General features: G+C 53.6%; 4 protein-coding genes across 5 annotated transcripts; all 4 read left to right on the forward strand.

Moving 5' to 3' along the window:
• Positions 1–30607: 30607 nt before the first annotated feature.
• Positions 30608–34876, forward strand: ANKRD33 (ankyrin repeat domain 33). The gene is made up of 4 exons (XM_074935320.1): positions 30608–30904; positions 31401–31530; positions 32695–32835; positions 34098–34876. The coding sequence occupies exons 1-4, from the start codon at positions 30608–30610 to the stop codon at positions 34874–34876; spliced, it is 1347 nt and encodes a 448-aa protein (XP_074791421.1).
• Positions 34877–43241: 8365 nt separating this feature from the next.
• On the forward strand, positions 43242–71332 carry ACVRL1 (activin A receptor like type 1). The gene is made up of 10 exons (XM_074935136.1): positions 43242–43754; positions 53132–53203; positions 54758–54982; positions 55653–55867; positions 58926–59025; positions 59802–59948; positions 60039–60314; positions 60935–61132; positions 64513–64643; positions 67979–71332. Exons 2-10 carry the CDS (start codon positions 53137–53139, stop codon positions 68111–68113), a joined length of 1494 nt encoding a protein of 497 aa, XP_074791237.1. The 5' UTR covers positions 43242–43754; positions 53132–53136; the 3' UTR covers positions 68114–71332.
• A 4508-nt stretch (positions 71333–75840) lies between these two features.
• On the forward strand, positions 75841–103878 carry ACVR1B (activin A receptor type 1B). 2 transcript variants are annotated; one of them, XM_074934793.1, is made up of 9 exons: positions 75841–75908; positions 91658–91897; positions 93602–93850; positions 95799–96029; positions 96821–96988; positions 97671–97827; positions 98836–98960; positions 99641–99771; positions 100682–103878. In XM_074934793.1, the coding sequence occupies exons 2-9, from the start codon at positions 91723–91725 to the stop codon at positions 100805–100807; spliced, it is 1362 nt and encodes a 453-aa protein (XP_074790894.1). In that variant the 5' UTR covers positions 75841–75908; positions 91658–91722; the 3' UTR covers positions 100808–103878. The 2 variants fall into 2 exon arrangements, with proteins under 2 accessions (XP_074790894.1, XP_074790893.1); XM_074934792.1 differs by lacking the exon at positions 75841–75908 and having other exon boundaries at positions 91554–91897.
• Positions 103879–113354: 9476 nt separating this feature from the next.
• On the forward strand, positions 113355–134982 carry TAMALIN (trafficking regulator and scaffold protein tamalin). The gene is made up of 8 exons (XM_074934798.1): positions 113355–113531; positions 124391–124440; positions 129950–130004; positions 130845–130947; positions 131673–131766; positions 132460–132526; positions 132613–132679; positions 132932–134982. Exons 1-8 carry the CDS (start codon positions 113355–113357, stop codon positions 133387–133389), a joined length of 1071 nt encoding a protein of 356 aa, XP_074790899.1. The 3' UTR covers positions 133390–134982.
• Positions 134983–139540: the final 4558 nt, after the last annotated feature.

The following is a 139540-nucleotide window of genomic DNA, read 5'->3' on the forward strand; positions in this document are numbered from 1 at the left end:
GTAGGTGTCTTTCCTGAGGAGCCTTTGCTCTGGCGTTGCCCAGGGGGTGCCGGTGGAGGTGTTGTTTTTAGGATGATGTGCGTCGCGGAGGGCTTGACACTCCTGTTTCCTGGCGATCCAGTGGCACTAAAGGTAGCGATGTTAGCCCATGTCCTACCCAGTTTCCGGCTTGGGTGGTCAAAGTCTGCCTCGCTCCATTCCAGTTCTGCACTTGGAAAAGTTACTCTTTGCTTCTTTTGATAACAGACTTCTGTGTAAGGCCCATGAATGGGTGCTACGTCCCATCCCAGAGCTGGCTGCATGTCAGTTATGGAGGAGTGATCCCCGCCTATGCAGTTAGTGTGGCAACCAGCCCCTTCAGGCAGAGAGGAGGGAGAGTGGCGTCCAGCAGAGATAAATCAGACGTGTTAATTTGCCACATAAATATGCTTGCATATCAATGCCAGTTATTATTTGTCTGGCTATTTCTGGAGCACCCATCACCCTAGCGTCTAGCTACTGACCGTACGTTGAAAAGATGCCTCATGTCCGTCTGATGATGGGCCACCTTCTCAGCTTCCCTTTCGGCAGGGAGGGGATTCTGTGAGGCAAGAGGGATGGTTGGGGGAGGACACCATGCCCCCTTATATTCTGCTATATTCAGGGAAGCCCTGGCATTGAGCTCTAAGAGGCAACACAGGGTCAGACCCTCAGCGGGTGTAAACTGGAGCAACCCCCTGAAGTTCCTGCAGCTACAGCGATTTACACCACGGTTCACCATGAGGTGCAGGGACCATAGTGCACAGCCAGCCATCAGAATATAGCGTGGCCCCCTGTGCCCCACCTCAAATGGCTCTAGCCAGCCACCAATCGTGATCCTATCTTCACCTGCAAGGCCTCCTCTGAGCCAGCTTGCCGCCTCCGGCTTGACCCGCACAACGGTAGGTGGTGGGAGATTTCACAGGCGAAGGTGGAGAGACTTGATACCTATTAATAACTCAATAGGAGCGCGGACATGTTGCTCGAGACAGGTTTGCGCAGACCGGGGACCCAGAGAAGCCATCACTTAGCTTCTCTTGGCCTTTAATCAGCAGGTGTCACATCTTCACACCAGATAACAGGGCAGCTAGACATTGCGACCGATAAGGGAGACAGCTTTTGCAAATTGACCTGAGATGGAGGTTTGAGCGGGGAGGGGTTGGATTAGAAACAACGCAGAGGAACTTGTGTCTTGTTTTGGTGTCGGCGGCTGTCACGGGCAGTGAGCCCGGCTGCTGGCCCCGCTCCTCAAATGCTGCGCACTGTCCAGATCCCTCCTCCTCCAGCAGCAGCTGCTCCTCCCGCCCCCAGGCAGCGGAGGCTGATTGTGGTTACAGGGGTGACTGGACTTTTGGTGTCCGGTCAGCAGTACTGACTGAACACTGCACATGTCCCCTGTCAAATGGACTTTCCGGTCGAAAACCAGACACCTGGCAAAACCAGACACCTGGCAACCCTAAGTTAAGAGCAGCCGTTCATGTCAGGGAGAAGGGCTGCTGTCGGCCGTGACCCAAACCCCTGACTGTGTGTGGAGGGGGGTCAGAACCCGACCCCCAATTCCACACCAGGCCCTTGTCCCTGAAATGGGCCTAGAGCAGAACCCCAGATTCAGTCGACTGACTTCAGGCTCCATCACAGCGTAAAACCGAGACCAGCCGACCCCAGTGACTCACAAGCCAGGCCTGAGTTTCTCAGGACCCTGAGCCACTTTCGGGTTGGTGCTGACACTACAGACAGGGCAAGGGGTGGCGCTGGGATCCAGACAGGATTGAGGCTGAATCCAGTTCAAGATTTGACAGTGCTAAAATCTCGCCAGCTGGTCTTGTTAGATTTCATCCCTGCATGGCAGAGATCTGGAGAGAGCAGACAACTGTGAGATTTCCACCATCTTGGATGGCGTCTGCTCTCACACCAGGGAGCATTCCTGAGAGACCGACACCATCTTGGGGGGAAGTCACAGAGCAGTGGCTATTCTCAGAATATTCTGGCCCCATCTGATCAAAACCCAAACCGTGCACAGACTGAAACCAGAGGAAACATGTGCCCCATGCTGGAGCTGGGAGGGGAGCCACAATTATACCGAGAACCGAAGCTGGCCCTGTAGGATCCCTCAGGACAGAGCTTCCTTGAGGCTGCTGGACACAGAAAGACCCTGTAGCTCTCTCTGGCTCCCAGTCCGTGCTGGCCGGTGTCACCCTAAAGTCTGGCTGGTACCATCCCGGATGGAGACGCCAGCTGCCCTGCAGGTCTCAGCTGGGGCACTTCTCCCTCTCAGAAGTGAGACCTTCTCCCTTGCAAACCCCTTTGTGACTTTTCTCAGGAATCAGGCCACCAGAGGGGAGCCTCGTGTCCCCCTGACGGCAGCTCAGCTCTGACGAGGAAGGGAAATGCAGGCAGCTGGGGGAAGCCAAAGCTGATGCTTGATGGAAAGCAGAACACACTTTCAGTTGTCAAGAACTTTTCTCACTCCGGTTTCACAGCGCTGCACCCTAGATGACCTCAGTGTATTTCAGGGTAAATTAAGATACACAGTGCACAGGATTTAAACTGGGTGGTGTGAGGCAAGGCCAGCTGTGTTGGGCTGGGAGCTCAGGAGAAAAATGGTGGCACTCAGTAAATTACTAGCAAGTGAAGGCAGGACATTTGAAGCCTACGTCTTCCCCCATGCTAGGGGCTGAGAGAGAGTTGGTGTGGGGTGAACTGCTGTGCTAACACGTCGGTCAGCCACATCCACCTCTGCTGAGTTTAAACTTTCACTTACATTTTTTAAAATGAAGTTTCTAAACTGATAGTTGCATAAAATAAATAATTAAATGGCCCTCCTTCCAAATGTGCCTCAAATGCCCAGCTGCCGTCTTGAGTCTGCTGCCAGGCAGCCTGAAATGGTGTATGATGGCTTCCAGGCATGTTTTAAAAATAGATGGGATGTTAACTCTCGTCCATCCTGTTAACACTTCACATATCAGCACCGTCAGTTATCCAATCTGAGCAGCAGATGCTGCCAATTTCTCCAGGATTGTGGATGGGGCATGGGGTTGTGGGCATAGCGTGAGCAGAGCGCCAGCATGTTCTCTCCACACTCCCCAATCCCACCCCTATGCCTGGGGTTGGGGGGGATCCAGAGGAGTTTGAGATGGTCTCCAAGAGTGCGGGGTGCTGTCCCTCTCATGCACTCGGGGAAGGCAATGGTAATGCCACAAACCCTGCAGTGTGACAAAGGGTTAGCTACCGACCCTGAACTCAACCCCGAATGGATAGAAAGGGTCTGTGCCGCAGATGATTAGCCCTATGTCACCAGTCACATGGGCTGTGCGTCCAGAACCCACATGCCTAGCGCCCCGTGCAGATACAAGATGTATACCCGGGGATGCGGACATCCCCAGATATAAATCTTGAATCTGCACAGGGCATTACACCCGCACCCAGGTGGCTGAGGATACCCAAAATTTATAGGACGGTTTGTTCAGGGGGAACTATTAGAAAACCCCATGGAAAAAAACTCCAACTTTACTCAGGTTGTAAGTTCTTCCAGTGCTGTTTGTCACAACCGACCCAGCTCTCGGATTTAAAATACAAAGTCCAGGACCGCCTCATTCTCAGGGAGGCATCCTAGTTATTGCCACAATACAGTCAGCAAAGAGACTCCAAGGGAGGGCTTTTCTTGCTTTCTCTCTTCCCCACGTGCTTTTGGGTCGCAGCGTCTGACGGCCTCTTGCCCCACAGTGCTGGGAAGCGCGCTGGGATCTGTCCTGCCAGATGGGTTGGCCACATGTCCATGGTAAAACACTCTGGCCCGTGTTGGATGTGGAGGCAGGAGGGGTGTGGCCGTATGGAGCTGGGTATTTGTGAGCTGGGTGATGCTGTCCAAGGCAGGCCTTGCCCTAAATTGCTCCCAGACTAAGAAAACTCAGAGCTGGATTTGTAATCCAAGCCCTTTGGATCTGGAAATAGCCTAAAGCACAAATAGCAAGGCCCCCGCTGCGTCCCACTTAGCAGAGGTGGGTCCCTACAAAGTTGGGGACTGGATTAGAAGGGACTGGAGAGGCAGGTCAAATCACAAAGCTACAAAGGCAGGTCTGGAACTGCATTCGGAGTCAGGAAGCCCAGTTCTGAGCCAGGGTTTCGGTTTGGATGTCTCTCTATTACACCCGTTTTCAGAGTTCACACTAAATTTTAAAAAGACCCTTGACTTAAGAGGGTGAATTTAAACAGAGATCCCCTGATTTCTGTCTTTAATGCGACACGGGACCGTCCTGGCCATCTATTCTGACCTTCTCCCAGCACTGGGCACAGAACTTCACCCTGCAATGCCTGCAGCGAGCCGAATAAACTTATGGCTGAGCTAGAGCCCACCTCGTAGGAGGAGACCTCCTTCCCCCCTTGTGATGGAGAATGCACCACGTCCCTCTGTGTCGCTGTCCCACGGGTTAGTTACCCTCTGGTAAAGAGCTGTCTGCTGGCTCCACCTCATACAGAACTTAACACTGAAAGCTCCTGTTCTCTGCTCATTTCTCCTTCAGCCTCGTGTGGTGGGAAGTCACAGTATTGCCTTGCTGCACCTCCCGCCTCCGTCCATCCACCCCCTTTGCTAACAGCCCAGGCAGCTGCCGCAGGAGGTCCCCCACGCTTTTCACCGAGCATGCAGCAGTGTCCCGGGAGAGCGTGGGGGAAAGGGGCTGAATCTGGCAGTAATTACCCAGGGAAAGTCAAAACCCTGCTGGGTAGCTTCAAACATCAATGTGTCAAAACACAGAGCGAAGATATTTCAAATACCAAATTCAAATGTCATCAGCAATAACGGTACAGACTGTCAAGGGGCCCACGAGTCAGTGACAACACTTTCCTCCCCACCCCCATCCTGGATCTCGTTTGGTTTCCATTAGGCCTCAAAAAAAAAATGTAGGCAAATAAAAATCCATTCTAGTCTCCTACAGCTACAAGGCTGGCGTCCGGGCCTGCGAGCCCTTTACTCACATGAGCAGTCACCCTGGCTCATGCAAGTAAAGCACTCAAGATTGGATCCAGTAAGGGACAGAAACAGACCCTGGGGCTGGGCCCCAGTTCAGTGCACGGTCGGTCCCTGCCCCAGAGAGTTTAAACGGAACAAGAGGAGGTGTGTGTTTTGCCCAGGGTCACAGAGCAGGGCCAGGACAGAACCCACAGCTTCTGCCTCCCAGTTCAGGGCTCTAGGCTTCTCCCTCCACTGCTAAGCAGTGGACCGTGCACGTGCAATGAGATGCACTCCCATACGCACACGTGCAGGCATGCACACACGAGGACAAACTTATTAGTAAGTTTAGTTGTCGAGTCTGAAACCCACCGCCAAGAAAACTGGTTTACAATTTCCATTAGAAAAGCCGACTGCTGTGGGTTGTGCATGGTCAGACAAGCCCCACGTTTGGTGCTGCCTCCAGCCCGCTGCCCTGTGGGATGCAGGGACGGCACCTCGCTGCTGGCCCCGCACAAGCCCGGGGCCTCGACACATGAATATTAAATGAATACAGAGTACAAATGTATTAAACCATGAATGCAAAGCTCATGGAAAGCGGTGGGCGAGCAGCACTGCGGAATATCAATGCACAAGACATCGGCTGCTTGAAATACCTTTGGGATATTAACTGTAACTTATCCAGGGCGATTGCCCTGACGCACTTACATCGCAAACAACCTGAGTGCCAGGGTGCCCATTTTACAGACGGGGGCACCGCGGGAGCCTGGGAAAGAGGCAGGCCCTGAACCCGCGTCTGCTCGGGCAAAGCCAGACTCCTTCTGCATGCAAGGGCAGCGCTGAAGTTTTGTCTGGCACCCAAAGGCCTCGCATGGGCTTGCGTCAGACAGTCTGGGCCCCGCACGGACTGAGGGGAAGGCCTCGTTTATTGCTGCCCCAGGGATCACAACGTTGTCAGCCCCACAGGACGCCCCTTTGCGGCACATCAGGGGACACCGAGCAGCGCGGCTGAGCCATCCCAGAGGCTGTGGCCCTGCAACAGCCGTGCCGGGCAGATCGCACCGTCCTGCGCAGAAGGCCGGTGCCGAGCCCGTGGGGGAGGGGCAGAGGCAGCGGTCACCCTCCTTGCCCTTTGGGGGTACCTGTGGCACCTTTTCAAGGACCCTCCCCCCCTTACACAGCCTGGCTCTGGTTCGGCATGAGGTGTGACCTGCCAATCAGCAGGCAGGCCCTTCCCCCTGCTCTTTGGAGGCTGCCATGGAAAGAAATTTGAGCAGGCTTTATACCCCCTCCAGTGTCCCCAGGGGTGGAGGTAGAGGCAGCCCGGGTGTGGCGGATGCTGGTGGGCTCCCCAAAAGGGCGGCACTGTTTGCAGCTAGCAACCCCCCCCCTTCCCCCCTCCCGCCTCCCCAGCACGGTGTGGTTCTTAGGGCAGGAGGGTTAAATGCTTAACAATGTGAAAGGGAAATGTTTTCTCTGGACAGCGGGATCAAAACCAAAACCGACCTGGGGCACAACTCTGCATCGACTGTCAGGTCAAGCAAGGCAAAGCCTGGATCAGAACCCGACCACCAGGTGGGCTCAGTCCTGCACGGCTCTCTCGATCACGGGGCAACCCGGCCTACTCGATCCAAGCCGAATGGACGGGCCCAGCGCATGCACCCACATCACCCCCCGTGGCCGATCAGCCTGCTGCGCAGGTGCTCATTTCGGAGCTGCTGGTTTTGTTCACCTGGTGGCCCTGGGGCTGCAGGTCACGGGTCCTGTCCCTGCTGAGCACTAGGGCGTCCACCTGCCTACAGCCATGGCTTCTTACCACAATCCCACCCCCAAGTTCTGGAGGAGGGGGGTGCAGAGCTGTGCCCACCTACAGTAAAAACAGAGTGCCGTGTGAAGCTGAAATACAGCTGGGCTGTGCAAGCCCCAGTTCTGAGCAGAGTCAGCCTCCCCGCCTCGACTCTGGTCACTGCACCTTGCCCTTTAAAAGCAAGCGACAAGCTGGTTTCTCCTTCCAGCTGTCGGGGCGCTGGAGGGAGAGGTGCAGAGCCTGTGCCCTGTGGGGAGCAGGGACCCGGCTGCGCTGGGTGAGGGGACTGTGTGGTGGCTCTGCATTGTTTTTTCCGTTCGTAAATCACCTCTCTTCATGGTCCATTCCCGTGGCATGGCACAAGTCGGGTTCGGGTCTAAACAGGGTCCTGGGCCCTTTCAGGTTGATAAAGCACTCCCCGGGGCCAGAGGGGGAGGTGGCATGGCTACATAACACTGTCATTGCCCCGTCAGCATAAAGAACACTGATGCTGTCCAGCCCTTTGTGCTGCCCAGTTGTAGCCCAGGCCCAGAATACACAGAGCCCACGTCCCCGCCTTACATGTCCCCAGGGGTGAAGGGGAACGTGGGGTGACAGCCATTCTGCTCGGGGGTAAGGAACAGGAGAGCAGATCAGCGGGTCTGTTGAATCCAATATCTGATCTCCTGCAACCGATGTTTCAGAGGAAGCTGAGAAACACCCCCATAAGGTTGGAGGCCAAGTGGGCAGGGCTGGGGGAGGCCCCCTTCCCATCACCCCGTCTTAGCCTGGGTGACTAGAGACCCGCTGCTGTGGCCTTGCCTGCTCTGGCCGGCACAGATCTGCTGACAGGAGCGTCAGCAGAGACGTGGGGCCAGCGTTCTAACCACTAGGGATTAACTCGAGTCAGACCTTGAATAATGCCTCGAACTGGAGCCCTAACGCAGGTGCCCGGGCTCCATAGACGAAATGGGCGTCACGAGAAAATGATTGAGGAGCTATCCCAGGGCCGGGGGAAGGGGGGGCAGTTCATTCCCTGTCCTGGGGTGACACTGGCAATCAGAGAAGATTTATACACGGGAAAGGGCAGGGGAGACACAATGGGGACAGGAAGGAGGCGTTTCAGAGGCAGGTGAGCTGGGCGTATTTCATCTTCATGCTAGCGGGAAGCAAAAACAAAGCAGCAGCTTTGGACTTACATGCGGCCTTCCAGCTAAAACTTCAGAAACAGAGTCCTCCTGGGTGCCTGCCGCTGGGCAGCTTTGGCACGTCCCTTTGCTCCCCTCAAGGTGTCAGTTACAAGAGGAGGGGATGGAACATGACATGATCCGGGGCACCCAGCTGGAGCCGCCTTGAAATGGGGGCTGGCTTTGAGGAGGAGGGCATAATCAGGCATCCCAGATTGGGCACTCAAAACTCACCGAGCCGTCTGGAAAATCCTGGCCCTTGGACCCTGCAGCTGGACATCCTGCTGGGGCAGGATTGGTCCCTGCGTTGCATACAATGGGTGACGTCCTCCCTACCTGTCGCACCGAACAAGGCTCTAGTGAACAGCGGCTGTGCTGTTCCCCAGCTGTAAGGCCTCCTAGAAATGCCAAGCAGCGTTACCCTGCCGGCAGTTCCCCAGGAAAGCGCTAGGGCACTGCACATAATACAGGTCACCCCCTCGTGCACAAGAACACCTTGGCTAACAATCAGGTGCTACACAAAGATGACTGCACTCTAGCTGACGACGGCCTCACTGACTGCCTGTGAGCTGGGAGAGAGTGCGGGGGTCCCTGCCGAGGCTTGGCAGCTGGTTCGTGAAGGGGAAATAGCTTCTGGTGAGCGGGCAGCAGAGCACTGGCTTGTGCTCAAATGACAATGTACTTGGCGAGCAGCGCTGCTGCGGCTCCTCGTGAGACAGCCCCTGATGAAAGGCCCATGTCAGGGAGCTGGGACCAGCAGCTCGGCGGCACTGCCACCATGCAGAGGAGGCCCGAGACCGGGAATCAGGAGGCCTGGGTTCTGTTGCTAGCCCTGCCAGGTTGTGCCTCTGTTTCCCCTCCCAGCCGGTGTCTATTTAGGCGACAAGCTCCTTGGGGCAGGGACCGTCTCTGACCATGTGTTTGTAACACGCAGCCCTGATCTTGGCAAGGGCCTCTGCACAGGGCAGCAACACAGCCCCCAGTAGCAAAGGGGACACTCCAGCAGGACGCAGCTTGGCTGCGGAGGGCTCTTCGCCGCGTCCAACGAGGCGGTGACACGACCCGTTTCATGGATGCACCGAAGGCTTCCTGCAGTTCCAGCGTGCCTGGTTCCAGAGTGCGTTGGTTCAGCCGGTTAACGGACGCTTTCAGCAGCCCCGTGCCAAACGCCTAGTCCCGCAACGCGAACAGCACACAGCCTGCATTGCCCAGCACCCTGCCTGCTCCAGATTCAGCTCCCCCACTCCTCATTCTGTAGCTACAATGAACTCCTTGGAGAGGATGTGAGGGTTATCAGGAGCGAACCCCCAGTGGAGCCAGTGGGACCAATCGGACACAGATCTGCCTTTAACAGCTCTAGTGATAAAAATGCTGGTTTATTGGAAACACATGGAGTATTTATAGGTGACATCAAAGCAGGAAGGAGGTTTACATAACAACAGGCCAGATTAAGCAGAAGGCATCTGCTTTTTCTGCAGCCATGGCGCTCTCATTAGTCACAATGCATGTGGGGCACACTGGGGCTTTTCATTCCCTCCTTTGGGGAAAGCAAACAGCGGCAAAAGCAAATGTAACCACATGCGTTGGCCGTGTAAAATATGACAGGAATGAGAGTCCCGTTGCAGGCTGCGTGCCTGAGTGCAGCCTGTAAAGAGGGTTTCAAAAGAAAAAAGTGTAAACAGAAGTGGGCAATTTAGCACCAAGGATGCAAACAGAACCGTGGGCCCAGTTCATCTCCATCTCCTGCACCAGAGGGGCTTTGCATACCAGCACACAGCGTGAGCAAAAAGCCATCCTGTCAGCACGACCGTGTTTCACAGCCACTTTGCACTCGGGTCTGGCGCTGCACAAAGGAGGAGGACAATGGTGAATGAGGCCCCTTGAGTCTGAACTTGGAGTCTGCTCTCAGGCTCCGATCCCACACCTACAGGTCTGGTTCCCCCACTTCCCCCAAAAGGGGGGAAATTCAAATCTTCCACCAAGCCGGTTTACCCTGAAAAAGGAGACATGCCAAAGATCCAGAAAATCCACTGGGGACGGCGCTATTGATTTGACGCGGAAAGTGCCCAGTTACCCGGTGATGGGGGGGGGGATATAAAACCCTAAAATATATACTGTTATGAGCTGGGTGGAACCTTGGTATGGGGCGAGGTGTATGTGTGACTGTGCCCTTCATTTACGACAGTTGTAAGAGATGGTTCAGGGGCCACACCTAAAACAAGGCTTATTAGAAACGAGCACCCTGTGGGTGAGGGTTCCACTGGGTATGTGACCAGGTTTGTGCGGACGTGTGAGCGAACACACGGACTGAGGACAGAGGAGAACACAGAGCAAAACTGAGCAAAAAGCAAGAAAGTTTGGCCCAGCCTGTGCGCACAGAGTGACCCTGGAAAAAGTGAGAGAGAGCTCTCTGGGGGCTGGCGTTGGCTAACAAGGCTTGGTGCTGTGTGCTAAAAAACTGCTCCTTTTGGTTTGGGTTTCTACTGTGTTGGGAGAACTAGGACTTCTTACAGGCCTTGGAAATAAATGAGGCTGCATTAAATAAAAAAACCTCAATTTCTACTTCCAGCTGAACATCCCCTGGTCCCCAAACTTTGTCTAGCCACTTGGACTGCAAAGGGGCAATACTACGGATAGACCCGAAGGGGAATATTTCCTGGTTCAGACGTGGCGGAAGCACAATCCTGCTGAACTCACTGGAGCTGTGTAGGTGTAACTGAGAAACGAACTAGGGCTGGAAGAGCCAAAGGGGAGTTGGGGACATTGGAGCTGGCCACACAATGGTACCCCCACTCCATTCCCCCACAAGATGGGGACAACACCATGTGCCACATTCTGCTCTGCTTGAATATGCTGTAAATCTGGAGCGACGGCATTGATACCTGCAGAATAGAGACCGAGACCATCAGCACTCGCCAGCGATTGCTCCCCTCGTCACACAACGACCCCCAAGCTGCCGCCTTCCAAATCTTTGCTGGAGCCTCTATTGCCTGAGGTTTTGCATGGCTCAGAGTTTCTTGGGGAAAGAAAATCCTCCCATTAGAAACTCTGACTGAGCCCAGCTCCAAACTCCACTTAATTTATTCTTCTCAACTGTGTGACTAACGGACATGACTAATTAAACTGGTCTCCACTCGATCCTGCCAGCCCCACCGCCCTGACCACTCACCTCCCACACAACACTCCAATCCCCCCGGACTCTGGCCAATTATTCCTTCCATGACCCGGCTTCTCAGCAGACCTGGTCCTCTCTCATTTATGAGCCACTGTGTAAACAACAGAGTATTTCCTGATAGCACATTGGAAGTATTTCCCTTAAAGGGGACCTCCCAAACCACATGAAGACCAAAGCTGAAGAGAGAGGATATGCTTCTAAAACCCCACTGACCTGCCATGTACTTCGACAGCCTTCTCTCTGGGCTAGGTTCACCATTGCCCTGCACCTGGTGGAGCCATTCAGACCTGGTATCGTTTTACACCTTTGTTGCACTAGCTTTGCTGCTCCCTGGGTCCCTTTGCTCTCCCAGTTTGTCAGGCACTTGCTCTTTTGTTTCAAATCCCCTCTCAACTGCACCAGGGAGCAAACGTTTCTATCGCAAGCAGAGGGCTCTCTAGTGCCAAACCTGCTTTTGGGACCTGGAAATTAGAACCAATTGATTAACTTCAGCTCATTAAGATTCCAACGATGACATGGGAAGTTTTATGCAACACGTTTTGCTTCTGCGGCGTGCACCAGATTCTGTTTTGACACTGGTGTAAACCAGGAGTCACTCCACTTCAGCCAGTGGAGACACACAGTGTAACGGAATGCTAAACTGTATTATACTTTTCAGACACTAGGTGGCGCCGTATATAAAAGACCTTCCTTGACTGAACCTGGCCAGGCACTGAATGCGTACAAGCCGTGTAAACAGTCCAGATCTGGTACAGGAACATGGCACACCGTGTAAACCTAGTGTAAGTCAGAGCAGGGGCTTTCCCACTTGGATCAACAATCAGGGCTGGGCACAGTTTTGTACACAAAACTTTTTTTGTGCATCCAAATTCCTTTTTATTTAAACAGGGTTTTTTTTTCTCATTTTTACTTTTTGACATTTTTCATCACATGCTCATTTATCGTTAACGAGCCTTTGTTTGTGGAGTGTGAAATTATCAAAAACAAATTTGAAAAAATTTGAAAAAAGTTAGAATGAGAAAATCCCTTTGATTAGAAATAAGGCTTTTAAAAAGTCCCGCCATGGGACCAAGCTAACCAAAAAATCCTTTTGGAAAAAAAAGTGAGTTTGAAATTATCTTAACTTTGAGCTTTCCCCTTCTGTTCTTCCAGCCTCTCTCCTGTGCACCATCAAACCAGGACTTCCTGGAGAACGGCTGCGGCCTGATAAAACGCTACCTGCCTCCCTATGTGGTGCTTTGCACTGGTGCTGAGCAGGTGTGAACACCACCATTCTGCTGTGCTAGTAAATGAGACACAAGGCAGCAGCGTAGCAGATCTGGGGGTTCCAAAGGAGAGGTCTGGTTCGGATCCCTTTCATTTTTCCTATGAGCACAGCCAGGGCAGTCAATTACATTAGAGGGCAAACAGTCAGGTAGCCCATAGAATCATAGAATATCAGGGTTGGAAGGGACCCCAGGAGGTCATCTAGTCCAACCCCTGCTCAAAGCAGGACCAATCCCCAATTAAATCATCCCAGCCAGGGCTTTGTCAAGCCTGACCTTAAAAACTTCTAAGGAAGGAGATTCCATCACCTCCCTAGGTAATGCATTCCAGTGTTTGACCACCCTCCTAGTGAAAAAGTTTTTCCTAATATCCAACCTAAACCTCCCCCACTGCAACTTGAGACCATTACTCCTTGTTCTGTCATCCGCTACCACTGAGAACAGTCTAGATCCATCCTCTTTGGAACCCCCTTTCAGGTAGTTGAAAGCAGCTATCAAATCCCCCCTCATTCTTCTCTTCCGCAGACTAAACAATCCCAGTTCCCTCAGCCTCTCCTCATAAGTCATGTGTTCCAGTCCCCTAATCATTTTTGTTGCCCTCCGCTGGCCGTTTTCCAATTTTTCCATGTCCTTCTTGTAGTGTGGGGCCCAAACCTGGACACAGTACTCCAGATGAAGCCTCACCAATGTCTAATAGAGGGAAACGATCACGTCCCTCGATCTGCTGGCAATGCCCCTACTTATACATCCCAAAATGCCATTAGCCTTCTTGGCAACAGGGGCACACTGCTGACTCATATCCAGCTTCTCGTCCACTGTCACCCCTAGGTCCTTTCAAGCAGAACTGCTGCCGAGCCATTCAGTCCCTAGTCTGTAGCGGTGCATGGGATTCTTCCATCCTAAGTGCAGGACTCTGCACTTGTCCTTGTTGAACCTCATCAGATTTCTTTTGGCCCAATCCTCTAATTTGTCTAGGTCCCTCTGTATCCTATCTACCTCTCCTCCCAGTTTAGAGTCATCTGCAGACTTGCTGAGGGTGCAGTCCATGCCATCCTCCAGATCATTAATGAACAAAACCGGCCCGAGGACTGACTCTTGGGGCACTCCACTTGATACCGGCGGCCAACTAGACATGGAGCCATTAATCACTACCCATTGAGCCCAGTGATCTAGCCAGCTTTCTATCCACCTTACAGTCCATTCATCCAGCCCATACTTCTTTAACTTGCTGGCAAGAATACTGTGGGAGACCGTGTCAAAAGCTTTGCTGAAGTCAAGGAACAACAACATGTCCACTGCTTTCCCTCATCCACAGAGCCAGTTATCTCGTCATAGAAGGCAATTAGATTAGTCAGGCATGACTTGCCCTTGGTGAATCCATGCTGACTGTTCCTGATCACTTTCCTCTCCTCTAAGTGCTTCAGAATTGATTCCTTGAGGACCTGCTCCATGATTTTTCCAGGGACTGAGGTGAGGCTGACTGGCCTGTAGTTCCCAGTATTCTCCTTCTTCCCTTTTTTAAAGATGGGCACTACATTAGCCTTTTTCCAGTCGTCCCGGAGCTCCCCCGATCACCATGAGTTTTCAAAGATAATGGCCAATGGCTCTGCAATCACATCCACCAACTCCTTTAGTGCTCTCGGATGCAGCGCGTCTGGCCCCATGGACTTGTGCTCGTCCAGCTTGTCTGTGTCTCGTCCATGTCTGTGGGGTGCAGCGATCAAACCGTAGCGACTCTGGCTTATTCTGCATCTGGTTCCAATGGGCTGCACAGAGCTTCCCAGCCCCACCCAGCCCCCCAGAATCACTGCAGCTCAAACCTTAAAGACACAGCCCCAACACGTAGCCGAGAGCAGAATGCCCACTTGCGAGCGTGGCTGGCATCCTTTAACGGCTGAGACGATGTTTTCTTTCTTCTGGATTATTCTGGCCACCGCAAATTCATGGCTTGCGAAGGGGGAGATGTCCCTGAAAACAGAGCTGGTGTGAATTTCCAGCAGCTCTTGTAAATCGCGGGATATTTCCCTTACAGCTCTGCCTGAACAAACACAGCCGGGATTAAGGGTGTAACCGAACCCGCCCTGTGAAGCCCAGAGTTCAGCTCAGCAGGAAGATGGAACGATGGGGCTTGATCCAAAGCAGGGAGGCCTCTTGCCGATTTCAGCGAGCTCTGAACGAGAAGCCCCACGAGAAGCCCCCATATCAACCCCCCCATGAGAGCCGGTACCGGCTGGCCCCTTGTTCGCAGCCTCAAACAAGGGCCCATCCTGTACCAGCTCTCCTGGGGGGTCAGCAGAGTGACCAGGGGTGAGTGCCTGCAGACACTGATCTCCCCAGGGAGCGTCCCAGCTGGGTGGGTGGCCTAATGCTGGGACTCCTGCTGTATTTCTCCTGGGGAGAACAGGCAGGGTGGTTTAGTGGGCAGGAGACCAGCATTCTGGGCTCTGCCACAGACCCGGGCCAGGCACTTTGGGGCCTCTGCTCCCTGGGGGTAACAGCTGTGCCCTGCAGCACACAGGTACCCCGGGAACACGGCATCGAGGGGCTGTAAAGAGAAGGCCCCAGATTCCGTGGCTGCCAGGCCATTGCTTTTCACCGGCATGAAATTGATGCTGCAGGATAAAAGTCCACCCTGAAATAAGGCTCATTCCAAGTCTGGGGAGCCGGTTCGGAGCCCCTTCACCTGCCCCTGGGTGCGCAGGTGGGGAACAGTCCCCCACTCCAGCCGGTGGCTGGGAGGCGGTATGGGCCAGTGGTCAGAGTGAGGGCCCCGAGGGTTCTCACTCCAGGCTGGGCAGGGATGTGTCCTGTTGGCCTTAGACAAAGCACCCAGCCATTCTGCTCCCCTCTTCCTGTAAGACGGGACCCACACCCGCCTCTCAGAGGGAGTGCACAATGCTCAGCCAGATGATGTGGCTGAATCTTTCTGAGATCCTTGAATGAAAGTTGCCACATGCACTGGTCTGGGAGTCAGGTCACCCGGGAATTCTATCCCTATCTCTGGTACAGCCCCCAGGGTGACTTCCCCTCTCCGCGCCTCAGTTTCCCCATCTGTACAATGGTTAATGGTGCTGACTTCCTTCGCTTGGCGCTTTGACACCTATGGGTGACAAGAGCAGAGCTTGACAACTGGAATAATGCGGGTGGTTTCCTGTTGGTCAGACACCAACCTGACATAACAGCTCTTCAGCCAGAGGAGTAATGCACTCTTTGAGGCCTTGCACCTACCCTTCTGCTCTGGGAGCAGACACCCAAGCTAGGGGGGAGACTAAAATTTAATTACCACTCGCCCTTGAAGAGGGCAGCCTTTGCAGGTTGGGAGGTCATCCATGTATCATGCTGGTGAAGATCTGATTTCAGCCCAGTAGCCGGAACTGCAGCTGGCCCGTGGCTAATGTAGCTGTGATTTCAGGGTCCCAGGCTGTAACGCCGTGTGTCAGTTTCACCTTCCAAACACAGGTAATGTTCTGCAAAATCTAATAATGAAGTATTTACGCAAGGGGCTGCATCCGGAATGTCTTCCATTCAGGGTAGCTGGGTCAGAAGCAGTTCTGTGGTTAGACTCTTTGTCCTTTTTTCTGGATGCATTTCACAGCTCTGCCAGCTGGCTCCACCACCGGGAAACGTTACATTTTCATTGCGTGTGTTTATATTCTCATGCGTTGTCGTCTTCCACCTCCAAGCAGCCCGGAAGGCCAGCCCACTTCTTACATTTCCACACAAGCACCTTTGCAAGTCTCCCGTGCAAGGGACATGCTCCCTGTAAACAGCCGCAAAGCCAAGTCTTACACCACTTTAAAAACCCTTCTTGAAAAGCTGAGCCCACTGTCCATCAGGCTGACCAATATTATCTCACTGCTTCGCCATGCTCCCGTCTGTCTGTCCCCACCTGTGGTCTCCTGTTTTATACTCAGATTGGAAACTCTTTGGGGCAGGGCCCAGCTTTGTGTTCGGTGTCTGCGCAGCGCCCAGCACAACAGAGGCTCCTGGGTGCTACCATAATGCACCTAATATAGAATAACGACTAATAACATTTCTGAAAACTTTTCATTTGCAACCAGGTCTAGAGCCTGTCTCCAAATCTAGCATCTAGATCATTTGTGACAGAGTCCAAGGGGTCAGCAGCCGGAGGATTGGGCTCTGTTTGGGCCTACATTTATACTTTGTAATCCAGAGTCATAGAGGGTGCAAATCAGCAGATCTCTGACTACACCACCAGTTTACACCATGTCGTTCCCACCCCCAAATTCCCTCCCTCCCATCGGCCCATGCTTTGATCTGCACTGGGAAGTGAACGGAAACAGATTGGTTGGCGTTCCCCAGCAATAAAAGGCTGTATCCAGCCGGGGTTTCACCTCGCCAGAGACAGAAGCAGACCGGCTACGTTTCAGGGCTAGGCGGGTTTGCAGGTTGCATGTTCGGACCCAGCTTCCACTTCACCTCCAACCCGCATTGTAAAATGGTTTGTCATCTCTCATACTACCCGGAATGCAACTTACACAGACTCAGCGCTAGGTCTAGCCATCACTGCAGTGAGGCCCAGGCCTCGCAGGACCTAAGTGGCCGCTTTTTGCTGGGTCCTGTGCACAGGGGTGAATTTCAGACGCGGAAAGTAGAGTGAGCACATGCCGTACACACACGAGGACAGCAGAGGGAGCTTTGGGGAGCGTGAATCAGGAGAAGAAATCTTAGCCGAGCTGGTGCATTCCTCTAGGTTTGCTTGCATCCTGCTTAACCTGAACTCGCTTTCCGCCCTTCAATCAAAAGGCAGCAGTTTGCCTGGGAGAGGAAGAAATCTGTTGCCAGGCACAGTAGCAAGGGTCTCCTGGAAAATGGCCCTGCAAGGTGATCTCTATCAAAGGTCTTAAACCCCCATCACTGCAGCACATACACCTCCCATGTATTTAAAAATAACCGCAGTAGCAACAGGCAGGATCTGCAGCTGGGTCAGCAACTTAAAATGGATCCTTATTTCACAGAAGGGCGGGGGGGGGGGAATGCACCCCATTGCTGCAGCCGTGCTACCAGCCACAGAGACCTCCCTGCCTGGAAGCCAAGAGCCCCCTGAAGGGTTAACGAGCCAGCCTCGTTTTGGTGGCTGGATGTTTATGAAGCCCTGTCCCAGAGGCAGAGGGGGCCTGGTGAAAGATGATAAATAGCCCCAAGCTTTCTCTCTCCTTTACTGACACTAACCCAGCCCAGCTGGGGAGCAGCATTAGCAGCTTCCTAGTCATCGCTTTCAGCCCCTATTGTTCTGTTCTGTAAATCATCCACCCCCAGCTCCCTCTTTCTCTCTCAGCCAGTGTCCCTCACCTTGGCGTCGGATCCCACCCAGGCACGGCCTGGGCCTAGCGTAACACTGAGGGCCAGTACGGTTCCCAAATGTGCATTGTTCTGTTTCTATTGATCAGCTGCACAGTCAGCCAAGGGGACGTTGCTTTCCGTAGGGAGAGACCCGGTTCTTCTTGTAGGATATTGCACGCAAGGTTATTGGGTTTCTTCTGGCCTCTGCCTCGTATTGTGCAGCCTGTTCCCGCAGGGAGGAGGAGGCTTCTGTTCTGTGACTTTTGAACATGCGAGGAAGGTGTGAGAGAAGGGACGTTTAGACCTTTTGTTTTTGCGGTTCAGATTCTAGCTGCTGACAGTCTCCCCGCAGGTTCAGAGGCAGGGCTATCATTCCACTCCCCGGGTACTGTCTGCAGCGTCACTGTGTGCAGGGCAAAGGCTGCTACCCTGCCCCGGCGAGGGGCTGCATTTCGGTGCTGGCCGGGCTTTCCTGATTAAATGGCTGTGCGTATTACAAAGCCTAAACGCCCGCCCCCCTTTCTGGGGTACTGTGTTGATGGTACGTACGTGGGTGTATATGATGATTACACGCCCCATGTGATCAATCCCAAGCATTCAAAAATCGAGAGATTGGCTTAAAAATCATGCGGCCTTGGTTCTGCAAGAGGTTTCATGGTCTCCAAGGGAGCAGTTTTGGGTCATTTTTTCAGGAGGAAATTTCACAGGATGGCTTTTCCCTGCTCTGTTTGGTTCACGAAGGAGGCAGTTTTCTGGGCACTTGCCTTCCGAATAGCACCCTTCAAGTTCTCGCAAACCGAGCACCCCACAACTGGGACACTAAAACTCACTACGCACCTTCAGAAATGCAGGCCTGCAGAATTACCCTGGTGACATGAGTGGCTTTCGGGCAGGGCACTGTGTCTTTCTCTCCGGTGAGCCGGGAGCTCTGTTGGCGCCGGATCCACACGGGGCTGCTCAAGAATTCCAGAGGACTCTTGACAAGCAGTTTTAAAGAAACTCCAGCAGCTGCATTAAGGAAAGCTGGAGTGCCCCAGGTCTCCGGGGGAGGGATAGCTTGGTGGTGTGGGCATTGGCCTGCTAAACCCAGGGTTGTGAGTTCAATCCTTGAGGGGGCCATTTAGGGGATCTGGGGCAAAAATTGGAGATTGGTCCTGCTTTGAGCAGGGGTTGGACTAGATGAGGTCCCTTCCAACCCTGATATTGTATGAACTGTTCCCCTCCCAGCTGTAAATATGCAGATTAACTTGCCAGGGAAAGCCACCGAGGCAGAGTGCATCAGTGAGTTTGAGACATTTTTATGGCGACGCAAGGAGGGCGAAGGATACGCTGACAAGCAGGAAGGGGGTTTGGAAACAAACGCAAGAGGGGACAGGCGTGTTGGCCTGTCGGCGTTTACCTGCCCACTGCCCAGCAATTCCTTACTGCCCCAGCTCCTGCTGTCTTGTAAAGGGCTTGATGGATAACGCCCATAATGAAAGCCACGAAGCACTCCCATCACCCTGCTCCAATTGCCTCCCTGCACACACCGCGATCCATCTTCTTTATAGCCAGTATCCAGAGCGGTTACCAGCAATACAATTATCGCAGGGGGAACTTCCTTCCCATCCACGTTTCACAGAGGCCTTGCACAGCTTCCCGAAATTACTCGCCACACACATGGGACCTGCGCCGGCACCAACACTCCTCACCTAGAACTCTGGTTCTGGGATTAGCAAGTCTAATTTCCCCTTCCCCTGCCCCCACCCCCCAAAAAGAGAAATTGAAATTGATCTCTGTTGCTGGCCATCTGTAATTTAATCAGAAAAATCTCTCTTTGGGTCTCTTTTTTTTAAAACCCTAAAACAGTAAATTAAAAAGGACAGTGTCAAGATGGAAACACCCTCTGCCCTGACCTTCGAGTTATTAACATTGGCAAAGAATTCACAGAAACCTCTCCGGCTCTGCTCGTTTTGGATTTGCTAGTTAATGTCAGATAGCCATTGAGGAGCCAGATTTTCCACTCCGCTCCCAGCAGCTCCTATTGTGACAACATGCTGAGCATATTTAACTATCAGATCCCAGTCCTGCAAACCACTTGCTGTGGGCAAACCCCTGGCTTGGTGAATTTCCTTTGTCCTGCTGCATTTGCCAACTATTATTTCTATTGGTCTAAAAATAAAATGTAACTAAAGCCAAAAAACCCCACAAACCCGAAAGGCTTTTTGAAAACCTTGGGATGCGATTCTGCTCTTACGCTCATGTAAAGCGGGAGTGACTCATCATCTGTAGGAAACAAGCTACACTCGTTTACACGTGTTTGTCAGGATTTTAACACGCGTTTGTTTAGACAAGGCGGCTTGTAGTTGTAACACGTGTTAGCTGGTTGATGTAACCGTCAGCTTTAATTTGTGCCGTGAACTGGTGTTCAAGAAAGCACCCTGTGTATACACTAGACTTATCAACAGTGGTAATTAGCACATTCTAACGTCCTGCCGTTTACCCTAGTCTAGACAAGGCCTTTCAGACCAGATCCTGCCTGAAAGCCCAACAGGCCGAGTTTTCCAATGTCCTGCATCTTGCACAGTCTTTTCCACCAGAGCAAAGTGAGTTCTCAGACGGCAGCTTTGATCACTTACTTCTTGGAAACCCTTCTGTTCTATGAAAAGAGGAATATTTTAAAGCAATCCTTGTGGGTACTTTGAGGTGTCAATACGCAACATTAATCATGTGCCCAGCAGTTGTGGAGGGAAAATTGTGTCTACAGTGCAGCTTTCAGTGCGTCTCAGAAACATGACTGGAGCCAAATGGTGCTGAAACCGGGTAACAGAGGCCCGCCAGGATTCTGAAACGCCTGCCCAGCTCCAAGCGGGTGAGCAGGGTGCTCTCTGCCCAAGGGAATGGACATGGGCTGGGCAAATGTAATTCAGTGAAAACATTTTTGGACAAAAGAAAAAGGGCTTCTGGGAGTAAACGAGAATATCGGCAATTTGTCACTGAGCCGGGCTGTGCCTCCATTTCCTCTCCCACCTTTTGTTCAGCTGATCCATTAGCATCGTGAGCTCTCACGGTGTATCCGTGCGGAGCCTGCCCCCACGGGTCTCTGACGGGGGCTCTATGGACGACGGTCCCACGACGCACAGCTGAACAGTTCCGGTGCCAGCCAGGAGAGGGCAGCAGCCTTCGTACGCCAGCCGCTCCACGATGCTAGAAAAGAAAATTTAATATGCAAAACCCTAACCCTAACCCTCTGTCTGCGGGCCCATTGCCCGGCGCGGCAGGATAGGACCCGGCAGAAGATGGCCGTGAATGAGGGGGTTGCTAGTGGGCCACGGGCGGGTAGACGGTGCTCAGGAAGGCATAGCCTTGGTCACTGGTTTTCTAGGAGCTGCACCTGGCAAACAGGCCTCCAGGCTTCTGCCCGCCGTTCAGAGGGCAGGACACCCAGTCCACACCTAGCTAATTAACCCACAAGCCCCCGGCAGATGGGTTACAGGGTGGGGGGCAAAGGCAGCTCTCCCAAGGCGAGCGGCAGGGCCAGGGATGGAACCCACCTTCTGGCCCAGCGCCTAAGCCCCAGGTCACTGGGACAAGAGGGATTGTGATTGTCGGGGACGCGGGGGCAGAGCCAGCCCTGGGAGGCTGCTGCATGCAGGGGGTTACAGGGCAGGCAGGTTGGATCCAGCCAGCCACTTGCACCCCAAGCTATTAATCACCCCAGTCCACAGATGGGCTCGCCCCGCCCCGCCCCGGGGGCTCTTGGCCTTTATCCTTGCGACATGCCACGTGACCGGGGAACGCCCCTCGGACAGCCCGCCTCCCACAAATCACACTGGACAACACCTGTAGGGGAGGCCGAGCGACCCCAGCACCGTGCCCTAGGGACCACCAGCTGCCCTGCCAGGAGAGGGCCAGGTCACTAGGGGCCGTATCCGCCCCTGCCCTGGTCTCCCAGAGAGGTGAGCAGAGGCAGCCGGGGGGCAGGACAATGGGAGCTCGGCCAGCGGGTGCTGGGCTGAATCCCCCACCCCCCTGCGATAGGTATGGCTTTGTGCTCCACAAAGAGCGACTATCGGGTGACATCGGTGCTCAGCTGCTCCGGGGCTCATCGATTGTGTCAGGCACGGAGACCACCGTGCTCCGGTTCCCACCCCCATAAATCTGTTAGTCACGCTGGGCGCTCCTCCGCCTTCGAGCCTCGGCCCCAGCCCACCCGAGCCTGCGCCCCTTCCCGGAGAGGAGAGCGGCTGGCTGGCTGATTCCCAGCTGGGGGCCGGGCTGCTGGGGATGTGTCCAGGGGCCCCGTCCTTCCCTGGGGCAGACTGCAGTCTGTCGTGGCCACTCATCATTGGCAAGGGGGTTGGACCAGGTGCCTCTGCCGATCCCCGGGCTGCACCTTGGTAGCCCCAGTACCTCTGTAGGCCTTCACCGAGGCCTGCAGCCTGGGGGGTCGCCAGGCTGGAGCTCCCCAGCTCCTCTTGCCCTTCACCAGCACTGCCTGCTTCAGGTACCTTGCTCCCAGGCAGCTAGCCCTTCCCGCTCCAGGGCGAGAGTCAGACTCCTCTGGCTCCTGGCCCCACAGCCCGTTTATGCAGGCCAGCTGTGGCCTGATTAAGCCAGCCACACCTGGGGCCAACTACCTCCCCAGCCTCCCTCAGCTGCTCTTAATCCCTTTTACCTTGGAGTGGGGCAGCCTCCCACCGCTGGGTGGCTGAAATGCTTGGAGATGCAGGCCCAGGGCCCCTGCAGCAGAGCCAGGGCCCAAACGCAGCTCTTCCGAGCGCCAGCCACATCGCCCAGGGAAGGGAGCGAAAGCAAAGGCAGCTCCCTCCAGGATCCCTGGGAAACAGGCTGACTCCCACTCCTGCAATGAACAGGCCAGTGCTCAGCCCACCCTGGAGTCAGGAAACGTCTCCACCAGGCTCTGCGAGTGCCAGGGAGGGGTCAGAGCCCCTCACTCATCTGCTGCAGGCGCTCGCCACAGACGCGGGCAGGACCCCGGTTCGAAGCTGAGCTCAGATGCACGGGGGGTGGATGGCACAGAGGACCTTGTGCAGTTCACAGGCAGGAGGCTCCTGTAGGAAGCAGCCTGAAGAGAGGAGGGAAACATACGTGCCTCCCTGGTGATCTGCCCCATCCACCAGCACCACAGACCCAACCCAGGCTGCTCATTGTGGAGTTGGGATGGCTAGCACCGGACCTGCTGCCCACCCACCTCTCTGGGACCCCAGCCCTCCTCAGATTTACCCCAGCAGGGGCGCAAGGCACCCATGGAATGATGGAGACCTGCAGGCCCCAGACAGCCTGGGACTGACCCGCTGGTGCCACACGTCGCCGATGACTTGCCAGGGCCGCCTGGCGCTGGCAGGGGGCTGACTGCCCACGCGGCTCTGCAGCCGGGAGGCCACGTTCTGTAGCCGCAGATAGGGGCAAGGCAGACCCTGGCCGCACTCAGCCGCTGACCCAGCCCTGACCTGGCATGAGCAGGGCCAGGGTTAGAGGAGAGTATCCTGGACTCTAAATCAATACTCCCAACTTCCCCCCAGGACTGAGTTATTACGCCCTGGTTTTGTGATGGAGATGACGGGGCAGCCAGGGCTGACTGACCTGGGCGAGACCACCAGGCTCGGGGCTTCCAGTCGGATGCTGGGTGGGAGGTGAAAGATCAGGGCTTTATTCCAAACGTGTCTCAGCCCCCGCCCTGCTTCTCGGCAGCTCCTGAGCATCAAGCGTGATTTAGTGCCCGCAGGGTCCGTCTGGGCGCGAACGATGCTCAGCACACAGACAGGCTCCCTGTGGCCAGCACAGTCCAGTGGTCAGAGCAGACGGGTGAGGAGCCAGAACACCCAGGTCCTATTCCTAGCTCAGCTGTGTATTCAGTATATGATCCCGCTCAAGTCACTTACCCTGCTCTGTGCCTCAGTTTCCCTCTCTATAAACCAGAGACACCCCCGGGGCTGGTCACACCCGGGTTCCTCTGTACCCCACCAACAGCAGCTGCTTCAGAAGAAGGGGCAACTCACGCAGCAGTAGGGCAGTTCCAGACCAACCTCTCCGCAGGGGTAGCTGCCCGTCAGTGCGTGGCCCGTGCCCTGAAGCAGGAGGGTTTATGGTGATGGAGTGACCCTGGGCAGGATTGCTTAAACCCTGCCCACCTCTGTAGCCTGCCCTGAGACCTGTGGGCAAAGGGGGCACTTCCCTGCTTAGCGGGAATCGCAGCAGCGATGGCAGCTGCTCGGCCCCTGGGCTCCTAGCGGCGGGGCCCCTCCCTTGGGGCCACCCAGGATTCCCCTCGGATCAGTCAGTCCTCGGCTGGGACCCCAGCACGGGCATGAGACTGGGTACGTCTGCCCAGCAGCTGGCAGGGAGAGGGACACGCGCTGGCTTTGCTCCAGTTAGTGCCTGGAAATAGCAGTGTGGCCGCAGCGGGCCGGGGGGGTGGCCCAGGCTAGTCACCCCCATACACAGCCAGGGGCTGTGCTGTACTGAGTTCTGGGCCTTTCGCTCAGTTTGGGACAATGAAACCAAGCTGGTCGGCTTCACATTTTGTTCGGGCCCAGTGTCACTTCCTCGCACGGGCGCCAGCAGCGGTGTGCAGGGGCTCGGTCACAGCTGGGGAGGGAGATGGTGGAGTTTTTTTAAGCCCTGGAAAGCAAAGAGAAAACGTCCCACCACACACTCTGGCTGGACTCGGCCCAGGACCCATTGCGCTAGGCGCTGGACAGACAGAACAGGGAGGAGCCCGAAGCCTATCTCTACAATCCTCATGTTCTAAACTCCAGCTTAAAACGGCTGACGCTGCCCCCTGACGCAGAAAGAGAATGAGGCCAGGGAACCTCCTAGCCCGCTGCCCTCCCCGCCATGTCCCCAGCAGGTTGACCCCCCCAGCTGCTCCTCACACACCCAGAGGAACTGCAAAGGGTGGCACCTTACCAAACACACGCTGCAGTGTGGTGTGTGCAATGTGTGTGTTGTGGCTGGGGGCGGGGGGGGGGGCTGAGATAGCCAAGCTGCCAATCAAGGTCCCGGTTGCCAGGCAGCTGCCACATTGTCAGTCACGCTCAGTTAGGAGATTAGGAGGCACGTTGCGCCAGGCTGCCCCGCTTTACACCCGGCGTGTCCTGGCCCCATCCCTAGCCCAGCCTGGAGGAGCTGCTGCTGGCTGCCTTCTTGTGTCCAGGATCCCACGTCCCAGGGTAATTGACCTGCCTGCGGTTGGCGGGGGAAGGAGCCACAGCGCTGGGCACACGCCCACAGCCCTGCAGGAATAGCTGCTCTTTTTAAGGGGGAATCTGGGAATGCAGCAAGCTGCTCCCCGGGGTCCTGCTCATGCGGCAAGAGAGAGAGAGAGGAGGGTGTGAGGCCAGGGCTGCTGGCTGCATGGCCCAGCTCCCTCCCCACTTACCCCAAGGCAGAGGCAGCTGCATCCATGCTGCTGCCTAGGAACAGCCAGTTCTGCAACAGCGTGTGATGGCAGCGGTCCGAGCACAGGGCTGGGAGCCGGGAGTCTCACCACCTCATTCTGCTTCAGCCTCTCGGTCTGCAGGAGGGGGGCAATGCCCTCCCGCTCCTCAGGCATTGTGAGGGTCAGTGCTGGGCTTCATTCCAAATGCCAAGGGTCAGACAAAACTTCCCCTAAGAACCAGTCCTTCTCCCCTGCTGCAGCCTGCCCCAATCCCATCTGCTCCAGACAACAACCAGAGGAATACTCCTGGCTAAGGACGTTTCCGTGGGTGGGTCGCTCTGATGCACACCCCTAAAGCAGAGCCCTGGCTTGCACTAGTGCAGCTCACTGGGACATTACTGGGGAAAATCCTGCCGGTGCAACGTGGCCTGCACTGGGGGTTGCACTGATGTCATGAGCTACCCTCAGAGAGCAACACTGGTGCAACCCCCTGATGTTCGGTGAAGTTTGACTGTCTGGAACTTGGATACAAGGCTCCTTTTTCGGCCTCCTTGTCAGCTCCTTGGGGCACGAACCATCTGCCTGTTCCTTGTTTGTACAGCTCCCGGCACATGGGGCCCCTGAGCGCAAGGGTAATAGAACCGATGGCGCCACCTAGTGGCTTCTGTGAGTTCTATCACTGCCACCACTGGCTCTTATTTTATTTGAAATACTCAAGTTGCCAGTGCAGGCCTGGGTGCACCGCCTCCGCCCAGCTAATGAAGGCCCAGCAATTATCCTCATCACACGCCCCTCAGGCCCCCCCCCCGGCTCCAACGTGACAGGCGGAGCCCTGCTAGGGGCTCAACATCACACGCCAGCAGGGGCCGAAGGGGGGTTATTCATGGCTCTCTCTCCAGTACCCCCGCTGTCCGGCCGTCAGGCCCCGCTGGGGAGGGAAGGGGAGGGGAGCTCAGCCTCCATGACCTGTTCTGCCCCTTTTTTCTCTCCAAACTGCCACACGGAGACTTGTGCGCTAGGCCCTGGACCGAGGCCCACAGAGTTAGCGCATCACGGGCCACCAAATGACAATGAGCCATTTGCCCGCTCCCCCCGTGACTTGACTTCCCGCTTCATCGAGCAGATGGGAAGCTCTGTGGGGCAGGGGCCGTCCCTTTGTTCTGTTCTTACAGCACCCAGGACGATGGGGCCCTGGGCCATGACTGGCCGTTCCCTCCATACAAATCCCAAACAACCACCACCATCTTTGTGTGGGGCCCAAAAGGCCACGGGGGGATGCATGACTTCTCCACATGGCCCAGCACAGACAGGAGGCGTGCGCCCCGGAGCCCTGCCCTTCCAGGGGAGAGAGCCCCTGCCCCTCCAGCAGGCACGGCCGGCAGCATTTGAAATCAAAGAGCCATTTTATTGTAACAAGGCAGCAAATCTTCCAGGCCCGGCATGTTTGTATCTGCGGTAAAGGAGGGAGGTGATGGAGTAGGGAAGGGCCCAGCCCGCCTGCCAAGGGTCTCTCGTTGCCAGCTGGCTTGACGCTCATGACAAGCGGGAAGGACGGACAAGTCACGCGCCGGCTGCGGATTATTCAGCCACCGGCTCCATATTAATAATCCGTCAGCTGGCAAACCGGCTCTGTGGCCTTGTCCTGTGGCAGCCCCTGGTGGCCACCGTCGGCTGCACACCGTGCAGTTGCAAGGGGAAAAGGCTTGCTGCGCTGCGGGACATTGTGGTGTTTTATCACCCTCCTTGGTTCCCATTCGCAGTGCAGAGGCACGGGCCCAACCCACGGGGTTTGCAATCCCAGTGGAAGAGCCAGAGGCAGGAAGCGTTATCATGCCCCGGGAGCTGAGACCTGAAGGCCGGGCAGCGAGTCCGTGGCAGCGCCGAGACTTGAATCCACATCTCTGGAGTCCCTGCCCGGGGCTCCGCCAGCCTGCCTCGCCCTGCAGCAGTGTCCGACTCCAGCTGTGTGGTGTCAGGTGCTGCACAGACCGGCACCCCCTCTAGGTGCCCCTGGCCTCCCTCCCCGCGGGCGCGGGGCCCCGCAGAGCACCCAGCAATGGCCAATAGCCTGCAGCGGGAGAAGGTGGGCAGAGGGCAAGTGCTGGAGCTATAATAGGCAAATGCACCTGTGGGCTGTGGCGGGGCCAGGCCAGGCATCCCAAGATCTCTGCTGTGACATAACCTGCTCAGAGGCTCCTGTCTGCAGCCAGGACGGATTATAACGCACAGCTCCCTGCGATAACCCCCGTAAGCCCTAAAGCCGCTCCAGGCCTTGTCTTGTGATAAGAGGCTGGGGAAGGTTAGATAAAGCCCTGACGGCAGCACGTGGCAGGCAGGACAGGGCCCTACATCTCGCGGGGACCAGGCTCGGGGCTGCAGCAGCCAGGCGCTATTCTTGCCGTGTTACGTAATGGCTGCAGAAGGCTCCTGCTGCTCCTGGAGGGCCAGCGCAGGGACGTTTGTGAGAGCCGCAGCGTCGGCCCCTTGTCTCCTCAGCCTGCCCCGTCCAGTAGCGAGTGGACGTGCCCCCAGTCACCATTTGGGGGCCCCCAAATCCCAGGGGCTTGGAGCGGGGCTGGTGGCCACTCTTGCCAGTAGGTCCCTCTCCTCTCCCAGCCAGGACAGGGGCCCGGTGGCAAGGGGTAGACATGCACATGGGGCAGGGAAGCAGGACCCTGCTGTGCACGCTGTGGGTGGATAGGAGGCCCCAGGGCTCGCACTCCAGCTCCCTTTGCTAGCCCAAGACTCACCTCCGTGCCCTCCCCACGGAGACACACCCAGCAGAGCGGGTCAAGGGAGGAAGCGACCCACAGGCTGTCAGTGGGGCCCTGGAGCCTTCAGCCCGCAGAACCGACAGCAGCAGGACTAGCTCCCCACACCCTGCCGTGCCCCAGCTCAGCCTGCCCTCCTGAGTCTCGTCTCCCAGGCCTGCTCCCCCTTTAACTTCACCCCCAAGGCCCCCAGCAAAGGGACCCACTAGCTCCCAATGGGACAGTGGCCTTAACTGTGGAGACACCTGTCTGCTAGGGTCTGGACTGAGACCCACCCAACTCATGTCACACACGAGGCCCACTTAGCTATGAGAGGGTCACAGCTTCCAGTCTGACCCACACTGGATTTGAACTAACAGCTGCTGGGGGACCCACCATTTGCTGGGACCCCCACAAAGCGCCCTGGCCCCTTAATTTGGAAAACAAAACTTTTTAAAAAGCAAGAGGAAGGAGGAGCCGCCAGCTTCCTTCCGGAGGCGAGGCCTGGCCAGCGGAGCTGCTCTTGAGAGTCCCTCCAGGCGCTACAGACCTTGGTCAGTCTGGCCCAAAGCTGGTGAGCCGGGTGCAACGGCCCAGGCAGGAAAAGCGAGTGCACCCGGGTGTTTCATTTGCAGGTGCAATTGTGCAGATCAGATACTTCCCCGTGCAAGCGACCCATTGTGCATCTGCTCAGCTGTTTGCACGGGATGTGCAAAGAAGGCTCCAAGTTGCACGCCCCAGGCACTGTCTCCTTTGGCCCCCGGAGCTCTGAGCTGGGTCACAGTGTCCGGCCCTCAGAGCGAGGCAAGTGTAGAAACACACCAGGAGAGTGCGATGGCTCCCGGCACCCCCTCCTCCAGCTAAGGACACGAAATCCCGCACACGCCTGCCTGATCCTGCTCAGGGCGGCCAGAGCCATTTTAAGTAACAGTCTAAATTAAGATGCCTTGGCTGGCTAAGCCCCCAGCAAGGTGCCAGCTGTCACCACTCGGGAGCCCCGGGGCAGAACCCGCTTTCCCTTGGGGTGGGGGGGAAGGGAAAACTTTCCACAGGCCTCAGTGTCTCAGGGAGTGTCTCTGCCCGGCTGGAGCAGCGCTGAAATCCAGTGGGCCAGGGACAGAGGTGGAAGAGCTGAGTGTCCCCGGAGAAGCCCTGGGAGGGAGAAGCAATTTCTCCCTGCCTGGGCCGAGAGGCAAATGCTGGTGCAGTATTTCCAGGGATTTCCGAAGCTTCGCTGGACCAGAGCAGAGCAGCAGCATCCCCCAGCCCGCAGGGACCGGTGACAGGTGCATCAGGGAAGGGGCAGGAGACACTAATGGTCAGGTAGGCAGGAAGCTTGTACCCTCACCCCCCATCAGGGTTTTATTTCCCAGATAATACTGGAGCGGTGGGTGTCAGCCCGCTAGCTGCCAGACCTCCCCTTGCACCCTGCTTGGGACCTTGTGGCAGGGAGTGCCGTAGGCTAGTGGTGCACTGGGTAAAGAAGTGAGTCCTTCCAGCGTGCTCCAGGGTGGGTGTAGATAGGGGTGATTAGAGCAGGGGCTGCCGTGAGCCGGTCACGTACAGGGCTGGGATGCAAGGGAGGGCAGCAGAGAACCAGCGCTGCCCCCAGCCAGAGGACACTGGACTGCACGGGCCAAGGGGCGGCTCAGAGTCGGCTTCCCCTCTGCCCTCCAGGCTGGACCATGTCAGGGCTGTGCTAGTGACAGATCCAGGGCTCCCTTTGTCCCCCATTTCCCCCCACCTCACTAGAGCTCCGGGTGCCCAGAACAGTCCAGGAAACGCCGGGGCAGCTATCCCGTTACAGACAGACGGAGAAATCCCAGTAAGCTGCGTGCGGGGCTGTCGCATGTTCTGTCAACGAGTAGGGGCCCCTTCCCTGGCGAGGCCTGGGGCTTCAGACCTGGTGGTCTGGGGTCTGCGCCCCTTCCCCAGCAGGGAGGAGGCCTGGACCTGGTGATTTAATTTACCCCTTCAGTGCTGGACTCGGCCCCAGCTCTGCTGGGGAAATGGGCTTTGCAGCTGCCATGTTCTCCTGTGTGGGGATAGGATGGGGGGCAGGGAGAACCCCCCCTTCTCCTTTCTCATCAAACGGGCAAGCAGGTGCTTTCAGAGCTGGACATGTGGGGCAGCAAAGGGTCTCTGTGTCCCTAGCAGCATACGGGATGGACGCAGGACTCTGGGGCGCAGAGAGCAAGCCCCTGCAGCCGAGTAGCGGCCCAGCCTGCTGGGACCGGGGCACACGCACTCCCTCCTCGCCCGCCCCTAGCAGGAGAGGAATTTGGGTTGAGAGGCCAATGGAAGGGGCAGTTGGGGAGCGGCACAGAGGTTCCCCCCCTGCCCGGCTGGGTCCCCTCCATGGCAGGTGGCCCAGAGGCTGGGTGCTGCTCTGCACCCCCAAAGCTCCCGAGCTGCCCCAGCCCTCAGGCGATGGCTTTACGGCCAGCTCTGCACCTGGGTCGCAGCTCACGCTGCTCGGGGGCGGGGGGTCTAATCCCAGTTTGGTCTCAAGGGCGAATGGAGCCATGTGCCAAGATCAGCCTCTAGTGCCCGTCAGTCCCAGCTGCCCCTGCGAGCGGCCCAGAGAAGCCAGGGCTCCCCCCAGTCTCACCACAGAGCGACCGGCCCCTGGGCAGGGGAGGGGGGTCTGGGCCTGGCCCAGCCTCGCTGACCTGGGCTTGCATTGCAGAGTCATCACCCAGGGGAGAAGGGCACCCGGGGGCTCCTGGAGCAGGGTGGGCAGGTGGTGCTGTGCCAGGCCCTGCTCCCTCTGAATGGGCTGCATGACAGATGACAGCAGTGGAGGAGAGCGTGCTGCAGACCTGGAAGACCAGCCTGGATGCCTCGGACCCAGAGCTGCACTACGAGGAGGAGGAGGAGACGGAGGAGGCCGAGCTCTCTGACACCAGCAGCCTCCTCTCTGACGACTCCGTCTACCCCTGCTACGAGCCCGCGCCGGCCGCGGATTGTGGGCACTTGCCCACCTTCTACCAGTGCTGTGCCCGGAACAACGCCAGGCTGCTGCAGGAGATGCTGGCCTTTGGAGTGAGCCGGCAGGAGGTCACAGAGCTGGATATCAATGGGCGGGTAAGCATTCCCGTGCCGTGGGCACGGAGCCCCTTGGGGGGAGACCGGGATGACTAGCAAGAGGATTCCTAGTGAGGCGGCTGGACACAGACAGACCCCGCGGCTCCCCCTGGCTCCCAGCCCACACTCCGCACCCGTCTCCTTGCTAAGGCGGGAGCCAACCCCGTGGCTGGCCAGGTGCATCGTGGGAGGGGCAGAAAGGGCTCCCCCTGCTGGAGGCGGGATACGGGGACTAGACACACCAGTCCGGCACAGCCCGGAGGCAGGAATAGCAGACTGGATGGACCCTTGGACTGCCCTTTACCTGGAATCCTATTGGTTCCCAGCCCCGTAACTACTCTCGTGCTGCAAACCATTTTCCCATCATGCACTCTGACAGCACTGGAGAGGGTACATGAGGCCCTGCAAGAGGGGCAAGTGCCATGGGGGGGCTGGGGGCACAGTGGGGAAGACGCTAGCATTCACTGACACACTGATTCTGAATGCTCCTCCCCAGAATGGGCTCATGGTGGCCTGCTTCAAGGGCTTCGTGGACATCGTGACCCTGCTGAGCAAATGCCCCTACGTAGACATCAATCACCAGGATAATGACGGGAACACGGCACTCATGATCGCCGCCCAAGCAGGTAGGAGCTGCGGCGTGCCGGTGCTGCGGCTGCACCCAGGAGCTCCCCAGAGTACAGGGGCATGGAGCGCTCACTGAAATTAGAGGGCAGCTAAACAGGCAATGTCCAGTTATCCTGCAGCAGCGAGTTCCACAGATTATTACAGAGGCATGTTCTCAGCTACCCCAGTGATGGGAGCCTTAACAATAATGTCTCATTTCCAACTTGCTGCCCACTCCCATCCTCACGTTCTTCTCTGAGAGACAGACCTGGTTCCCAGACTAGTCGCCCATGAGAAATAACCAGAAATAACTCAATGGCAGGGGCTAGAAAACAGCCTCCTTTCTAAGCAGTGCAGCCTCACACAGCAGCTGGTCATCGCATTTTGCCTGGACACAAAAATGCAACACCCCCTTTGCGCCCACCCCCCACCCCACCCCCAGCAGAGGAACAAAAATCCCACAGAAACCATGGCTGGCATGTTTCCAGGGGCTACAGAAGTCAGAACATCCGGCCCTGCGATCAGGCCTCATTACAGTAGCAGTTTTTAAACCATGAAGTAATTTAATTCCAACGTTCAGGTTCCTACAACAATGTCCTCTTGGGTCAGAGCAGCCCCTGCCTGAGCAGTGCTGGGTAGTGGACCAGATCCTACGCTGGTGTCAATCACCATAACTCCTCTGACGTCAGTGAAGCTACAGTGATTGACACCAACTGAGGATCTGGCCCGTTACGTTGCACATTTAGGGTCTGATTCGCCTCTCCCTAAGCCAGAATAATTCTACTCACTTCAGCATGGCTACCCCCAATCTACACCCCAGGACGGGGGGAAGAGAAGCAGGATCTTACTAAGGTAAATAGGAGGGAAACATGACCCAGCTGTCACCCAGCTGTGTTCCCCGCAGTCTAGGAAGCTGCACTCTTGGATTCTTTCCTGGTTTACCTGCAGAGGGGCTGATGCGTTAACTAAGTTTTTTTGCATTTAATTTCCTAGGATTTTAAAAAGTCAAACCCATGCATGATCACTCTGGTTCACTCCCCTGTAAGCACCGCACTGGGGCCTTCATGAACACATGCCCCAGTCACACCGCTAATGCATGCAGCCTTCAGTGAGTGGGCGCTAAATACTCATTTCTTGTTATGTTCTGAAATTCTAACGCAGCTTCTCTCTCTCTGCCTGTCAAGGACACGTCACAATAGTTAACTATCTCCTGAACTACTACCCCATGCTGGAGATCGAGAGGAGGGACGTGCGGGGCCTGACGGCACTGATGAAGGCAGCAGTGCAGGGGCAGAAGGAGTGCGTCACCGCACTGCTCCTGGCAGGTGCATTGCTCTCTCGGGTGTCTCAGGGAATTGCTGGGCAAGGGCCGAGCTTAGGGGGAAAGTTTTTTGACTCATTTGAAAATCCCAGTAAAGATGAGGCCATTGTAACTTTAACATGTGTTAGCTCAGCCCCCCGCGTAGGGGTTACCTTGGCCGGCTAACTCACGTTAAAACTGACAACTGCCTCGTCTGCCCTAGGATTTTCACCTGAGTCAAATACACTTGTTTCCTAGGCTACATCTTCGCAGCCAGAAGGTGTGTTCACATGGATCGCTCTCGCCATGTAAAATCTGAGTGAGACAAGATGCTGTTTTTTACCTCAGTGTCACCAGTCAAGGTTATTCCCAGGGGAGGTATGCAGGGTTGACCTCAGCTAGCTCTTCAGGTTATGTGCACCCTGCAAAAAAAATGCTGCGGCCGTGAGTGTCAGAGCCTGGATCATAGAACCATAGACTATCAGGGTTGGAAGGGACCTCAGGAGGTATCTAGTCCAACCCCCTGCTCAAAGCAGGACCAATCCCCAACTGACTCGGGCTCAAGCTATGGGGCTAAATCAACAGTGTAGATGCTCGGGCTCAGGCTGGAGCGTGGGCTCTGAAACCCGCTGCAGAGCCCGAGTGAGGATGTCTACACTGCTTTGGGAGAGGTACCCGGGTGAGCAAGCTTTAACATAGGTAGCTTGGTACCTGTCGCAGGGAAGCCTGGACCTTGATTCTGCTCTCAGGCTGTGCCACTGGGACCTGCGCGAGCTAGCTTACAGCTAACCTGGGTGCGTCCACACTCGCTGCAATCACACCTGCAACCGCAGCATAGACGGGCCCACAACCTCTTCCCAGGTGACGGGGGTTAGAATCCCAGCCCTCGTCCCCCGCTGGGCCTTGCTCCTTGTTTTCGGCTGCCATCTAGCGCTCATTCAATGTTCCATCAGCAGATCTCAAAGCTCTTTACAAAGCTGGCCAGTCTCATTCACCCTCATTTTACAGATGGGGAAACTGAGGCAGAGTGGTGCCATGACTTGCCCGTGGTCGCTCAGCAGGCCAGTGGCCAAGCTGGGAGCGGAGCCCAGGCAAGTTCAGGGCACTATCCACTAGGTCACCCTGCCTCTTTTGTTTTGTTCTAAAAGCTTTTTCCCATCCACGAAGCCTGTGATGAAGCTGTTTGGAACAGGCCTGCTCTCGGGCTTTGACCCAAGCCACTTGCCGGTATGCAGCCAAGGGGTTCGTTTTTATAACGGGCCCTTTCTTTACCCCCTGTGGTCTCAGGAGCTGACCTGACAGCGGTGGATCCTGTCCGGGGGAAGACAGCCCGGGAGTGGGCAGGTCTGACTGGGCGCTTCGAGACCATGGTACAGATCCGGAACATCCTGCAGCGGCCCCGAGCTGAGCAGTTCAGTGACCAGTACCGGCCCGAGTGGCCGATGCTGCCCGAGTTGGTGGCCAAGGCACTGGCCACTAAATCCAGGTGCGAGAGGCTGTTGGAGAAGATCTGCTCTACCTTCAGCATCAACCTCCCCCATGACCCTGAGGCGGACGGGGTGATGGACCACATGGTCCGGATGACCACATGCCTGGCCAGCCCCTTTGTGGCTACGGCCTGCCAAACCATCTGCCCCGGAAGCCCCCCCGAGGTGGGCAAGCAGAGGCTGTCAGTGCCGGAGATCCTCAAGGAGTACACGCCGGATCCCGATGCCAAGTCCGAGCCCGGCTCATCCTCCTGCAACGGCCAGGCTGTGTCAGAGACCCGCGTCCTGGTCCCGTACCGGAGCGCCTCCGGCATGCTGAGCTTCCTCCCCCTGCGGCTACTGCGCAGGAACAGCGTCTTCCCCGGGGGCCACGTCCCCAGAATCAAACTGGTCAAGGCCACCTTCCCCCCGGCCTGCAAGGAGAAGCTGCCGCGGTCGCGGAAGAACAAGAACACGCTGGAGCTGCCCAAGTGGAAGTTCAAGGAGCTGAAGGAGGAGAGGAAGAAAGCCGCCGAGGCAGCGGAGAAGCAGAAGGCGACGATGACGAAAACGAAGACAAGCAAAGGGAAGAAGTCATAGGGGAGGGGGGTGCTCCTAGCATGGCAGCTGGCCATGCCCGGGGGCTTTGGGGTCAGGCCCCAGGGCCGCCTCAAGGACATGCTCGCCCTGTCTGCTGTTTGGGGGGCTGCCCTGCTCTGAAAGGGCATTTCACCAAGGGGCAGATCAGAGACCGGCCGGTGGGCTCAGCAGTGAGAACGAGACATAGGGAGCTTCAGACTGTGTGTGAACGATCAGCTAAACCCAACCGAGAACCCCAGCCCCAGTGCCCCGCAGGGCCCTGCCCAGCCCCAATCAACTAAACCCCACGGAGAACCCCAGTCCCAGCACCCCCCAGGGCCCTGCCCAGCCTCACTCTGTTACCCAGAACCCTCTGAGGCCCTGCCCTGCCCCAGTGCCCCAGTCTGTATACACGCCCCCCCGCCCCCGGGACCCTGCCCTGCCCCGCCCCAGTGCCCCAGTCTGTATACACGCCCCCCCGCCCCCGGGACCCTGCCCTGCCCCGCCCCAGTGCCCCAGTCTGTATACACGCCCCCCCGCCCCCGGGACCCTGCCCTGCCCCGCCCCAGTGCTCCAGTCTGTATACACGCCCCCCCGCCCCCGGGACCCTGCCCTGCCCCGCCCCAGTGCCCCAGTCTGTATACATGCCCCCCCGCCCCCGGGACCCTGCCCTGCCCCGCCCCAGTGCCCCAGTCTGTATACACGCCCCCCCGCCCCCGGGACCCTGCCCTGCCCCGCCCCAGTGCTCCAGTCTGTATACACGCCCCCCCGCCCCCGGGACCCTGCCCTGCCCCGCCCCAGTGCCCCAGTTACCCAGAACCCCCTGGGGCCCTTCCCAGGGCCCCCATTCTCTGTTACTTCCACCCAGTACCCAGGGCTGATGCCCAGAACTTGCACTTGATTTTATGACCTTCCCGGCTGTAGTCACCACTCGCTGTGCTGCGGGAACAGCTGCTCCGGCTCACACGTGACGCTCCCGCTGCCCCAGAGCCGGAAATCACTGGGAGCGACAAAACGTGGGTGGAGAAAGGCCAAAGACTTGAACTCATGTGGAGTCCGATGCTTGGCCCAAGGAGGCAGCTTCCCTGGGGCTCGGGGCGTGGGAAGGGCGAGCAGGGGATGGGGGTTCTCCATCACTTTGGTGTCGGAGATGTTTTACTTCGTGCAATGCACAAAACGTGCCGGGACATGGCTGCCTAGCAGTGGAGCTGGCAGCGTAAGGTACGAGGACATTCCTCCAGCCCTGTGCACCGGGATTCACACCCCTGCGCTGAGCCCCTTTGGGTCCTAGTGCCAGGGAGCGCCCGGCTTGTAACAGAGGAAGGAAACAATCAGGAACATTCCAGAAAGGGGTGAATTTCTGACCCCTTCCCCCTATTATTTAGGTCCTCATCTGGCTGCGATTTCACAGAACGCGACTGTTTAAATTAAACTGAAAGCGGTTGCCAGGAAATCGGCGTTGATGAGTACACCAAACCCCAGGGCTGACGACGCCTTGTGCTCTTTTCACTAGCGTCTTCCGTCCAGGGGGATCCAAGTGCTCGGTGGGTATTAAACTTCCTCACTCCAGCGTCGGCCCCCTGTTACTCATGGAGCCGCAGAGAAGTCAAGTGACTTGCCCAAGGTCATACCACCATGGCAGAGCTGGAGCGCCAGGTCCCCTTCTGTAATCATGGGACCCCACTCCCCTCCCAGAGCTGGAATGACAACCCAGGAGCCCTGACTCCCCATCCCCAGCTCCAACCACTAGCCCCACTCCCCTCCCAGAGCTGGGAACCTAGGACACCTATTGAGCCTAGGCTCCAGAGTCACTTCACCGTACGGTGGGAATGCAGCCACCTCTGGGGAGCAGCACAGCGCAACAGCTCGAGGCAGGGTGACGTCACACCCAGTTCAAACTGCAGAGGGCACAGACTGCAATGGTGGCAACTGGGAAGCAGCCAGGAGAGCCCAGAGCCCGCACGGGGAGCCGGGGGATCTTCCCAGAGCACAGTCACCGTGCTGAGAGGTGGCAGCTGCCGCAGCAGGGCCCGCAGTGCAGGAGCAGGACATGGGCTTCTCAACCGTTTTCTTTCCCACCCCCCCAACATGCTATAAAACCACCCGGGCCACAACAACGGGTTTCATGCAGAGCCAGTAGATGAAAAGCCAGGGCTGGCCGCAAGGGGTAGCCAGCAGGGCCGTTGTCTGGGGCCCCACACCCCACGGGGCACCGTGAAGCTAAGCTGTTCGGGCTTCGGCTTCCGCCTCGGATGGCGGGGCTCAGGCGGGGCCTTTCCGCCCTGGGCCCCAGCGAGTCCAACGCCGGCGCTGCTCTCCGGGTTGTTTTGGCAGACCCCCTGAAACCTGCCCACGGCCTCGCTGAGAACCGGGGCTCTCCTGAATCACCTGCCATGGGGTGAGACAGCCGACCAGCTTAGCTCCACCCGCCGCAGTAACCCTGTCAGCGCATTCCTGAGGCAGGAGCAGGGCAGGGTCAGCAAGCTGGTGCTTAATGGGAGTGCAACGGCAGCTCCTCTGAGCATCCAGCTGCAGCAGACCCACACGGGTCCCTGCGCCCCATGCCCCATGCCACCAAGCTCTGGCAGGAACAGCACCCGGAGGGCACTCGCGCTGGCTCCAGCCTCGTGGCATGGCCAGGTTAAGGGAGCGGGGATGTGCTGTGCTTGGCACATTGCCCCCTACATACAGCGCCTGGCTCAAGGTGGGATGTGAACACGCCTCCCGCCACCCGGGCCAGGCCAGGAGTGGAGAGGGGACGGAGGTTCCTGCTGTGGGGTCCTGGCTGAGATCAGATGCTGTGCAGTTACCCAGGATCGCCCCTCTCTTGGACTCTCCCCAAAACGGAGTTCAGTTAAAATGAACCAACAGCCACAGTCTGGGCCATGAGCAGCAGAACGGAGAGGATTGGGCAGCCCCAAGAACAGGAAGGGGATGGGAAAATCAATACACTCCACCTCCTGGAGCAGCGCTCAGAGTCCCCCGCCCTAGATGGAGGTGGGCAATGCTTTTCCCCAGCAAGTCAGACTTCTGGTGTGGCCGGTGGGATAAATTCCCACCCCTCTGCAGCCTGGATTTAGCTGGCTTAATCCCATTGAGCTGTGCCCTAATGCTAGATCACATATGGGACAAAGCCCCACGGCTGGAGCCACCCTGGCAGGGTCTCTAAGGAGCCTGGCCTCTTGGGGTCTGAAACAGACACAAGCTGAAAGGAACTGGGGGTTTCCCTGCAGGCACCCATGTGGATCACCGGCACTGACCCAGCCGGCTGCTCTGGGCCCACTCCCACACCTCCCAGAGGCGGGTCTGCTCCTATTTGCAGATCAGGAGGCACAGGAACATAGGTGAAGTGTAGGTAGCTCATCCAAGGTCACATGGCAACTCTGCAGCACATTGGAACCTGCTCTAATAACCAGAGCCTACTCCCCCCGCAGGCTCCCAGCCCCCTGCTCCTGGGAACAGAACCCAGGAGTCCTGGCTTTGTCTCCTCCCGCAACCATTTATGTTGCAATTGAGGCCGGCAGGCCCCGGTCGCGTTACACAACATGCCGAAACGCATCCAGTTGGAGCTGTCTAGTCACATCTCGTCCACTGAGCTGCAGGTAAAATATGGCGTCTTCACAACTCGCCCGTCTCCGCGCGCACCTGCTGATCCCGCAGCAGGAGCCACTCTGTGCTCTGGGACCCTGGAGATGGGCACGTGCAAGCTGAGAGACGGAAGCAACGGCACGGTAAAAGATTGTCTGTCGTCTAGAGACGCATAATAAAGCCGGGTTACTGCATTGTACACCAAAGGGCCAAAGAGCCATCGAGTGGACTCACGGGACCCTTTGGGCTCAGACCTAGCGACGTGAGAGCAGCGGGCCCAGACTAACCTGCAGCTCCATGCCCAGCACCTTGCAGCGGTTACTGGGTTTGGCTCTTGAGCTAGAACGTTACCTCAGGGCAGGGCTGGCTCAGAGACAGACAGGCAGTGTCCGGGCTGCAGCAAGGCCAGGAACTCAGCCCGCCCTGCTGAGCCTTGGCTTCAAGTAAAGCATGTTGCTGCCTTTCCATTTACACCGGGGTTGTCCCACCCACAACACAGCAGCTCCCAGCCATTCTTGGGGGAGGGTTAAAAGGCCAGGTGCTCAGAGCACTGTGGGCCTGGATGTATAATAACCTTTGATTTGGGGGGCTGGGTCTTGTTTTGCTGGGTTCTGTGCAGGCTGTCTCTGCCCTGAGGCGTTTATACCCTAAGATCCCTAGGGTCCCGTGTCCCCCTGGCTGCTCCTGCCTCCCTCACTAAAATAGCCCCTTGCGGGTTCAGTTGCTGGTTTTGTGTATTGCTGCTGTGTGGATGCTACACAGCTGCTGAGTTCCTCCCCAGAGGTGGCTGCCTGTCAGTGATGGGACAGGGGTGTCCTGAGGCTCTAACTGACCTCTGGTGCAGCAGCGTTTTGGAGGGACAGGCCTACAGACACGGGAAGCGCGGCTCACGCTGCTCCCTTCCTCCCTTGGCTAATGCTCAGGTTCCTCCCCGTGCTGTGCCAGCTCGCGGGTTCCGCACGCATATGGGCTGGGGGCGGACGGCACATGGAGCAGGCGAGTAACTGCCCTGCACACGCCGCTAGCCTTGTTCTGCCGGCGGGCGGGGGCGGGAGCGCAAGGCACCAGCGAGGACAGGCGCGCCTGGGGGATGCTTGGATTTTTGCGGCACAAAGCACAAGTGCTGCCTTTGTAAGAGCCAGAAGGGGAATTTATCGGGCTTTGGGGGTGATTGTAACCGTGAACTGACGAGTGTGTGCGTGCATCTCTGCTTTCCACTGCTCCAGTGTGTGTCCCAGTCCCCATGCTTCTACCAGCTGAGGGAGAGTCTCCAAACGAGAGGCTGGTTTTGGAGGCAGAGGGTAGCAGAAATCTTGCACCGAGGCCCTGGCCTGCTGCAGTTTCCAGCCTGGCATTGCATGCTCACGATGCTTTCCTGGGAACGGTTGTCGTATTTTTGCTTTAGTTTAGTTTGTGGACTTCTCAGTTGGCAGATCTGGAGTTGCCGGGCCCCGGCTGCCGGGATGAAGGGCTGTGTTGAGGGTTGGTTTCCTGGAGGCTGCGTGCTGTAGCGTTAGAGACATGGCCTCACCCTCAGGCTTCCTGGGTTGTGTTCATGGCTCTGAGAATCAATACAATCTCGGGGTTGCAGCCCTGGCTTGAGTGCCTGCTCTGGGAGGAGAGCGTGTCTTAGGGCTTGTCTCCACTAGGGAGAAAGGTGGGTTTTCAGTGTGTGTGTTAGAACTGGAATGGTTCGAGTAGGAGATGTCAACAGAACCCAGAAGTCCTGCACCCAATCTCTGCTGATGTTGGTGACCACTGAAACAAGCAGCCCCCCTGTGCCTCAGTTTCCCCATCTTGTACTGTGGAGATGATTACCTACAGCATGGGGATTCTGAGGATTAACTCAAGGGTATCTGAAGTGCTTTGACATCTTCAGAGGCATGGCGTATTGTCCCACAGTCTTTTGCCGCTGCTGCCTTTCTCTTTGCAATGCCAGGAACCTGCTGCCTCTGTTCCCATGTTCCAAACATCTGTTTCACAACCCTCAGCCCCTTAAACCCAGCAGGAGCACCTCAGAAGTCTGTCCAGCCTGGCACCCGTTTGTCTCTGACAGCCACTTCAAAGGAAGCATAAAACCCCATATCTGTGCAGTGCTACACCGACTGTGTGTCACGGGCTCTGTCGGGCTAATGCCCCGCGGAGATTCTCCTTTCGCCCAGGTGGCAGGGGCCTGTGATTTCTGTGCAGGATGCTCGGAGCTCTAGTCTCACTACGGCAGTGTCTGAGTGGCCATGTCAGCAACTTGAGGACAACTGAGGGGCTCCCGGGCAGCTGGTTCCACGCATGCCTCTGTCCCATGGCAGTGCTGGGCGCTGGACTGTCTATGGCTGTGGACACATTGGTCCGATGCCTTGGAAGAGGGGTTTTTTGATATTCCTCCGGCAAACAATGAGTTAACGAGCCCCCCCCCCTTCCCCCAAACTCGGCCTTTTTAAAAAATAAACCAGTGGAGCTAATATAAGAGCCAAGCTCCTCTCTCCTGCGTGTAGGAGGCGGGTCAGCTCCAGCGTCTGGCTGGTTAGACCCGGAGTTAAGAATTCCTTCCTAAAGGCGCCCAGACTGTGCGGTCCTTTCTCACTGTCTGAACCTTCCCACCCCATTCCCTTTGGGGCTTCTCGCCAGAGGCCCTCAGTTCTGCAGAAGCTGACGCATGTGCTTCCCGCTAGCCAGCCAGCCGTCCCAGCGACCTCCTTGGGGCCGCCTGAGCGCTCCCAGCTGAGCGGAGGGGTGGCAGAACACGCCTGCCCTGGGACAGGAGCGAGCCAGGAACAACCCGGGGTGCCGAATCCCCATCAGGCCGCTGGGGTTTCAGAGCCGGAACAAAGCTCGTTCATGTGCTTAGGGAATCGGGGGCTGTGAAGGCAGGCTCCCTGCATGCCCAGCCGTCCTTTCCGCCTCAGCGCAGCAGCTGCCCCCTCCGAATCAGACTGAAACTGTTTATTTCCCAGTCCAGGGACTCGGGCTCCACAAAATCTACCCCCCTTCCCCTCCCCCAACCTGCAATGGGACTGAAAGCTCCCCCTGGTTAAAACAGGCAAGAAACTTTCACAGGCACGGTTTAAAATTTGGGCCCTTTATGTTTCATTCCAGTTTTTTAAACCTGCTGTTTACGTCACATGTAGGGTTGCCAACCCTCCCGGCTTTGCCGGGAGCCTACCGAAATCGGCACCCATCTCCCAGTAGCTATTGAAAGCAATCTGGGAGATTTTACTAGGTCCAATATAACTAATAACATTACGTCATGTTGGGGGGGAATCTCCCGGAATAGCTTCAGCAATCGGTAAAAATTAGGGGCCAGGGGCCACACAATTGATGCATCGAAGTTTTAGTGATGTGGGTCTAAGTGCAGGACACCTGGGCTCTGTTCCTAGTTCTGGGAGCAATTAAGGTCTAGTGGTTACAGCAGGCAACGGGGAGGCAGGATGCCTGGGTTCTATTCCCAGCTCTGGGAGTGGTTGTAGGGGAGGCCTGAGAGCGAGGATCTAATGGCATGTAGTTTGCAGAGAAGCATCTTTAACTCAGATTTAACGGTGTGCGCCCAGGACGCTGCTGTGGAGGTCACGTCTCTTCGCTGAAGTTAAGGAGAGCAGCGTGGGACCCGGTGACTTCATTACAAAGCAGGATGTGATGCCAGTCCAGGTGCAGCTGGCCCCCTGCTCCTTCCCCAAATGGAGGAGTTAAAAGGCCAGGAAGAAGTAGCATGCCGGAGGCCTGAGGCTGGAGGAGAGCTCCCTGAATGGGAGAGAGGAAGAGGGAGAATCAGCTGACTGTGAGAATGACCCAGAAGAATGAATTAAAAAAGGCGAAAGGGGAAGTGCTGTTTCCGGTCCCCAGAGAGCCCTGCCAGCCATGCCAGCCAGCCTCACAAGTCTGTCTCTGCAGGGAAGCTCCAGAGGCATTTGCGGTTAGGCCGGAAGTAACCCTCTCTCCTCCCCCTGTGGGAATTTGAACACCAGGGTTAACACCCAACTCTTGCAAAAAGGGCTCTGGGGCCTTTGGGACCAGGAGATGGCATCCCATGTGAAAGACAGCCCCCAGCAGTAACAGTGTCTGTTAGCATCCAGCTGGGGGCAGCATGCTCTCAAAGGGCAGAGAACCTGCAGCTCCGCGCGCCCTAGCACTGCTCTGGGGCTCTGGGCGAGCACCCGAGCACCTTTGAGTAGCACAGCGCCCCCTAGGGATCATTGGGGTGAGCACTGATGGTGAGGGCAGAGCGCCCCCTACGGAGTCACTTGCATCACTCCCTGCCGCACAGCAGCCCCAGTGCCGCCCTGGGGCACTGGGGTCAGCACAGACTGAAAGGAGCGGGGCTCCTTCCCAACTAGTCGGTACTAACAAGTTCCTCAATTGCTTCCCAGCCCCACACACTGGTCGCCCCTACACTGGCCCCACCTGAGCTACCAGCATGGCTCCCGGAATGTCTCTCGTCTGCTCCTACTCCGGCCCAGTAAACTGAGGCAGCTTGACGGCTGCCAAACCCCTAGGCCCGGGCTGCTCTGTGAGGAGACTGTGAGGAGGCTGCATTTCCCTTTGTCCAGACATGGGTTTGGTGGGAGCCTGAGGAAGAGCCAGGAACACCGCCCACCCGCACACCCTGGCGTGGGGGATTGTTTGGACGGGGACTGGGCGGGCGGGAGAACAATCGGGATGGAGCAGGGGCCCGGTGTGTGCAGGAGGAAGGGAGCTAGGCTGTGGCTGTATGCTCAGCAATAGGAAATGCTTTATTAGCTGGGAGTGGTGGAGAAAAGCCAGGCAGGAAGAGGCAGTAATAAGAAACATTTTTTGACTTCTCCCACATCCAGAGCTCAGAGATCTTGCCAAACTGCTGCGTTTGGAAAACAGGGGGAGAGCCCCCGGGACTGGGGAGGGAACCTAGATGCACACACCCCTCTCCCCGGCTGGGACAGGCAACCACGGCTGGAACTAACACCGGAGCCAAAGCTCTGCCCTGCCAGTATCCCTTTGCGAATCTAGGGAGGTTGGTGTGTGGGCTGGGGAGAATGGAGGCTGACCCATGAATCTGCTTCAGGCTGGAGCTTGCAGCGCAGTGGGGAGCTGCCTGGGCTGAGCTAGGAAACTGTCTGTCGCAGCCCGGGATCCAGATACTGCAACCAAAGGAGAGTCGCCTCTGGCCCTGGGAAAGGGTCCCCACAGCCCCGCTGGCAGCAGACGCAGAGCCGGAGACAGGACGCCCAGACTTGGGTCTGGCAGGGTTCCTTTCCGCCTCCAGAGGCTCTGCAGAGCCCGCCCGCTCACAAGCAGCCTCTCCTCGGGGCCGGTGCTGTCAATGAGAGGGGGAAAGCCGTAGGTGAGTTGGAATGAGCTGCTCCCTCTGTGGGTGTCGGGATGTTTCTTAGGCTGCTGCCCAAAGCAGAAAGCGCGCTACCAGAGATCTCGTCATGGGCCCGCTCCTCAGTTAGTGGCCTAGCCCTGATCTCACTGGGGCGCCTCTGGCTTACAGCAGCTGAGACTCTGGCCCCGTATTTGTAACTCCTCACCCCCTCTGTTCTGTTCCTGATTTGCCCCCTCTGTGACACATTGGAGCAGACGGTTCTTTGGGTCCCCCTTTCACAGCAAGGGGAGTCCCTCTCCTCTTAAGACTCTGATCTCCCTCAGATCTCACCACTTGCCGCTGAGAACCACTCCATTGCTTGAATGTAAAGCGGAGTAACCGTACTGAAGCCAGCAGAATTTGCTCCTGATTTATGCTTGCGCAACTGAGATTAGAATCTGGGTTTACCTCAATTGCAGTTAGTGGGATGACTCTGGATTTGCACAAGGGTAACTGAAGTCAGAATCTGGCCTTGTGCCCCCTTTCAGAAGATGAAACAATATGTAAACTATAATTATATAATGTGCAATGGGTCTAGTGCTGGACAAGTAGTGCAATAAAATCGGCTGCCTTACTGGAGAATTGGAGAGTAGCAAATGTTTTGCAGATTTTTCTAAAAGGCGCTGGGGAAATGTAGTAAATTGCAGACTAGAGACTGGTAAATTAGCTGAAATGATGGAATTAACGATATGATAGGGTCAAAGTAGCACGGCTTCTGAAAAGGAAAACCACGTTCACCAATCTATTCAAATTCTCTACCGTTTTCTGTAACAGAACAGATAAAGGAGAACAAGTGGACACAATTAGTTTAGACTTTCAAAAAGGCCTTTTACAAAGTTCCTCATAAGAGGTTGCTGAAGGCGCTAAGTAGTCCAGATATCCGAGGCAAAGGGCTATCTCGGGTCAGGAACTAGGTAAGAGATAGAAAACAGATTATGAAGAAATGGTCAATTTCATCACCACCGAAAGTTAACAGCAGGAGCTGTGCTGGGGCTGATATTAATGAATGATCCGGAAAAGAAGAGGAGCAGGGAGGAAGCAAAATTTGCAGATAACACAAAACGATGTTGGTTTGCCAAGACTGTGGAACGTCAGAGGGCCCAAACAAGTTAAGGGGAACATGGTGGGAAATGAAATTCAGCGTGGAATGGAACCCCGTGAATGGCTCCTTCGCTGCGCAGAATGACTAAAGTGCTCAGGAGAAGGAGCCAGGTAGCTCGGCCTTAGCTCGATGTGCTGCGCCAGCGGAGAAAGCCAATGCAGGGTTGGGGTGCGGAAGGAACGGGTGGGGAGCATTCTGCTGCTCTCCTGTAGCTCAGCAGGGTTCTCAGGCCTGGAATGGGGTGTTCGGCTCTAACACACACTCACACCCCAGGAGGGGGTCAGAGATGCTTCACAGGATTTGTTTGTTACTGTTTCTAAAAAGCTTCCAGGCTAGAAAAAAAAACCTAAACCCTTGCTGTTCTCGGCACAAACAGAAAATCAACCTCACCCTCCTGTTTCTCTAACACACAGAATTTGAGAGAAAATAAACACGTGGGTGGGGAGGGGGCGTCTGGGCTGAATTTTTTTTAAATAACAAAACCTGTTTCTCTGGTTTTTAATGTAGCAACTACCTCGAGCGCAGGGTAGCACAAAGCCCATGCTGTGCAATGCGGCTGCTCGAGGCATCTGCTGGCTCTGAGCACGTTGCACCAGGCATGCCAAGGTCCCCGGAGCAAGCTTTGGAAGGCTCCAAGGCTCAGTTCGGCTCCGAAATGGGACTGAAGGAGACCCTTGAGCCAAGCAAATCTGATCTCGGGCTCCCAGCTCTACATTTTCTCTAGCCCTAGAAATAACAGCATGTTCCCGGGATCAGACCACTGGTCAGCTCCTGAACGCTTCAGTGGCAGAAGATGTCACTGCCCAGTGCACCTGGCCAATTCTGTACTGATGGGGGAGGGGAATCTCCGTAGCTCTCCCAATTTAGGTTCAAAGCCCATTGAAGTAAAATTTCGATCTAGCAACCCATGGCCTGGTTTGTAGAGGACTGTGAGTGCCCACAGCTGCCTCTGACCTCAAGGGGAACTTCAGCACCTCTGACAACCAGCCTAGAGCGGCAGTGTCCTGGAAACTGCCTAAATCTGCTGCCTCCCCAGGCAGGAATAGCGCTTGCTGCTGGCAGTGTGCTCGTGTGCCCTGGGAGGGGAGGGGGGCGTCTGTACAGCTGCTGGTTCTCAGGGAACAAAAATAAGGAACCAGGTCATGAGATGCATCCTGGCACTCAAAAACCAAAAAAGGCTTTTCTGCACGTGGTTTGCTGGGCACAACTCCTAGATCTCTCCCATGCGAGCGTGTGACTGTGCGAACCATGGTGATAATTTCGTTGATTATTCTCTTTCTTGGTTTGAGAGTAACAGCCGTGTTAGTCTGTATTCGCAAAAAGAAAAGGAGTACTTGTGGCACAAGATAAACTGGTTAGTCTCTAAGGTGCCACAAGTCCTCCTTTTCTTTCTTGGTTTGGTTTCATGTCAGCTAGTTAAACTGTTCTCCAGTGTGAACCAAGCAGCATGAAGGGACCTGGTACCTAGGGCAGGGTGTTGGGAAGAGGAGAAGGGCTTAGGTCTCAATCTTCAAAAGTATCCTCTGGGGTCTGATTCTCAGAGGTGCTGGGCTCTGGGGAAATATAGTAAATTGCAGACTAGAGACTGGTAAATTAGCTGAAATGATGGAATTAACGATATGATAGGGTCAAAGTAGCACGGCTTCTGAAAAGGAAAACCACGTTCACCAATCTATTCAAATTCTCTACCGTTTTCTATAACAGAACAGATAAAGGAGAACAAGTGGACACAATTAGTTTAGACTTTCAAAAAGGCCTTTTACAAAGTTCCTCATAAGAGGTTGCTGAAGGCGCTAACTAGTCCAGATATCCGAGGCAAAGGGCTATCTCGGGTCAGGAACTAGGTAAGAGATAGAAAACAGATTATGAAGAAATGGTCAATTTCATCACCACCGAAAGTTGACAGCATGCAAAGCTTCTTCTATTTAGCATGACTGAAAGGTGGTCAGCATACCCTTCAGTTTTAACCAGGTCTGTGGTTAATGGTAGCCATTAATGGTAGCTTTACTGCTCCCAGTGACTTCAACTGAAGTTATGGGCGCTCTGCACCTCTGAAAATCAGACCCAAGATCACGGTCCCCAAAACTGAAGCTTCCAAACTCCATGGCCCCCTTGGAAAACATTGGTCTTGTTCTGTGCCTACACTGCGATGAAAGGCCTGCAGCACAGCCGGGGCTGGCTGGGCCAGCTGACTCGGGGTTCTGGGCTGTCAAACTGCAGTGTCGCTTTCCAGGCTCGGGCTGGAGCCCAGGCTCTGAGACCCTGCGAGGACGGAGCATCTGCACACCTATTCTTAGCCCTGCAGCCCCCCCCCCCCCCATGAGCCCGAGTCAGCTGAGCTGGGTTTGAGATTCAGCGCGGTGGGTTTTTTATCGCAGTGAGGCAGTGCCCTCTGGGGACAATTCATGGCTGCTCTGGACGGTTAGCTACACAAGCGCAAGGGGCTGTCTTTCTGATATTCGGAGCCCTGCTTTGCACAGCCGTGGATTGCTGCAGGAGGCGCCAGGCATGAATGTCTCGAGCCCAGGGAGCTGGTTTGAATCCAGCCCAGCGCAATGGGACCAGAACGTAGTTACTGCTTGGGGGGGTCTGTGCATCAGGAGTTTGGTGGGGCTTGATCTAGTTTCTTCCGGACACGTGTCCACAGCCCAGAAACCACCATCATGAAAGGCACTTGCTGGCAGCCTCAGCAGATGGACCAAGGCCTGAATGGGCCACCAAGATTGAACCTTTGCATGCTCAGATGGTCCTGCCAAGGCACCATTAGGGCTTATTGGTGGAGCAGTGGAGGAGGGGAGCCTACAAGCACGGTCACTGGGCCTGTGTAGAGAGGATCTCGGGGCTTTCTCTCTGATGCCTTTCACCAGCACTAAACGCACTCCAGAGTGTATTAAGACCGGATTTGTGCTGAGTAGAGAGCGGGGTTGGCCTTACCGCTGCAGTGGCATCCTGGGCTGGCACGCTGCTTGCAAGAGGAGGCTGTGGGGCCAAGGGGGTCAAGGAAAGACAGCGACACATCTGCAAGCATTCATCGCCCTGCTTCCTTGTATGCTCTGCGCCAGAGTGGCCTGTGGGGAATTGCCGCTCCGAGTGCACTTCCATTTTCAAAGAAATGTTAACTGTGCATTCTCCACCCACGTTCTTAATAGAAGCATCTTGGATAGGTCATTACATCGGCCTGCTTTCTTATGTGATTATGTAGGACACCGTAGCATAACATCTTAAATGCTTGGCATGCTGTTGCATTATAAATCATATCAATAGCATATGCGGGGAAGAGGTGGAATTAAAGTTGCTTTAACTCTGATTATCCCCACACAGGTTCTTGGCTGGTGTAAACTGATGTAGCTCTGTTTATTTCACTGGAGCTATTCCGATTTACAGAAGCTGAGAATCTGGTCCCACTATTTATTTATTTGTGGTTCAAAGGGTTACAGACAAGATACGGTTGCCTTGCTTCTTTTGCCCTGAGCAGCTTGCCAATACGTGGCGCCTTGCCTAGTTGTTTCCATTAGAGAAGAAATTGATGATACAAGTCAGGTATTTCTCTGGCGTAATCCTGTTTATTTACAGTGAATGAACACAGGGTCCTATTTCCCAAAACACAGAAGGAAAAAAGAGCAGGAAGTTTCCTTAGAATTTCCAAGCCAGCTTCTCCAGCCAGTCCTGTGCCCCAAGGAGTTCTGTCTCTCTGTCTCACAACTGTTTCTCATGCTGTCTGCTGGTTTTCTGGACTCTCTGCTTCTCTCACATGTCAAAAAATCCTTTAGCCCCTGCATTTTCAGTCTGTCATAGAGAAACCCCATTTATTCTCCCTGGGTTCCTTCTTGATCAAGCTTTGCCATGCAGCCCAGTGACTTGGGTGGTGGCTTCTATTGTGTCCAACTATCACTACATAAAAGGGACTTCATTTCTTGCATTTAGCGTGAATGAAAGGTGGTCAGCACACCCTTCAGGTTTAACCAGGTCTGTGATTCATGGTAGCCATCAACCCTTCCAGGGAAACAACAATTGTTAAAAATTCTTCTTCCCTGTGTTACTAACTCTCAGGGCTATTAAAACTGAAAGGACTTGAAACTTCTAATTGATTTTCCACCACTGATGCTGCCATCTGTTGGACCCTTTTGTGCTTCAGTTGGCTTGGGATGGGGATATTGCTCCAGGGCAGACACTTTCATTCGGTTCCCCATGCTTGCAGGATAGTCTGCAGGGTGACATTCAAGCATTTCAGTGCACTGGGTTTTGGTGCTTGGATCCAGGGGGTTGATTCTAGAAATAATCCAGAGAGGAAGTTCGGCTCTAAGAATCGGGTCTTGCCACTTTTTTCACCAGTCTTGTAATATTTAGGGTGAAATCCTGGCTCCATTGACTACAATGGCAAAAATCCTATTGACTTTAGTGGGGGCCAAGATTTCACGTTGAGCCCCTGCTCTGAGAGGAGACTGATGATGCGGGAGTCTCAACTTCCAATTAAAATGAAAAAAGTACATTTCTAGCCCGCATGATTGCAGAGAAAAGCCTGGAAATGTGTCTCAAGTGCCCCCCTAAGGGATCACAAACCAGAAGGTAACGAGCCTCAAGTACAGTAACTTTGAAAATCGTACAATCTGTAAGCCAGTCTCGTAATATGTTGGGGCCTGACTCCTGATTCTGGAGCTGTTGGGATCGGTGATGCTGACTTCTCTGCTAGGCTCTCTGTCCCGAGTCCTGCACTTGGTTCTGAGTTGAGGGGCCATAGTACCAGCCGGCACAGAGACACTGAGGCCGTGGTGTGGAGACCTAATGAGGTGAGCAAACGACAGAGAACATGTGAATGGTGAGTCACTAGTGCAGAGGGTGCAGGAAATTAAATCTCAGTTTCTGGAGCAGAAGCTTCCTTCTAGAAGCAGCTGTTTGGAAAGCAGCAGAATAAAGTGAGTTCTCAGCAGTTCTCAGGACCCCCTCCTCCCCCCTGCAGACTGTGTTTCTGATACTGATGAGAACCAGAGAGCTCAGGCTTGGGTCATGAGGCTACTTGTGACAGAGATGGTTTGGGTCTCTGGAGCAATGTTACAACATCCAGGCTGTGGTGCTTACAGAACCCGTGAGCCATCTGTGTTAGCGTGTGAGAGAGCGGGAAAGAGGACGAAGGGGGGGGGGATAGAGTTGGGGGAAGGGGGGGAAGGGATCAGAGAACACAGAAGAGGAGAGAAGGGAGGAAGAAAGAGTAGGGACAAAAAGGAAGGAAGGAAGGAGATCAATAGCGTACGGCTCATCGGCATCTGCCAATAGCAAATACCTCCAGCAGCTGGAGATGGGACTCTAGCTGGGGCGGGCTCTGAGTTCTACAGAGAATGCTTTCCCAGGGGTCTGGCTGGTGGGTCTTGACCACGTGCCCAGGGTCTAACTGATCGCCGAGTTGGGAGGGAATTTCCCCTCGGTCAGATTGACAGAGACCCTGGGGGTTTTATACCTTCCTCTGCAGCACGGGGCACGGGGCACTTGCGGGTTGGAACTAGAGTAAGTGGTGCATTCTCTCTAACTTGGAGTCTTTGAATCATGATTTCAGGACTTGGCTAACACAGTCAGAGGTTGCAGGAGTGAGTGGGCAAGATTCTGTGGCCTGCGATGTGCAGGAGGTCAGAGTAGAGGATCACAATGGTCCCTTCTGACCTTTGAGTCTATGAGATCAGGAAGAGGGGAGGGAGAGAAAGGAAATGGATGACAGGAACTAACCCAGCCCTTTGGAGGTGCCTCTAGGCCCAAAGCCCATTTCCTGGGACCTTCCTTTGTCTCCAGGCTGGAGTCCAAGGCCTGGCTCTGGATGGGGCCTAGATTGCCAGGACAGCAGCCGTCCAAACTTGGGCACCATGGAGGTTGCAATTACTATTGCAGGATCCTGCCTCCAGCCGGGGAGATCCAAACTGTCTGAGATGAAGGGTCAGGTGCCACCCTGGAGTGAGCTGGCACTTGGATTCCATCAGGAGTGGGTTTTGCTTACATCAGGGCTGAATCTGTGCCATGGTGTCTGCAGTGGGTCCGGGCTGTGGGCCAGGTGAGATTGGGGTGCAGCCCATGTGACTGTCCCTGGTTCAGGGCGCAGCTGCTGCGGAGCTCCTCTCTCTCCCCCGCCAGGAACGTTGCCCTGTCTGTGGCAGTGTTTGGGGGATGGGGCTTAGAGAACCCAGTCGCCCAGCATGGGTTCAGCCTGCAGACGCATCCAACCCCTTTGCTCACCCTTGAACGGGATGTTTGCCTCCTGGTGCTTTCTCCACAAAAGCCGCAGGTTCCCTGGGCTGGAGGTGGTTCTCGCTCCCAGCCCTGTATCCCACTGGAGCTGAGTCTCTGTTTCCCCTCTGGGAGCAACAACAAAGCGAGTTATTTCGGGGAGGAAAGGTCCCGGCGAGGCTGCCCTATGGTTGGAGCCACGGAGCTGCTGTCTGGGCCAGATATCTGTTTGTGCGGCTTGGAGCTGTGTGTGTTTGCGTGACTCCCCTTTCCCATCAAGGCCAGAATCTAAACAATCTTGATTCCTGTTCTGGCTTCAGCGGCGGGCAATGGGCAGGGCTCTGTGAATTGCAGGAAACGGAGCCATCAGCCTGTTTATGTAGAAATCACAGACGGAGGTGGGTGGAGAACCCTGGGCTCCCAGGACCCAGGGGCTCGTCCATTTAGAAAGGGATCCAGAAGCAAAGGAGACGGCTGCACGGTGGGGAGGAAGGGGGCTGGAAAGCTTGGGGACAGTGGTGAGGTCAAGTCTTCATCATGTTTAGTTTGGCAAGAATTTCCTTTTTACAAGGAAGAATTTAAAAAACAAAAAACCCTCCCTCTCCATTGGAGCAGCTGGGAAACTTTTGGCTGCCTGTGACAAGTGTATTTGTATCACTGATAAGCCTGATACCAAAGCCCGCTGGAGGACCCAGTCCGTGAGTCTCCATAAAGCACAGCTGGCCCGAAGGATACTTCGGAGCAGCCCATGGAGCTGTACATCACACCAGATCAGTTCCTTGCCGTTGCCATGAGCCCCAGTATTTCTCTGGGCTCAGTACTGAGGTCACTGAGTGGGGTTTCATGGCCCGATATGCAGGTCAGCCTAGGGGGTCTGGGGGTCCCTTCTGGCCTTAGAAGCTCTGACTTTGATGCACAGAAGAGAGGTGCAGGGTACCCAGCAGCAATTGGGGGAGCCTGGGGACGGGGAAGGTGAGCCCATCTTCATCAGGCCTTTCAGAGCCATTGCTCTTTGATCCTGTGCAATCTATCGCTTAGACCTAGGTAAATCCCGCTAGCTGCACTGCCCTGCTTTGGCCCCACTGCATCCCGTTACGTCTGTTACTACCTGGCTCCCCCTTTGAACTTCCTAGGTCCCCCTTAGTTCCTGCTGCCGACACTGCCCCCGCTTTGGTAGTGATCAGGTCGCGTGGAACTTCTTGGCTCCCCGTTTTAAAACTGAAGCTTTGCTGGTGCAAGTTGGGTGCGGTGCTCCCCTCCAGAGATGGCCGCAGCATGTCAGCGGCGGTGAGGCCTGCAGGCTGCACAGTGCTTTGGTGTAGCTTTCCCAGGGGTGGGAGGAAGCGCAGCCACACACACTGCTGGAGTGAAAAGAGGCTGAGTGATGTGTCTCTTGCTCTTCACATGACAGTAGAACATGAAGGCACCGCGGGGACGCAGCTCGGTCACAAGTAGGGAACCATGCTTACTACACACGTGCCAGACCTAGCTACAAACACACGGCTGCTCAAACCATGTAAAGGTCTACTACCCTATTCCTGTCTGCTACCCTTCTGTATACAAATGGACTGCTGTCAATCAGTGCAGAGTTTGTATTTACACGCATTACCAAGGCAGACTGAGCTTCTGGAGGCTGAGTTTAGCTGGAATGGGTTTTCATGCAGTTGTGTGTCGTAAAGATCTCCTGGAATCGCTCTCAGGAAGAGGTGGTAACTGTGATATCCTGGCCAAGTTCCACTCTGGATAATTCCATCCTACCTACCTACATCCTGCCGCCCCCCGCCCCGGCAATTTCAGTTGACTACAGAATCCTTTATTTCCTCTCCAAAGCCATTGTGTAGCTTTGCCGAGCGACCGTTAAGTAGCTGACCTGTTCCAGCCCAGATGTGGCTGCATTTCAGGGATGCATGAAGTGACCCCCTATATACAATGAAGCTGCATGATAATAATATCATTTGCATTTGTGAAGTGCTTTCGGAGCCTCCAGGTGAAAGAGGCTGCAGAATTGTGAGACTGCGCTATTCATCCATTCTGTTTTCTCCAGAGAAAATGCTGCAAGGAGCCATCGGGAGCTTTCTCCTGGCCGTTCTGACTGTCCCAAGGAGCTTTCCAGCTGGTAGGTAGCAGAATAGCCGGAGTGACTAACGACAGTGCAGTGGTCCCAGAGCACGGCTGTTTCTTTCTGTGGCGTGCAGAAAACTGAAATAAAGGGCAGGAGATTTGGAGGGTTATTTATTTACTCACCTCTCAAAATAAGTCACCATCCCAGGCAATTAACTCACACCCTGTGTGTCTGCCTGGGGAAGCAGCACGGCCTAGAGGCCAGAGGAAGGAGCTGGGAGTCAGGATTCCTGGGTTTTATTCCCGCTGTACTGGTGACTGGCCATGTGACCTTGGGCGTGTTGTTTCTCCTCACATGTCGCTGACCTCCCGCCCAGGGTTAGTTCACTATGGTTCATAACGTGCTTTGAGATCATTGGATGGAAAGGGCTGGAGACATGAAATGAGAGATGGGATGCAGGGAGTATTCCTTCAATACCTCGAGCTTTTCCCTAGGGTGGGCTCCTCTGAGTGATGGAGATGCTGTCTTGGGCTATTAACTGGGCAGCTCTCACAGTGTCCTCACCCCCTCCAGTTACCCCAGTCTGCTGGGGATAGTGTTCATCTCCGCCACTGCTCAGCCACAACCTGGGGGTATCTTCTTCACCCTGCTCACAGCTACCCAGGGCCGAAGCAAGGAGGAGCTATTTGAGGCCCCGTTGTTAGGGCCAGCACCATGGGAGAGTCCAGGTGAGAGAGCTCTGTGCAGAGTGAGACACTGGAGGGTTCGCATTAGAGATGAGCCCAGGCTGTGAAACAGGCCAGATCCTGACCACAGCCTACCCAGGGCACTGGGGCTTCAAACCTGAAACCTTGCTCGGGGTCAGAGCTTGCAGCTCCAGCCTGACTCTGATGGGCCAAACCCCCCAAAATGGTGAAGTCCCGGTTCGGGTCTCGACTTTGCTCCCACCTTGGGGACGCCTTGATGATGATGATTGGCCCCAGCCTAGATTCTGGGGTGCAGGTTCCAGGCATAACCTTAGGGCCCAGGTTTAGAGACAGGATCAAGATCCAAATGCCAGATCCAAATTCCCCTGAGTGGGGCTCAGAGTCCAAACCCAGAAGTGAAATTGCAATGGGATGAACAAAAACAGCTGGATCAAAAAACCCTGACCTTCCTGAAGTTAAAGCCCCAGAGACAAATATCCTGGTTTGATCCCATCCCCAAATTCTTTCTCATCTATCCATCACATTTATTTAGCTATTTATCTACCAGTCTGAGCCTGGATTTTCAGAAGATCTCAGGGGCAGATTTTCTGGTGATCAGCACCTAGAACTGGGGTCACTCTTAAGAATTGCCCAGCATTCGACCTGCCCTCAGTGTGCTGGCTTCTTTGAAAATCTGGCCTGCATGGCCCGGCCTCGACTAGCCAACCCTCAGCAATGTGAGACTTGCTGTTACAAGAAGCTGGTTTGTGTCCCCCAGCGTTTACTAATGACCTGTCTCGCAGCCCACTCAGAGTCCTCCCATGACATTCGGGGAGCGGCGGATGTAATGTGGGGAGAGTCCTGTGGGCCCAGCCCGGCTTGGCTCCGTCTGTGAACGTGCCGTCTCGTTTGTGTCCCACAGAGGAGCTGATGTGCGCCTGTGACTTGCAGGACTGTGAAAATGCCACCTGCTTGGGGAAGATGTGTTTTGTGAGCAAACACCTGGAGAACGGGAAGGCCACCCAGGGCAAGGGCTGCCTGAGTTCTCATATCCTGGAGCACTGCCAGAGTGCAGCCATGGAAGAATACACCATGAGCTGCTGCAGCTCCAGCATGTGCAATGAGAACATCAGTGTCCTCCTGAAAGGTACAGCCCAGCCGTGTCCTGGGTCCCTGGTGTGGCTGGGTGCAGGGGGCTCCCCTCTCTGGCAGTTTGTCCCAGGCTCCCACCCCCTGCCTTGGGGAACCCCTCGACAGCCTTTGGGGAGACAGGAATTTCCCCGGAAATCACCCTGAGGCAGCCCTGGTGCCCCTCTGGCCTTGCCTCTCAGCTCAGGTGCCTCCCAGCCCCGAGCTCAAGCCCTGGGCTGCTGCATCCCTGCCCCAACATCAGCATGTGCTCACTGGAGCCCAGCAGACTCTGTCCCCCTCCTTCAGTGTGAGGAGAGCTGTCAGCAGGAACTGGGGTGACGTTTGCTGTCCGCTCTCCAGACAACTGGGACTCTGGGGCTCTCTGCCTGCTGCCCCTGAATTGCTCAGGGCTGCTGGGGAGTAGGGCTGGCCCTTTCACACCCGCGGAGAGGAAGGCTCCTAGCAGCCCCGCGGCTGCTCTAACTTATACCATGGCCCTGCATGGCTCTAGGATATGAGAAAGAGAAAGGTGGCTTGAAGCCCCCTCCTTGTCCCAGCACAGGAGCACAGAAACCAAGCTGCAGACCCCAGTGCCTGTTCCGTCCAGACTTGACCCCTGCTCTGACTCCAGGCATGCTGCATTTGCCCCGGGACTCCCCCACAGCTGGTCCTTTTCTTCCCCTCAGGCCAGGAGCAGCCCGAAGAACCTGCCTCTCTGAGGAACCTTCTCCTGATGGTCCTCGTCCCCGTGCTGGCCCTCCTCGTGCTCGCCACGCTCGTCACGCTCTCCTTCTGGAAGCTGGCTCAGCACCGCAGGAACCGGCTTCTCATCAGACATGATGACTTGGGGGACACAGACATCATGCTGAAAGCCTCCATGGTCGGAGACAGCACCTTAGAGGTGAGTGAGCCTTGAATAGCCTGAAATGGAGACGGCCACAGACAGGCTCCCACCCCGCAAACCCCCCAGATCCGAATGCCCCAGAATTCTGGAGAGGTTGGATCCAAACCCGAACTTTGTGGCCGGAGCTCATCTCTGTGTCACGGTCAAGGGCTCTCTCCCTAACTAAGAGGATACAACCTTCAGTAGTGTAAGTAGGGCCGTACCCTCCAGTAGGCAGGGCCAGCAGGAGATTTTTAGCCATATGGGGTACCGGAAACCTTGGGGCTTGCCCGCTCCTCCGGAGGGGAGGTGGGACTGCGCTCCGCTCCTTAAAGGAGCAGACCGGGGCTAGGGAGGACAGTCGTTCTTTAAATGGCTTTAACAGCACAATACAGATGCTAACAAACGGCTTTGTTTAAGTTTGTTAGCATATGTATTGTGCTGTTACCTTGGTCAGGAGTCCTCAAGAGGGGAGGGGTGGGGCAGACAGAAGGTGTTTAAACAGGTTTCAGAGTAACAGCCGTGTTAGTCTGTATTCGCAAAAAGAAAAGGAGTACTTGTGGCACCTTAGAGACAAACCAGTTTATTTGAGCATGAGCTTTCGTGAGCTACAGCTCACTTCATCGGATGCATACTGTGGAAATTGCAGAAGACATTATATACACAGACACCATGAAACAATACCTCCTCCCACCCCACTCTCCTGCTGGTAATAGCTTATCTAAAGTGATCATCAAGATGGGCCATTTCCAGCACAAATCCAGGTTTTCTCACCCTCCGCCCCCCCCCCCCCAGACAAACTCACTCTCTTGCTGGTAATAGCCCATCCAAATATAGCCCATCCAAAAATAGCCCATCTCTTCACAATGTGTATGATAATCAAGGTGGGCCATTTCCTGCAGAAATCCAGGTTCTCTCACCCCCTCACCCCCCTTCAAAAACCACACACACAAACTCACTCTCCTGCTGGTAATAGCTCATCCAAAGTGACCACTCTCCCTACAATGTGCATGATAATCAAGGTGGGCCATTTCCAGCACAAATTTCCAGCAGGAGAGTGAGTTTGTGTGGGGGGGGGGGTGAGAAAACCTGGATTTGTGCTGGAAATGGCCCACCTTGATTTTCATGCAGGTTGTAAGGAGAGTGGTCACTTTGGATAGGCTATTACCAGCAGGAGAGTGAGTTTGTGTGTGTGGTTTTTGGAGGGGGGTGAGGGGGTGAGAGAACCTGGATTTCTGCAGGAAATGGCCCACCTTGATTATCATACACATTGTGAAAAGAGTGGTCACTTTGGATGGGCTATTACCAGCCGGAGAGTGAGTTTGTCTGGGGGGGGGCGGAGGGTGAGAAAACCTGGATTTGTGCTGGAAATGGCCCATCTTGATGATCACTTTAGATAAGCTATTACCAGCAGGAGAGTGGGGTGGGAGGAGGTATTGTTTCATGGTCTCTGTGTATATAATGTCTTCTGCAATTTCCACAGTATTCATCCGATGAAGTGAGCTGTAGCTCACGAAAGCTCATGCTCAAATAAATTGGTTAGTCTCTAAGGTGCCACAAGTACTCCTTTTCCTTTTGGTGTTTAAACAGTGGTTTTTAGTCTGTTGCTCCCCATTGGTCTGAATTATCCATGACATCCTGTAGCAGGCCACTGACTCACCGGCACGACGCCTCCTGCTGGTTGTCTGGGAATTAGCTCAATTCCAGCACTCGGAGTGCCCCCTGCTGGCCGGTGTCCCTCCCGGGCCACGGTGCTCTTTACCTTGGGGTTCTGCCCACAGCAGTGCCCCCATACTCTGGGTCTCCCCTCCCAGGGGAACCCCCTCTCCCTATGCCCATCTTGCCTCAGTGGCTACTGCCAGTCGTCATCTAGCCCCCTTTCTCTGGGGCAGACTGCAGTCTGTCATGGACACTCATCACTGGCAAGAGGGATGGATCAGCTGCCTCTGCCCATCACCAGGCTGCACCTCTGCAGCCCCAGTACCTATGTAGGCCTTAACAAGGGCTGCTTTTAACCCCCGCTCTCCTGGAGTGGGGCAGCCATCTCACTACACATCCATACTGCATCACATCAAGTCCAAATCATTAGAGCAATGCCTCTGCTTGCCCTGACCAGCGGATGTTTGGATTCTGATGTCAGCCCAGTTCTGCAGCCTGACCAGAATCAGGTGTTGTCCCCAGTGTACACAGAATTCTTCTTTGCAGCCAAACGAGTCTAGCATGCATTTTGTTAACTGGAACTGGAGCAGCAAAACAAAGAAAACAAATGCCTCCTTTTCCAGCTTTGTGGGTGAGAGAACCATAAGTGAAGATGATAATGCCGGACACTGACAGCCTTAAACCAGCTGCCTCAGGAATCTGCCAAGAACTTTGCTGAACATATGTGCCTCATCTTAGCAACGGAGCTAAGACGTATCACATATCTGCCCACCTCTATTCAAATGACACCCCTTCTGATCTGACAGCCCAGGCATTGTCCGCTTCACCCAGAACAATTTACAAACTTGGAACCTAATCCTGTAAACCCTTAATCATTTGATCAATCGCATTGAAGGCAATGGGACTAGTTGCATGACTATGGACCACTTTTGTGGGCTGGTAAGAGTTTCAGGAGTCTGTTCTGTTCCTATAAAGGAAGTTGAATCCCCCATTGAAATGCAATGTTTAGGTACAACACCATAAAGCAGTTTAGGATACAGTTCTACTTAAAATTTGTCCTTTAATCAGTCCTACATATGCTAAAATGGCTCCTCACCCAATTCCCGTATTCCATATAAACAGACTGAATACTACATATTTGGACAGCGATGCACCAATCCCCACCCCAAATCCATAAATTCACTCCATCTGCCCCCTATCACTGTGCCCATGTGCCCCATCTCTAGCCCCAGATCGCCACCAGGCAGCCTCACCACCCTTGTGCACCCCGCTACCTCAACGCTCCCCGTGCCCGCGTGCCATGGTCACCGAAGGGATGGAGTGAGCAAGTGGAGGGATCTAACGTGGCTTGAGGGGTTACTGTGCTGCTAACCTTGCTGCGCCCTCTGTGACTGACCGCCCGTGACCTCTCCCTCAGGGCCTGCTGAGCGAGGACTGCACGACGGGCAGCGGCTCCGGGCTGCCCTTTCTTGTTCAAAGAACTGTAGCCCGGCAGATCACGCTGGTGGAATGCGTAGGTAGGAAACCCGCCTCCGCGCCCGCCTCTGGCACCTGCACGCAGTGAAGGAGGGTCCCCCTGGCTCGGCTGCCACCTGGCTCCTTCAGCCAGTGAGCCAGGCGTGCCCCAAGCTCCCCTCCCGGGAGCAGCTGGAGATGAGACCATGAATCCTGACCCCCGGGGCAAACTTTGGACTCTGGTTAAGGCCGTCTCTGTTACCCACCCGCTAGCCCAGGGCCCTCTGGAGATGCTTAGTATGGGGGGGGGGGGGGACAAGCAGTTATTGGACTGGAGCTGGGCTCTTCTTAACCCCTAATCCCTGATATCCGATGGGTTGGGCTCTGGCCCTGAGGGACCTGGCCTGACCCCCAGCCCTACAGACCAGGCCTGGCCCTGCGGGACCTGGCCTTTCCATTAGCAGACAGGCCTGGGCACTGAGGTACCCAGCTTATCCCCATGACTGTATACGCCAGGCCTGGGCATGAAGTCACCTGTCCTAGCCCCTAGTTGGCCAGACTAGACCCTACGAAGCCAAAGAAAAGTTCTGGCAATTTGCTGGTGACGAGGTTCATTCTCTGATGGCCTGAGGCTGCTGGGTTGCCCAGTGGCTGTCAGAGGGTGCAGTGCACTGGCTCAGCCATGGAACCAGCTTGCCTCTAGTCACTGCTCCACAAAGAACATAAAACCTTATCCTAGGAGTGGCTGAGGTGGGGCAGGGGTGCCCCACCTGAGCCTGTCCCAAGGGTTCGCTCAGCACCAGCAGGGCAGCGTGACGCCGTGTCCGTGTCATGGCAGGGAAAGGGCGCTACGGGGAGGTGTGGCGTGGCGTCTGGCATGGGGAGAACGTGGCCGTGAAGATCTTCTCCTCCCGGGACGAGCAGTCGTGGTTCCGTGAGACGGAGATCTACAACACGGTGCTGCTCAGGCATGACAATATCCTGGGTGAGTAGCAGCCCACGAGGGTGTTTATGTGGCGCCCGGCCTGCTGGTGCCCCCCTGTTCCATGGCCCCTTCTGCTTTGTCCCCCTCTAGGCTTCATCGCCTCTGACATGACGTCCAGGAACTCTAGCACCCAGCTCTGGCTCATCACTCACTACCACGAGAATGGCTCACTCTATGACTACCTGCAGAGGACAGTGCTGGACGCCCAGACCTGCCTGAGGCTGGCCTGCTCCATCATCTGTGGCCTGGTCCACCTGCATGTGGAGATCTTCGGGACTCAGGGGAAACCAGCCATTGCGCACCGGGACCTGAAGAGCAGGAACATCCTGGTGAAGAACAACATGCAGTGCTGCATCGCAGACCTGGGTGAGGAAGGGGGATCGATCTCCGGGGCCAGAGCCAGGGCTGTAACCCAGCTCTGCATGTCATCTTGCTTGGGGAACAGAGGAACTGACCATCTCGGACCTTTGTCCCATCTGCCCCTAACCGCTGTCTGGATTCCCTTTCACCTGCGCTCCTTGTGGTGAAAGGGCCGGTGCATCTCTAAGGGGTGATGAAAGCAAAGGCTGTTTCCTCTGCCAGTGGAGGGGATGGTCTGCTCATCGGGGCTTAAATATTGAATCCCCTGGAGTCACAGGTTCAGATGCAAGTGAGGTCAACTCCGGGGTATTTTTCTTCCCCAGAACAAAATGGTAGTGTTTTGGGAGGTATCAGTTCCCATGTGACAATAAATATCCCCCCCTCCCTCCTTCGCAGCCCCAGTGATCAGCAGAAAGGAGGCAAATGGGATAAGCCAGGGAAGGAAAGAGAGAACAAATCGCCACGGGAGACAGAGGTACACACAGGCTGTACTGATCCCAGATGGATTTCCCTGGGCTGTAAGCAGAAAACTCTGCCAGGCCCAGATTCCCTCATAGAGAGAGGAGTGAAAACCCAGGCCCCCCCATGTCCTCCATCTCAGCCTGCGGGATGCTGCTTCCTTTCAGGGCTGGCGGTCATGCATTCCCAGGGCAGCGACTACCTGGACATTGGGAACAACCCGCGGGTTGGCACCAAACGCTACATGGCCCCCGAGGTCCTGGACGAACAAATCCGCACCGACTGCTTCGAATCCTATAAGCAGACAGATATCTGGGCATATGGTCTGGTGCTCTGGGAAATCACCCGGAGGACAGTTGTTAACGGTAAGGGGCAGTTGGGGGGGGCTTTGGGGATGAGACGCAGTGCTCCTAATTCTCTCTCCACAGATGTGGATGTGATACAAGGACCCTTCTCTATAGATATGCACACGCCTGTCTGTCCTTTTAGAGTACCCAGAGACTGCCTTGGGGTCCCTGGTCTGTATATATGCACAGAATATCTTGATGCCCACAGACACCTGAGAGGGTCCTATCTATTCTGCTAACCTTCTGTATTCACTGTCTTATACCCAGACTGTGAGCTCTTTGGGGCACAGACAGCCTCCTCGTTCTGTTTGTACAGCACCCAGCACATTGGTCGCCTGGGCCATGACTGGGGCTCCTTGTACGACCTCAAAAGATAATACATCCTAACCTGCAGAGAAAGACCTGGGGCTCGGACTGGACGGGCTGAGGCTGGGACTGCCTGTTTTCACAGGAAGTCGGCAGTATCGCATGTCCTGAGTTTTGCAGCGGGGTAAATCAGTCTGTTTGGGAGCCTGGCACAGCCTGTGGCTGCAGCCGCAGCGGAGAGGCTGAGCGAGCGGCAGGAGTGAGAGCCGCATCCTCCCGTGAGTTAGCGAGGCTCCCAGTGCAGAAATAAATGCTGCTCAGGGCTGTTCCCGTGAAGGTTTTCGGCTGCTCTGGGTGGTTTTTGCCCGAAGATTAGCTGTAAATTATAAACACTGTAATCTAGTGTCAGCGCCCGGCTCCCTGATTAAAGGGCCCATTAGACTCAATCAGCGCTTTGTTTGCTCAACACTGATTAGAAAACAAGCAGCATCAGAGGACTGCTTGGAACCTGGCCACATCCAGGGGACTTCCAGCTCCTCTGGATCATGGGCTGGTTAACCCAGGGTATTTCCCCCATGGCCTGCCACAGCCAGGGGTTGGTCAGAAGCAGCTGTTGTGGGATGGGGATGGCAGGGAGGGCATGCTTCTTGGGGGAGGGCAACGGGGCTGAAGTTGTGCAATCACCCAAGAGCAAATGAGCCAGATGCAGACTCCTTCTCCAGGGCTTTGGGAATTCACCTCCCCTGCCCCATTCGCCCCCTGTAGTAGCAGTGTCAGAATGGGGGGGCGGGCTTAGCTTTTGCAGCGAGGACATCCCCCAGGCACGGTCCTCTCGCCCTCTGGCAGCTTGGGGCTCCGCAGAGAGTGAGCCTGGCCCCAGAAGTGGTGTCTTCAGTCCATACCCCTGGCAATGGAATGCCCCCCGCCACACACACACACTCATTGTGGCGGCCTCAGCCCACGGGCCCAGGCCTGGATGAGCGCCACAGAGCCCATCTCTCCCTCCAGGGCAGGGCTAAGGGACACAGGCAAGGTGGACGGTTGACCCAGGGGGACACACAGAGGCCTGCGGTCTCCCGGGTGTCCAGCTGGCACCTTTCACCAGCAGGAAAGTTCATTAAATGGTGGAAGTCGGGGGCAAGGTGGCAGCTCCCACAAGGCGCAGCCTGGCGGGGCTAATCTCATTTACGGCTCCCAGGCACTCTCAGATTAAACACTTCACTTAACTAACCCAGCAGTGCCCTTGCCTTGGCCGCCCATTAACCCTTGCGGGGCCGAAGGCCTCTCTCCCAGAAGACGCTCAGTGCGGGGGAAACTCCCCACTGTGCACTGCATCCGGGGGGGGCGCAGGGTGACGTGGGGGATACACCCTCTGCCCCGAGGCTTCCGATCCCTTTTTGACGGAGGCTCGTGAGGCGCCAGATAGGAACTTCCCACTGCAGTGGGCTGATGGGACCCTGGAAGGGCTTTGGCAGCCAAAAAGGGTTAAATCTCTGGCACAAAGACATATGGAGGCACTAAATATGGATTAGCCAGGGCCAGCTGCTGGCTGGTCTGCGGTGAGCAGCTGCCTGGCCTCCCGTTCGCCACTAGGTGGGGGCTGCGTCTAAGACAAGGTTCCCAGATGATCTGAACGGCCCCTGGTTTCCTGCGACTGCAACCAGTTCCAGAGGGAGACCCGGGGTCAGGGGGGTTCCCCTCCCTATGAGCAGCACTGAGGTGTTCACGACAGGCTTGGTGCATCCTCCCCTGCAGCACTGGGTAGCCACGGCAGGACTCCACCCAGGGTCTGATTTGGCCACGCAACCAGCGCAGGCTGCACCTGATCTGCGCTACGCCAGCGTGAATCTGGAGTCAGGGCAGTGTCGTTTGTGGGTCAGCTCCCACGGCGTGCGAGCTCCGGGCCCGGGGTGCAAGCACTGTGCCTGGGGTGCTAGCTCCAGTCCCGGGGTGCGAGCACTGTGCCCGGGGTGCTAGCTCCGGGCCCGGGGTGCTAGCTCTGGGCCCGGGGTGCGAGCACTGGGTCCGGGGTGCGAGCTCTGGGCCCGGGGTGCGAGCTCCGGGCCCGGGGTGCTAGCTCTGGGCCCGGGGTGTGAGCTCTGGGTCCGGGGTGTGAGCACTGTGCCCGGGGTGCGAGCTCTGTGCCCGGGATGCTAGCTCGGGGCCCGGGGTGCGAGCACTGGGTCCGGGGTGTGAGCTCTGGGCCCGGGGTGCGAGCTCCGGGCCCGGGGTGCTAGCTCTGGGCCCGGGGTGCGAGCACTGTGCCTGGGGTGCTAGCTCTGGGCCCGGGGTGTGAGCACTGCGCCCGGGGTGCTAGCTCTGGGCCCGGGGTGCGAGCTCTGTACCCAGGGTGCTAGCTCTGGGCCCGGGGTGCGAGCACGTTCGTGTCGCACATCCTGTTGCACTGCGCATTGGTGCCATGCCTGCTCTCGTTACAAACCCCCGTCAGGTTTCGTGCCCTCCGGGATGCAGAGCTTGGTGTTAGTGCCCCATTGACTGGCTCGGCCCGTGCAGGTTCCGACATGTTCATACCATGAGGAGGGTCTGTAGCGCTCTGCAGCCTCATCCACACATACCACTGTGCAGAGAGCACGGGGAAAGGACCCCTGGGGTGAAATCCTGGCCCCACTGATATCAGGGGCAAAACTTCCGTTGGCATCGGTGTGAGCAGTTCACCCCTGTACTTCAGCTCCTCCAGAGGCACGACGGTCTGTACGCCGTATACCACCTAGCACGAGGGGCCCCAGTCTCGACTGGGCCTCAGGCACCACAGTACATGTGATTAATGAGAGTCCGTTGTTTGACACTGGAGCCACTAGGGGCTCTTCACGTCCCTAGTCCAGTGCTAGGAGCAGGGCTCATCCCCCTATCAACAAGCACTCAGCAGGTCCAGGTCCATCCAGCAGAGGGCAGTGGTGCAAACGTGCACATGCACACACATGCACACGTGCCTGAGTGGTGCACGCTCCTGCTGTGTGTCCTGTGGCTGCTGGTGAGTTACGGTCACTGGTGCATAGCGCTGGCAGTTCGTGCTGCCTGCCCCTGCGACCACGCCAGCTTTCCTCACCTGCTGCCCTCTCTTCTTCCGGCAGGGATAGTGGAGGACTACAGGCCTCCTTTCTTTGACATGGTCCCAAGCGACCCCAGCTTCGAGGAGATGAAGAAAGTGGTTTGCACTGACCAGCAGACACCCAGTGTCCCTAATCGGCTGTACTCTGACGCGGTAAGTGCAGCAGAGGGCGCAGATCCACTCCAGTGCAGTGACTCTTCTCTAACTCAGCCGCCACATAAACCCATAAATCCATAAATAAGAACATGAGAATGGCCAGACTCGGTCAGGCCAAAGGTCCATCCAGCCCAGTATCCTGTCTTCCGACAGTGGCCGGTGCCAGGTGCTTCAGAGGGAATGAACAGAACACGGCAATTATCAAGTGATCCATCCTCTGTTGTTCAGTCCCAGCTTCTGGCAGTCAGAGGTTTAGGGACACCCGCAGCATGGGGCTGTGTCCCTGCCCATCTTGGCTAATAGCCATTGATGGACCTGTCCTCCATGAACTGATCTAGTTCTTTTCTGAACCCAGTAATACTTTTGGCCTTCACAACATCCTCTGGCAATGAGTTCCACAGGTTGATTGTGTGCTGTGTGAAGAAGTATTTCCTTCTGTTTGCTTTAAACCTGCTGCCTATTAATTTAATTGGATAACTCCTGGGTCTAGTGTTATGTCAAGGAGGAAATAACACTTCCCTAGTCACTTTCTCTGCACCAGTCATGGTTTTTTAGACCTTTATCATAACCCCCCCCCCCCCCCCGCCGCCGGTTGTCTCTCTTCCAAGCTGAACAGCCGCAGTGTTTTTAACCTCTCCTAATACGGAAGCTGCTCCATCCCCCTCATCATTTTTGTTGCCCTTCTCCATATTTTTTCCAATTTTAATATATCTTTTCTGAGATGGGGTGACCAGATCTCAGTATTCAAGGTGTGGGCATCTCATGGATTTGTATAGTGGATTTGTGATATTTTCTGTCTTATTATCTCTCCCTTTCCTAATGGTTCCTAATATTCTGTTAGCCTTTTGGACTGTCGCTTCACATTGAGCGGATGTTTTCAGAGAACTATCCACAATGACTCCAAGATCTCTTTCTGGAGTGGTTTCAGAACAGCAGCCGTGTTAGTCTGTATCCGCAAAAAGAAAAGGAGGACTTGTGGCACCTTAGTCCTTAGTGTGGCACTAAACAAATTGCTTTGAGCATAAACTTTTGTGAGCTACAGCTCACTTCATCGGATGCATTCAGTGGAAAATACAGTGGGGAGATTTATATACACAGAGAACATGAAACAGTGGGTGTTACCATACACACTGTAAGGAGAGTGATCAGATAAGGTGAGCTATTACCAGCAGGAGAAGGGGAGGGGGAACCTTTTGTAGTGATAATCAAGGTGGGCCATTTCCAGCAGTTGACAAGAATGTCTGAGGAACAGTGGTGGGGGGGGGGGGGGAATAAACATGGGGAAATAGTTTTACTTTGTGTAATGACCCATCCACTCCCAGTCTCTATTCAAGCCTAAGTTAATGGTATCCAGTTTGCAAATTAATTCCAATTCAGCAGTCTCTCATTGGAGTCTGTTTTTGAAGTTTTTTTGTTGAAGAATTGCCACTTTTAGGTCTGTAATCGAGTGACCAAAGAGACTGAAGTGTTCTCCGACTGGTTTTTGAATGTTGTAATTCTTGACGTCTGATTTGTGTCCATTTATTCTTTTACGTAGAGACTGTCCACTGGAGTGGTAACAGCTAAATTAGACTCCATCATTTTGTATGTGTAGTATTGTGTTTTCCAATGTGCATTACTTTGCATTTATCAACACTGAATTTCATTTGCCATTTTGTTGCCCAGTCACCCAGTTTTGTGAGATCCCTTTGTAACTTTTCCCGGTCAGCTTTGGACTTAACTATCTTGAGTAATTTTGTATTGTCTGCAGACTTTGTCACCTGTTTACCCCTTTTTCCAGATCGTTTATGAATATGTTGAACATTATTGGTATCAATACAGATCCTTGGGAACCCCACAGTTTGCCTCTCTGCACTGTGAAAACTGGCCATTTAGTCCTACCCTTTGTTTCCTGTCTTTTAACCAGTTACTGAACCATGAGAGGACCTTCCCTCTTATCCCATGACAGCTTACTTTGCTTAAGAGCCTTTGGTGAGGGACTTTGTCAAAAGTTTTCTGAAAGTCCAAGTATACTATATCCACTGGATCCCCCTTGTCCATGTGTTTATTGGCCTTCTCAAAGAATTCTAATAGATTGGTGAGACATGATTTCCCTTTAGAAAAGCCGTGTTGACTCTTCCTCAGCATATTGTGTTCATCTATGTGTCTGATCATTCTGTTCTTTACTATAGTTTCTACCAATTTGCCAGTATTGAAGATAGGCTTTCTGGTCTGTAATTGCCAGGAACACCTCGGGAGCCTTTTTTAAAATCGGCATTACATTAGGTATCCTCCAGTCAACTGGTACAGAGGATGATTTGAGCATTAGGTTACATCTCACAGTTTCATATCTGACTTCCTTCAGAACTCTTGGGTGAATCCCATCTAGTCCTGGTGACTTATTACTGTTGAATGTATAAATTTGTTCCAAAACCTCCTCTATTGACATCTCAATCTGGGACAGTTCCTCACATTTCTCACCTAATAAGAATGGCTCAGGTGTGGGAATCTCCTGCATGTCCTCTGCAGTGAAGACCAATGCAGACAATTCATTTAGTTTCTCTACAATGACCTTGTCTTCCTTGAGGGCTCCTTTAGCACCCTGATCAGTGGCCCCACTGATTGTTTGGCAGGCTTTCTGCTTCTGATGTATTTAAAAAAATTGCTCTTAGCTTTTGTGTCGTTTGCTGGTTGCACTTCAAATTCTTTTTTGACCTGTCTAATTGTACTTTTACACTTGACTTGCCAGAGTTTGTGTGCCTCTCTATTTTCCTCTGTAGGATTTGACTTCCAATTTTTAAATAAATGGCCTTCACCTGATCCATGAGGAGGGGATCCTGCAAACACTTACACACGGTTTTAACTTTATTACTGCAAGCAGTCATGGGTCTAACTCATGGTATTAGTGTCCAGCATGTGCATAAGTGTTTGCCAATAGAGGGGCCTTTTGCCTGGAGACTTAAAGCTCTTCCTACAAGGCATCTACATTTTATCACCCCATTTCACAGATGGGAAAATGGAGGGTCAGAGAAGTTGCCCAAATATTATAGCTTTTGAATGACAGGCTTCCAGGAAAAGCTCTTACTTCACCCACCTGGTCAGGCTTCTCCTGCTCAGCGTTCTTGCTCGTGACTTTTCTTTATGGGGCCTGCCAAAAGGGAGAGACAAAGCAGCGTTCTGCTGGGGGTATCATTGGTTAATATCGGGGAGCCAGATCTGTTGCTGGTGTAATTGGGCGTAGCTCCACAGAAGTCAATGAAACACTGCTGATTTACACCAGGGGAGGATCTGGCCCTGGAGCTCAGTTATTTTCATTTGATGGTAATTTTCTCTCTCTCTCTCGGCCCACCCAGATTTTGTCCGCCTTGGCTAAGGTCATGAAGGAATGCTGGTACCAGAGCCCCTCTGCTCGGCTCACAGCCCTGAGGATTAAAAAGACACTAAAGAAACTGAGCAGCTCCCTAGAAAAACCCAAACAAGATTATTAACTGCGGGGAGCAGGCCTGAGAGCGCTGGGATCGGGTTTCTGATTCACTTGCTCAGACTCCGAAGCAGCAGAGAAGCCGAAGAGGTTCAAGGTCACTGAGTTTATGCTGCGCGCAGGGAGGAGGCCTTTGAGCGACTATGTAACAAACCGGTTTTTCTCTCGAAGTCCAGCCCCGTTGTGGAAGGAGGATTTTAACTGGCCACTACTTCCCAGGGACCATTCCAACCTGCTGCAGAAAAGCCCCACTCAGCAGCTGCCAGTTGCCCCGGCATGTCTTTCGCAGTCGCTCTCCAGTGTCCTCGGAGTTGTTTTTTTGGAGGGTTTTTTTTTTAATTAAAAAAAAATTCTCCCAGCCCATTTATAAAAATACCCGCTGGGTCCGTGAGCTGACGCCAGCCTGTCTCGCATGCCAGACAGGAACAAGAGCAGCAGCCCACGCCCCGCCCTGCTCACAAGAGTGGGGCGTTGACTCTGAACGCCACATCAGGACCATGTGAAAAGCAGGAGTCTCAGTTTAGCCTTTGGGATCCTTTTGCACATAGGTGAGTGTGCATGCACGCGTGTCTGTCTCCGGACACGTGTAAAATAACACAATATGCACCCTGGAATCACCGGGAGCCAGGCAGCAGCTCAGTGACTGGAACTGGGCTGTGATGAACGCTCTGTGCTCAATCGGGGGTGCAGCCAAAGCCACTGTGGGATGCACCAATTTAGCATCCTATTGAGAACCAAAGCTGCTCTCTACCCCAGTGGAGAGTCCTCAGGGAACAGCCTGCCACCCTACCCTGGTGCTGAAACCCCCTTGGGGCTGCAGGTGTCATTCCTCCCTTCTGTGGCTGAGTTCTGGCCTTCATGCGCACCGGCCCTTTACGTGTCCTCATTCAGAGCCAGGCGAAGCTCCGTGTGGGAGGTGGGCCCCGGGGGTTTTTGGATTTACTTCCATTTGTTTACACCAGGCAGGAATTTGGTGCAAGCAGCCATTCGGGGTCTAGTGCCAACTTGACATTTCCTGGGTTGTCCTGATCTACTCTCTCCCACCCCCAGGGGCAGGCGCAGAAGGGCAAGAAACACCCCCTCTTTCAGTGGGTCCCCCTCATTTCCCGAGCGCGTCCAGCTACTCCATCCCCCCCAGCTGGCAAGCTGCCCTGACCAGCTTAATCTCACTGCTACCCGTGACTGGAGAGGTGAGTTCCTGCCCCCTCCTTCATCGCTGACACGGCCCAGCATGAAGGAATCTGGGATCTGCTCAGACCTGAGCTTCCACAGTGAATTTGGCACCAGCAGGGCTCCCCGCCCACAGCTCCCCCATGACAGCAGCCAGGAATTCCCCGACGGGTGCAATGTGCAGCGTGTTTCTTGTATCCTGCAAAGGACAGTACTGGGTTAAGTCCAGGTTAGCGTCCCCGCCACCTCGCTGCTGCAGATCCCAGACATTGTTCAAGCTCATAGATTCTCCCTGCCACATCTTCCTCCCGTAGGTACTTGGATGCATTTGCTTCAGTGGGAAGGGGAGTCACGTCATCATATTCCAAGCAGACCTGCTAAAGATGGGTCTGAGCCGCTGTGTCCAGCCCCGGCCTTGTCTCCTGTGGAGGCCTGTCCACCTGTGCACACTGGCCGTGCAACGTGGCCGTTCTGACGGGGTGTCTTTTCCACACGTTTGGCACAAGCGGAAATGAAAACACAAGGTGCAAGGCAGGGCAGAATAAGACCCCAGGTCTCCCTAAAGGCAGCCGAGACTTCCCAGCCACTGGAGGGGCCCACCTGACACTCCCTTGTCTGTTATAGACAGAGGGAGACTCCAGGTGTGTAAGGGACACAATGTAAGCCACCGTGTAGAGCCGCATCTGAACTCGCCCAGACTTTGGGGGGCTGTTTGGAAGCAACATTTTGATCGGGGGCCCTCTCTGGTTTATCCACATCCTGAACTGTCTCGAGGGGGGACACTCAACCCCCTCATGCTGCCCACAGCTGCCCTGCTGCTGCCACACGAGTGCAAGGACAGCGCTGAACAGCTGCGGGGTTTTATTGCTGGTGGTTTCAGTGCCCTGTTATCAAGGAAGATACAAGCCTGAGGAAAATATTGTGGCTCTCTGTGTTTGTTTTTGATTAACAGAGCTCAGCCCGGAGCTATCTAAGCACCCTCAGCTCCCTTGGACTTCGCCTGGAGCTGGGGGCGCTCAGTGACTCGCGGGGGCAGGTCCCTTGTTGAACAGATATTGGCAAATTAAGGGCCTGAGCGTGCTCCGACTGCAGTCCATGGACAGTTTTACAACCGCTTTCAATGGGGCGCAGCGGGACTGAGCCCCAGCTGTGGCCCTCAGCCCCCTGGCAGGTTGTCAGTGCAGCCAAGAACCTTTCTCCCCCTCTTTGGGCATCTCACACAGCTCAGTCGGTCCTGCAGCTGGGACATAAACTGCCCTATCAGCACAGAACTGTGACCAACCCTTACTGAAATCAGTGGCTCGTAGGCATATATTAATGAAATACATGTCTGTCTTTGTATGCCCAAAGTAGCTCTGATTGAAGTACAACAATATCATGGATTTCATGTGTTAATGAGCCCCTGAGGAGCTTTTCTCTCCCTCTCAGGAGCATAAGGATAAGCGAAAGGCACATTTGCTGACTCTCCTAAACTCCAGGGGAATGGGAGGACTCACATGCTTAAAGACAAGCATGTGCTTTAAGTGCCTTGTTGAACGGGGGCCTGAAATACCTTCCTCTTGTCACCTCTCTTGTGATGCTCACCTGGTAGCCATCACTATAATTAAGGCTGAAAAATAGTCCCCATTATACCCTGCCACATTCTTCTCCCTCCTTCCTTCCCTCCCGCTGATGCAGCAGCATAGAGATCTTTCAGTTGAAGGAGCCAAGTCCTTAAAGTTCTGACCCGGATCCAAAAAATTCTCCAAAGCTTGGGGATCAGTTTGGTCTCACCTGTAACATCAGTTTAAACGGTGCCTGGAAAAACAGCTTTGGGCCCTATTCTATAGTTATTTATATGTTAAAATGTAATATATTGTATAAAATGTAAAGCGATTTTATCTCCTAAGCGCTGCAAAATCTCTGCCTTTTGCTCAAGGTGAGATGTCAGGAGACAGGGAAAGCCCTGCTGTCCAGAGCTCATGCATGGTCTTTATTTATGCTCAAAGTGTTCAACTCCTGTGAATAACGTCATATATCTCATTCGCATCCAAACCCTACAATAAACCTTGCTTCCAAACCATTGATAATCTCTTCTTATTAAAGATTAGTGGGAGGAGGGGCTGATGCTGCAGCACATGGCTACAAAATGAACCCCCAGGGGATTTGCCTGACCAGTTTGGAAAGATTTGAAGGTGTCAGAGTGTAATTAGCAAGGGAAGATTTGGCCAGGGCTAATGCCCTGACTCTTACAAAAAAATCTGTCACAAGATCTTTAATGATCCATGAGTGGTCAAGACATTGGCTTTACACCATGAGGGCTGTGCAATGGACTGGGCCAATTCTCTTTCAGAGCATCACCTACCCAGGAATACTGCTACTTAGCGCTTTTCATCCCAAGATCCCCACACGCTATGTTCAGGAGAAGAGCCCATTGTTACCTCCATTTCACAAACAGAGGCAGAGAGAGGCAAAGTGATGTGCTGAAGGTCACACAATGAGTTCGTGGTGGAGCTGGAAACAGAACCTGGATTTCCCAACTCCCAGGGCTGACTCCCATGCAACTTCCTGTGGCATCTCCCTTTTCCCATACACATCCATCCATGTTCTAGACTGGTTAACGGCTCCTTAACTTAGAGCAAATCATGACCATGGGTGTGTGGTGTTTTATATAAACAGGCTGTGCCTGATTCTGCCTTCACCTACGCCCATTTTATACTGGTGTAACTGCACTGAGCCTGATTCTCCCCCATTTAGATCAGTATGAAGTGGCTGTAAATGGCTACCCAAGGGCAATGGAGAACCAGGCCAACGGAGTTACCTCTGGTTTACACCAGCTTGAGTGAGAGGGAGAAGATCTAGCCTCTCTCTTTTTGTGCCTGGGTGAAAATCCCCTATACAAAGAGCAGAATCTGGCCACTGGAATCAGATCTGCTGTGTGCATTAATGTTCCTAGGAATTTACACCAAAAAAGGACAAAAAATGCACCGACAAAATCCAGGTCTTGTTTGTGACAACTGGAAATGGCTATAATAACATTATTTAAACAGGATATTAAAGGCTCATTTAGCCTGCATCACCCAGCTCCTTATCAGCAGATCCACATCATCTAGCACGCAGGAGTTTCCTGCTGATAGCAACACCACATAAGTCAAAAACCCGGAGACAGATGAAAGAGGAACTTGCTCAGGAGATTTTGTTGCAATCATATTTTTTTCCTGCTCCCTGATTAAAAACCCACAGGGTGGGTTGACCTTTCCTGGAATTTCTTTTTGGTTTTTACGGGTAGCCTTGCGAAACATGCACCAAGCAATTGGCTGGTCTATCAGGCTTGTGATGTGCTCCTAAGATCCACCCACAAGTCGAGCCCCGCCCACTCATGGCCCAACATCAGACCGGTTTGTGCTGATCTGCATGATAGGGTCATCCCCCTGTTTTGTTGCGTTCACAGAAATAGTGAATGAGGCCGACATTGAATTTGTCATCACTGCTGTCCTCCCTTTCTCTCCTATAGCAGATTCCCCCAGGATCTCTTAGTGCCCCCAGTGTCAGGGTTTCTGTATGTCCTGCCATTCCCTCCTCCCCCCCATACCAGGGTCCCATGTTCTCGCATGCTCTCCTCTCCATGACAGGGGCACTGTGTGCCCCTTTCCCCTCCCGCTGTGCCTGGGTCCCCCATTCTCCTTGCCATAGCATAGGCTCGGTTTGTCCCCCCCACAACTCCCCACTTCGTTGTGATCTGTAGGCAAGTGCAAGGTGCTTGAAGTTCTGGCTCTGCTAAACAGATGGCAGGGGCTCCCTGTCTCCCCTCGTAGGGGAGAATCATTAAGGTTCCATCCCCTGATGCTTAAAATGTTCCCTTCAATTTTGGACTTAATCGGATGCCGTGTTCAAAAGTTATAATGTTACAGCTAAAGAGGCAAACTGAGCAAGCTCAGCCAATAAATTGCCAATTTATTCCTCTTTCCCCGACTTCCCCATCTAGACTGCAAGCTCCTTGGGGAGGGGACTGGCCTTAAATGTTCGGACAGCCCCTAGATTGTAGTGGGAGTTACTGCAAATAAATAAATAACAACGGAACTTCTGCAAACTGCCCCCTCCCCGCTGCTCACAGTCAGCCAACAGCCAAGTACTCGTGCAAACATTCCCTAATCCCCCAAATGTCACATATTTTAGGCTGAACGATGATTGGTCTGACAATCTGTCATGAATGTTCGGTTGCTTGGCATTCATCATTCACCTGTTTATAAGCTTTCCATCACCCAGGAAAGCACTTAAGTGCCTGCTTAAATCCATCCCCACTCTGGTCAGCAAGTATCTACCTGGATGCTTCCCTCAGTGACCGGAAGTTTTGTGAATCGAGGTCTCCATCAAGGTGCAGCAACAACACTATGCAACTGAGGCGCTAACCCAGACTCCCCCACGATTGACCGTTTGAAGAATGACTGACAGGCTGAAAATGAGCCATTGCAATTCTTCAGCATAGATTTCGGACCAACCACTATTCATAGCAACCCACAAGCAATTCACTCACCAGAAAAGAAGCTAGGGCCCAGATCTTCAAAGATCTTTAGGTACCTAACTCCTGTGGGAGGTAGAAGCCTAAGGACCCTTGAGTTAAAAAGGTCCAAGAGCTGTACAGGTCTGGGCCTAGCTAAATGCAGCCGCCATATTCCTCTGTAATTTCCTAGCCTCGGCTCCTCTTTTATCTCATCTCAAGAAGATTTGGGAGGCCAGACTTTCAAAGGGTTCAGCTCTTATCTGGCCCCTGAACAGAAGGGTCAGATTTTCAGGTGCTCGGGCCCAGCAGCCCCGTGCGTTCTGAAAGAGCTGCATGAAGCACTGGCGTCAGCATGAGCAGATCAGCTAGCTGACTCCACACCAAAGTCAGCCATAGGGAATGACTTAAAGGAGACTCACCCCAACCTCCTCAAATGATCTATTCCCGGCCTGTAAACATTCATTATAATGTCCCCAACCAGCAGATGGGTTTGCCCAGTATCCTCATCTATTCATTTTTCCCTATGGTTTTACGATCATGTTCTGCTTATAGGCCTGAGCCTGCAGTATGTGGGGATCTCAGCACCTTATGGGATCAGAGTTTTGTATTACTGTTGCTTTGGGATCTTTATGTGTCTGCACACACGTACACACATGCTTTAGGAACTCAGCAAATTAATCATTGGCTCAGCCTCCAGCAAGAATTTAGGGTGGAATTTTTTTTTTTCTGGAATGCAACAATTGGTAGAGTAAACCCAGCACACCAAGTCCCCAGGGACCCATAGATCCAGTCATGTGCACTATATAGAAGGAGGGAAGGAAAAATAGCCCAGCAGTTTGTAATGAAATGCGTTTTAATTGGAATGCCAGAGATTCCACTGGTGCCTCTCTGGGGTAGCAATGGAATGGTCTGGGATGTCCAGCCAGCCAGTCTCAGGCTCACATTGCTGAGTCTGCCTGCATTTAGCATGTGCCCCTGCCAGGTTTGCTGCATGCTGGGGTCTGAAAATAGCCCTTCTTGGCCAAGGGCGGGGGGATCCAGTATCACTGTGTCTGCAATGCAGTATGGGGGGGGGGGGGCAGAATATTACTGTGTCTGTAATGCATTGTAATGCATCCTCTCCCCCTGTATTGCATACGGTGACGTTAACTCCCTCCCAAGGACACGGGATATGCAGATTTGCCCCATATGCATTGCAAAGATGATTGCTGCATCCCCCTGTGTATTGCCCAGAGCCTTCCCTATGTGCATTCCATGTCTGTGTGCGCACCTATCGCTCCTCTCCCTCTGTGTACACATGACACTAGTTCCTTCCAGGTATACTTCTCCGTTAGTACGTAACACCCACCGTGCATTGCTCAAAGACTGCACACTACTCCATGCACACAGAACGGTGCTGGCTTCTCCTGCACTACGCTGCACGTACCCCCTATACAGGGCTCGTCATGTGGAAGGACACTGGCTCTCCACGGGGTGCATTGCGTACACACGGCACACGCACTGCCCCAGTATGCATTTGCACAACCATTGTACACCATTTGCACACACGGCCCCCCCATATCCATTTGCACACCCACTGCACATTCGTTCCATGTCATTTCCCTAAACCATGCCCCCCATATTCATTTGCACACCCATGTGCATCTCAACACACGCTCTCGTGCACATTTGCACACCCAGGGCCTCAATGTCCATCTTCACACTCACAGCCCCATGTGCACTATCCATTTACACACACACCCCCATTGCTGCCCCTCGTACATTTCCTACACATTGCGCACCCTTGGGCACCCCATGTGCCTTTGCACGCCCATGGCGCACGCGCACACACCCAGCACGCTCCTTCCACCCTCAGGCCCTTGCCCTAGCCGTGCTCTGTTTCGTGTCGGCGGACAGCGGCCTTCCCCGTCCCCCCCTTTAAGGACGCGGCCCCGCCCTCCGCCCCTCCCCTTTAAGGCCCGGCGGCCCCGGCGGCGCTGCTCGCTCGCGCTCGGTGTCTCGCGCTGGCCGGGCCCGGACGGGAGCGAGGCTGCGGCGGTTGCTATGGCGGAGTCGGCTCGCGCTGCCGGCCCCTTCCCGCGCGCCCCGCTGCCGGCGGCCGCGCTCGCGCTGCTGCTGCTGCTGCTGCTGGGCGGGCCCGGGGGAGCCCGGGGTGAGTGCGGGGGCGGGCCCCGCCGGGCGCCCCCCGCTGCGCGCGCCGGGGGCTGGGGGGCTGGGGGCCCCTCTGGCGGGGGCCGGGCTCGTCCCGGGGCGGCCGTGGCTGGGGTCGGCGGGGGGCTCCCCTTTCGCCGGGCACTTGAGGGAGCGGCGGGGCGCGCGTTTTGCTGGCGGGGCTGCTGGGTTGGGGGGCTGGGACCTGAGGAAGGTGTTGCCTGGGGGGGATGGAGGGGGTGGTGTTGCCTCGGGGGGGCCGGTGTTGCCTCGGGGGGGGGCGGCGGGATGGGATGGGGGGGGGCCGGTGTTGCCTCGGGGGGGGGCGGCGGGATGGGATGGAGGGGGGCCGGTGTTGCCTCGGGGGGGGGCGGCGGGATGGGATGGAGGGGGGCCGGTGTTGCCTCGGGGGGGGCGGCGGGATGGGATGGAGGGGGGCCGGTGTTGTCTCGGGGGGGGGCGGCGGGATGGGATGGAGGGGGGCCGGTGTTGTCTCGGGGGGGGGCGGGATGGGATGGAGGGGGGCCGGTGTTGCCTCGGGGGGGGGCGGGATGGGATGGAGGGGGGCCGGTGTTGCCTCGGGGGGGGGCGGGATGGGATGGGGGGGCCGGTGTTGTCTCGGGGGGGGCGGCGGGATGGGATGGAGGGGGGCCGGTGTTGTCTCGGGGGGGGGCGGCGGGATGGGATGGAGGGGGGCCGGTGTTGCCTCGGGGGCATGTCTGTGTGAGGAAGGGATGGGGGACCCTGGCTCAGCTTTCACAGGGGAGAGGTGGGGATGGGACAGAGCGGCTGGGTAGATCCAGTTTTGAGTGGAGGGAGCCCAATTCTCATGGCGGTTAGGGAGGTGCAGGTCTAGGCGCAGACTCTGGAGCCCGCTCTCCGAGAGCCTGGCAGGAGACTGATGGGCGGTGGGGACTGAGGGTACTTTGCAAGGGGCAATTTGGGGAGCTACGTGGCCTAGGTAGGTGATAGGGGAATTGGCTGTGTCACGGGGTTTGTGTGTGTATTGGGGGACCTTCCGTGAAGGTATAGGTTCCCCTCTTTGTGGTGGGGAGGTTTGGAGTGCTCCTTTTGTGTCAGGAAGCATAGAAGGGAAATGAAGATTTATAGGACTCAGCCCCCCTAATCTCCCATGGTAATCTTCATTCAGGGTGTGGAAAAATGCTTCACCAGCGGGATTACCTTCTCTTAGAGAGTAGGGGAGTTTGGGGAGCTGTGCAGGGGATGGGTTCTCTTGTCCTCAGTGGACAGATGTTTGTGGGTAGGAGACTCCTTCTACCTCATATTGTTGGCTAGTGGTGTCTCAGAATTGTCTCTGTCTTTGATCTGTGGAATTTCTAGGGATTGTGTTGCCTTGGGTTATAGAGTCCGTGTGGTGACCCATCAGGATTGATGCATGAAGAGAGAGAGGGATGCTGGTATCTGGGAGTACCACCATGTTCCTCTAGCATCTGTGCAGAGTGTGTGGGGTGGTCTGATTGTTATGCAAATGAAGGTGCACAGCATCTTTATTTTGTTAGGAATTAAAATGAGAGGTTTTAATATTATTTCCCTTGAATTATATTTTAAAATGGCTCCTCTCCAAAGCCTCACACTCCTGGGTACCAGCTCCCAGTAATTGTAGGAGAAGTGGTACCTTTTGAAGAGGGGGCCAGAAGCTTCCAAACCACTTTCAGTACTGCAACATTTGTAAATGTCCACTATGGGGCTGGAGGAAACATATTCTCAGTTGTTGTTTCTGTGTGGCCTTATCAGGTGTTACTGCTTCTTCTAACTGTTGGGGATCCTTGTACTTAAGGCCAAGTGCTGCTGCTTTGATTTTAAAAAATAAACAAACTGAAACTTGTGCTGGTGAAAGGCATCAGCTTGACTAGGCTGAAGACTGATGTCTTCCTTCTATTTATTCACTGAGTTAGTGTCATGCTAGCTTTCCTACCAATCTGCCTCAGCCCTGGATGCCTCTAAGCTTGGGGCAGAGGGTAGCTGCTTCTTCATGGCCCATTCAGTCCTTGGCCTCTGGAAAATTGCCCACGAGAATGTTAATAGGGATAGAGTATGCATCCGATGAAGTGAGCTGTAGCTCACGAAAGCTTATGCTCAAATAAATTGGTTAGTCTCTAAGGTGCCACAAGTACTCCTTTTCTTTTTGTTAATAGGGATAGCTGCTTGTGTAATTTGAACAGGTGTCCAATGAGAAATGAGACCCACAGCTCATTTTGCCTATGTCAGATTGTAAAACTTTGGGTCTTTACTGGCTCAGATATGTGTTGCTAACCTGGGAAGCAGCAGATAATATATTTGACATTTCTAATGAAATTGCTGTTAATATAGATGCATTTGGGTAGAGGATAGGTATATGATTTTTTTTTTTTAAACTCAGAATGACATAGCCTTAGAAATTTGCATCAGCCACCCCTTTTGAAATCCATCAAAGATCTAGGTGAGGTTCCCCTCTCAGTTCTGTTCTGAAATCTTCATCTTGCATAAAGTTTGTGTATATAAAAATAAACAGGAAATTGATAATTGACTTTCTGTGTTTTGTGGAAATTAAGCTGATTATCTGTAGCTTTGATATTGTACTTTGTATAGCTGGCTAATGTTTCCATTAAGCATCTTTTGTGTTTTCATTCACACTGTGTGTGAAAGGTGTCAGTGCAGTATGGTCTTGTGGACAGGGAAGAAGGTGAGAGTAGGTCCTGGTGTTTGTGGAAGGATAGTTATGCGAACAAGCAACTAATTCTGTAGAACAGCGCAAATACGTTATAGGAGACAGTCTTTCTGGGTGGAATAAGAAATGGTGGGGAGTGTAGAATCTGATGTCGGTTTGCTGCTTAAGAAGCCATTATGTAAACTCCATGTGCCTTAACAAACAAGGTCTCAGAAGCTTTCTGTTGCACCCTATATGTGTTTTACTTGAGAGTCGAACATCTTCCTGTTTCATTGTGCATTGTAAAAAGATCCTAGTTCACACGGCATTTTGAAGATGTAAAGTGCTATTTGCATTAGTAAATAAGACTTACAAAAAATGCCCTCCTTCTCCCTCCTGGTTATCTCTGTAGTGTAGCATTATGTGGGATTTTTTGTTTGTTTCCTTTAAAGCACTAAAATGTTTTGTTTGCTTCATTAAAGCACTAAAATGTTTTGCAGTGAACTGTCTTCCACAGGTAGATCCTGTGACTAACACCTGCTTAAAATATATATTTACCCAATTAAATCAGACTAGCTCTGAATAGTACATAACTCATATTTTAGAACTTTCCAAGAAAGATTTTTTTTTTATAACTGGAAATTAAAAACTGGCCAACAGGCATTCATGAACTCTCTTAAACCACTTGGCCAGACGACTCAGAGCTTTTTTTTTCTGTAGGTACGCAATCTGTTGCCAGCAGTGGATGCACCGGAAACCATTATTGCGAAAGGAGTAAAGTGAAACGTCAGTTGTGTAATAGCAAACAAAGTTCACAGGGTGTCAACTAGTGGGAATGGTTTCTCTCCATGTGTCCAGGGAGTAGTTATCAGAGTGAAACAATTGAATTAAGTTCTCTTTTGTTTGTGCATTCCAGTGGAGTAAGCTGTGATGTGGGGGTTTCATCACAGAAATTCCCCCTAATAGTGAATATTGTAAGTCAGGTCATGGAGTGTGGGTAGATGTGCAGTGGTAGGATGGCTCTTTGGTCCTATTTATTTCAGGAATAACCTTTTTATTTAGACTCACAAAAGACATATGCTTGTAAGTAGGCCCAGAGGCTTAGGCAACAATGATAAACAATATTTTTAATATATCACATCAATAACTGTCAGAGTTTGGGCCCTAAGAACTGTCAGTGACTGATGAACATCTTTGCTTTGCTATAGAATTGACTTTTAGAAGAAGCTTTCCTAATACTGGTTTCAGAGTAACAGCCGTGTTAGTCTGTATTAGGAAAAAGAAAAGGAGTACTTGTGGCACCTTAGAGACTAACCAATTTATTTGAGCATAAGCTTTCGTGAGCTACAGCTCACTTCATCGGATGCATACTGTGGAAAGTGTAGAAGATCTTTTTATACACACAAAGCATGATGCTTTGTGTGTATAAAAAGATCTTGTACACTTTCCACAGTATGCATCCGATGAAGTGAGCTGTAGCTCACGAAAGCTTATGCTCAAATAAATTGGTTAGTCTCTAAGGTGCCACAAGTACTCCTTTTCTTTTTCCTAATACTGAAGCACGGATTTGGGCTTCATTAACTAATTTTACATTTTTAAAATTTGTTATGAGAACAGTAAGTTTAAAGAGGTGTCAAGGCTTGAGTGGGGGGTAGGAACACAGCTCCAGCATTTGTTTTCTGACTTGAAGAGCAGCAATCGGACACATCAGGACTTATTTTAATTAACATTAAATGTATTCAAATAACAATGAATTGAAGTGAATTGAAATAAGTCAGTCCACTCAGAGGCAGTCACTTTGTGTAATAGAGTTTGGTACTGCACAGTGACAACTGGTCGCTGTAATAGAAAGTGCATGCCAACTGCATTTTTCCCCTGTATGTTTTCTGTTCAGTAGTATTGCTTTAATATCCAATTCAGCCTCTGTCAGAGTACTGTAGCCAGCTTCTGGTGGGTGTATGCACCCAGTTTTTTTGTTGGCCCCTTTTATTTCTAACTTGGTGTAAGGTCTAGTTTCTACAGAATTTTTCATATTATCCAGAAAATTATTTCAGCATTAACTAGTAGTTACAAAGTAAAATGTAAAATTAATAGCAATTGGAAAGCAGATTTAAGAAACAATGGAAAGGGACAAGAGACATTTGCAGGTGAGATTTGGAAGTAGATGGAAAGTTGATGAGGCACCAGGATGTAGGAAGGCTGTTCCAAATGGTGGCATCAACAGAAGAGAAGGCTCTTGCACCAATCCTGTCATGATTGCATCCTCTGTTCTACCACACACTTGCTGGAAGAGTGAAGAAACAAGGTCTGTGAAGTAGGCTGGAATGGATGGGTTTAAAAAAAATTTGTTTCAGAATTGAGTTCTAATGTGGAACAAGTGAGGTGGCGTGATGTGCTGCTGTTTCATAGTATGTGAGAGGGGGTGAGCAGCAGCATTCTGTACCTACCAGACTCTAGAACTTGGACTTGGTAATGCCGCCTACTCTGGGCAAAGAGTTTCAGTGTCAGGATGAAAGTAGTGGGATGTATCAGGAACTAGCATGAACATGAGCTTGATTTTTAGACTGATTTTCTGTACTCTTAAATTTAAAACAACAAAGTGTCTTCTGCCTAGTTGTTGGATAACTTTAACAAGGTCTGGCCAACTCAGTGACAAAGTGACCAAAATTTTATCTGGCATAATTGTCTCATTGATTTGAACACTGGGTTTTAGCAAAGTGTAGTCAAATTTTGCAATCTATTAGATTAGTCTTGAGTATCCCTTGTCCTTATGTTTTGAGAATGAAACCCTCATTGTGTCCTTGAACAGCCACTAGACTTGAGGCCACTGTCATCCTGCCCCATGCATGACGCAGATGGGTGTCTTGCCATTTATGCATGGGACTGACAGATAGGAAAGATGGATTCTGTTCCTAGTTCTGCAGTGGACTCACTCACTGACCTTGGGCAAGTCAGTTACAAGTGACACATTGATTTTGTGTCCAATTTTTGTTTCATTGTAGTGCATAGTGAAGGCCTGAAAGGCACTTATTTCTTTCTCTGATGTGCATGCATGCATACATGCCTCTCCATCATAAAATATAAAGAAGCAACAGAGGGCACAAACCTTTGTTTTCTTTGCAGGTCAACTTTAGCCTGTGTGCTTCAGTTTGCTGGAGTGGGTGGGAAACCGTGATAGTAAAGGCCTGCTTACCTCATACAGATACTGTGAGGCTTAATTCTTTTAGTAGGCATTCTAGAGTAGATAAGGTTCCAGTGATTGCTGGTGTGTTAGCCCTCGTGTTATGTAGATACGGTCTGAGAAATGACATCCTTATTAAAAGAAAAGGAGTACTAGTGGCACCTTAGAGACTAACCAATTTATTTGAGCATAAGCTTTCGTGAGCTACAGCTCACTTCATCGGATGCATTCAGTGGAAAATACAGTGAAGAGATTTATATACACACAACATGAAAAAATGGGTGTTTGCGAATACAGACTAACACGGTTGCTACTCTGAAACCTATCCTTATTAAAATGGTGCAAGAGCCTTGTCTACACTAGCCCTCTCCTTGGTGGAACCACATTAGCAAAAAAGAGTAGAGTAGACCTGTTGGCAGGATTGACAAAACAATCCTGCCAATACCAGGGATGGCACTACTGCTGCCCATAAAATCATAGAAGTGTAGGACTGAAAGGGATCTTCTAGTTCAGTCCCTTCGCTGAGATAGGACTAAGCATTATCTAGACCATCCCTGCCAGGTGTTTGTCTAACCTGTTCTTGAAAACCTCCAGTGATTGAGATTCCCTAGGTATTTTGTTCCAGTGCTAAACTACCCTTACAGTCATCAAGTTTTTCCTAATGTCTAACCTAAATCTGCCTTGCTGCGGTTTAAGCCCATTACTACTTATCCACTGAAGACAGGACAAGAACAACTTATCACCCTCTTTTTTTTTTTTTTTATAACAACCTTTTTTGTACTTCATGGGTTTCAAACACGTGGCCCACGGAGTTATTTCCTGTGGCCCTCCATAGCTCCTCGGCCTCCACCCCCCCAGAGCGCACTGCGTCCCCACTCCTCCGCCTGCCTACCTCCCAGTGCTTCCCACTGCCAAACAGCTGTTTGGTGGTGCTTAGGACTTTCCGGGGGGAGGAGCGGGGACATGGTGTGCTCAAGGAAAGAGGTGGAGAAGAGGCGGGGTGGGGATTTGGGGAAGGGGTGGGAATAGGGACAGGGAGGGGGTGGGAAGGGGTGGGGCCTCAGGGAAGGGGCAGGGGTCTTTTGTATCTTTGTATGAAACGGTGTCAGCGATGCAGCCCTCGGGCCAATGTACTAGTCCTCATGTGGCCCACATGGTGATTTGAGTTTGAGATCCCTGATGTACTTGAAGAGGGGGGACACAACAACAGTCTTCCTCTTCTCCAGGCTAAACAAGCCCAATTTTTTCACACTTTCCTTGTAGGTCATGTTTTCTAGACCTTTAATCATTGTTCTTGCTCTCCTTTTGGACTTTCTCCAAAAAAGTATCCACATCTTTCCTGAAATATGGTGCCCAGTGCTGCACACAGTACTCCAGTTGAGGCCTTATCAGCACTGAGTAGAGAGGAAGAATTCTTGTCTTGCTTACAACTTCCTGCTGATACATCCCAAAATGATGTTTGCTTTTTTTGCAACAGTATTACATTGACGACTCCCATTTAGTTTCTGATCTCTCTAACCCTCAGATCGTTTTCTGTAGTATTCCTTCCTAGGCAGTCATTTCCCATTTTGTATTTGTGGAATTGATTATTCCTTTCTAAGTGTGGTATTTTGCATTTGTCCTTATTGAATTTCATCTTGTTTATTTCAGACCATTCCTCCAGTTTGTCAAGATCATTTTGAATTCTAATCCTGTCCTCTGAAGTGCTTGCAGCCTCTCCCAGCCTGGTATCATCTGCCATCTTTCTGTCTCAAGAGTGGTGGTGTTTCTGCCTAGATCGTTCAGTCCTCCTGAGAACACGAGAGTTGTTGCTCAGAGCCCACCAGTTCCAGCAGTGCTGCTAAAGCTCTTGATTAAAATTCCTTTCATAAACCAAGCGATAAAAAGGGAGGATTCCTTAACTCTCTATTAAATCTTCCTGTTGCAGTGTTGATTGACTGCCCGTGTGCAATTAAAAAAAAAAGTAATGAGGAATGGAACTGGAGGAGCTCCCCCACCCCTCCAATTGATGTCATGACCACCAGCATTCAGAGTTGGATTAAATCACAGTGACAGTTCACTTCAGCATAAATACAGATCTGATCCATCTTTCAGAGTGAGAACAAAGCTTTCATTCTGAGGATCTGCAGCTTAATGTTACACTTGTTTAAACAGCTTCTTTAGGGTTGGGTTTGTCTTTGAGCAGAATGTCAAAAAGTCAGTGTACTGAACAGGTAGAACAGAATCCACTGCCAACTTCTATAGCACCTTTCATGCAAACTCATCCCTAGGCACTTTAGTGGAACTAAAGACACCAATTGTGTGAACTTTCACTTTTTCTTTTGTCCAGTCAATTTTCTTTAGCTCAGTCAATTCTTCTCTGTAAGTAGATTATATATTTTGCTCAATAAGAGCTTTTTCTTCAGAAAAAGATAGCTGTTAGTGTGACAATTTCTTTTATTCAGTCATTTCTTCTTGCCCAAACATCCCCAGCTGCTCTCAGAATCTTGCTATGAAAGGAGCTTGTGTTCGGCTTTCAAATACCTGTTGGGTTTTGAACACTGTCCAAGGTGAAAGAATTGTAGTTTTTCTGTTAGAAATACTGGGTTTGGCTTCTGGTTTTATTGATGTAAGAAGAACTTTCACTTCTGGTTAATCAGAACTTGAAATGCTAGAACTGCACAAGTTGCCTTGTAATTCTGTTTGTCCTGGCATCCCTTAATTCTCCTATTTCCCTCCAGGCATCGATACAGAGAGGCCCTGGAAAACAGCCAATCTCCCAGGCCCTGGAAAACTGCATTTGAGTCGTTATTGCTGCAGCTCCTACAGTTGGCCAGTATGGGGCACTTGCAGAAGAACGATGTTTTAGCTGGCCATTTTGTTCTAGGGTAGCCGCATGTGTCTATATATGCGAGTACTGGACTTCTTCATAAAAGAGAAGGAGAGCCATTCAGACATTTAGGAAGGGAAAGTAGTATAATGTTTGGAACGGGGGATAGGAATTCAGATTCTATTCCCAGTTCTGGCACTGATTTGCTGTGTGGTCTGGGGCATTCTGCTTCCATTTACTTTTCTATAAAATGGAGTTAAAGGTCATCTGCTGCATAGGGATTGTGAAGCTGAATGTTTGCAAAGTTTGAGGTCCTCTAATGAAAGGTGCAATAGAAGTATGTACCTTTGTTCACTGAGAAATAATTTCCTTACTCTTGTACTGCTCCTTTTATTCTAAAGGTTCCCAGGATGTAAACACAAGAATCCCTTCACGTCATGTGCCACTAAAATGCACAGCCATCTCTGGTGAGGAGGTTTGCAGCCAAGCTGGACAATCAGCATGTGGACAAATCTTGGCCAGCATCATTAGGGCGTACCTTTTTACTTCTAAAAAGTGAAATGCCACAGGAGCTCTAATTTCCAGTCAGAATGGAGCGGACCTATTTAAATATTTCCCTCCGCTGTTGGAAACACAAACATCACAGCCTTGTAGCACCAGGGAACAAAACTAACTAGAAATAGAGTAAACCTGATGGCTTAGTTCTGTGTCCAAGCTGAGTTAAATGTAAAAGAGAAACAGCATGAATGGCGAAAAGTGTGTTTAAATTCTCTGTTCATTATTAATCAGTCATTTATTGGTAACATAGTGAAGGAAGCATTTCCTAAAGATTATATTTAATTGTCCTTTTAATGATACCTGAAGTATGGAATGTGCCCCTTCTGCTTTCTCTTCTCTACAATGTTGTTTTTGTAACAATCCAGTAATAACAAACCTTGGTCTGCATGAGTACGATCCTCAAAAGTGATTCACTTAGAATGAGACAGTATTCTAATGAGCAGTGGAAAATGATCGGGAACTCAAGTCTGTTTTGTCAAGCCAAACCTTAGCTATTGTTTTGCCTTTTTTATAATAAAAGCAGGTCCCCTTTCAGAAGCAGATTATAGAAACGATGCTTCTTGCCCATCTGAGAATAGTCCAGTCTTTAAGTCTTCAGTTTCTCTTTCCCACCCCTAATATAGAAGAGGCTTGTGGATATCCCTGTGCTAGACCCAGAACAGAAATACTAAGTTATGTTTACCACTTATGAAGTGCTCTTAGAAGTGACATTTCTTCCCATCATCTGTTTTTAGTATTTAACTGGTCTTCAATCTCTTGTACTATTTTACATTGTATAGCTCTTGGTTCACGTAAAATCAGTATCTAGTTTACTCTATCTAAATTGCTGTAGCTGCCTCTGAGGTGGAATATGAGAGCTGTTTAATAGCTCACAGCAACAGTTTGAAAGAGAAAATTAACAGTGGCCTTTTGGCACTTCAGGGAAAATAGAGGGACTTCTACTGTAATTATCCAAATTAGGGTTTAGCCACGACATTGGCTCAATGTGTGGTGAAATTGTCATGATCACAAGTGATCAGGACCTGTTTCGCATTCTTGTCCAGTACATTGGAGCTTTGGGTTCAGTGCTGATTCAGAAGGAGGAGATCCTTCTTGCAGTTCCCTGGATTTTCTTAGATGTCTTCTGTCACGGAGTCCCCAGGTGATGCTCTGGAACTGCTCCCTACAAAGCCAGTCAGGACTCTGGGGAAGTCTCCTCTCTGGGAGCAGCCTGTCTGCAGGACACACAGCTCACACAGCTTCCCCCTTCCTGGGTCTGACCTCAGAGCATTCAGCATCCTCTGCCCCTCCGTGCACTTCCCACAGCGAGTCTGCCCAGGCGGGCTCCTGGGGAAGCCAGAGGGTCCTGCACCCCAACTTCGCAGTCAGACATGACTCTCAGCCAGCCAGTAAAACAGAAGGTTTATTAGATGACGGGAACATGGTCTAAAACAGAGCTTGTAGGTGCAGAGAACAGGACCCCTCAGCTGGGTCCATTTTGGGGGCCAGTGAGCCAGACAACCACGTCTGCCCTTCACTCCATGTCCCCAGCCAGTCTCAAACTGACTCCCCCTCCAGCCCCTCCTCCTCTGGGCTTTGTCCCTGTCCCTGTCCCGGGCCAGGAGGTCACCAGATTCCTTTGTTCTCCAACCCTTTAGCTCTCACCTTGCAGGGGGGAAGGGCCAGGCCATCAGGTGCCAGGAAACAGGGTGTCAGCCATTCTCTGTGTCCAGACCCCTTCACACACCTGCTCTCTAGGGCTCTGCAATGATCATACACCCTTACCCCACCCCCTACATACTTAAGAACTGCCTAGGGGAAACTGAGGCACCCCCACAATATTCAGGGGAAACATTAAGAACAGTCCTGCTTCGTCACATCTCTCCCCCCTTCGAGACCGAACTGAGCAGGGTCACTTTAGCCGGTGACCTGGGGAAGTTCGAACCCACCAACATTCCCATGGATGCCCCAGCATCTCTCCCGTTCCTTGGTGGGAGTTACACCAGGCCCTTCCAGTTTCACGCCCTCCCTTAGGTCAAGGGTGGTCGATAACACTCGCATGCCGCATGTGGGAAGGTTTATGCGGCCCATGCCCTTTTGCCACCCCAAAACTCCCGGGGCTCAAACTGGGATTGGGTTTTCTCCCAGTGCTCCAGTCTGGAGGCCTGCAATTTGGGCTCTGTTGGTTAAGAGCGCCCATCTTGACCTGAGCCACATACTGTTCACTTACAGAACTAGCATGAGCACATTCCTTTCTCAACAACCTTGTTTCCCCAGCAAGCTGGCCAAACACAGCCACTTGGTTATAGGACTGTTTAACTTTCTTAACAGCTTTCACTCCATCTGAGACCTTCTCAAAGCTATCCACACTGGATCTTTCAGGAGAGTCAGTGGATCCATTCATAACAGAAAATTTCTGGCTGTTAAGAACTGAAACTGTCTTGATTAAATCACTTTCACACCCTTCAGTTGCAGTAAACTGCTTGCAAAGACTCCATGAGGATTCCTTTCCCTAGGGCTTTTCTATGCAACAATTCACCCCTCACGGAAATTCTGCCCTTACCCTCTTTGCCTAGGGCTTGCTCTAAAGGAATACTTTCCTGAGCAACAACAGACTCTTTCTGGGTCTCACTTACATCCAGAATCACGTCTGGCCCATCAGGCGGATTCCTACACAATCCCGTTTCAGGCAAATTTACAGACTTCCGAGATAAAAGGTTAGAAGCATTCTCCTTCCCTTTGCCACACACAAGTTCAGGAATCTTTTCCTTCTTGCTGCCGGTTTCCACACCCTCAGTAGGTAACACAATCAAATCACCTTTATGCTCTCCTTGTGCCCTGGCTAGGATCTCACCCTGATTAGACAGAGTTGCTGCACCCTTTCCCAGCCACACACTAGCAACAGGCAAAATACGAGCACCAGAATTGTCTGGTCTCTGGGATTTTACATAGACGCTAACTGGATGCGACCTAATTACAGGGCCATTCTCCCAAGCAGACACAAACTTAGGACCATTCCCTTCCTGGGCTTCAGTTGAATCCAGAAGCAGCTCTGAGACAACTGCACTATTCTCAACCATCACAGGCTGAAAGGCCCCTTCTGTCTGCTCCACAGACCAAGAAGAGCCGGACACACTTTCTCCTTTACCAGACACACAGCTTGGGATCTCTTTCCCCTTGTCCCAGCACACAAGGCTGTTCACAGACAACTGCTTGAAGACCAGGGTAGCTCCCTCCATAGAGAAGTCAATACCCCTGACAGACTCAGGCACATTTCCTTCCCTGTCACAATTCTCCAGCCAGGTAACAGGTAAGGTCCAGGGACACTCATCTTCCACTCTCCTCGCCTTCCCACGCTGCTGACTAGACACAGCCATCAGCTCACAAGGCTGCCTAGGCTCATCCAAACTTTCCTTACCAAGCACCTTGCCACTCCCAACAGATAACCTGCCCTGCCTGTGTCTCCCCCCACGCAGCTGGAGTCTCAGCTCCCACTGCTCAGCGCTGTCCTTGCTGTCCCAGTGGGGGTAGGCAGCGAGCTTGCTGCTTTCCTCACTGCATCCGAACCAGCATGAGCCCCCTCTCCGGTGTGCAAGGAGGCGGGGAGCATCTCTCTGTCCCACCCACCCCCAGGGGTCTGGTTACAGGCAGGCAGGTAGCCCAAGCCTAGCAGCTCCTCCCCGCTGCCAGCCAGGTCATCTGCATTTTCACTGACCATTTCCCTCTCTGCCGATTGATTCCCGGGATTCAAATTCAAACCCTTGGCCGTTACAGGAGCAGGGCCTGAATCCTGTCCCAAAGAGACAGTCACTCCCCAACAGGGTCTCACAGCTGATATCCTGGAGAACCCCAAAGACCAGCCAGCCCCACCCCTCCTGGGTCTGCACCGGGATCCTGGCCATAGGCAGGGCGAGGGGCTTCATCCCTGGGACCCTCACCCAGCTCACACAGCCCCTCAGCATCTGAGGCTGCACCACCCAGGGCCTGACAACAGTTCTCTCTGTCCCAGGATTTTGCCACCCCAGGAATGTCTCCCCATTGGCCATCACCTTCCACTCCCACTGGAGGTCCGAGGGGCCTGACCCCAGGAGACTCCACACAGACATATAGGTTGGGACCAGGAGTGGGAGCCTGTCCACCTCCCCGCCCATCTGGCTGATGGAGTCTATGGCCTTGGGACCCAGCAAGGGAGCGAGACACCGGGGCTTTTCCACAGGGTCCCCCTCGTTCAAATCGCCAGCCTGCTCAAAGGCAGTGAGGTGGCATCCACATCCCCCCCTCCTTAACCAGGGGCAGCAATTTAGTCTCAAGGTTCCCTGCGGAACTGGCACCCTGGGGTCTATCCCCACTCACCCCGGGAGGTCCCCTATGCCTCTCTGCTCCACCATTGCCAGTTCATGCTGCTTCTGCAGCTCTTTCTCGGGCTCTCGCTGTCTCTCACAGTCCTTTTACTCTCTCGGACTCAGCTCCAATCCCGTCCGTCTCCGATCCCTGGATGGGGAACCCGATCGTGAAGACCCTCGTCTGGTCAGGAACAGGAGTCTTAGGGTTGCCTGGCTCCCACTCCAGCTGCTCCCAGATCCTGCTATAGCCCTATTTGGGGTCAGGAATCTGTTCCTTAGAGCGGTCATCCTCCTCCAGCTGCACAATTAACTGTGCTTTGGTGAACTTTCCAATGCTCAACGCTCTCTTTTTGCACAGGGTTACAATGTCCTTCTTAAGGAGATGGTGATAGGCCATCACTCCGCTGTTCCCAAGTTGTTGTGGACTCATAGGCCTGTGTGCTCTCAGCTCCCCACGGTTTCCAGGGAGAACCCCTAGTATGCCAGCCCTTCTCGAGGTCACCACCTCTTTGCCAGGGTCGAGCTGCAGACTCCTCTGTCCCTTGGACTGCTCGCTGCAATCCCCAGGGGAACCCTGTTACTGCAAAAGTCCTTCTCTCCCAGGGCCAAGCCGCAGGCTCCTCCACCCCTGAGACTAATCTTGACCTGGTTGGCTTGTTAAATCTGTTCATCACCCCAAGATTGTATAACTGAAGGCTGAGAGTTCCAGTGACACTTGAGGAAGGTGACATTGGAGTGTAGAAAGTGAAGTGTAGTCCAGTGTAGTGATCTTTTTCATCCACAATATTTGTAAAGTGGGGGAGAAAATAAGCAGATGTGGGGGAGTTTGCTGTTGGAGTGGGGGAGAGTTAACCGCTACTCTCATTTAGATACTTTATATGTTACTTTAAATTTTCTGCCTTAAACCATCTCTGCTGCGAGTATGTACATGTTTCTGAATCCCTCCAGGTAGACGGGATCTGAAAGACGAAGAAAGTAGTACATGATATGAAACAGTTCCCACCCTTCTCCCTAACATGGTTAAATTCCCTTTTGTTTCCTAGCATGGCACTGGCTGGGGATTTGGCTGCAGCTTTTCAGGCAGCTTAAGAGAAATGGTGACAGCTGGGAGGGTGAGATCTGAGTCTGTCTTTGGAGTGTACTTGGGTAAAGAGTGAAGGGGTCTTTATCAATAGCAAGAAGCCAGAAACGTATTTAACCTGAGAGAGTCTGTCAAATCAGAAAGCTGCTACTGAAGAATTGACCGACTCAGGAGAACATTAATGGGATGCAGAGCTTTTTGCCTCTTATCACCAATCTGAATGCAATCTTGGATAAGAAAATCACATGTTAAGTCACTGAACAGTTGTCTGTTATGTGAAATGAGCTGGTGAGTGTCAGTCTAATCGGTAGTGGATGGATGTCCATGTTACAGTTGGGACACTAGTTTGTAATCTCAATGGAGGCTCAAGAACTAAGGGCACAGAACTCTTCTCAGCCCTAGTGTGGCACCCCCCAGCTCCTGGGTCAAGTTTGCCCCGCTCCTGGGTCAAGTTTGGAACAAATTGATGGAGTAGTATGCCTTGATGCAGAACCTATTCTAAGGAGTGACAGGTCTTGATATGCTAGCAGTGTCTTTAATGAATAATAAATTCAATTAGAAAAACTATTTCTGAACCTCGACTCATGAAGAGGGGAATGGCTTAATAATTAGATGCTACCAGAAAAACAGACCCAATTTTTCAATCCCCCCTTGTTAGCAATTAAGACAGAGACCCAGCTGTTCTGAATATATTTGTCAGGAAATGGAATTGGCAGGATAGTTGCTCTCTAAGACCCTCATCTTTCAGATTTTAAGTGCCTCATTAGGGGGTGAGGGCTGAACTGGCCTAGTTCACGTTGGCAGACTCCAGCGTTGTTCAGTGGCAACTGTCTTCTGTAGCTGAATGCATGTTATCTATTGCATGGCCTGAAAGTTGATTAGATTATCATGGGTGGCTCTTTGTGTTATGGACCTAGAGGGGGATGGGGAATCTACACTCCCCACTGCCTTCCAAAAAAACCCCAAACCCTCTCTTCCCTAGCTCCTTACTCTTTGTCTGAAACATTCAGCAAATATTATTGGTCCCTTTTAGAGCCAGTTCTGTCTCAGCAAAGCCTTAGAATAATCAGTGTCCTACCCAATGGTAGATGAGTTTCCCTGCTCACAGCTCTGGTCGGTTTCAAGGAGGTTTCTCTGTCCTGATTTCTGCAGCTTTGATCTGTTCATGCTCCAACTGCAATCAAGCAAACTCCACATGCAAAACAGATGGGGCTTGCATGGTCTCCATCTCCAACCTGGATGGAGTTGAGCACCACATCCGGACCTGCATCCCTAAAGCAGAGCTGATTCCTGCTGGAAAACCCTTCTATTGCCTGAGTTCAGAAGATCTGCGTAACACACATTGCTGCTATTCTGATTATTGCAACGAAATTGACCTAACGGTGCCCAGTGGTGAGTAAAGAAATCCTCTGTCATCTCATTGAAGATGTGGTATTGTCTAATAGTTAGAGCAGGGTTGGGAACCAGGACTCCTGAACCCTGTTCCTAGTTCTGCCACTAACTTGCTTTGTGAACACTGGCAATTCCTTCACATCTGCAAAAAGGGAATAGTGATGATCTACTTCACAGAGGGTTGTGAAGCAGTTTAAGATCCTCTGATAGGCAAAATATTATCAAATTGTACCATTCAGTTTGTAGGGTGAGAAGAAGCCTCTAAATTGGATTTTCTCTGATCTCCCCTTTGGTTCACCCACCTTCAAATGTTTGACGTGATCAAGACAGCATAAGTCTCCCACCTCATCAGCATTGCCCCTAGTGCCCCCCACAGAGTCCTTTGAAAATTAGGTTCTTTCTCCATGCTGCCACTCAGTCACGGGTGTCCTGCCTCTGCCTAGTGCTCTAGGCCCAGGATGGCCTGAGGGTAAGGAGCAGTCCCTGGGACTAGTCTGAGATCCCCCTTGTGGCATTGAGTGGTACTGCAGTCTGCGCTTTATCCGATAGAATTGCTTCCTGAGGGACTGAAACTCCTCTTTCAGTCATGAGCTCTGAGTGTGGTTTTACACTTCAGAGCAAAATGAGGGAGATGTTTGAACTCTGAATGCAACAAACAGACCTGTCCTGGAATGAGGGTGCTAGAAGAAAACTGACTTGTCAGAGTTCAAGGCCAGAAGGGACCACCACATTGTCTAATCTGACCTCCTGTAATGCTCGGCAACCCCACACTTAAACCCAACCACCTGTTCAGCCAGAGCCCTTGTGGCAGAGAAGGCACATGCTGCTTATCTCCCTCATTCCGGGCAGTTTCTCTGGGTTCTCATGAGTTGCAGAATGGTACCATCATCCATCAAGGTAGGAGGGGAATTCTATTTTGTCTGGTTAAAAATCAACAACTGGTGAAGGATTTGAGCTAAAGACTCTGTTACATGTGGGGGATAATTCCTTCCTCCTTCACTATAATTTTTATTAAGAAAGTTGGCTTTGATGGTAGCCAACTTACTGCTTTAGCCACATTGCTATGTGAAGGCAGTGACCAATTTATTTTGGGGGAAGGTGGGAAGGAATGCTTTGCATTGAGCTTAAGTGATCATCTAGCTGATTAGGCAGTAGTGACTGTGTTGGGAGGGAGCGACACATCCAGGCCTAGGGCAGAAAGCTAGGTTAATCCAAGATGGAGCCTCCTGGGCAAGAATAAAAGGGAAGTTGAGGTGCAGGGGACCCCCCATAAACAAAGCTACCATTCCTCATGTAAGGTGTATTCTGGGCTTAGATGGAAGATGCACTACAGACTGGTCTTCTGAAATTGTTTGGTTATAGTTTTTGGTTCCAAGAGAGTCTCACTTCAGGACCTAAAATACACTATTGTAAACCCTAAACTGAGCGCTCAACTGGGGTCATCAACTGCTTCTTGCAGCTGCAGTAAAAGTGATGACCTTCCTTATCTGTTGTTCCTACCCAGCCTGTTTACCTCTCCTGCTTTGGAATAGCTAGTGAATTTTGCTGCTTGGAGTGTCCTTTATAAGTCCTGAGACCAAGTTAAAGTAGTTCAGGCTGTAAGAGAAGGGGTTAGGGACTCTTGCCTACACGGTTTCGAGAATATATATATATAAAGGAATCGGGTTGTGCTTAAAATGTTGTTTTTCCCTCCTCTCACTAAAGGTCACGTGAAAGAGAACGAACCTCAGTCTACTTGGGGCCCTGTTGAGTTAGTAGCAGTGATTGCAGGGCCTGTCTTCCTTTTGTTTGTCGTCATGATCGTAGTGGTTTTCGTCTTTCATCACCACCAACGAGTTTATCACAATCGTCAGCGGTTGGACATGGAAGATCCCTCTTGTGAAATGTGTCTGTCCAAGGATAAGACTCTGCAAGATCTAGTTTATGATCTCTCCACTTCTGGCTCTGGCTCAGGTACTAAGCTGCTGTTGCTTTGGAAATAATAAATGGCATGTAATTGTAATGGAATCCTGTATTCTGAAGTGCTCATCACCGTGGTATCAATGTTCTAATATAAGGCCATTGGCTATCCTTCCTTATGTACAGTCTGAGTTGTAATAGGTCACTGGTGTTTGTTCTAAATCCAATTGTACATTAGACAGTGAAGCCAGTGGCCCAATATCAGCACTTGGATACTTTGGGGATGGGAACTGTAGAATACATAAGAGATACTGTACTCTATCATCGAGTCATTTGGCATTTACATAAAGTAGTCTTTGTGGATTTCAGTATATAAAATCTAGATCATACCCAGGAAACAATTCCATCTACCTGTAAATGCAACATCAGATATAGCTGTCCTTGCTCTCTGTTGTGAATTTATGATACCTTCCCTTGACTCAGAATACAGTGCATCTGGTTCATGTGATTGGTGTTTGGTTCTGTACCATTTTTGAATTTTTAACAAACTTCACTGCACATCTACAGGTTACCAGCTTTCAAATGACACTAGCTCCATCAAAGCTGATGGAGAAATGGCAGAGTCTCTACAGAAATTGCATCAGAGTTAGGAAACTAGTATATAGATTTTACATTTATATAGCACTCTTCAACCCAAAGAATCCTGAAGAAATGTGTAAATGAACTACCCACAAGGTTAACTTCCTGGGCACTTATGTGAATGCTCTCTGGGGAGGAATTGTGTAGTTTAATAGCACACAACACTGTACAACAGGTTGGGACAAGAAATGAATTGTATATCCAGTCGACATTCTGCCTCCACAGATTGCCCCTGCAATGTAACTTACCCAAGTAGGCATTTGGCCAGGACATAAGCATTAAATGCTGTGTCTCATATGCAAAGTGCCGTGGAATCTTTAATGACCAGAGCTAGTCAGGACTCCAACGTTGTGTCTTACCTAAAAGACTGCACCTACATCAATGTAATAGCCCCTTAACAATTGCTGGGGTGTTGCTTATTTTAGTGCTGTCTCTGTCTTCAAACCAACTCCACTTCTTACATATAGCCTCTCGATGTTCCTTAGAGAACTTTCTCTCTGTGAGCACTGACTCTGCTCAGCTTACAAGATCTGATGGGGATCACAGCACAAGGTGGTGTGCCAGGTCTTGGCCCAAAGTGATTTGGAACAGTTAAGAAATTGCAGGACTCTTGGGTCTAAATCCACTGAGACTTTTTTAGGTCTGTATCAATGTGTGTTGACTTATTGATTTCCTTGGCGAGAGAAAGCTAGCCATTTGATTTTGTTGCTGTTTTTGTGGTTTTGGTGATCTGCCACTGCTGTTGAAAGACCTTACATGTTGGTCCTGTTGTAGCAGGTTCAGGGTAACTTTGGTTAGAAATGATATTTTCTCATCTTTTGACAAAGATGGTGCAATGTGCATGTGGTTGCTCAGATAATGTACTGATGAGTGCAGCAGAAGAACCTGTATAGAATAGTACTTCGAATCCAGTCAGAATAACTGGTTTCAGAACACGGAGCAGGATTGTTCTCCAGAATATTGTCCACAGAATTTTGTTCTGAATAAAAACTGAGCCCACAGAGAAGCATTTGGAAGTGGTCAGTGAGTGACAGTGAATGACTGGCAACGGGGAGAGAACAATAACAATCAGATTCATATGTTGGAGGAAGGGCCAAGGATGAGAACGATCTTCTTTTCCGATCACTGTTCCAAATCAGTTCTTGAGAGAGGGAGGCGAAATTTTCTAGTTGTGAAAACTTGTATTTGTGGGCCAAAGCGCTTCCATCCCTGGCAGAATGAGAGATGGCTCTTGGGTTTTTATTTGGACTGCTAAATACAATCAAATCCAACCAAGACAACCCTTTGGATGTTCTGTTCTAAACCTTGTAGCATCTCTCAAGTGTTCCTCGTCTGAATTCTTCTTTCAATCTCTTGCCCACAGGTTTGCCACTCTTTGTCCAGCGAACTGTGGCTCGAACCATTGTCCTGCAGGAGATCATTGGAAAAGGCCGCTTTGGGGAGGTGTGGCGTGGCAGGTGGCGTGGAGGTGATGTGGCCGTGAAAATCTTCTCTTCACGGGAAGAGCGCTCCTGGTTTAGGGAAGCAGAAATATACCAGACTGTCATGTTGCGACATGAGAACATCTTGGGGTTTATTGCTGCAGATAACAAAGGTAAAAATGCTGTCTCAACCTTCAGAGTCAAAGTCCGAATGGCCGTAGGTTCCTCAGAGTTCCACGTTCTAGTATAGGATCTACTTTTTTCTGTCTTTTTTTAATGAAATAAAGAGAGCCATCCGTATATTTGTAAAGTGTTATGATCATTTCCCCAAATTATAAAAATAGCTAGCTATCATTAAAAACAATTAAAGCTGTCTGTGTGACATAACTTTTTATGAAGGAAGCTTGCATAGTAGTCGAATGCATGAGCAGTCAGGAGACTTCCCGTTTTAATGTAAGTTAAATTATTAAAACATTCTTAACATGGTCAGTTCTGTTCTTCACTTTTTTCAGTTAATAGAAGTATTTGCTAGATCAAAATAATTCTAATAATTTAACTTAGTTAAAACGGGGATAGAGTACAGCCTGACCTGTGCACTGAAATGCTTAGCAGTATTTCCTTTGTCCCTGAGTATGGGCTTAATCCACAGAACTTGCCTTGCTGAGAAGAATCTGTAAAATCGCTGCTGTCACTAGCGGAGACACTGCAGCATTCGTAGTACAAAGCTACCTGTCACTGCTTCAATACTGTGAAAAGCTGCTTGGGAAATGTACTAACTATATATAGAGCGCTAAGGTGCTATAAGCAATCGTTACACTTTTGCCTTGCAGTTCTTCCCTTGTCTGCTCGGACTTGTTGCTGACCTGCAGTCTAATCTGGCAGCTCTTCCTATGTTTGTTCAAAAACAAAATGCCCCGTAAGTGCTGATGTTATGCTGCTCTCTCCACTTTTTCTCTTGCTACAGATAACGGGACGTGGACTCAGCTGTGGCTTGTCTCTGATTACCATGAGCATGGCTCTCTGTTTGATTACCTCAACAGATACACAGTGACCATTGAGGGAATGATTAAACTGGCCCTGTCTGCTGCCAGTGGATTGGCACACCTACACATGGAGATTGTGGGGACCCAGGGTAAGAGAGTGCTAGCAAAGTATCCTAAACATGAACTAGACATTCTTTGGAGAGACTAAAGCAGGAAAGGTGAAGACAGAAATATGGGGCTTGTATGATGCACAGGGTGCCTTGTACTGAGAGAGAGATGGAATTTAATCATAAAATGAAAGAGGAAAAGTGCCTTAAGGACCTGGGGACTGAATCTAGGCCAGTTTGGTATTGAGCAAAAGTCATTGAAACGAGTTAGTCTTAGTCTAGCTCCTGTTAGACGGGGGTGTGTGTGTGTCTCTCTCTCTCTCTCTCTCAGCTGGCTCGGGTTGGGATGGGGAGCACAGAAGAGATTAGCATAGGCAATGACAGAGCAAAACAGACTGTAAACTCTTCAGAGCAGGGATCATGTCTGTGCGTGGATGAGACAGCTGGTGCAGTGGGTCTGCTGCAGTTTAAATAATAGTACTTGGAGGTTAAATGGAAGCTCTTTAGTGTTTTTAGCACCTTTCACTGGTAGAGTTTAAATAAGACTGGAGGAAGAACAGGGCTGCGGATCCTACTGTGCATAGAGATGTTAAGATTCAAATTCACTCTGGATTTGATGACCGCCTCAGTCCCTCCATTTTCTGTGTTCAGCTCATCTGCACTGATCAGATCCACTAAGGTGAGAGAGGAAAATATGCTATTGAGACTTATTTTACTCCATCAGGAAAACCAGGGATTGCACATAGGGACTTGAAATCCAAGAACATCCTGGTGAAGAAGAACGGCATGTGTGCCATTGCTGACCTGGGTCTGGCTGTCCGGCATGATTCTGTTACCGATACCATTGATATTGCGCCAAATCAAAGGGTTGGAACCAAACGGTAGGGAGCGGGCTCAGCTGTACTCCTGATCAAGGTTCAGTGCTATCAGAATGAGGGTATAAAACAGCAGTTCTCGGGCCACATGTGGTGTGCTTTTTAAAAATATATATTCAAAATTTGCTGCTCTGGTCTGAAAGGGGGTAGGGATAGCTGAGTGGGAGACAGCATCTGGCAGCCTGCTGGAGCGCTCCTGCCAACAGGGGGCTGGTGAATGCAGCAGGGTGTGGGAGAGTGGGTCTCTGGACAGGTTTGTGGGGAGGGGAGGCACTGGGAACTAGGGGTTTGTGGGGATGCTGTAGCACCCCCAGGTTTTAGGCCACGGGTTGGGACTCTGGTCCCTGCTGTCTGGAGGGGTCTCTGGGTGGGGGGTGCTGGACGTAGGGGACTGTGGGGGAGCGGGGGGGTAGGCGCTGTGGTTCTCAATCTGCGGCCCACAATGATAAATAGGTTGAGAACCACTGGTATAGAAAATGTGTGAGCCTTACTGGGGATTGGTAGAGTTTCTATCTTAGGCGTTGGCAGGGTTTCCAGAGTATTGAAGGAGAATATTTAGTGGTTTTTTTATTTATGAATGAATTTAGGTTTGAGGTACTTGAGCAGTCACAGCCTGCTTCCTATTCCCTCCACTTATGTCCTTCCAAGGCTAAGGTTGGCTAGATGGCCTCTGCTTCCGACAACTCGCCTGTGAGGCTCCCTCGCCTCCACCCCAGCCTCAGGGTGCTATCTTTGGCTCAGTGCACCTCTGACCATTCCCGCCTCCTCCTTTCACCCCTCTTTCTTTCTGGTGTTTTGTTTTGGATTATTCTGTTTGCTCTCTTAACACAGTGTCTGCTTCTGTCTGCATCATTGGGCTCCGTTTTTATTTTCATTGTTTAACTTCTGTGCAGCATCCAAGCACTGTATCTGGTAACCCATGTTGTATACAATAAACATGGAGAATTCATCATTGATGGTCTTCCAGAGAGTCCCTCTGACAAGAAAATGACATTTGTTTTTTCTTTGCTGCAGATACATGGCCCCTGAGGTCTTGGATGAAACCATTAACATGAAGCATTTTGATTCATTTAAATGTGCTGATATCTATGCCCTTGGCCTGGTCTATTGGGAGATTGCTCGTAGGTGCAGTTCAGGAGGTAATGGGTTTTCAGCTTCTTCTCCCCACTGCCCCCCCACCCCACCCCAACCAACCAAAAAAACCCCACAACCCTTGTCTTTGACTTAACTGAGGCCTGGCGCTAGGACAGAATAACCTGTCCTTCAGGCAGTTGTGGAGATGGCTATGATCCCAGGATACAGGGGTAAAAGCAATGTCACCCAAGAGTATGGCCACAGGATGGTGGTAGTGTGGGGAAGAGACTCAAGACTGCTCGTAAACCAGGCACGTGAGAGGTGATGGGTAGCTGTGCTGTTGGTGGCACACCTATTTCTTTAGCCAAACCTTAGAGCAGGAAGTGGTGGTGCTGATCCAGTACGTAGGTTGCTTTCCTATGAATCAGTACTGAGCCAGTGTCCTAGCATATAGTAGTGGATGGGGGCAGGGATGGGCATTCTGTTGTTGAAAGTGCCATCTTTTGTATCCACTAAGTCCTGAGCCCTTGTGGTCAGTAAACATATCTTGGCCCTTTTCCCAGGAGAGGGGAGGTGCTCACCCCAGTGCCCTGGCCTAATCCCAGTTAACTGCATTCTGCTTCCCTGAATTGCTGACTCTTCTCTTTTATCAGTCATGTCATCCAGGCCGGGGGTATTGTGGCTCTGGTGAGAGTGGTAGTGATTTCAGTTCTCTGTGAATGACCTTTTCCCTTCCCATGCTTAGGTATCCATGAAGAATATCAACTCCCATACTATGACCTTGTGCCCTCCGACCCCTCCATCGAGGAGATGCGGAAGGTGGTGTGTGATCAGAAGTTGCGCCCCAACATCCCTAACTGGTGGCAGAGTTATGAGGTAAGATATGTCATAGTCTTCCTTTTGAGCCTAAAGGAAATGCACTATCCACTGAATAGGTAAAGATTAGATTCAGTCCTGGACACTGAGTTCCAGATTTAGTAAGCATGGAGGCTGGATTTCCCTACTGCAGCCAGGAGTGACTGGTCCCTCCAAGGCGGGTTTGGGGTCCATGGACAGAATCAGTGTGGGGAAGTCCAGTGGGAAAGTGAACGTGGAGACTTGAGGATCCCATCTGAGGCTAGAGAGTAGCTGATCACTCTTGCACTCTGCTCGGTGGAGAAGGCCAGATGTGTGCTCCCAGAGCTTGGATAGCAGGTCTGTTTCAAGTCCATTGCGCTCCATCCACGTTGCATATGATGGAAATCTGAGTGGTTAATAATTCCACGTTAATAATAGTGAGTGAACTTTGTTACCTTGTAACTGCTCTGGGGCTGTGAAACATCTACCTCTTAATGCTTGACTTTTTCAGAGCGCTATACAAATGTTCACGAATGCTCAGAACAACCTTGCTGTCACATTATGCAGATGGGGTGAAACAATTGGGTCTCCGTGCAGTTCCTAATGGTCCACGTCCTTACAAAAACCGGCAGTAATGCATTCCCATGTTGGTGGAATGGCTGAGAATCAGATGGCCCATGAAGAGACTCTCTCACCTCCTCTGTAGAAGGGATATCCCTCCAGGCGAAGGGTGAAGTATGCTGGCAGGGAAGCATGGGGAGCTTGCATTGCTGCTGCCCATGCTGTGCCTATTCTGGGGAGAAGCAGAGGGCTTCAGTCATGGCACAGATACGCCAGCACCTTCCATGAGCTTTGGATTCACTTTAAAGCTTTGATTTGGTGTGTTAGCAGAAGGAACTGAACTCTCTGAAAGGGACAGGGCTGATGTTTCTCTCCGTTTCCTTGCTAGGCGTTACGAGTGATGGGCAAGATGATGCGTGAGTGCTGGTATGCCAATGGTGCAGCTCGCCTAACGGCCCTCCGCATTAAGAAAACGCTCTCGCAGCTCAGCATCCAGGAGGATGTGAAGATCTAGCCCACAAGTCGCAGCATGAGGAAGCTGCCCAAAAGCTGCCATGATAGTCGAGGGGATTGAGGCCTACCTCGTGTTTCTACCCAACCTACTGCTACCGACCAGACCATGTGACCTATGGGCTGCTAGCCAGGGAGGACAGAGCCTATTAAAAGAAATGTTCTCTTCCTGGTTTGGGTATGAAACAAACAGAAACCTTTTATAACCACCTCTTGACAGCGTGGAGACTTGAGAGGGATTTGTGCGGATGGATCTCGCTGTGACCATAACTTTTCTTTGATGGAAATCCCTGTGTAGTCCAGTGAATATGGCACGTTCGTTGGGAAGCGTTCAGGGCCTGGGAGTGGGGAGGGAAAGGGATGGTTGTATTGCCATACCTGCAGGTTTTCCAGGGACTGGCACAGACACACAGAAGAGGCTTCAGCTTCATGAAACCATTTCTCCTTCTTTTGAGCTTGAAAAATACAAAAAGCCAGACTGCCTGCTAGTGTGTGCGTGTGTGCAACAGTGTGTGCATGTGCAAAGCCATGTGTGCCCTGTGCCTGTTCAGTCCCCCTTAGACGTGCAGAGTATCTGCTTGTAGGTTGGCACATTCCTGTTCGTGTTTCTCTGTGCATGTGCAAATCTAAAGTGTCCTCTTCTGAGCTACGCGTGCTGGTGCCTTGCCTGTCCAGTAGTGAGCATTATCTAGCGTGAATAGGCTGCTTACAGCCAGATCCTTCTTTCTCCCAGAGCAGGCCTCTATCCTGCCAGTTGTACGCCAGCTGCAGGAACTTTGTCAAGTTGCCTCACTGCCATCCCTCTCCTTTTTAGAGCAGGGTACTGATTTTTGTCCCTGAAATTTAAACTTTTGTTTTGAAAACCCTGGTTTGTAATGTGTGGTAGAATGGAAAGGTTGCCTTGCCAGAGGAGCCATCTGCGGGAGGGATGGAAAGGAGACAAGAAGCGTGTCTGAGATTGGAGCTGGCACTACCCCTGGGTGGAGGGGACCCCAGGCCACAGGGACATCAGCCTCTTAGGAACATAACCCTTGGATCTCTCAAAGGGCTTTGGCAGGAACACTCTAGAACTTGGAGCCAAGCGTTTAAGGTCTGATCTGTGAAGAGCTCAGTGTCCACGGAAGCAATTGTGCACAGCATCTCTCAAGGAGCACTCGGCACACTGCAGGATCTGACCATTGGTGACTGGGATTGGAAATACGTGTCCATCTTTTAAATATACATATATAAATATCTACTATTCTGGAAGCAGCTGTGTATAACTTTTTGGGTGGGGTAGGGAGGGGGTAACTGCATGAATCTTATTTTAATTGAATAACCAATCAGGGTGAAGTAGAATTGATTTGACTGTTGCCTAGTGAATGTTAGAAATAGCCCAGGGCTGAGTCCTGTGTCTGAACCGAATGCAGCATTAAAGGCAACATTGGAAGGCTGGGTTGAGTGATGGTTAGGGTGTTATCTGTGCTATGTAACTCTGAAGCCATAACTTTTAACTGGAGTGCATTTGATTATTTTTTATTTGATTGGGAGGGTCTGGATTTTAACTTTTTTTAATATTGTTAATTTTTATAAGAGAAGAGAAACAATCTATAATTACCTCTCAACCTCTTTGTTTGTAAAGAAATCACTGCAAAAAAGGAAAAAAAAATCCAAATGCACACAGCTGAATTTACACTGGAACTTTCTACTCAAACCTTGAGCCTGCTCTGTAAGGTGAGCTTTCATCTCTTCTCTGGCTCGCAGGTTTAATGGACCTTCTGTTCTCACTGTCTGTGTCTCTCTTCCCTCAGGCCCCCATCCCATCTGTGATTTATATCTGTCAAATGAGGAGTCTTTTGCATTGTGTTTGGAGCCATTTTGCATTCTCCCATTGCTTTTAAATGACAGGCAGGACAGAGCTGCCTCCCTATCTGCAGCGGTCTGCATCTTAGACCCTGGGTTCCTGGGGCAGCATACAGGGTTGGTCAATGTACAGCTTCCCCTTCTGATTTGTTCTGATTATTTCTCAGCCAGAAATTACTGCATCTCCAATGTGACTCGTTACTTACTGAACCCTTCTTCTGCATTGAGAAACCAAGGTGGTGTGTGCCTTAAAAATACCTACAAGACTCTTCAGCTACTGTAGCAGGACCTTTCGAATGAGACTTGTGCAGGGGCTGGGGAGGGTCTGCGCGACTGAAATAAACTGCCACAGAGAGGCCCATCACACTTATAAGTAGGGGTTGCCATCTGGTCTTCCCATGAGCATTAAGAAAATTCTCCTTCAGAGCACAAGGTCTCCTGTTCCATTAGCTGTCCAAAGACTTTCTTTATGACACTAATTCAGCAATTTAATTCCTTGGTTGATCCGCTCCGCCACCCCCCAACAGTAGACACACGTACCTGCCTCAATACCATACCAAACAGCACATGCCAGAGTTTTATTGGACTGAATGTCTAGAAGGGGTGGGGTGGAAGGGGATGGCATCACCTTGTGATAAGGATTTTGAAACACTCAGTTCATAGGTACGGATAAGAGCGGTCAAACCCTCACTGGACCCTCTGAAATGGGAATAACAATGTAGCATTTACACAGCACTTTTCATGCAAATGTGCCAGAGTGGTGTGCAAACCTTACTTAGCTGACTTGTAGCAAATCTAGGAATCACTTTGCCCGGCACCGAAATGCAGTCTTGTCTGAAGAGAAACAGACCAGCTGTCTTAACAGCATACAGTAACTAAACAGTTGGGATCAGGCATTTGGTTCAACCAGGGGAGGTGTTTCAGGTTGATCAATGGCATCAAACTAGGGAGGGGTTTCAGGTCAAAGCTTGTGCCTCTAGTCTCTGACACAAGATGAATGGATGGTACTCTGGCTTCAGAACAGATCTTTCTGGGTACTTCTCTGCCCCCTTTCCATGTACATTTTATTAGAAAAGGACTGTAAAATAGTCACTTAGACACTTTACCTCTTCAGTATGCAAATGTAAATACATTGTAATATAGGAAATCTTGTGTTTAATATAAGAACAAGCTGTCCAATTTCTGCTGTACATTATTAAAGTTGTTTTATTCACACAGACTGTTGGACTCTTTCTCGCAAACCCAGCTTGCTGTGTGTAACCTGCAAAGGGTTAGCTCTGGCCAGTGGGTGTAGCTGTCTATAAACAAGGAGCAGGAAGGGAGTGGAGGAGGAGTAACCAGCGGTAATGGGATGGTACTTGGAAAAATAAACTAGAATAAATAGCAGGAGAGGGGAGATCTCAGACTGCGAAGCAGCCTCGAAGGTCAAATGGGAAAGCGCCAATGCTGGTCGACACTTAAAACAGACAGGATCCTAGAACCTGTACTGTTCACGGTGGCCCTGCCTTGATCCCCAGGAGCTCACCTGGAATGACCCTGGGCTCTTCCTACTGTCAACTCTAATAGCTAAGTGTGATCTAGTTTTTTTTCCTGTGTGTCACATGATCTGTCTGCATGGCTTGTCAGCAGTGGGGATTGAACCCAGGTCTGCTAGCCTGAAGCCAGTGACACACACGAGTCATGCACCTGCCAGAGTCTACATCAGTTGTATTTCCCCCTCGGGCAATGCACCTTGACTTTACCTTGCTTGGCGTTTCCCACACATTGGGTCACAACCAGGTTGTGAACTGGTATCTCCCCTCCACAGCAGGCCCCTGGCCAGAGGGGTCCACCCCACTCACATTGTAACAGTGGGACTAGGCACTGTGAGACAGTGCCACTCCGGTTTGGACTGGCCACCTCTGTCACCAAGGGGTGGGACTGTGATCATGTGCACCAGGTCACATTTCCTGGAGTGGGGTGTCAGGTCCAGGGATGGGAGCTGTGGCGTGAGTGCAGGGCAGGCTTGCTCTCCAGTCCCCTGTCCTCCTTCCCATCCAGGGGGTGCTTCCCCTCTGCACCAGGCTGGGATTAGAGATGCAGTGCTGAAATGGAAGAGAGAGAATGGTGGAGGGGAAGGATGCTGGCCTATGGTTTTGGCCCACACCCACAAATTTGGACCCCGGGAGGGTTGCAGAAAAGACACTGTGGTGGGTGAGTCACCTTTCTAAGAAGTTTGGGGACCACTAGCCTAGACTATTAAAAATGCAATGCCTTGGCTCCTATGCTTTTTACAGTGAGGGACCGGGGTAGCAGTGGCTCCTCTGTCTTTCCCAGTGAAGACTGAGCTGGAGAGCTGTGTGGCCAATTAACAATGTCTTAAAACTACACTAGGATTTTAACACCAGTTACCAGGTTAGCTTCACAGCAGTTAAAGTTTTTCTTAGTGAAACCGCAGCTTTATTGACCTTCGTTGGCTACCACACTTTTTAAAAAGGCCTCTTGGCCTAGCCTAGGCAAGCCCAGTGGATGGCAGATCTGGGACTAGAAGTTTTAGGTCCCAGCCCTTGACCCTCATCCACTAGGTCACTATGGCCTTGCATTAAAAGAGGCCCTTTTGGTAGGGGGAATTTTAAATGGTGGTAACAGATGTAATGGGGCTGGGCCTCTGGATGGTTTTATTACTAAAAATCTACCCCAAGGAAGGTTTATGGGCCCCCTCCCTCCAGACTGTTTCAAAGTGGAGTAAATTTTAGGCCTCAATTGTGTATGCTGTTCAAAGTGCCTGAACGAATTCCTGATTAGCACCCCTTCTGAACAGAGCATGTTGTGAAAGGATAAAGGGGCCAATTCTCCCCTAACTTTATGGTGCCTTGAGTACCCTGTGAGGTCAGACTAATGGACTTAGCTCTGGGGAAGCTGCCATCTGGGCCTTGCCCTCGATTTTAAACCATAGTAGCCTTTCTCTTGCACACCCTGCCCCCTGCTCAGGATGCTGCTCTTGGTCAAAATGCAATCCCAGGCTGTGACATGGGCAGAGTGGGGAGGTGTACATATCCTAGCTAGACAGCCAGGTGTCCTGAGGAGTAACTGGGGGAGAGTCACCCTGCTCAGATACCTGCCAGGCTGCAGATCTACAAGCAGGTGGCTAGTGCAGCCCAGTCCTTATCTAAGGCGACTATCTAGAACTCAAAGGACTCTCCTGGCAGCCTGGGGAGGTGCGTAAGACAATTGGGATGGTTACAAACTAATGGTTGGTTGGTTTTTACTGTGTGTGACTTTTAAAAATGTGAACATGTGGGCAAAATCCTGACTTCCCAATCCTGGCTGAGGGAAAGCAAACCCTGTGTTGGGCCAGGCTCTGTGAAGGCTCCTTACAGCTGGAGAAACCAATCAATTTTTAGTGCACTTACGCCAAATCAGAAGGGCAAATTCCCACTTGTTCCTGTTCTCCAACTGTTGCGGTTTCTCTCTCTGTAAATGCTTTGACCTCTGAGTGCCTCCGTACTGAAAACTTACCCTAGCTTTTCCACACCGGTGGCTGAAGCGTCTAAGCTGCAAGAGTCCGCCGTGGATTAAATGGCCTGTTGAGGCTAAGGGCTTCTGCTGCCGCCTGTTGGTAGATCTGCAAATTGAATTAACCCTACCCCTGAGGTGTTGAAGGGGCCTGGCTGCTGAAACAGAGGCTCGGGCTGAAGTGACTTATTCAAGGCCGTACAGCGAGTGTCTCTCACGGAAGCGAGTACATGGCAAGCAGGGGTACTGACCCAGATTCTCGGCTTTTAATCCATACCACCCTTCCTCCTCTCCCATGCCTTCCTTCGTGCTCCACTAGCAGACACAGGGTCTTGGGTGCTTTTATCAACTTAATCTACAACGATTTTAACAATTCCTAAAACCAAAGTGATGCAGGATCTTTTTATTACCTTGAGGTTTTTTGATCAAGGTGAGATCTTGGCCTTGTCCTGTGCTGATCTCACGTCCTCTTAAGCCTCATTTTCTAACCATAAGATCAACTCCTGAGCTTTTTACAAGCCTCTTACAAGCTTCTGAGCGGCGTATTATCGACGAGAGCAGAGATGACCTGGGGTTGGTTTTGTCACTCTAACTGCAGCCTCCTCTAGAGAGGTACAAAGGATGCTGCAGCGTGGCTGTGGGGTAACAGCCGGAAACACTAAAAAGATGCCTTTGGGTCGCAGATAAATGTCTTAAACCAACTCCCCTCCAAAGGGACATGTGAGGCTTTGTCTACCCACTGATGTAATTAATCTGTGCAACCCCCTTGGACAGACACTTCTCCTAGTCTCTGCCTTCTGTTGGCTAAGTTTGGGGCATTGTCGGTGCACACGGATGGTGCCTGTTTAGTTAAAGCAGCACAGTCCCCCTGGCATGGGCACATTTATACCCGTATGGCTCTTCCCACATGGGACGGGGAATAAGCTATCCCAGCATGTAGGACGACTGTATATTGACCTACTGCATCCACGCTAAGATGGTTGTGCCAGCCTAGTTACAATGATACAACTTTGTGTAAACGAGGCCTTCATTCGGCCCTGTTAAACGTGCTTTAAATCCCATGCTCGAAGATGCTCTGGAAGCTCAAGGTGTTGGCAACCTGCCCTGGTATTTGTGTGATGACCACTTCTCCTGCAGGAGGGGTTCATGCCCTGTGTTCGGATCTGGCTCCAAACTGCCCCAAAGTCCAGGTGTGTTTGGAACTGGGGCTTGAGTGCCGCTGCTTGTTGACTCTAACCCGGCTGGTCTCTCCCCAGTCTCCAAGGATGATGCTTTTTGATATTGCCCCATGAACTTGTGAGAGGTTTGACCCCCTCTGGGAACAGCTGTTTCTGTTCAGTCCTGGGAGGGTGAGGAGCGGATCCCTGCCAACCCCTCCTAAAATGGCAATTCCAAGAACAAACCCAGCAAAAGGAGGGAATTCTACATAACTTGCATCATTCCAGAAGAAGTTCCTGCAACGTTGGAGTCAAGCTGTTGTGAAATCTCCCTCAGCTGCCAGCCATCTGCCCCCAGACACTCGGCTTTTGAGTTCATTCTCACTGAGATATGTTCTGCAGCTAACAGTGCATCAGTTCATTCCTTGCTAAAAATTAAAGCCAGCTGCTGGATCCAATCCACACACACAGTGGAAATATTTTCTTGAAGGTGTTTCGGGCCAGGCCCTGCTGCAGAAAAGCAGTTGGTTTTAGGTCCTGTCTATGCTACTGTCAAAACCGGGGCAGCACTAGCTGGACTGTAAGCATAGAATCAGAGAGTCATGGAAACGTCAGAACCTTGAGAAGTCATCAAGTCCAGCCCCCTGCACTGGGGCAGGACCAAGTAAACCTAGACCAGCCCTGATAGGTGTTTGTCCAACCTGTCCTTAAAAACCTCCAACCTCCCTTGTAGGCCTATTCCAGAGCTTAACTACTCTTAGAGTTAAAGTTTCCCCTAATCTCTAACCTAAATCTCCCTTGCTGCAGATTAAGCCCATTACTTCTCATCCTACCTCCAATGGACGTGGAGAGCAATTGGTCCCAGTCGTCTTTGTAACAGCCCTTAACGTTTTTGAAGACTGTTATCTGGTCTCCCCCCCAGTCTTCTTCTCTGACGACTAAACATGCCTAGTTTTGTTAATCTTTCATAAGAGCAGCCAGACTGGGTCAGATCAATGGTCCATCTAGCCCAGTGTCTTGTCTTCTGACAGTGGCTAATGTCAAGTACTTCAGAGGGACTGAACAGAACAGGGCAATTTGGTGAGTGATCCATCTCCTGTTGTCCAGTTCCACCTTCTGGTTTAGGAACACCCAGAACATGGGGCTGTGTCCCTGACCATCTCGGCCAACAGCTAGTGATGGACCTAGCCTCCATGAACTTATCCTTCACAACATCCCCTGGCAATGAGTTCCACAGGTTGACTGTGTGTGAAGATGAACTTCCTTATGTTTGTCTTAAACTAGCTGCCTATTTATATTATTGTGTAACCCCTGGTTCATGTGTTATGTGAAGGGGTAAATAACACTTCCTTATTAACTTTCTCGACACCATTTGTGATTTTATAGACATTGATCATATCTCCCTTTAGTGTCTTTTTTCTAAGCTTTCCTCATAGGTCAGGTTTTCTAAACCTGTTATATTTCCGTTGCTCTCCTCCAATGCTCTACAATTTGTCCACATCTTTCCTAAAGTGAGGCATCCAGAACTGGACACAGTCCTCCAGCTGAGGCCTAACCAGTTCCAAGTAGAGTGGGGTGATTACCTCCCGTGGCTTACATACGACACTCCTGTTAATACACCCCAGACTATTAGCCTTTTTCACAGCTGCGTCACATTGACACACATTCGACTTGTGATCCACTATTACCCCAGATCCCTTCCAGCAGCACTTCCACCTGGCCCGTTATTCCCCATTCTGTAGGTGTGCATTTGATTTTTCCTTCCACAGTGAAGTACTTTGCACTTGTCTTTATTGAATTTCATCCTGGGGTGAGCTTGTAAGCATGGGGATCGCTAGCAGGTTTGCCTAGATTTGGCTAAGTCCTCCAGGGGGAATCCCTTACCTGCCAGCCTCCCTACTCCTGGATCACACCCACTTGTGCTCAGTGGAGCAGCTCTGATGTCTCCAAGATTTGGTTGTACTCTGGTGTTATCCCCACTCCTGCAGATGCGGGAGGACTAGAACGTTTACATGATTTGCACAGAGGGTGTCAGAGATACATCTTGCAATCCCATAGTTGCCTCATAGGGGTGAGCTCTTGTACTCATGTGTAGCCCCACTGAAGTCCTCAGAATTCTCCCTGGGGTCAGCTTCAGGATCAAGGCCTTTGTAAGGCTGCTGGGGCAGGGACCATGAGTTCTGTTTGTACAGCTTCTAGCGCACTGGGGACAGTGCTAGAAACAACAACCATAGAGATCCAGAACCAGAATCCAGGTGTCCAGACTGCAAGTGGCTGCACTAGCCACTCTGCTCCCCATTATTCCCTGGTTCAGTAGGGCCTGCGAGGTGCTATACAAAGCCATAATCAGCCGTGCAACGCATGTAAAACCTCAGTGTTTTAGGCTTATCTACAGGGGAAGGAGGAATCCAGAAAGTTTGGTAATTTAGGGTCTGTAGCTTCTTCCCAGTTCCTTCTTCACATCACGTAACAAGGCTGCTCTTGGATGCGTTTTGGGGGGCTCACAAACCCAAGGCGGGGAGGGTGTAAATACATAGACACGACTTACTGGGCAGGAAACCACTTTTGCAATTTTCAGAGTAACAGCCGTGTTAGTCTGTATTCGCAAAAAGAAAAGGAGGACTTGTGGCCCCTTAGAGACTAGCCAATTTATTTGAGCATGAGCTTTCGTGAGCTACAGCTCATGCTCAAATAAATTGGTTAGTCTCTAAGGTGCCACAAGTCCTCCTTCACTTTTGCAATTGAGCAAGATGGACAACAGAGGGCAACACACGCCAGCAGATAAATTGACTCCAGCCAAAGGAAGCCAGAGCTGCAGCTTCAGCTCCTGTTGTGTTTGGACCCTGCGTTCCGATGGAGGCTCTGCTGTCCTGGAGGGAGCTCACCAGTGGGCCGTCAGTAAATATGTATTTTCCCTTCTGCCGCCTATTTCGCCCAAGGATCTCAAAGCACTTTACCACGATCGATTGGTGATGTCTCAGAAGGGCTGTATGGCAAAGGTATCATTCTACAGATGGGGAAATGGGGGCACAGCGAGGGGAAGTGACTCTCAGTGACAGGATAGGCAGCCAGGCAGGCTAGGCCTGGGTCAGTACGAAGCTGGGGAACCTCTGAGCAGCAGCCAGCGCTGCAGGAAGTGGGGCAGGGAAGATGCCAGGCAGCATGGTCCAGTGCATGGTGCTAAAGACTGGGAGTTAGATCTTGGTTCCGCTGCCCTGACTTGATGTTTGACCTTCAGCAAGTCCCCTTCTCTCTGTGAAGAGGGGATACCTGTGTTGGGAAGGTCCTTGGGCTGCTTGGCTGAAAAGCACAGCGTAAGTCTGGCAGGAGGCTTTATGAATCTAGCCCTGGCCTCCTCCCACAGGGATGTGGTAAGGCCTACGTAGTGAATGTCTGCTGAGCCCCGGGAATGAAAGGCACCACAGAAATGCAAAGGGTGTTCCCATGTCTGATCCCAGATTGGCTTTGATAACACGGCTGGTTCTACCCACTCTCCGCACTGCACAGCCCGTGCACAGGTGGGAGAGGAAACAGTGACCGCTGAGACTAGTGCTGGGGAAGCAGGAAGAGCAGCGGGGTGGTCAGCTATCATAGCCCTGGTGTCCCTTAGAAAAATCTGGGTTGGGTTCCCTCACAGGAGTCCAGGACAGCGACTAAAGCTACAGAGGTGGCAGCTCCTGTGGTTAGCTCACCAGCCTAGGTGATGGGAGACCCAGCTTCTCTTCTTGGCTGGCATTGCTTTGCTGTGTGCCCCGTGCAAGTCATTCAGACCCCGGACTTTCAGAGGTGCTGCAGATGCTCGGCATCTCTGAACACCAGGCTGCCAAGTGCTCTATGCCTCAGTTTCCCCACCTGTCCAAAAGGGGGCACATGTGCGTGTCCCCTTCACACACTATAACCCTTAATGAGGTTATACGAGTGGGCCAGCAAGTGTCCAGTTCAATGGGCGCATGCAGCTCACACCCATGTGTGCGTGTCCCGGGGGAGAACATGGCTCTGCACTTCTGTATTTCACTTCTCCTTTTTGAGGCTTCCTATAAAGACCTGTTAATGCAAGGGTCACTGTGGTTAGGCCTACGTCTGACCTGCGTAAAACAGTCACTGGCTGAGCTCGGTTTAGTGTTAAAGGAAAATGGATCTTGTGGGTAAGGCAGTGCACTGTGACACAGGGCACCTGGTTCCACTCCCAGCTCTGCCCCCGGCCTCCTGCGCACCCTTAGACCATTCACTTCATCTTTCTGGGCCTCATTTCCCCATCTGTAAAACGAATGATAACCCTCCCCTCAGCGTGGTTGGCTGTTTGGAGGTGAAGCTCTCCGGAGCAGGCGCTGTCACTCATTTTGTATTTGTGCAGCACCCGGCACAACAGGGCCCTGAGCTTGGCTGGGACCTTTATGTCCTGTAAATAATAAAAGGAAAAGCGTTAATTGACTAAGGGGCACATTCAAGTGGCCCCAAAACAAAACCCCTCTTTACAGAGGCTGGTATGAATAGAAATGAGTTAACCTGTTTGTTTGATAGACGTTCAAATGAAAGCAGTTCTATTTGGATTTAAACATTCCCTTGTAATGTTCGCTACCAAATGGTGCAGGAAGGGTGTGAAACCCTGATCTTGCAATAAGCTCTGTACCTGTGAACCCCACTCCAGGATCTGGCCCTTGGTGAATGCATGGCGACCAAATCACGACACGGACAAGCCGTTATCCATTTTCCAAGATGAAAGAAATGCACAAAGAGAAGGGGGTGCATATCACTGATGAAAAATACAGTAAATATAGGAGTTTCAAATGAGTTTAGCATTGCTGATCCGACTGTTCTAACAAGACAGTGCCTCTTTCTCTATAACTCCATGTCACGGGGGATGCCGAGAAATACACCAGCCAAGACTTTCCCCGGTGTCTAGTTTTGGGTGTCTGACTCGAGTCACCTGAAATGGACTCCTCTGAAAATCAGCTCCCTTCGAGACATATCAAGTTGGACACCTGAAGGCGCTGGTCATGGGCCCCCTTTTAATAATAAGAATTAATAATAATAAATTTAATAGTAACCTCTCTCTCTCTCTCTCTCGTATGCAGGCGTCAGCGTGTGACACCCAGGTTCTGTAACCACAGGCTGGCCCCTGGATCCTGGAGGCTGGCGCTGCAGTTCTCGGGCTGGGTTATTGTCTGTGATGTTGTCGCAGGGTGGGGAGGAACCCGGGCAAAACCCGGTCAAGTGGGCTGCTGAGCCTGGTCCAGGATCTACGATCAAGTGGACAAGGAAGCAGGTGCAGCGATGGGCGCCTGAGGTTAGCGCGTTAGGCTCTTGACCACTGAGGCTTCCACTCTGTAAGGACATGATTTTTGGCTCCCTGGCGGCGCTGAGATTCGTCTGTGCAGGGCTGAAGACCGGTAGCGCTCTTGTCCAAGAGTGCATGAGCTGCCACGTACGGGGTGTCGAGAGAGCAGCCGTGGGATCACACCCTGGCCACTGGAGTTGGATTCCTCCCCTAAATAGGAGGAAACCCGGATGGCCCAGGCTCAGGGAATAAACATGACTGCTCCCCAGCGTCTATCCTTTGCAATTGCAACCGCTATGAGGGTGGGGTTTATGTGTCTAGGGGAGGAGTTTCCTGAAGGGGGTGGAGTTTATATCCAATGGGGAGGGGTTTATGTGCCATGGGGAGGAGATTCCCTGAATGGAGGTGGGCTCCTGGGGTGGTTTCTGAGCGAGGGGCCAGCTTTACTCGCGGAAGGGGCGTGGTTTGTGAGCCACAGGGTGGAGTTTTGCTGGAGGGGGCGTGGCCTCCCAGCTTTAGAGGCGGGGCGTCCGTGGAAGGAGGCGTGGCCTCCCCCTGTATCAGGATCGCGGGTGTGATCGAAGGGGCGTGGTCTCCCCGCCCAGGGGGCGTGGCGCAGCGGGGTTCCCTGTGGAAAGGGGCGCGGCCTCTCCCTGTCGGGGCGGGGCCTGTGTGGAAGGGGGCGTGTCCCCCTCCCCGTGGGCGTGTCCTCCGGCCGCCCCGCCCCCCCCGGGCCGATATAGCCTCGTGCGCCGGCCGCCCGCGCCCCACGCCCGGCCATGACCCTGCGGCGCCTGCAGCGGCTCCAGCCCAAGGAGGAGGACGCGGCGGGGGCAGCTGCCCTGGACCCGGGCCCCGCGGGGGGCGGCCCCTTCCCGGCGCTGGGCGGCTGCCGGGCGGCCGAGATGTACCGGGCGCTGGCGGCCTCCGGGGGCACCTTGCCCCGGGCCCGTAAGGTACGGACCGGACCGGGACCGAGCGCGCCCCACGGGACAGGGACCGAGCCCCCCGGGTCCGGACCCTCCCTGCCCCCTAGGTCCCTCCCCGACCGGGGCCGCTAGGACCGGACCGGACCGGGACCGAGCGCGCCCCACGGGACAGGGACCGAGCCCCCCGGGTCCGGACCCTCCCTGCCCCCTAGGTCCCTCCCCGACCGGGGCCGCTCGGACCGGACCGGACCGGGACCGAGCGCGCCCCCCGGGACAGGGACCGAGCCCCCCGGGTCCGGACCCTCCCTGCCCCCTAGATCCCTCCCCGACCCGGGGCCGCTAGGACCGGACCGGGACCGAGCGCGCCCCCCGGGACAGGGACCGAGCCCCCCGGGTCCGGACCCTCCCTGCCCCCTAGGTCCCTCCCCGACCGGGACCGAGCGCGCCCCCCGGGACAGGGACCGAGCCCCCCGGGTCCAGACCCTCCCTGCCCCCTAGGTCCCTCCCCGACCGGGACCGAGCGCGCCCCCCGGGACAGGGACCGAGCCCCCCGGGTCCGGACCCTCCCTGCCCCCTAGGTCACTCCCCGACCGGGGCCGCTAGGACCGGACCGGGACCGAGCGCGCCCCCCGGGACAGGGACCGAGCCCCCCGGGTCCGGACCCTCCCTGCCCCCTAGATCCCTCCCCGACCGGGGCCGCTGGGTACGGACCGGACCGGGACCGAGCGCGCCCCCCTCCCCCCCGAGACAGGGACCGAGCCCCCCTGGGTCCGGACCCTCCTTGCCCCCTAGATCCCTCCCCGACCGGGACCACTAGGTATGGACCGGACCGCAACTGAGCTCCCCAGGGTCTGGATCCTCCCTGCCCCTTAGACTCCCCCCCACCCCTCCCGACTGGGCCTGAGCCCCCCAGGGTCTGGACCCTCCTGCCCCTGAGCTTCCCACCTCACCAGACCCGCTAGGTACAGACTGAACTGGGACTGACCCTCCCTGCCCTCTGGACCCTCCCTGCCCTCTGGACCCCCCACCCTCCCACCGGGCATGCAAGGTACAGACCGAACTGAGGCCAAGCTCCACCCCCCCGACTGGGACTGAGCCCCCGGGGTCCAGACCCTCCTGCCCCTGAGCCTCCCACCCCACCAGACCCGCTAGGTACAGACCAAACTGGGAGCAGGGCCAAGCCGAAACCCCCCTGGACCGAACCCTCTCTCCCCAAAGCCTCCCACCTCACTGAGCCCACTAGGTAGGGACTGACACGCTGACGCTCCCCAGTACCTCCCTGCCCTGGAGCCCACTTGCTCTGGGACCGAACCCCACCCCCACTCCTGAGCGCTCCCTCCAGGATTGGGATCGAGCCCAGACTCTCCCAGCCCCCACCCCACCAGACCCCTTAGGTACAAATGGATGCTGCCCCTGAACCTCCTACCCCACTGGGCCCACGAGCTTTGGACCAAGCCCTCCGTGACCCTCCCTGTCTTGTCTCCTCCCTGGGGTGCAGCCGGCACCTTGTGTTGTCCCAATGCGTCACCTCCCCACCCACGGTGTGTGGGATGCAGGGAAAGGCCACGGGTTCCCCTCAGCCCCCAGAGACCCGCCAGCTCTAGGGCATATCCCTCCTGTGTGTGATGCCACCCTGGCCCTATGGCACCCCCAGGGCCAGCTTCCCCTAACTGAGACTCAGCCCTCCAAGAGCATCCGGAACCCGGGGCCTGTGGTGCTGCTGGGGCCGCGGAGATGGGTGCGTTTAAATCCTCCTGCTTTAGGGTTTGAACTGACCCCAGCGGGGTGGGCATTAGGGAGGAGCAGCCTCCGCAGGGCAGGCTTCCCTGTACCTGCTCCCTACAGGCTTTCTCGCATCTTCTGAAAACAGCCGCTGCCAGGCCCTGCTGGAGATGGGACACTGGGCTAGAAGGGCCACTGCTCTGAGCGGGCAGTTCCTGGGAGCAGATGGTCAATGCAGACAACTTGTCCCCCTTGTTGATCATCAAACTCTACATGGCTGGAGTTCTGTGTAACTTGGAGAGGAGGGGATATGGGGGGGAGGGTAACTTTTTTTGCATATAAATCAGTGGCATGTTCCACTTAATGCTTATAGAGACGCTGATGGGTTAAACTCAAGATGTAAAGCTTTACAAAGATCTGATACAGTTCTGGCTCTCTGCTGGTTTCCTTCCTGCTTGCCTCTCACAGTAACAAAGGACCAGTAACAAAGGCAATGAAGAAGCTAGTTGGTTTTGCTTTTGTTATAGTCCTCTCTAGGTCATTTCGCTACCAGCTTTTCATGCCCTAGCCCAGTGCCACAATGCTTGGGTTGTAAACAATGCAGGGAATTGTTTGGGTTTAAACCTAACTTCTCACTGAAACTCTTTTTTAAAAAACAAAAACAAAAAAAACCTCATGAATTTTCCACTGACCTCTGTAAAAGCTGATTATACATGACGCTTAAGTGTGTGGCTTAAATCTGACATGACATGTTCTAGTGGGAAGAGAACACCTTAGGCTCATTATGTGGCCAGGGTCACTGAAAATTTTTACACAACATGGAGGAAAATAACTTTAAGAAACTTCGCCCCTCGTGGCCTGAGAGACGTTCTGTCTAAGGCTGTCAACTGACTTAGGCTGGTCCCTGGAAAAAAATCCTGGCATTCCATGTAAAAGGGTTGCTTCCAAAACTGGGGCTTAAGTTGGTAACTGGCTTAATCTGCTGGGCATGATGGGAGAGTAAATATTAGGGTGCTGGAAAGTGAAGTGTTTGAAATGTCTTGGTTTAAAAAGTTTTCTATGTCTTGAACCAAGTTATCAAAACTTTGCCCAGAGAGAACTGGCTGTCGGTGGGAAAGAATCATAGAATCATAGAATATCAGGGTTGGAAGGGACCCCAGAAGGTCATCTAGTCCAACCCCCTGCTCGAAGCAGGACCAATTCCCAGTTAAATCATCCCAGCCAGGGCTTTGTCAAGCCTGACCTTAAAAACCTCTAAGGAAGGAGATTCTACCACCTCCCTAGGTAACGCATTCCAGTGTTTCACCACCCTCTTAGTGAAAAAGTTTTTCCTAATATCCAATCTAAACCTCCCCCATTGCAACTTGAGACCATTACTCCTCGTTCTGTCATCTGCTACCATTGAGAACAGTCTAGAGCCATCCTCTTTGGAACCCCCTTTCAGGTAGTTGAAAGCAGCTATCAAATCCCCCCTCATTCTTCTCTTCTGCAGACTAAACAATCCCAGCTCCCTCAGCCTCTCCTCATAAGTCATGTGCTCTAGACCCCTAATCATTTTTGTTGCCCTTCGCTGGACTCTCTCCAATTTATCCACATCCTTCTTGTAGTGTGGGGCCCAAAACTGGACACAGTACTCCAGATGAGGCCTCACCAGTGTCGAATAGAGGGGAACGATCACGTCCCTCGATCTGCTCGCTATGCCCCTACTTATACATCCCAAAATGCCATTGGCCTTCTTGGCAACAAGGGCACACTGTTGACTCATATCCAGCTTCTCGTCCACTGTCACCCCAGGTCCTTTTCCGCAGAACTGCTGCCTAGCCATTCGGTCCCTAGTCTGTAGCGGTGCATTGGATTCTTCCATCCTAAGTGCAGGACCCTGCACTTATCCTTATTGAACCTCATCAGATTTCTTTTGGCCCAATCCTCCAATTTGTCTAGGTCCTTCTGTATCCTATCCCTCCCCTCCAGCGTATCTACCACTCCTCCCAGTTTAGTATCATCTGCAAATTTGCTGAGAGTGCAATCCACACCATCCTCCAGATCATTTATGAAGATATTGAACAAAACCGGCCCCAGGACCGACCCCTGGGGCACTCCACTTGACACCGGCTGCCAACTAGACATGGAGCCATTTATCACTACCCGTTGAGCCCGACAATCTAGCCAGCTTTCTACCCACCTTATAGTGCATTCATCTAGCCCATACTTCCTTAACTTGCTGACAAGAATACTGTGGGAGACCGTGTCAAAAGCTTTGCTAAAGTCAAGAAACAATACATCCACTGCTTTCCCTTCATCCACAGAACCAGTAATCTCATCATAAAAGGCGATTAGATTAGTCAGGCATGACCTTCCCTTGGTGAATCCATGCTGACTGTTCCTGATCACTTTCCTCTCATGTAAGTGCTTCAGGATTGATTCTTTGAGGACCTGCTCCATGATTTTTCCAGGGACTGAGGTGAGGCTGACTGGCCTGTAGTTCCCAGGATCCTCCTTCTTCCCTTTTTTAAAGATTGGCACTACATTAGCCTTTAAAGAAAGGGCCGAGTCGGCAGAACTACGGGAGCGTAGCCCACAGTTTGCTCTAGTGTGAGCATTCCTATCTCGTCAGCATGTATTTGTGTCAAAAGCACTTATTCAGGGCTCTGGGAGCTTGTGCACATGCTAGAAGTCATATGAGCATAGGGACAAGCATCCGTAACTCTCTCCCATCCGCCCCAAAACAGACGCTGTCTCTCACAATATAAATTGTCCCTATAATCAACTTGCCATCAACAGTTGCCTTTGATATCCCTCAACCTGTAGGGTTTTAGTCAGGTCACATCAAACCCCTTAAATTCCACCTGGAAAGGAACTGGAAGCTAGTACCTGTTTTGGAGCAATTTCCTGTGGCCAGTGCTTCAGGGGAAGCCATAAAACCCCACAACGTCCCCTAGCTGTGCAGATTTCCAAGTGACAAGCAGGGGAGGAGAAATTCCTTCCTGACCCCTGCTGGCAGCCATGGCTAGAAGCATGAGGATCGAGAACACTTATAGCGCTCACTTAAGTATTGGGACAAAGGATGCTGTTTTTCATACCCTTCCTACAGCACCAGTGCTTTGCAGGCAAAGACAGGTCCAAAGAACATGCTGACCAAGTTAGACCCAGCACAGCAAGGGAGGGGATGGGGGTTAGGATCAGAACACAGGCTGTGCTTTCAGTGTGAACACCCCTCCTTGGCTACAGTCCAGTGTTCAGTCCTCTTCTGACAGCTGTTGAAACCACTTGCTTCCCTGAGTAATATCCTCTAGCGGGGAGTTCACCGGTCAGTTATGTGCTTTTTACGGGGTGAGATGCAGGCATTGGAGCTGTGGGGCGGGGTGTGTGTGTGTGTGTGTGTGTGTGTGAGGGCATTACTGGAGAAATAAGGACTCGCTTCCTGTCCAGCTTTCCCACCCCTGTGGCTGCCTGGAAACACTCAGCTGCTGTTCACCAGGAGCTCTGAATGCCGTGCTCTTGGTGGGGCCAGTCCTCTCTCAGAGGCTACAAGTTCTTAAGCGATCAACTTTTGGGAGCGTGTGATTGGATCTTTCGGGGGTGCCTGTGATGGCACGGCAGGCTTGGCTCTGCGTGTCCGGGTGTCACGACCGCTTCAGGACATGGTGACGCAATTGTCCAGGAAGTGAGGAACATCATGAAACAATTGGTGGGGGAGACAAAGAAACAAATGACTTCTCAGGTTCCCTTTTTCAATAAGCTTTTCTCCATGAGGGTGGCTAACGTGTGTGAGGTCAGGAATAGAGCTGTGGAAGCCATGTCTAGTTGCGTTTTTGATCTCTGTGACTAAGCCACATCAGCGTAACTTGCTGAGGTGGGGAGGTGGTTTTTAGGCGCGCTCTGTCTAGTCAGACGTCAAGAGCTGCCGAAGAGCAAAGCGGATTCTCTTGTCTCCTGCCAAGACAGAAAAACTGTCGCCTAAATATGGATGCTGCACTCTCGTGCGGTTGTGGGGATCTATGTATCTGCGAAGTTATGCTGTCGTCCCCCCCCCCCCCCGGTGCCCACGTAGAAAGCTGAGTTTGCACCCCTAGCTGGGAACTCCTGTCTCACAAGCTGAACCAGTTGGAAGTGAACGATACAGACGCACCAACCTGTCGCTCAAACAGCATCTTCTCGGATTCTAGCCCCCCGGGGCGCAGGCTGCCCCTTGGTGCAGAGCTGGGCGTCGGGGCTCTCGGGTCTGCACCCAGCACTGCCGCTGACTGGCTGTGACCCTGAGTAGGGCATGTCCCCTTCACATCAGCTTCCCCCGCCGGAAAGTGGGATAATACCGCTCTGCACGTTCCTCTGGCTTCCCCTGGGTGCAGAGCGCAAGAGGAGCGGGGTGTTACTGGCGCAGGCTGCTAGTGCCAGCTCTGAGTGCTAGGCCAGGACCACTGAGCTTGCAATCTGAGCGAGGCAGATCAGACGGGATGTGCTGGGAGGCCGGCAGGAGAGAGTCACTGGAGTTTTGACTCCTGTGGCCAGGAGGGAAGGCACCCGGGAGGGCTCTGAAGGCAGCAGGTGTTGACTTGGCAGGGCAGACTGGCCCTTTTGCCTTCAGCTGGCCATGCTCTGGTCCCCCCAGAGCGTGGGAGCTCTTGGCCCTACACTCTGACTCTCTCTCTAGGACTCTGCGTGCTTTACGCACTCGTTCTTGGGTGTAACCCAGGCTCCTGGCAGCTCAAGCTGTGGGGGACGCCCCTTCCATGCTGAGCCATAGGCTGGCGCTCGGGGCACAGACAGACGTCACTCAGAAGCATTGCACAAACTTTCCTAGCCATCCCTCAAAGCAAGTGAGACTTTCAGTCTCCGAGGAAACTTCCTGAAAGTGGCTGGGGGCTAGATGGGGCGGAGGGAGGGGGAACCGAGAGGCTGGTGATGCAAAGATCTTCAGAAGAGAAGTGAATCTAGAGGCTGATGCTCTGCCAAGAAACTAAGTTAAACTAGGAAGTCATGGATGTAGCTTCTGTGGAGTTGCACTCTTAGCTTCCTGGTGGGGAGGGGTGGGGTGGAATAGTGTCCACATCAAACTTCCGGGGGGGGGGTGTCACTGCTGGAGGGGATGGCTTCATGGTCTGATCATCACGTTTGAAATGGTTGGACTTCCTGGAGCAGTGGGTTCCAAGCCCAGGAGGGCTGACTCAATGCAGAGTCCTGGAGCTGGCAGAAGGAACAGTCAGAAGGCTGCCAAAGCGCAAAGGGGACAGCAGGCCTTGTGTTGGTGCCAGAGGGAACTAGGACCTAGCAAGCATCAGCCAGAACAGGGCTTCAGTGCATCTGGGGCTTAATCCCCAGAGCACAGGGTATGTGTCCAGGGGGTTGGCTGCACAGTGCATTGGGTCTACGCCTTTGCATCCACTTAGCTCCTCAGCGCCTCTGGAGGACAGAGATGTGTGTTCTGGGCAGGTCACAGTGGGAAGACCCTGCACTTCTCTGCTTGGATGCTAATGATAACAGCCTGCCTTCCCCTGATCCTTTACCCAAATCTGCCCTCCCCCCACCCGCCCCGCACTGCTGTCCCTCCTGACACCCCTGAGCCCGCTGCACTCCAGAGGCTTGTGAGCGCTCTTGTGTGCACGGTCTGGGGTCTTCCAGGCTGAGACTCAGCTGTGCAGAAATGTGAAGAAAGCCGGATAGTGGCAAACCAGGCCCCACCCAGGTGCTGGTGCCTCCAGCCCCAGGCAGGAAACCAGCTCTGCTGGCGAGTGGATGAACCGCGTGGTTTGTTTGTGGAGCTGTCGGGAAGCAGGACCGGCGCATTTCACTTTCAAAACCTGGATTTCCATAGGAGGCGCAGAGCCATTTGCATGGTCAGTTTTGTTGTAAATTTATCAGCACCCGGCTCCTCCGAGCACAGAGCTCCCTCCCTTGTTTTGGGGAGGAGAGGGGGAGGGGATTAAATTTCCACTCTGACTCCAGCATGTCCCAGCTGGGGAGGGTAGACCTGGCAGGTGCGGCCCATCATTACCTAGGGAGGTGGTGGAATCTCCTTCTTTCGAGGTTTTTCAGGTCAGGCTTGACAAAGCCCTGGCTGGGATGATTTAGTTGGGGGTTGGTCCTGCCTTGAGCAGGGGTTTGGACTAGCTGACCTCCTGAGGTCCCTTCCAACCCGGACAGTCTGTGATTCTATGATCGTTACCCGCATGCCTGCCCAGCAGAAGTAACAGTGCCCCACCCCCAGGCCGTGGTGTCTGTCCGTGCTGCCTCGGGCTTCGTGTTGGAAGCACATGTTTGCACAAGAGCCTGTTTAATTACACGGGGCAACACCAGGTCCATGGTCGCTGCTTAATTGTTTGATTCTACCAGGGACCAAATGGGGGACCGGGGGGCGGGGGGGGGAGATTTTATCCTTGGAGATAGAGCAGCAGCTCCCAGCTGGCTGCCGTCTGAAGCTGCCTCGCTCTGCTCCACTCAGGAAGGGCTGTGGCCAGGCCTCTGGAGTATTTATTTATTCTCTGTGCTCTTTCCTCCCGTGGTGCAGGAGCTTGGCTAATCTGGCGGCTGCAGGGACTCCCTGGGCTTCAGCTGGCTGGCCGGCTCGCATCTTAGCGGCGTCCCCGACCAGGCTGGCTGTGCGTACGCGTCCTGCCCGCTAGCACCACGGAATTGGCCAGGGTGGCATTCGGCAGGTGGCAGCCCGGCCCGCGGAGCCCGTGGGCAGCCCTTCTCTCTGACCCGGCCTTAGGAAGGAAGATGAGCCTGACTTGCGAGGGCAGGGTGCTAAGTGGGAGAGGTACGCTGGGCTGACGGTGCAGTCGAGCTGCGGGGGAAGATGGAGGCTTTGGCTGGCGATCCGGGGAGCTTGGGGCAACGTTCTAGCCCAGTGTTTATTTTCAAACCAAATTCCACTTGTGCGGGGCGGCTGGGCTTTTCAAAGGCAGTTTAATAAAAACCTGCTGTCTGCTTTGTGGCCGCTGCGAGCGGGGATCGGGTTGAACCAAAGAGCAGCAAAAAAAGACACTTGGTGACAAAGCCCCGTCTTTATAGTCGGCCGCTGTTTGTGCCTCGGCCGAGATGTCTGAAATTCTCACGGCTGACTATGAAGTGGGTTCTGGGGCCGCCCACCTCTGGGGGGTCCATTTATACTAATTCTTCTGCCTTGCCACTGCCTCCCGTCAGGCGTTGGTTCCCCGTTTTTTAAATGACCAACAATGAGGGGGATTGTTGAATTTTGCATTAAAAATCTGACTTTGGAGTAAAACAAAGAGGGCTTTCTGTCCGCGGGGCTTTTGTCTTCCAGCCCCACAAAGCACTTGCCATGGCACGCCATGTACAGAACGTGACAGGATCCAGCGATTCCGTTTGACGTCAGAAAGGGGGACAAGTGTTAAACAGATGCAAGCTCCAGCTTAAATCAAAGCATGATTCGATCTGTCCCCTGGCCTGGTGGGGTCTGCTTGCGGCCAGAGCAGGCCTGCTGTTTGTCCTCTGTAGCACATCTCGTTCCCAAGTGCTTCACGAACGGTGTCAAGGCGTCACTTGCTCCGCTGCCAAAATGCAGCTGCGTCTGGGGTGACGTGCAGCCACTGTTGAAATGACCCATCCACCCTGCACATTCAGGAGCCCAGTGCACCATTTCCCTGCAGGCAGGACTAGGAAAGCTGGTGTGGGGGGCGGGTAATTGCCCAGCTAAAATTTCCCGAGGTTGCTGTCCCTCTCACGAAGAGGGACAATGGGATCTGAAAGCGCCGTGGGACTTTGGTGTCTCCTCTCACGCAAAGGGCAGCGCCCCCTGCCGTGAGATCTGCTCCCTAGCATCGGGCTGGGGCGGGAATGGAGCCAGGACGCGGCTGGCTTGACGCCGCCTGGGGCTGTTGGCAGGTCTCGCAGTGCCTGGGCTGGATGCTGTGAGATGCTGGCAGGTTGCAGGCTCGGGCAGTGCCTGCAGAGTTCGGGGTCCGTGTGCCCTTCCGGAAGAGACCCCCGGCTGGGTCAGCTGACTCCAGTTCCACTGCAATGTTCGGTCCTGCAGCTTATCAGGGTCAGGCCCTGGCTTTGAAACCCTGAGAGGGCCTGGGGCAGAGAGCCTGGGCTCCAGCCCCTGGGTCTGCACTGCCCCGTCCGGTGCCGCAGCCAGAGCCCCACGGGCCGGCGTCAGCTGACCTGGGCTCAGAGACTCGGCGCTGCAGGGTTCTCTTGTGGCGCTGGGTGGCTGATTTCAGGAGTAAATAGCTGTCTTGTCCTGTTGTTGCAGCCTGGCGCTCCCCATTGGGGCAGCCGCCAAGGGGCTCCCCTGGCCACAGAGCGGGAGGCAGATGCTGGAGGGCCGGGGGCTCCACATTGGGAGGGGTCTTAAAACACCTGCTTGAGCTGGGCAGTGTCTGCTGGTGCCCGTCTGGGACGTAGCAGCTGGGCAGGGGGTGGCTGCCTGACCCTGAAGGGCTCCAAAGGGGCAGAGCCCGGCCCCTCTTCCCAATGCCCCTCGAGCCCTTTCTAAGGGCCCGCCGGAGCTGCGGGGGGAGGCAGATTTTACACTTGGTTGTGCCGGACGCTGGTGCACCGATTGTGCCCTGGCGAATCTGTGGTTTGGGAAAAGGCGGGGCGCAGGGGAGCCATTTTGGTGGCCCTGGGTAGAGGTGAGCTCTGCCCGGGTCCCCTGGGTACACGGAGACGTGTCACAGCGCGGAACCTGACTGTATGCTGGGTGGCAGCCCTGTGGGAAGGCAGAACCTGCCGCCCCTCCCTCCACATTCACACGTGCCCTGCAGCTAGGGCCCGGGATGGCATTGGCTCTCCATCTGGCAGTTGGGATCCCTGGGGCCTGGCCCAGCCATTGACTCGCTTTGTGACTGGCGGGCTGGGTCAGACCTGAGGGTCCCTCCAGTCCCGTGTCCTGGCTCCAGCAGGGGTCAACAAGACTGAGCTCATCCCCCGGCTTGCTGGGCTTTATATCCCTGCCACGCTGTTAGCCGTGATCGCTGGGCCAGGTCACTCCCTCTCTGCCTAGCTGCCTTCCCCGGGGGCAGGGAAGCGGGGTTAGGGGGCTCAGGTGCTATGGAAGGGTCACGTGCTCTGTCGCCTGGCAGTTCTGCAGCAACGCTCTGGGGTCCCGTGGCAGAAGTGTCTGCGATTGCACGACGAGCGCAGGGGGGAAGGGATCGGCCTGTCTAACGTTGCTCTGTTTTCTCACTCTCTCCTAGGGCTCTGGATTCCGATGGAAACCGCTGAGCCAGTCCCCGGAGCAGCACCGGTAAGCCACACTGCTTCCTTAGCCCAAACAATAACCGGGGCCAGCAAAAGTCTCTTCTGACCTCTGAGCACAGCAGCCTAGAGCGCCCGCTTCGGGGAGCTCGTCCCGTTGGCGGAGGAGCGGTGCCACGCTCCTTCCCCCTCTCCCAGCCAGAGCAGCCTCTGGCTACTCGTTAGCATCTCGACAGGCTCATAAAAAGCAGCCTCTGGTTTCTGATCAGCTCTTGGGTGTCAGCCGTTAACAGTCAAGGGCACTTCCCCCGGTTGTGGCTGTGTTGGCAGGTGGTGCCCACTCCTCAGATCAGGCATGCAAACCAGCTTGTGGTCTGTGGGGCTGGGGCTGGGCCAGGGCAGGGGGTAAGGGGAACAACCCCATGGTGGCCTGCCGGCAAGGGAGGGAGGCTAATTGTGTGGTATTTATTAAAAAAAACAAAAAAACAAACCCAACAGCAAAACAAAAAAAACCCAGCCTAATATCAGAGAAGTTTCCTGAATTCCTAAAGCTTCAGGGAAGTTTAAATGTTCCCTCTGCGCCCCAAACGCAGCTGCACTGGGCTCGGGCAGGAACGCTAGTTCCTTCCGTGCTCTGAACCCCTGGGAACAGGCCAAGCCGAGTGGGGATGCCAGGAGTGAACCAGCATTGGGCTGCAAAGTCAATTAGTGCCTCAGAAGCGTTCCATTTGTAACTAGCTCCCCTGGCTAGGGGCAGGTGGATGTGCTAAGGGGCCATTGGGGCTGGGGACCAACATGTAGCTTGGCCTTGTGGGAGTTCATAGAATCATAGGACTGGAAGGGACCTTGAGAGGTCATCTAGTCCAGTTCCCTGCACTCGTGGCAGGACTACATATTATCTAGACCATCCCTGACAGGTGTTTGTCCAACCTGCTCTTAAAAATCCCCCAAGATGGAGATTCCACAACTGCCCTAGGCAATTTATTCCAGTGCTTAACCACCCTGACAGTTAAGAAGCTTTTCCTAACGTCCAGCCTGAACCGCCCTTGCTGCAATTTAAGCCCATTGCTTCTTGACTATCCTCAGAGGTTAAGAACAACAATTTTTCTCCCTCCTCCTTGTAACAACCTTCTATGTACTTGAAAACTGTTATCATGTCCCCTCTGTCCTCTTTTCCAGACTAAACAAACCCAATTTTTTCAATCTTCCCTCATAGGTCATGTTTTCTGGACCTTTAATCATTTTTGTTGCTCTTCTCTGGACTCTCTCCAATTTGTCCACATCCTTCCTGAAATGTGGGGCCCAGAACTGGACACAATACTCCAGTTGAGGCCTAATCAGCGCAGAGTAGAGCGGAAGAATTGCTTCTCATGTCTTGCTCACAACACTCCTGCTAATACATCCCAGAATGATGTTTGCTTTTTTTGCAACAGCGGTACACTGTTGACTCATATTTAGCTTGTGATGCACTATGACCCCCAGCTCCCTTTCTGCAGTACTCCTTCCTAGGCAGTCATTTCCCATTTTGTATGCGTGCACCTGACTGTTCCTTCCTAAGTGGAGTACTTTGCACTTGTCCTTATTCAGTTTCGTCCTATTTAGTTCAGACCATTTCTCCAAAGTGTACTCTGTATGCCATTATCTCAATCAGTGATGAAGATATTGAACAGAACCGGACCCAGAACTGATCCCAGTGGGACGCCACCTGTTATTCTCTTCCAGCTTGACTGTGAGCTACTGATAACTACTGTCTGGGAACGATTTTCCAACCAGTTTTGCTCCCACCTTATAGTAGCTCCATCTAGGTTGTATTTCCCTAGTTTGTTTGAGAAGGTCGTGCGAGACCGTATCAAAAGCCTTACTAAAGTCAAGATATAGCACATCTCCCGCTTCCCCCCATCCATGAGGCTTGTTACCCTGTCAAAGAAAACTAGCGGTTGGTTTGACACAATTTGTTTGTGACGAATCCATGCTGACTGTTACTTATCACCTCATTATCTTCTAGGTGTTTTGCAAATTGATTGCTTAATTATTTGCTCCATTCTCTTTCCGGGTACGGAAGTTAAGCGGACGGGTCTGTAATTCCCTGGGTTGTCCTTATTTCCCTTTTTATAGATGGGCACTATATTTGCCCTTTTCCAGTCTTCTGGAATGTCTCCCATCTTCCATGACTTCTCAGAGATCATTGCTAATGGCTCAGATATCTCCTCAGTCAGCTCCTTAAGTATTCTAGGATGCATTTCATCAGGCCCTGGTGATTTGAAGACATCTAACTTGTCTAAGTAATTTTTGACTTGTTCTTTCCCTATTTTAGACTCTGATCCTACCTCATTCTCACTGGCATTCACTATGTTAGACATCCAGTCGCCACCAACCTTCTTGGTGAAAACCGAAACAAAGAAGACATGAAGCACCTCTGCCATTTCCACATTTTCTGTTGTTGTCTTTCCCCCCTCATTGAGTAATGGGCCTACTCTGTCCTTGGTCTTCCTCTTGCGTCAATGTATTTGTAGAATGTTTCCTTGTTACCCTTTATGTCCCTAGCTAGATTGATCTCATTTTGTGCCCTGGCCTTTCTAATTTTGTTCCTTTCTAATGTTTGTTTATATTCATCCTTTGTAATTTGACCGAGTTTCCACTTTTTGTAGGACTCTTTTGAGCTTTAGATCACTGAAGAGCTCCTGGTTAAGCCAGGGTGGTCTCTTGCCATACTTCCTATCTTCTCTACGCAGTGGGATAGTTCTGCACACCAAGGTGTTGGAAAGGTCTGCAGTCAGCAAGGGATCAGAGCACACAGGGTGGGGGCCTTGCAGGGCCGAGGACCTGACTGTCAGAGGATCTGAACACCCTCCACAGGGTGGGTCCCCAGCATGCCCAGAAATCCATCCTGCATCGTAAAACCAAGGCTGCGTGCCAGGAAAACCCATTAACCCTTTGGGCTCCGGGCACAAACCTGCTGAAAAGCCCCAGAGGCTGCAGCTCCTCTCGGAGTGCTGGATTTGCTCACTCGCTGGCTTTTATCTCAGGCTTCCTGGGGTTTCAGGGTGACCATTCACCACTCAGTCCCACCAGGTTGGAAGCTGCAAGCTCTGCTCAGGACTGGGCCTTTAGCAAGGCCGTGACAGCAATGACCGAGTTGCAGGAGCATGTGTTTGAACCACAAAGAGGAGTCTATAAATAAAGGCTATTTTGAGCAGTTAGCCATGGCAGGTGATTGCGTGGGGGCAGGGGGAAATGATGAATTTTCTTTACCAGAGGGTGAAATTCTCCCAAGTTAAATAAGACCCATTATGAGCCAGATGAGTGGCTGGGGGCCCTCTAGCGGAGCTTGTTAAGTACCCGCATGGGGCAGGCATGACACATCGCACACGAGACTGTCAATGGCCTCTGGAACGCCAGCAGCCTGATGGTGTGGGGATCCTTTCCCTCTGCAAGGCTGACACCAGAGCTGGGAAAGGGCCCCTCAGATTTTGTGCTGGCGCCGGCTGCTGCTGTCCTGCCTGGTCAGTGCAAACTGGGTGTGTGATGGGGGCTTTTCCCCTCCTAGGACTCTGGCTCCTGCCATTGCAGGGGCTGGGCTCTGGCCCAGGGAGGTCTCTCCTCTCCAGCCTCTGTGGTGCATGTAAGAGAAATTCAAAGCCGGCTTTAATTATCCAAGTGCCAGAAGGATCCAGCTGGCAGCTGAGTCACTGTCTCTCGCACATGGACTCTTTTGAGAGGGCTTTGGAAAAATCCCAGCCCTCGGCCCCTCAGCGTGGAGTCCTGCTGGAGCGTGAGGTGGTGCTTGGGACCTGATTTGTCCCAGGCTGCAAACCGGCTGTACACAGTGGTGTCCTAACTCACCCCATGCGACCCCCCCCAGACTTGCTGCTTCCCAGGCGCTCGGGCTGTCCCCTCGGTGGGGCTGGCGTGGCCGTTGGCTAGAGTCAATGGGATGGCTGGAAGTGCAGCTCTTTTCCTGCCAGCTACACATGGGAAAAGCTGCATCCCCTTCGGGAAGGGGCGCCTGGGGTTAATTCTGAACTGAAGGGCTTGTCTGCACTAGGAGCCTGGGAATCTCTGCTGGCGACGCAGAGCCGCTGGCTTTAAAGCGGGGCTTGCAGCTGGGTTACATGTCTGCACTGGGAGCCCAGACACGGGGGGGTCTGTTACCCTCGTGCGAGTGGTGCTTTACCCTCATAAACGTGTAACACTAGTGTAGTGTCAAAACCGGGGGGTTGCCCTAATAGCTATGCTGGAGCAGAGATCCCGAGGGCCCCAGACAAGCCGCTTCCTGGGGAAAGTAAAACCGATCACAGCCCCGATGTTTTGGGTGCCGGAAATGGGACCAGCGGAAACCTGCCATCAATCCAGGCTCCTTCCAGCGGAGACTAGGATGGTAACCCTTGGGCAGCACGTGGGGGCGCAGGGCTTGTGAGCCATCCCATGTCATGTCCTCCAAGGCTTTCTGACAGGGCTGCACCACTGTCCCCATTTTCAGTGGGGGGGGGCGGGACATGAGGTGCAGAGAGGTTAAGGGACACTCCCAAGTTCACAGCACCAGGTAGTGTCAGACTCGGTTTCCTGACAGCAGCGATGATCCTCGGTGCTCCTCCAGGTTTGCCGATAGTTCCTTTATCTCTGCGCCCCCTGACGCCCCGGAGAAGGCCCATGACTCACACTGAATCTCGGGCGGGAGGTGTTCTGCAAAGGCTTAATTCAGTGAAAACGCTGAAGCAGCTGCTTGGCCAAGGGGCACGACGCGCTTTCCTGCCGCCTGCCTGCCTGCATTGTTCTGGAGCACGGGAATAAACCCCTTTGGGGCGTAATCGCTGAGCTGCGGGCAGGAGACGCTTACGCAGCTTGTTAAATAACACGCTTCGGGGAGGGGCGGGACCAGCCCGCGGGCAGCTGTGAAACGGGGTGGCCTGCGGGGTGGGGCCTGAGGCTTGGGACACAGAGCCCGGTAGGGAGAGTCAGGGTGGATTCCCCTTTCGTGGTGGGGGGGTGGGGTTCAGCTCTGGGTCGGGCCGACGCTGAAGTAATCACATCTGTGTCGCTGTCTCTTCCCCCTCCTGCCCCTTGCTGGGGAAGCTGCACAATTAAACTTGGCTCTGGCCTCAAATAGATCATTCCTGCTTTAAACCCGGGAGCTGGGACTCCTGGGTTCTAGCCCCAGCTCTTGGAGGGATTGCAGTCCAGTGCCTGGAGCAGGGGGACCAAGAGCTAGGACTCCGGGGTCCTTGTCCTGGCTCTGTTACTGGCCTGCTGTTTAACCTTGGGCAAGTCACTTAACCCTTCTGTGCCTCAGGCCCTGGCTCAAGGCCCCTGGGGGAGAGGAAGCGTCACTGGGATTTGAACCCGCTTTGTGACAAGGGGGGTTGAGTTTGGTAGCTGTGCTCCATGCCAGCGAGACGCCGCTGGGGGACGGGGGGATATCCCCGGTGCTGCAGTGAACAGTAGCAGTGACACGGGTGAGATGCTGCCCTGGGCGCCGTGGCTCCGTTCTGGGCACATGGCCTTGGGCGGGGCGGAACTGGGAGTATCAGGCCGCTGCTGATGGCCCGTTCTCTCCCCAGGAAGGTGATCACGCTGGAGAAGGAGGCAGAGGAGACGTTTGGATTTGAGATCCAGGTGAGTGCCCTCCCTGAGGGCAGAGAAATCAGCTGGCACTCGCTCTAAGAAAACCGACCTGAAGTGGGATTCGGATCATGGTTCTACCAGGCAGCGCTGGCCAGGCAGGCCCCCTGGGGACCAAAGGCTGCCTCTCCTAGCTGCCACTCCTCCCGGCTGGTTGTGCCGGGGGCCGGCTGGTGCGCCGCACGGCCCAGTGTAGGCGTCCCAGCCCCAGTGGAGCGGTGCGCAGCCGTTCAGGGCTCTCAGGCACGGGGGTGGGGTTGCCCTGTGGCTGTGGTCGGCTGTTGCCGGCAGCGCTGCTCCCCAGAGCAGTAGCACGCTCGCGGGGCGGAGGAGCTGCCCTGGTTTCAGCGATTTCAGACCAGACCTTGCTCTGCATTTACAGTATTTTTAAACTGCTTCCGAGCCGGAGTTTATTTTTAGCAGCGATGATGCCGAAGTTACAGAAACCGCCCCCGACTCAGTCACGGTTCAGATGGCGGGAGGGGGCCGGCAGCTCACGCAAAGCAGCCATCTGGAGCGGGCTGGGTTTGGGGGCCCATGTGGGGGCCCCCGTCGCTGGGCGTTGCTAAGCACTATGCAAATGGTGGTTAAATACGGATCGTTGGGGGGGTGGCTCCTGACGTGCGGGAGGCTGGCGCAGGGATGCGGAGCTGGGGGAGGCAGCGTAGGCAGCCCCTGGATCCTCAGCTGTAGCGGAGACCTGGGGAGGGAACGCGGCGCTGGGAGATGGATGGTGCTAACCTCGGGGCTGGAGGCTTCCCGTGTATCTAGCCGGCCAGCCAGTGCTCGCTCAGCCCTTCCCACTAACAAACTGGCAGCGGCTGCTCATTCCAGACCTATGGACTCCACCACCAAGACCAGAACAGCGTGGAAATGTTCACCTTTGTCTGCCGGGTCCACGAGGGGAGCCCAGCCCAGTTAGCAGGGCTCATACCCGGTAAGTGCATCGCGGCAGCTCCCCGGGGCTCGGTCCCCATCTCACACACCGGGGCGGGACGAGGTCTGGAGGTTGGGGAGGCCAGCCCATGATTGCACGGGGGGCCTGTCAGAGCCAGGGGTAGGACCAAGGCATCCAGCGGGCTGAGGGACCCAGGCGTCCTGGCTTCCAGGGGCAGGTGTGAGGGGGAAGTCACAAGCGCTGCCCTTTGCAATCGCTCCTGTTTGCACGCAGTCTCCCCCGCCTTATCATGTCACCACACATGCCACTGCCCGGTGCAGCCCAGCGCAGGAAGTGACTTCTGCAAACTTCACTGGGGCATGGGGCCCTCCAGGAGCAGACAGGTTGGGGTGCGGCAGCCCTGAGCTCTGCCATGGGCTGGTTCTTGTGAAGCTCCCGGCCAGCCAGATTCCAGCTGGAAACCAGGACTCCTGGGTTCTGTCCCTGGCCCGGGGAAGGGGTTGGGGGCTCGTCGTTAGAGCTGTGGTGGCCGGGAGCCAGGACTGTGGGTTCTTGTCCAGTTGTGCCCTGAGTTTAATCTGGGGAAAGTCCCTTCTGTGCCGTGTGGCTCAGGCTGCCCTGCCCCCTTTGTGCAGAGCTCGGGGTTAGTGTGGGAGGAGGGCTGGGAAGGGTGCAGCTGCGTCAGCCAGTCCCCTGCGGGGGCACCGAGCTGAGGTTCGTGCCCATAGGCGTGGGCGGCTCTAAGTGCTCTGTCTGCTTCGCAGGAGACACCGTCACCACGGTGAACGGGCTGAACGTGGAGGGCGTCCGACACCGCGAGATCGTGGAAATCATCAAGGCCTCTGGGAACGTGCTCAGGTGAGATGCCTGCAGCCGCCCCGGGGAGCGGGAGAGCTGGGGCTGCATTTCCCGTGCTCCATGTGGGAGGTGGGGATCCACTGCCCCAGTGCTCTGGAGCCTGGCTGGTTTGTCCCGGAGGTGGGGCCGGGCAGGCGGAAGCAGCCAGTGCTCACGGGAACCGGCTTCCTCAGAAAATAACCCCTGCCTCAGAGGGACTGGGGGCTGCCCTGGTGCGGCCTGGCTCCCGGAGCCAAGCAGCTTGCTTAGAGCAGCTCCTGCTCATCCCCCACTGGCTGGGGGGGCTCGTAGCCAGGGGGGACAGGCCACCTTTGGAGTGCCCCTGGCTGCGAGGGAGCCTGCTCCAGCTCCGACCCCTTTGCCTGGTAACGAGCCAAAATGAAGGCTCCTTCCCCTCTGCTGCGGGACTTTGTCAGGCCCAGCTCAGCCCCAGGCCCCTGCTGCCAGGGGGCAGGAGGTGGATGAGCTGGTCCCAGGACAGCCCAAGGACCCCACCTGGCGAGGTGGTTTCCTGTGCTGGCCTGAACTCCGGAGAGCTGAAAAAACATCCAATGACCCTTTGCTGCCGGGGTTTGGGGGGGTGTCTTCAGAGAACACCCCCTTTGTCTTGGGGGGGGGAGTTGGCAGGGGGACCCCCTTTCTCCAGGGGGGCTGCGATTCGGTTGATCGCTACCAGAAGCTTGTCTCTTGCAGGCTGGAGACGCTGTACGGGACGTCCATCCGGAGAGCGGAGCTGGAGGCTCGGCTGCAGTACCTAAAGGTGAGGCCGTGACCTGGAGTGAGCGACCCGCCCGTCTGCAGCCAGGTCCCTGCCGGGCGGCTCTAACTGGCCTGTCTGTCTTGCAGCAAAGCCTGTATGAGAAGTGGGGGGAGTACCGCTCGCTGATGGTCCAGGAGCAGAGGCTGGTGCGTGGTGAGTGGGGGCGCTGGGCTGCGGGTGCGTGTTTTGCTGTGGGAGTGGAAAGCAGCTGGAGCGGGGTGGGAACCTCCCCTTTCTCACACCCAGAGTGCTGGCTAAACGGGACCATCTGGGAACTGCTGGGACCAGTCGGGGAGGGGACTAGTCTGGTGGCCGAGTCCCCGAATCTCTTGCCTGGCTCCTGGGCTGGCCGCTGCGCTGTGCGTCCCAGCGCCTGGCCTGTTCTAACGCCCCTCGTCCCCCCAGGGATCGTGGTGAAAGACCCCAGTATCTACGACACGCTGGAATCCGTCCGCTCCTGCCTGCACGGCGCTGCGCTCGCGAGCGGCTCCGTCTCCTTCGGGAAGATGCTGTCGGACGCGGGCAGCACGTCCAGCTGCGTCAGCACCGCCACCGAGGAGAGCGAGGACTCTGTCTACCAGACCTGCTTCTTCGACTCGGCCGATTCCCTGGATGGGCACCCTGGGCGGGACGGGGGCAGCGCCCCCCCAGCCCTCTCCCAGCGCCGGCCCGCCCTGACCCGCAGCGCCAGCGTCAAGTGCAGCAGCAACGGGGCCGTGGGCCACTTCTGGGAGAGGCCAGGTGACCAAAAGAACTGCGCGGTCACGCCCCGCAAGAGCAAACACACCAGCTTCCGGAAGCGGCTCCTCAAGTTCATCCCAGGACTGAACCGCTCTCTGGAGGAGGAGGAGAGCCACCTGTAGGGGGCGCTGGCTGCCGGGGTGGGGGCACAGAGGCCACGGGGGGCCACCAAGTGGCCAAGTTTTAAGAAGTTTGGGTGGTTTATTTATTTATTTATTTATTATCCCGGTTGGTGCCGGCGCCCTGGCAGAGCGTGGGGCCAGGGCCTGGGTTTCAGTGCTGGGGGGGGGAGGCTCTGCTGTGAAGGGCAGAGGGGATTTTCGCTCTTCCTCCCCCACCCCCGAAGGAGAAACACATAAGGGGATGGGGGGACAGCAGGAGCTGGATCTAGCCCCAGCGGCAGCCTGGGTGCCTGCTCATGGGAACTGCTGGAGGAGGGAGCTGGGACCCTCTGCGTGATTAGGGGTGATTTTTCAGGTGTCCTGGGGGAATGGGCCCTTTGCTTCCAGGCCTCATGTGACCAAACCCCTCCAGTAGCTGGGGGGAGTGGATGCGCTGATGGGTCAGAGCCTGTTTGAGGCTGCGTCAAAACAAGCTCTGCCCTGAGGCCGGTACCATCGGCAGGGAGGCTGCGGGAGCAGAGAGCAATTGTTCCTTCCCCAGGCAGCGCCTCCAGCATGAGGCGTGGGAGAGGCTGGCCGTGCCCCTGCCCTGTGTCTCCAGGGGGCCAGGACTGTCCCGGGAAGAGAGGGATCCTGGTGCTACCCCAGAGGCTCGCAGCAGCTGTGACAAGTGCTCCGAACGGAGCCGTAGCCAGAGGGATCTCGGAGCAGGCAGCCCCTTCCCCTGACGCAGCGGGGAGCGTCCTGGCCCGGAAAGGTGGGGGTCCCCCCCACTGCTTTCCCCTGGAAGGCAGCCAGCAGCTCTGCTCTGTTCCAGCCACATCCTCCTCCTGTCTCTGCAGCGTCAGGGCTCTGCGTGACTTCCTGCAAAGTCTGGTGCTCTTGTCAGCCCCATTTCTGGCACTGGCTCCCGGCCCAAAGGTGACTGAACCGTGGGGCTGTCCGTGTCTCTCCACCACGCCGCTCGGCCTGGTGACGCATTAGGCCTGTGATGGAAGGTCCCTTTGTAACCTCCTGACGCCAGCAGACCTGCTCGTCACTCTGAGACCGCGGTGCAGAGGCTGTCGCGTGGCCGGGCGAGAGCGCTCGGGCTGCTGAGCACCCTGTGGGATCAGACCCTGGGGATGGCTGGCCCAGAGGCGAGCTAGCATCTTACTGGGGCGTGTCCACTCTCTGGGACGAGGAGTCAGCGCGAATGGACAGCCCTGGCCTGGAAGCAGGATGGGGTTGTATGGCCGAGGGTGACTCCATGTTCTTCTGACTTGCAGCCCTTCAGGAAACGGCTTTACGTCTCCATCCTCGTGCTCAGTCCCTCTTGCAGGGGGAGGGGAGAGAAATTGGTTCCACGGAGCAGAGGGGAACTTCCCAGCAAAGCTGGTTCTTATCTCAGGAAATAGCCACGGAAGAGGGTGGCTCAGCAAGTGAGGGCTCCCCGCTGGACGGAGCCCCCACCCCCCAAGCCGCAGTAGACAGCAGAGCGGGGCAGGGCTGCGGCTGGACACGGGTGTGGTCAGCTGTGGTGGGGGGAGGTGTGAGGTTTTGTATGGACACGGATGTCGCCGTTAAAATGCTTGGCACGGATTCTGATCAATACAAGGAGACTGTTTTGCATCCGCGTGTGGCTGTCGTACTTTCACCTTGGATCGCTCGCTTCCAGAGATGGGGAAGCCTTTGTGTCCCCGAGGGGGATGGGGTGGGTCAGGGGAGCGGGGAGGCGAAAGGACGCTCCCCTGGGGTCAGTGGCAGACCTGGCTCTGGAACCCAGGCGTCCGGACTCCCAGCCCCATGCACCTTGCATGGGCTGAGTGGCTCAGAGGATGTCTCCATTAAGCTCCTCTGTTAACCCCCCCATGAGTGTCTGTGTCTATGGGGGCCACGCTTTGCCCTTGGGTGAGCTCTCTCCAGCACAGCCACACCCCCTCACTGGGGGGCAAAGGGGGATGGGAACTGACCACGTGCAGCAGCCCTTGCCCGCACTGTAAATGGAATCAATTGGGGGCGGATCCTGCTGATCAGGACAGGCTTCCTCCTACTGTCAGTGGGGTCTGCTCCCCGAATTCCCAGCCTGCAGGTGCCTCAGGCCAGCCCCTTGCTGGGAGCTGCTCTCCTCCAGCTCTGCCTGGAGCCGGGAGGGAGTCCCAGTGTTCCTGTGGCTAACGGGCTAATTGCATGTGAGCCGTGCCCTAAAATAGCCCTGCATCCACGGCAGGGAGTGGACTCTGGGGAGGTCATCCCATCACCATGGGGCTGCAAGCCAGCCCTGCGCCCAGCTGGACACAGGCGAGGCCGCTCCAGCTCCCGGACGGGGGTTCCACGGGGCTAGTGACGTGCAGGAGGGTGGGCGCAGACCTGGGGGGGGGGTGACGGGTGGTAACAAGGACGCTGCTCCTGCTTCTAGGGCCTGGCTGAAAGCCGAGCTCCACGGGCCCGGGTGCTGCAGTCAGGCCCTGCCCCAGTGAGCTCCAGTCTGAACGGACGAAGGGGGGGATAACCCCCTCGCGTCCAGGTGGGGAACTGAGCAGCTCGCCCAGGGTCACACCTGGAGACTGGGAGTCGATTCTGGATCGGAGCGCCAGTCCCTGAGGCAGCAGGCGGAAGAGCCTGGGGCGGGGAGGCCGGTGTGGGGAGAGGACACGTGGCTGCCCAGGGAAGGCTGGGGCCCACCCCGGCTCATCAGTGCCTGCCCGAGTGCCATGGGCCTCCCTCCATGGAAAACTTCCTGCTGGAGGTACAGCTGGTAAGTGGGGGGAATGGAGGGGGAAGGGCCGTCTTATGGGGCGGGGTGGCGGGAGCAGTGAGCCCCAGCAGTGGCCGTTCAGGGGCGGGTTGCTGCCGAGGGACGCAGTGGCGATCCACCCAGGGCAGGCCACGTGCGGCGCCCCCGGAGCCGTCCTGTCCGTGTGGCGCTCCCCGGAGACCAGCCCCGGTCCCTCCTGCTCACGCCAGCCCCCGGCCGCTTTCTTTGTGGCCCTGTTTGCTCTGGGGGCTCGCTCCCTGGCTGTGTCCCGGGAACGCAGTGCTGGGGAGGGGTGGGCGGTGAATGACGGTGAAGCAGCAACTGCGTGTGTGGGGAACGCCTGCCCTGTCTTTTTATAGCAAACCCAGCTGGCTGGGGGCTGCGCCACCCCCACCCTGCTGGGGCAGAGGTGGGCGCAGAACCCCACTGGGAGAGTTTCAAGCTTGGGGGGCCTCCTGGTGGGTCCTGGGATGGGGGAGAGCTGGGCAATTCCCTGCTGTGCCGTGGAGTCCCTGTCTCTAATGCTGGGCCAGCCACTCTGCCTCTCCCGGCCTCGGGTTCCCTCTGTACAGCAGGGACAGCCGCCCTGCCCCGCAGCGGGTGTGAGGCCAGCAGATGCTGTAGTGCTGGGGCCAGGGAAGTAGATGGGGAAACTGAGTCCCAAGGAGGCAAAGTGGCTTGGCTGGGGTCACAAGTCAATGACCGAGCTGGGCCTAGAGCCTAGGAATCCTGACTCCCTCCTGACCACCAGCTGATGCTGTTCCCTGGTTTTCTGCAGGGAATAAACACCCAGCCTGCCCTGTCCCTCCGGGATGAGCCTGGAGATGTTTGTGGTGAACCCCCCAGACTGGGCCTTTGGGGCTGGTGCCTAGGGAAGCATCCTTGGAGCTCTCTGGAAAAGGCCTTGCCTGCGTTTCCCCGGCTCGGGGAGGGTGCGACGCGTAGCCAGGGGGCTGCAGCCAGCGGCTCTGGTGCGGGCTCCGAGCTGCTCCGCTGGGTGGCACGGGCACGGTGCTGCTAACAGCACCTCCTGCAGGTGGAGGGCCAGGGTCTGAGCTCCTGAAGTCTGCAGCGCAGACCCGAGGCCGAGTGCGGGGTGGATTTGTTCCCAAGCTGCGCAGCGTGGCACGAATCCGCCAGCAGCCAGCCCCATGCTGCAGCCCCTGGCTTCTCTGCTGGAGCCAGAGCAGCTTCATGTACAGCACCCCGTGAACGCTGGGCTTGCAGGCTCCCTGCCCGGGGCTGCCTGACAATCCGACCTCCCTTTGGGGCCTGAGCCAAGCGAGCAGCAGCCTGAGTGGGAATTACCCCTCCCCTCAAAACCCCCTTCAGGCCTCTCTCAAAGGGGAACGTGACCTGCTGCAGCAGGGCCCCCTCTCTCTGGTGCCCCCCCCCGGCCCGTGCACATGCTAAGTGCGTCCCGCAGCCCTGCCGTTCCCAGGGGTTCGTTGTTAAAACCATTCTCGCACGCTGGCCGCCCCATTGTTTTTACAGCTGCGGGGCCTCGTGCAAAGCAAGGAAGGCGGCCGTGCGCCGGCTGGGGCTGGGGCGGAAAGCCTCTAGCACAGAGAGGAGAGGTTTTGCCCAGCGGGGAGCTGAGAATTGCTGGGTCTGATGTTCTCTCCAGAGCCTTCAGGGCTGAACTGGGTCTTTCTGGCATCAGATGGCAGCGGGTGGGAGTCTGAGCTGGCTCCCCCTGCAGGCGAGGGTGATGCCTGTGTGACCTTATTTAATTTGCAGCCTCTAATGGGTGGGAAGTTATCCTGGACTTGGCAAATAAACTGCAGCCATTGGCCCGACACCTCCAAAGGGTTTAGCCGTGGTTGCTAGGTAGATACTGCTTATGTTGCCCTGGAACGGATGGAAGCAAACTCACGTGTGGGTCATGGCCCCTGTACTGCTAATGGAGGTTCCCCTTCAGCTTAGGTGCCAACAGGGCTGTGCTTTTGGAGCAGGAGAGTCTGAATTCTGGCCCTGCAGCCACGAGGCTGCAGATTTGTTCTGACCTTTAATCTGTTTTCTAAACCACTGGAAGTAACCATGCCGCTGGCCTGGGGCTAAGTATATTACCAGGAGCCGCTCCAGGCTCTCAGAAGGGAAATGCGCTTGCTGCTATTCTGCCTCCTTTATGTATTTAGCTTCTGGAGCAGCTTTCCTGTGCCGAAGCCCTGGGTCCTTGTGCTCATTGGACCCTATTGCACATTTATAGTAACATACGCTCTATGCGAAGAAAATTCAAGCTGCTGTAACGATAACGTAGCCAAGGCCTTGGTGTCCTGGCCAAATCTCAGTAACTACATTCTACCTGCCTAAACTTCCCCTTGGAGTTTGCACAGGAGATTCCCTGCCTTAAGCTGTTGCAGTCCACGGCTATATGACTTATCCTCCCCTGAGGTGGCTGTATTTCCGTGGTAGGTGCGAAGTTAGATGCTGGACACCTTGCTCTGAAATCCTATGGGCTGAAGGCTTGTTAGAAATGTCAGACTGGCTAATTTTCCTTTCAGTTTGTCGCAAGCAGCTGGAGTGTGGTTTAGAGGGTTCTGAGCATGAGGAATGTGTCTCCTCCATCAGCTGTGCTGACGGCACCAAGTCGGGGCCTCTGCTCCTGCTGGAGGGAAGAGAGGTTGGCGTATCCGATGCTTCTAGGATGGTGCATGATGCCGTCCAGGCTCATTCCCTGGTGACAGCTAAAGGAGCAGGCTTAAGCACCAGCTTTCCGTGGCCTAGAGGACTGGCTGGAAGCGGACCCTCTGCCCGTCCTGGGGCACTGAGGACGGGGCCATTGCTATGCTGCACTCAGGCGGATAGGACCCTGCCCTGCTGGGAGCTGCTTTGTAAGTCTTCAGAAAGCTGCCGGCCACTATGGTGCTGGGCATCAGCCCATGGTCTCAGCAGGGACCAGCCCTTCTCCCCAGTACAGGGGCTTTCCAGTCCTCAGCAGGGGAGCACCTTCCAGCTGCACCGGACAGCTTGAGTCATGCTGCTTAGGGCAGGGTTCATTCTCTCTCCTTGGCCAGGGAGAATGGGGCGTGCGACCTGGGGCTTTCTTGTGGTGGTGAATCGGGAGCCTAATGGTGGCAGTTCCAGCTCCCAAATGTGCCCTGAGCCCTGGGTGGGTGAAACCAGCTTTGGGGGCAAGGCCTTAGCTGGTGTTAGGAGAAAGTGCTTCATGGCTGGTCACGTTAGCAGCAGCATTGAGCTGGGTCTGCTGGGTGAGAGCACCTCCCTGTTGCTTCCATTCACGTCCTTGGGGGAGAGAAGGGACATAATCCTTCAAGCTAAAAGATGGCAAATACAAAAAAATAGAGAAATACTCCCTCTCCCCCATGTCACTGTGTAATTAGCCTGTGGAACTCCTTGCCACATGATGTCCCAGAAGTCAAGAATGGAGTAAGGTTCAAAGAAACATTGAAC

The sequence above is a fragment of the Natator depressus genome, chromosome 20, assembly GCF_965152275.1.
Source record: "Natator depressus isolate rNatDep1 chromosome 20, rNatDep2.hap1, whole genome shotgun sequence".
Lineage (NCBI taxonomy): Eukaryota > Metazoa > Chordata > Testudines > Cheloniidae > Natator > Natator depressus.

What these genes read in the sequence shown, in the direction of transcription:
- ANKRD33 (XM_074935320.1), top strand. Translation starts at nt 30,608, where the DNA reads ATGACAGCAGTGGAGGAGAGCGTGCTGCAGACCTGGAAGACCAGCCTG. An exon ending in CATGATCGCCGCCCAAGCAG is followed by an intron (nt 31,531 to 32,694) that starts GTAGGAGCTGCG and finishes CTGCCTGTCAAG; the next exon opens with GACACGTCACAATAGTTAAC. An exon ending in CACCGCACTGCTCCTGGCAG is followed by an intron (nt 32,836 to 34,097) that starts GTGCATTGCTCT and finishes CTGTGGTCTCAG; the next exon opens with GAGCTGACCTGACAGCGGTG.
- ACVRL1 (XM_074935136.1), top strand. Translation starts at nt 53,137, where the DNA reads ATGCTGCAAGGAGCCATCGGGAGCTTTCTCCTGGCCGTTCTGACTGTC. An exon ending in CAGGCATGACAATATCCTGG is followed by an intron (nt 59,949 to 60,038) that starts GTGAGTAGCAGC and finishes GTCCCCCTCTAG; the next exon opens with GCTTCATCGCCTCTGACATG. An exon ending in ATCGGCTGTACTCTGACGCG is followed by an intron (nt 64,644 to 67,978) that starts GTAAGTGCAGCA and finishes CGGCCCACCCAG; the next exon opens with ATTTTGTCCGCCTTGGCTAA.
- ACVR1B (XM_074934792.1), top strand. Translation starts at nt 91,594, where the DNA reads ATGAGTTTCCCTGCTCACAGCTCTGGTCGGTTTCAAGGAGGTTTCTCT. An exon ending in TCGTAGGTGCAGTTCAGGAG is followed by an intron (nt 98,961 to 99,640) that starts GTAATGGGTTTT and finishes TCCCATGCTTAG; the next exon opens with GTATCCATGAAGAATATCAA. An exon ending in ACTGGTGGCAGAGTTATGAG is followed by an intron (nt 99,772 to 100,681) that starts GTAAGATATGTC and finishes TTTCCTTGCTAG; the next exon opens with GCGTTACGAGTGATGGGCAA.
- TAMALIN (XM_074934798.1), top strand. Translation starts at nt 113,355, where the DNA reads ATGACCCTGCGGCGCCTGCAGCGGCTCCAGCCCAAGGAGGAGGACGCG. An exon ending in CAGTCCCCGGAGCAGCACCG is followed by an intron (nt 124,441 to 129,949) that starts GTAAGCCACACT and finishes TTCTCTCCCCAG; the next exon opens with GAAGGTGATCACGCTGGAGA. An exon ending in GGAGCAGAGGCTGGTGCGTG is followed by an intron (nt 132,680 to 132,931) that starts GTGAGTGGGGGC and finishes TCGTCCCCCCAG; the next exon opens with GGATCGTGGTGAAAGACCCC.